This window comes from Juglans regia, chromosome 5, assembly GCF_001411555.2.
Source record: "Juglans regia cultivar Chandler chromosome 5, Walnut 2.0, whole genome shotgun sequence".
NCBI classification, from domain to species: Eukaryota; Viridiplantae; Streptophyta; class Magnoliopsida; order Fagales; family Juglandaceae; genus Juglans; species Juglans regia.
The window spans coordinates 10,225,542-10,369,720 of record NC_049905.1 but is presented as its reverse complement, the minus strand read 5'-3'; the positions used below and the strand labels follow the sequence as shown (position 1 = coordinate 10,369,720).

Here is a 144,179-nt window from a genome sequence, read left to right as displayed (position 1 = left end):
AAATATCATAAAAAATTGAAAATTGAAAATCATAAAACAATAATAGTATTAAAAAATAATATTTTAATTGTAAGGGGATTTTCCCCCCACTAAACCCAACGGGCCTATGAATGAAAGCTAAGGGAATTGAGACCAAAGGCCCAGCCCAGAACAAACAAAGTCTCCAACCTAGCCCATGGGTAAGGTCCTCTAGATGCAACATGCAAGAGGGAGGGTGTTGCAGGGGATGAGACTCGTCGATCTGAAGGCCCATCGAATAGTGTCTAGCTCTTAAGTGTTCATCCGCATAGTAGGTGTAAGGTGCAAGGGACCCTTGATTTTCTGACAAGAAATATATCAACAGACCACAAAGATATTGTCTGGGAGAAGGAAATCGAAAAACCATGCCGCATTAATGGTATTACTACCCGAGCTATACGCCATATTAATGACATCGTCGCAAAGCCACTCTACATTAAAAGACTCTGACACAGGGAAAAGTATGGAGGATGCAAACTCCATGGGGTAGACACGATCTGTCCCCCCAGGTTCATAGTATAAATTGCAGGTCGCAGGTACGAGGATCCTCTCTCTGATCCCTAGACTCTTTCACTTATTTACAAATTTCTAAGAATACTTACTAACTTTGGCATCGGAGACTCCCCAACCCCAAGGTCGCCCTCTCCTAGTTGCATTCTCTCCATCCTTTTTAGGCCCGTTTCGGAAGACCTGAGTTGTCGGATCCTGGCCCAAACATATGCAAAACACGATGTTAACAGTGGCGCCGTCTGTGCGATCCTTGTGATTCTTACGTGTCTTTCTCATACCTACGATAACCCGTTCCGGACAACTTAGGAGAGACGTGGGAGACACCATGGAAACAAGATTAAAAAACATGGAGGAATGGATGACGAAGTTAATTGACGAAGTGCAAATACTTCGTAAGGAAAATGAGGAACTCAGAAAACCTCAGCAGGAGTGGGACGATGGAGCAGACTAGAGTGATTATGAGCATGCAAGGTCCCGAAACACACAAGCTGGACCAAATAAGGAGGAGGAGTAGAAGCGCATGCAAGACAAGATCTGTAAACTTAAAGGAAAATATGAGGAAATAGCAAGGAAAGTGGGTACATCATCAACGGTGGAGCAGTTGCTCACAAGCACTGGCCTACCACCCTACATGAAGGAGGTGATGGCGGTGCTCTTACCACCAAAGTTCAAGTTTCCAGCCATGGAAATATATGACGAAGGAAGGGACCCTTTTGAGCACTTGGAAACTTTTAGGGCTCACAAGACGTTGCATGGCTTCCCAGGTGAAGTAGCGAGCAGAGCATTTCCACTAACCCTGAGGGGGCCGGCATGCATATGATTCGGGTTTCTGGCACCGGGATTAGTGAATAGTTTTGGCGAGCTAGTCAGATTGTTTCTGACTTAGTTCATATTGAGTCGAAGGAGGTAGCATCTGGCAGCGTACCTTCTCGCCATCAAACAAGTAGAGGACGAAAGCTTAAAGCCCTACCTAGCCTGGTTCAATAAAGAGCGCATAACCATCGACGACCAAGACGAGAAGATAACCTTGGCGGTACTTATGGGAGGAGTATGGTCGCGATCTCAATTTATGGCCAAGCTAGCAAGGTGGACTCTCATGACATTACAAGAGTTCATGGACCAGGCCGACAACTTCATCAACGTGAAAGACACTCTTTGGGCATTGACAGAGTCAAGAAGAAAGGAGTTGGAATGAGCAGAGAAGAGGGCAATGGCCCCGGCTAAAGCCATGCCCCACGAGAAGCTGGAGAAGAGCTCCCAAGATAAGAGGCGAAAGGAAGTCTTGACAAGGGGACCGGGACCTCGGTTCGACCGGCCCACATTCACCATACACTAGGCCGACACCTCCATCACCCAAAGATAGGATGACCAGGGTATAGCGCGTCGCTACTACACATAATATCTGAGCCATAGGTCCACCTCACATAATACCTAGGACTATTTTTCCTAGTAAAGAATAAGGGAATACACAAAGCAGGAAAGGTAATGCCACCCCCTGGCTCAGATATTGGAGCAAGAAAGAAAGGGAAGGTTGTGATAAAGGAGCATGGATCAAAGTAATCAGCATAGGAGGGAAGACAGCCCTCGGTAACGACCATCGGTGCGGGAACCACATCAAGTTCATCCTCATTCTCCACCACTGGAAGGGCCTCCACTCGGGAAAATCTGAACCATAGCAAGAGAATTTGCAATGGGGGTGTTTCCTCTTCGAGCAGAAAAGCACAAGCTAAGCGGGCCCGATACCACGAGATGTACTTGGTTGAGTACCATCCTGCCAAGCATATAAGCGGTGACCCTAACCCCATCATCTCCTTCATGGAGGTCGACGAGCAGGGGTTCCCATACCTTCACGATGACGCATTGGTGGTCACTATGCTCGTTGCCAACTTCACCACCTGCAGAATCCTCATTGACAACTGACGTTCTGCGAACATCTTGTTTTGGGGGCCTTCACCAAAATGGGAATGGATGTTACTCTGCTGCAATCGGCACCCATGTCATTGAAAGGCTTCAAAAGGAAGTATGGTTCAACATGTGGGAACCATCACGTTGTCGGTCTTCGTTAGCAGTAGCCCCTGCACGACCCTTGTCATGGTCAACTTCTTGGTAGTAAGGACCCTGCCGTCATACAACACCATAATTGGAAGGCCCACCCTCAATAGCTTGCGGGCTGTCACGTCGACCTACCACCTCAAGATGAAGTTCCGAACTCCCCAAGGAGTGGGAGAAGTACGAGCCGAACAAGTCTTGTCAATAGAATGCTACGTCCAAGAGCTGAAGCAGAAGGAGGGTGGGCTTACCTTGGACGGTACTATCGAGAAAGAATAGGCCATGCACCACTTGAAGAGCCCTGGCAGGCCTTTGTCAGTGACTTTGCCCTACCAGGCTCGAGGGGGAGTAGGAAGTGCATGGCCCCAGAAGGAAGAATGAGCGACAACCTCCCCGAAAACTCTATTTTCCTTTATCTTGTAATATATTTTTGTCAAACATGTAATTTCTTGATGTTTAATGAAAATCATGATTTTTCAAGATAGTGCAAAACTTCAACTTCAAACTTTGCGACTAACAAAATCTGCAATGAAAAAGCCATCAATGGATTAATGTTTACCTTCCTTGTGGTGTCAACGGGTCCAGTCACAAACTGTCCGAACAACATACCTCCCACGGAGTCACAGGGAAGGGTTGGGCCTAAGGTCATCCTATCCCTCCCGCGAGTGAGAGTGGGACATGCCCCCTTAGCAGCCCGAATAGCTTACCCTGACCCCATTACAGCGAAGGGCGAACCAACCACATCGTTGTCCTAATAGCTTACCTCCCCGCGGGATACCAAAAGGAAATGTAGGACAAAAGGCTGCTTTATCCCTCCAGCGGTGGAGTGCGGGTCTGCCTTCGATTGGCCCGAAGATAAAAGCTTACCTTCCTTGCGAGTGTCAACAGGTGGGTGTGAGCCTAGTCACAAACTACCCAAACAACATACCTCCATGTGGGATACTATAAGGAAAAGTAGGCCTAAAGGTTGTCTTGTCCATCCTGCAATGGAGAGCAGGATCAGCCTCAAGGCTCCCCTAATGAATTGCCTTGTCCTTCGCTGCAACGAAGAGTGAGATCAACGCTAGCCTGACCAAACACTTACCTTCCCTATGATATTAACGCGTAGGTGCGGGTCCAGTCTTAAACTGCCAGAACAATGTACCACCCTCGGGACCAAAATGAAAAACTAGGCTAAAGGCTATCCTACCCCTCCCACAATGGAGAGCGGGTCATGCCGCACCGGCGACCCGAACAACATACCCCTACTCTTATGGCGATGAAGGGCAAACCAGCTATATCGCTGTCCGAACTTACCTCCCCGCAGGATACCATGGGAAAATGTAGGCCTAAATGTTGCCTTGTCCCTCCAACAATGGAGTACGAGTTAGTCCCTAGCTACTAGAAATAAAAAACTTTACCTTCCTTGCAAGCGTCAAAGGCAGGAGTGAGTTCAGTTGTAGACTACCCAAAAAATTACCTCCCCATGGAGTAACAGGGACGAGTCTAGCCAAAAGCCACTCGGACCCCCCCGCATAGGAGAGCGGGTTTAGCCTTTGGGTGGCCCGAATACTTACCTTAACCTCCGTTGTGAACGAAGAGTGGGTTTAGTGCCAACCTACCCAAAATGTTACATTTCCCTATGATGTCAACCAGCAGAAGCGGGTTCAGTAACAAACTGTCCAAACGACTTACCTCCTTGTGGGGATACTATAGGGAAATGTAGGTCAAAATGTTGCCTTATCCCTCACGCTGTGGAGAGCGGGATCAGCCTCATAGCTACCTGAATACTTACCCCGACTCCAATCACGGTGAAAGAGCGGATCGCCCCCCCTCCCTCCCCCTCCCAAAGAAATTATCTCATCGGGGGTTTAAAGAGGCAAGTAGGCCTAAGGAGTCTTGACCTCTCCTTGGTGGAGAATGGGCCAAGTCTATGAGCCGCCCAAATATTGGAGCAAAAGGCACGGACATCAACAGCACAAAACATTAACAACATAGCGTGATACAGGCCAAAAGAATCAGGTTTGCGACATTGACCGTTGTTTCAAAAAGAGTAATGATAATTCTTACTTGGCAAACAGGATGGATACGAATTGATAAATGAAAGAAGGCGAGTATAATTCCAAAGCTGCCTAGGCGGCCCACATTGTCGGGGATGAAGGAAGGAAGTCAAGTCGAAGGCCATCTTGTCTCCTTGTGGCCGGTTGTGGGATCAGCCTTGTTGGAATATTGCACGGTATAGAAAGGATAAAGTGGAGAATAAAAGAGCCAAGCGGGGTCGTCAGGTATGGTCCAGGCACTAGCGGGGTGGATCTTACTCATGGCCAGCTCCCCAGGCTGGCCACATAAGAAGAAGGAAACACTCAAAATACATAGTCGAATATAATCAACAAAATAACTAGTGCAATAGTACACTGCTAAAGCCAGCGTGTACGATAAAAAATTGGGAAGGTGTCATCAAGAAAGTTCACAAGGAGGCCTTGAGAGGACGAGTATCTAGTAAAAGCAAACAGGTGTAGTGCAGAAGGATGAACGGCTGGCTAACGGGGTGGGCAGAAATCCTACGGACTTCTACGCCAAAATTCCCCCAGGCCGGTCACAAAAATAAAGAAAGGAGAATGCTCGAAAAGAAGGCGTAATGGACAAATTGATATGATGAAAGAACAAGTTATTTTCATTAATTAACTTTATATACAAGTCGCTAGGCAACAAAATGAAGCTACATACATTCAACCAAAAGAAAAAAGAAAAGGAAGACCAAAACAACAGAGTCTCAGCACTCTAGGAAACTAAGGCATGGAATCGTCAAATCTCAGCGCTGGGAGCACCAGTCTCGAGAGCATCAAGAAAAAGATCACCTTGCCTTGCAGCGGCTTGGGCGGAAACAACTGGACGAGAAAGCGTCATGCATCTCTTTCCTCCCTAGGTTGTAGCCAAATCTAAAGGCCACCATGTTGGTGGGAATATCGGCAAGATTAAGGCCATGTAGATACTTCGCGAAAGACCTCAAACACAGCTCCGGACTCCCCAAGAGGTGCGCCAGCATTGACCTACAACCCTCGACAAGCCGGTGTGTCCTCACACTTCATCGTGAACTCCTGGAAACAACTTCAGCTGGTTATTCAAGCGAAGGGCGACATCCTACACTTGGGATAAGTCATCTCGAAGACTTTGGTTAAGCCACTCCAATTGCTTCTTCTCCTCCCTCGCCTTCCTCTTGAGCTTCTTCCAGTGGCGCTCCAGCTTCTTGACCCTTCTGCACTCATCCGCTAGGTCTCGTCACGTCCTCTCCAGCTTGCGCTCCAACAACTCCCTTTCTTCCCTTTCGCCGCGGGCATAGTGAAGGGAAGTGTTAGTCATCAAACAGAGGCTCGAGTTCTCTTACTCAACAGCCTTTTGGACGTCCACAATGAAAGTCACCAGCCGAGAAGTACCCTGGCAACAAGAAGGACTAACATGCAACAATTAGCAAGAGAAGACTAAAAAGCAAGGAAAAGATAGGAAGGAAGGGTTGAACCTCGTGGAAAAAACCGGATAAGCACTTGACGACCTAACTGATGGCCTCCACACGACTCCCTCTTATTTCCAGCCAGGACAAAGGAGGAATGACGTCCACTGAGCCCTCGGCCTCAGGCCCTCAAACGATTGCGGCACCACTTCAGGAGGAGTGGTTTGGCCTTCGAAAGAACCTTCCGGACCAGAGCCTATTATAACATTCAGAAGGGTATCACCTCCATTGGGCACTCCTCCTAGAGGGGCAGCTCTTCGTGCAGACCCCTCAAACCCTTGCCGATTATAACATCCAAAGGGGAATTACCCTACTTTGGGTGCTCTTCCTTGGTGGGCAGGATAGCGACCAAACACCTTGAACCAGCGCAGACTACAACATCCAAAAGGGATTTGCCTCCCACACGGCCCTCCACCTCTGCACAATTGCTGGAAGTAGCAGCCACCGCCCTCTCGTTAGCGGCCTCGTCCCCAAAGGAGTGGCTACCAACTGTTGAGCGAGACGAAGAAGGTGGAGAAATCCATGACGAAAAGCGTTGCTCCTCGTCTGCTCACCCAAGAATCACTATCGCAAAGAGGTTCTGGATTAGGGCGCCCATCTCAACCTCATCCGCGGGCACCTCAGTAGTAGTAGCCAATAGTGACATCACGGGAGGATCGTCGACCGGTCCCCTCATTGGCACATTCGTCAGAGTTGCCAAGGCAGCAGGGTGATTGACCTTTGGGGTAGTTGACTCTTGCAGTAGAGGATTCAGAACTCCAGGAGAGGGCCCGCTGCCAACCCGGGTGCCTTCTAGGTGAAGTTTCGTCCCCATACTCAACGGAGAAGGGTCTAAGGAGCATTTTCTAGCAGGAACAGCCCGAGGCTGGACCACGATCATTCTATCATTAGAAGGAAGGTGATCAAGAGAAGACAGAAAACCTCTTAAACTCTCCTTAAACTCTCCTTGAAAAGGAGTTCAGAGAAAATGCCCTCAAGATTCTTCTGCACCCATTGTAACGCGTCCGAGACGCAAATGTCCGTATTCACGGTTCATTTTACGGCGAAACACTGCAAGGAGTCCCGGTATAATTAATTTCAGTCACTTCGGAAAAGCTGCCCTTTAACGACTACCTTTGGTCCGCAGCTAGAAATGATTGTGGATGCTACCTAACAGCTATAATCATCTACGCATTTCTAAATTTTGAACGTTGGCTTCTTTTTGCGCCCAAAAGTCCTTCAACTGCTGAATTTGTACGGATTTTGTGGAATTTTATATGAGTAAAAAAATAGTTATAAAGTGATGCAAAAGTGAAAAAAAATAATAATTAAAAGTGAAATTAAAAAAAAAAAACCCATTGAATTGATCTTTGATCACTTTTTTATGCTAAGCAGCAGTACCCATGTACGAAGAAATTAGTTAGGACCCCATCATTAGTTTAATTTGTATGCTAATGGGATTATTATAAGAGATGGATGCCATTAACTTATTCTGTAAAAGTAGTTTTTAAAATTATATATGATCATGAATTAGAAACTTCCGATTGAATCCCATTTATAATAGGGTTGATGCATGAGCACTAAAGTGGGAGGATACCTTATTAATTAATTACCTCCCTTGCATAGCCAACTCATTTGGAAAAGAAAAAAAAAAGAAAAGCAATTCCAAGAGAAGTAGGATCAATAGAAAACTCTTGTCACATTGAAGAGGACAACATCTTATACAAGGAAGCATGCAGCCCACAAACGAAAGAAAGACATGATCAATCACACAAACAATTAATTAGGCTTCATTTGGTTAAACAGTATTTTAGATAAAATGATACGAGATATTTTATTAAAAATTAAATAAAATATTTTTATAATATAAATTTTTAATATTATTTTATTTTAAAATTTAAAAAAATAATAATAATTATATAAAATATAAAAAAATTAGATAATTTAATTTTATATAACTATACCAACCCTTGATGCTTTGTGGCATGGGAGGTGCACTACTTTAACATTGTGAAGCAAGCCGATCTTAATTAATGGCCAATGAGAGCGAGAGAGAGAGAGGAGGAGTGAAACAGGAAATATTTAAGGAGAAAAGCAAGCATGAAGGGTGACATGATTTGAATATTAGGAGTGGGGAAGAAGATTAATGTGCAGCCTTTATGATTACACGCATTATATATATGCATCTTATACGTCCCCTTGCTGATCCTCAAAGCTAAGAAATACCCATCACTTCGGAAAAATGAAGCAAAGACGAAAGAAAAACCCTTTCACGAAACCCCAATGCTATGCTATCAATGCCTTACTATTCCTTTCTTCGGTCGTCCATAGGAAGTCAGACACGCAACATCCAAGATCATAATGACTACTCATTTGCAATTCTTGTTAAATTGATGTGACAAGAGTGCAATCTCATCTCCTAAATTTGAAACACCAAGAATGCCAGCTTTTGTTTGTAGTTAGAATAGAAAGATTCTCCTTTTTTTTTTTTTTTAACAGTCATTCAAGATAGCTGTGTTTCCGTAGGTTGAGTAATTTAACTTATAATTATAAAGTGAATAATCGTTATGTAATTATTTTAAAAAATATTAAAATATTTTATTATTAAAAAATTAATTTTTTTTAATATGAATTTCATATTTTATTTGAATATTTGTTTTCATGTAGATAAACTTCAAACACTACATTTCTCTCATTCATGCGTGAGTTGGCTGAGATGATTTTATTTGGTCCACAATACCAAGAAAACATCATGTAAGTGTGTAAAATGTGCGTCTCTCATGATATATACTAGCTTATACGTAAAAAGACCCGTAATCACTAATCAAGCATATTTGATACGCAAATTAATACGCTATATATCGGTGCATCTCGGGATTCTACGTAAATCATGAATAGTGCCAAGTAAGAAAGAAATGTTGATGATTAACCAAACAAATCATTAATTATTCCCTAAGTTCACTCATGTTTTGGATGTAATGCACTTGATTAGGAATAGAACATGATAATTTTTAGAAGGCACTGAATCAAAATTCAATTCCAAGCAACAGCCACTTCCCAAGAGTACCTTATAAAAGCTAGTATATCTTAAAAGATAAACATTAAAACAAAAGCTGCCTATAGTACTACTACACTTCCTTTCAAGTCCTCAAAAAGTAACAATGTCTCCCATGGTTTCTTTTTTGCTCATCTTTTCCTGCATGATCACTATTCTCTCCATTGCTAGAGCTCAAGATAGAGCTCATGGTGTTGCTTATGAAAGCCCAATGGCCTTTTCACCATCAGCATATCATTTCTTCCATCCTAACACGTCTCAAGATTCCGACACCAAAGATCATTGTTCCCCATCCAACTGCACGTCATTGCCTGTGGCCGCAGAACCGCGAGTAACTGAAGCTGCTCAAGAAAATGAGAGTAGTGCATCGAATTCCCAGCAAGGCAGGAGCCGAGTGGCAGCAGGTGTGATTGCTGGCATTGCGTCTGGCTTGGCATTTGCTGTGCTTGGCTTCGCCTGATGGCTGTTCGTGTGCTCACCTAACGAAGCTTTCTGAAGCTTGCGCCTCTACCTATTCTTGTCTCTTCCTTTTCCTGTTTCGCTTTTGTTTCTTTGTATCTGATTCGGGTTATGGTATTTATAAGCAGCAATGCAGCAGCGATAAGCTGCTTGGTATTTGGCAATAAATTGCTCTTGGTTCATAAAAATTGTCAGCCTTTGATATATATATATATATATATAAGGAATAAAGATGATCAAATGATTTCTGAACCATAGAGAATGAGAATGGCAGATGCTAGAGTATATTTTTCTGATGACAAAATCGGCCATCTGTGTCCTCTTCTGTACCTGCAAGTGAAAAGAAAAAGCTAATTGACATCAGAATGGGGAGTTAAAAAAGTGACAAGGTTTGCACTTAGAAAATGATCAAATTATTTTTATCCTACAATGTTGGGGTATTTATAGCGGGGACATCCTCCAAATGTTCTAGTTGAGCGTCTATTTAATAGTAGGGGTGGGCGGCGCCACCCGTCCGCCCCGGCCCAAAACTATATATGTATATATAAAAAATAAATAAATTCTCAAGTATAGAACGACTTCATTTTGGAGTTTGACTGTGTACTATATAAAGAAAACCACAAAACTCTAACTTATTCTCTCCTCTCTTCTCTCCCTCCACCGTTATGTTCTACCTTCAAGCTCCCATTTTCTCTTCTTCTGTTCATCTTCTCCTCCGCTCTTTCTTCTTGAAGGTTGTCACTATAACACACCTAAGGGCCATGCGGGTCTAAGGCCATGAATGACCATGGGTTTGCAAAGAGACCAGTGGCCACGACTAGTCGTGGTTCTCTACCTAGTGCCACAGGCCACAGCATGGCCATGAGTTTGCTTAGAAAACCACAGCCACAACGAGTCATGGTTCTCTGAGCAAGACCACGGCGTGTCTTGCCGCTTGTGTTGTTGTATTTTTTTTTTAAAAGTATAATTTTTGGCTCTGTGTTTGTATATTTGTTATTTGATGATTGAGGCCCCGTTTGGTTCATTGATTGAATTGAGATCAACTCAGTTCAATATAATTTTAAGCTGAATCTAGTATCCAAATTTCAAACACTCAATTCTCAAATCACTAAACTCATCTCAACTCAAAACCTCTTTATACGTGTGACTCACAATCTTTTTCAACTCAACATCTATTTATATGCGGGACCCATAACCTTTTTCGATTTCCTATAAATACATCTAAACTCATCTTAATATCAAAACTGTAATGCCTCGATCTCGGAGGGGTCAGAGAGTTAGCTCGTGTCACTTAAAATCATCTAAAAACCCATAGTACATACTCCAAATTTCTCTATCACACAAAATACTCATTAGTTTACATTATTCCAATATAATTAATCTAAGACAACACAAAGTCTTAAAAATAAATGTCAACCTCTCATATATCGTGTCATCAGAACACGACCAAAATAACGAAAGGCATTCTTCAATAAGCATGTCACCTTTTTGTGCTTAATCATCTATACTTAAATAATCATGCCCATGCTCCATACTCTTAATCCTCAACTGAAACATTCGAATCCTCTGAAAAATATTAAGGAGATAAGGGATGAGTAGGGGTGTAGACTCAAACCGGAAAACCTGTCCGAACCGAACCGGTTTTACCGGTTTTGAACCAGTCCGGTCCGGAACCGGTTTTGAAAATGTAAAAACCGGTCGGTTCCGGTCCGGTTCCGGTTTCGGGATTTTTTGGCCCGGACCGAACCGGTTGATTAAAAAAAATAAAAAATAATATTTTTATATATAAGTTTTATACAAAATATTTTATATATATTAAATATTAATATATATAAGTTTTATATTTAATGTATAATTATAAATTTTTAAGTGAAATTTTATATATAATATATATATTCATATATGAAATAATTTCTTATTATAATTTATAAATTATTACATAAAATGTTAATACTAAATCACTAAAAGTTTAAAACTAATACTAATATATAACTTATAACTATACCAATAGTCTAATATTAATACTATTATATAGTCTAATATATTAATAAAAGTATAAAACAATTTTTTTTTAAATCAAATCTTTTTTTTTTTATAAACAAATTTTTAATGACAAATTGTGAAACTTACATGTTAAAAACACCGAAAAATCGGACCGGACCGAACCGGTAGCCAGTAAAACCGGAAGTACCGGTTTAGGAGGGTAACCGGTGCGTAATCGGTTTTGAAAAATACAAAACTGGTATATACCGGTTCGGTCCTAGATTTTATCCTAAACCGGACCGGACCGGACCGATTACACCCCTAGGGATGAGTTATCAACAACTCAGTAAGTAGAGAATATATATTAGTATGTAAAAATGAGCATTTACAGAATTCAAAATGTAAAACAAAACATTTACTTCATAATGCAGAATCATAATATTTGCTTTTAGACTGCATAATCAAAACATGTTATCAAAATATCAGATTGAAACTTTCATAAAACTTTCTTATTCAAAAACCCTTTGGCATATCAAAATCTGAAACATAATCTTTATATCATATTAAAGCATTACATCAGGATAGATACCACGTTTAATCCCTGTGGTAGGGTTATAAATCATCATTATACCTGTGGCGGGGCCGTATACCATGTTTAATCCCTGTGGTAGGGTTATAAACCACTATTATATCCGTAGCGGGGTTGTATGTCACTATTATACCCATGGCAGGGTCGTATACAATGTTTAACCTCCGTTGTAGGGTTATAAACTTCTATTATACGGCCGTATGCCACTATTATACCCAAAGCAGGGCCTAAACAGAGACAAAACAGAGACAACATTAGAACCAGATCATAATCAGATACAGAATCAAAAATTCATGCCAAGGTTTTCTGATGCTACATCATATCAAAACAGAGTACTGAACCAAATCATATCATTTCACATATTCAAAAACTGCTTCGGAACATTTTTGCATCACATACACAAATTTTCATAAATTTCATATTCGCTCTTTTTGCATAGTTCGGAAAACATAATACCAAAAGTTTGCTCATGTCTACAGCAGTCATGACAAAAATACTTTTTTCTTTCATACAAATTTCATGAGTAATGAAGAACAAATATCTGAGGTTGTTTTAAATTTCTTCTCATAACAAAATTAACATGCATATTTTTCAAAATCAACCACAGTTCATTTCTTTTATGCAAAGTCTAGTATAGGAACCCCGTTACTTGGACTTCTTAGCTTTTCAAAAAAATTTCTCAACGATGCCGAACAAATATAAATCTTTACTTATAAAATAATTGCGTAATTTTCATAAATTTTCGATCGAACACGTATCCCGATATTTAAACCTGAAATGCTAAAAATCGTCCTATTTAAATTCTTCAAAACCTAAAATTCTCATAACCCTAAAATGCCATAATTTTCCAAATCCATCAATATCCACTTAATGTACCTAATCTAATTTCAACTCAAACACCACTCTATTTAAGAAATCAAAACCCAACCCACTTAAAAAATAGTCACAAGTCACTGTAATAAAAAAATTACCCGGCCCAAAATAATTTAGAGCCTGAGCCCAACCCAAAAACATTTAACTTCAAAATAACTTAACATAACACACTAAAATAAAAAATAAAAAGGAGCCCAATAGAAAACAAGCCCATGTGGCCCAAAGTAAAGACAACCCACTTTTAAAACCCTCATGTTTGGTTTTACAAGTAAGAGGGAAAAATTGTAATTTCATAAAAGAACCTCATACTTCAAGATAAGCCTTTATGGGAAGGCAACAAAATTCTTTCTATTTTGAAAACTAAGAAACGCAAAGTGGGTGCTGGGTGCTACGGCTAAGGCATACCTTTGAGGGATTGGAGGCGTGCAGTGGAGGCTCATAGTGAGAGAAGGGTCGCAGTGGAGCTGGAGTGGCAAGCGGCTATCTCGACAATGGAACACGGAGAGAGTGAAAGGGATGAGCGAGAGAGAGTGAACACAGCGTGAGGGAGATAATGCTGAGAGAGATGGACTTACGTATGGTGGTGTAGGGAGTGGTACAACCAAGCAACGGTCGTGTGGTGTTGTTGTTTCTGGGTAGGAGTGAATGTTGACAAGGTGGAAACTTGGCTCTATGGTGGACCCCGAAATTGCTCTGGATTTTAGAAACAAAATAAAGACTTCTTTATTCAGCGGGTGGTTAACGTGTGTGGTGTTGTGCAGTGGCTATCACACGGTGGCTAAGCAGGGAGGTGTAGGGCAAAGGCAATGATGCAACCGGGCCAGAGTTTGGACGTGGGCGACGGTTGGACAGAGGGATTCAAGTGGTTTGCAAAAGGTGGTAGTGGGGCTGAGCAGTAACTGAGTGAGCCGTGGCCGAGCTGTGGTGTAGTCTTCATGGAGTTAGGGAGCAACCGTGCCTATGTTGGGCAAGAGGCATGCAACGCTAAGTTGGTTGTGTGTGGTGGCATGGGTTCGGTTTCCAGGGTGGTTCATGACAGAGGGAGCAGTTTCCAATGTTGCTGCTCGTGTTTTGGTCGTGGCCTAAGGAACGAAATCGTGAAGGCTGAGTGGCTTGGGGAGGAAATCTTGTGTGGAGAAAGTGTGTGTGGCAGTAGCCCTAGGCTCTAGAGGAAGAAGATGATGGTGCAGGGGGCAATGGTTGCTAGTTGTTATAGTGTTTGATGTGCTCTTCTTGGATGAAAAAACGTGGAAAGGGAACGTGGAGGCTACGGTTGGTGTAGTTTGCTTGATGGCAAATTTATGGAGAAGATGTGGTAACCCTAGCTTGGGAAAGTTTCTACGTGCATGAGAGGTTATACAGGTATATATATATATATATATATATATATATATATATATATATAGTTAGATGATTGGAAACCCTAGAGAAAGATGAGAGGAAGAAATGTACATGTAGAAGAAACGGGCATGCATGCCGTGGGGGGCGAATACCAAATCTCATGGGCTTGGGCTTCTGGCCCATTTCAAAATTTGGCTCATGTTTCGTAGTGAGCAAAAAGAAATTAATAAATGGGTTCTTCCCTGAGTTTGGACATTGACTCATCCTAAAAAAAAAAAATTATATTTGTTCCACAAATTTTCTAGGCCCATAAAAAAATTGTCATCCGACCCAAAAATATTTAAGGAAATTACTAAAATAGCAAGGCAAAAAGAAAATATTCGATATCTGCCAAGATACAATTTAGACTCACAATCAATATAAAAAAATAATACTCAAAAAATAACTGGGCCATTCATACATATAAGTCTTTTATTCTAAAAATATTTTTAGAAAGCGGCTTGATGCTAGACCTAGGTGTTACATAAACACATCTAAACGCATCTTAGGTATGCCCAACAAAACTTACTCTACCGTCTCAAATTATTACTATTTATAAAGAACTCAATTTATCTCAATTCAACTCAACTCAATTGAATTGTGGATTTGAGGAATAGACCTACGGATTTGGTGAAGGGATTTTTAAAATTTGGATTGTTTGGCAGGTTCGGTACTGAGCAACCACCAACGGGGGTCAGGGTGGGAGCCTCGTCCAGGCGATGAGGGTCAAGTCGGTGCTTGCTTTTTTGCGATCCATTGCCTATAGTTGCATTAAATGTGCATTTAGTCGCCACCCTTTCTTGGTTGGTCATCATAGAAATTTGGCGTGATGCTTGGATCTTATCACATTAAATATGTACCATTTATTTTCTTTTTATTTAATATTTCATCCTTTCTTTTATTTAATGCATATCTCTTCCTGTGTCTTGTAGCTCGAAATGAGCCAAGGCATTTCTAAACTGCATCAAATATCTTGACTTTGCTCACCTTGAGTCGCCCACCGTGCTCCCGCTTGCCTTTACCTTGTTCGGGCCTCTAACCTTGGTAGGCTTACAAGGTAGAATTATGCTTCAAAAGGAATCTTACCATGTCAGGTCCCTAGAATCGTGCTCTAGAATAATCCTATCATACTAGGATTCTCAGTCCTTATAAATGGGTCATCCTGTATGTTCAAGTAACTTTCTTGAATTCAATTTGTTAGGGACTAAATTGACTGGGTCAAACTCTTTGGAAACCTATCACTAACGAAAAAGATAAATCCAAGAGATAAGGCAAGAAATAGATAAGGCAAAGAAGTTGGCTCAGACTCCTAAAAAGAAAACATTTCACAAGACTTAGACTCTTAAAAGGAAAATGTTCCAAAAGACTTAGACTCCTAAAAGAAAAAAACTTCATAAGGTAAATTGAGCTCTATCACTCCAAGGAAATAACCTCTATATAAGGAGTAGCTCCTCCACAAATCTAAAAGGCTCACTTCTGCACTCTCCACCAATTCTCTAAAGGGACTCTCCTGAGACTAAATTCTCTCATTGTATTAGCGATATGTGAGGCTACGAGACATTGTAAAATTATCATATGATATAGTGGATTTTGCCCCAACAACCTGTGGATGTAGGCTTTTATGCCGAACCACGTAAATTTCTGTATCTCCCTTTATTTACTTCTATTTTCTTATTTATTGTTTATTTTATGGATGAACACAAAGAGCATCGTATCGAAGCCCGAATCACCAACGTGGGTCGAGGATGACTCTTTCCTCCTTTCTGGTCTATTGTGCAATTTTTGGCATTAACATGATTATTAAAAGAAGTTCATTCTTCTCTAACTTAACCATGGAGGCATGCCCCATGGGGCTCCCCAGGGTTCTTGTTCTGGTAGGACATTGACTAAGTACATTGCATGCATCACTAGAAATTATATAAACAATTTTGATGTCATCTGTAGGATCAACATAGTGATTAGTTTACTAGTGAAATGAGATCCAAATGCTTGCTACTACATGCTCTCACACAATGTGTGACCAAGAAGCGACTGCGATGGAAGGACAAATGACCAATAAAGTGGGGAAAGGGTTTGTAGAGATGGAGGAAACATTATAGAGAGTGAAGTTGAAGATGGATGCCTTGCAATGACAGAACATGGTCCTAAAACGAAAGTACGTAGGGTTCGAATGTGGCTGAGGCCAAGATTAGAACAAACAACATGATGAGGAGTCTCAAAGCGAAGGGCGACTAACCCCAAACGAGCAAGAGGAAAAGAAGATGATGCACGACAACTTGTGGGACCTCACGAACAAATATAAAGAGATGAAAAAGTGAGTGGGAACATCGTTATTGGTCGACAACCTACTCAATAGCACGAACTTGCCATATAGCGGGGAGATTATGATGGTCCCTCTCCCGCAAAAGTTTAAAGTCCCTCAAATATATCTTTACAATGGATCTAAAGACCCAGTAGAGCACCTGGAAACCTTCAAGGCCCATATGACCTTACATGGTAGGGGTGGCAATTCGTGTTTGTAAGTCGTGTTCATGTCGTGTCAAGTCATGGACATTCAGCTATATGGGTCAACCCAAATTCGACATGTTAAGCTAAACGAGTCAAACTTCAAACCCTAACCCGACCTATTTAAGTAACGAGTCATATCGTGTCACTCATTTTGACCCGTTTAATAATTAATTAGAAATAAGTCAATACGACATGACTCATTTCAATCTATTTTATGTAAATGAATTGAACTAATACACATAATCTATTTGATCTGATTAACATAATTTTACATAAAAGTTAAAATACATATTTATTAGTAGCCACAATATCTAAGAAAAACAATAAGACTACACTAACAAAAAATATCAATATTTTTCAGATTTAACCTATAATAAAACCAATATTAAAAAAGTTATAATAACAAATATGAGCATAATTCTAGAATTACAACCTAACAATAAAAATATAAGCATATTGAGAAATACCAATATTACAACTCAACAACAATAAAATTGTAATTTTGAAAAATAACTTAAACGGGTTATTGCGGGTTTATATCATGTTAAGCAACTTGATCCGTTATTGACCTATTTATTAATCATGTATTAACAAGTCAACCTGTTTTGACCCGAATCTATTTATATCAAACTCAAACCCACTAATTTTGTGTTGGATTCATTGGTCATGTCACATATTGTCACCCTTATTACACGGGTTCCTAGGGTGATATTGTGTGCCAGCATTTCCTTTGTCACTAAAAGGCATGGCGAAAGGGTGGTTTGGAAATTTATTGGTAGGATTGATCACCAGGTTCGAGGAACTTTGTAGAAAATTCCTCGCGCAATTCATGGAAAGTAGGAATGACAACCTACCTCCTCAAGGTGAAATAGTGAGAGGACAAAGCCTAAAGGAGTATCTTACCCGGTTCAATAGAGCACCTAACAGCATACGATGAAGATGAGAAGATAATTCTAGTGGCACTTTTAGGCGAGATTTGGCCAAGGACTCCTTCATGGCGGAACTAGAGAGGAAAGCACCAACAATCTTGCAGGAAATCATGGACAGCCATATGACTTTGTCAATATAAAAGAAACACTTAATGCATTGACTGATTCACGAAGGGCGAAGATAGACCACGCGAGAAGGATGGAGACAAGCTAAGGTAGTAAAGAGTGAGTAAAGGAGAAAGAACGAGAATTGGTCGAAATAACCGGAAGCGAGAAAATGTATCTTGCACAATTCATCAGCGTTCCAAAATAGTGTGCTCTAGCATGAGAGTGCAGGGCACGAGGGAGCGCGGGCATGCAAAGATAATGACAAGAGAGCGAACAAGCATGGATTTGACATCTACTACATGTCCCACAACGAAAAATCACAACACATAAGATTGTTGCGAAAAATCATAACACATAGGGAATTGATAAGAGAGTGATGAGTTGGAGCGTCTCTTCGGTGAACATGAGACATCGTTCAAAAAGTGGGCAATAAGGAGGCAAAGGGAAAGATCAATGGAGAGACACTAGAATATCATAAGCGAGCAAAGCTCCCATCGCAGTCCAACATGACCGCGCCAACCTACTGACGAGATCAAGACAATCACAGGAGGATTCATAGGGGTGGTGCATCATCATCCTCCAAGAAGGCCCATGCCATGAGGGCCAGATATGAAGAGGTTTTCCATGTGGAGAGGCCCCCAAAGTAGACAAGAATTGATGAGCTTACTCCTATATCCGTCACCGATAAAGACTGGGAATGGGTGTTATACCTGCACAACGATGCACTTGTGGTAACCCTCTTGATCACCTAGCCTATGCCTAGCCACACGCAAGCCCAGCTCAGGCGACCAAGGCATATATACGCCTTCGCCACAATAATTGCGAGTAAGGCACATACACACATTCACCATAATAGCAGCGAGCAAACGTCCCACACCCAAACGGCTAACCCTAGCTACACGCAGGTCTTGCTTAGGCAATCAAGGCACATACACTCCACCAGAATAATGGCGAGCAAGGCAAATGCATGCCTTCGCCATAGTAACGACAAGCAAGGCATATAGAGGCCTTTGCCACAATAGCAGCGAGCACACCTCCCACACCCAAACGACTACTCCTAGCTACACGCAGACCCAACTTAGGCAACCAAGGCATATACACACCTCTAAGACTTCACCACAACAACAACAACGAGCAAGGCACATACACGTCTTCGCCACAGTAACGACAAGCAAGGCATATATATGCCTGTGCCACAACCGTAGTGATCAAACATCTCACACCCAAATGGCTATGCCTAGCTACACACAAGCACATCTCAGGCAACCAAGGCATATACACACCTTCGCCACAACAACAATAAGCAAGTTACATACAAGCCTTTGCGACAATAGTGGTGAGTAAACCTCCTGCACCCAAATGGCTATGCCTAGCTACATGTAGGCAATTATCTTGACTAAGATTGAAAAACAGCGATAGTCGTGGATGTCAAAACTTTGACTTTTAGGAAGTATAGACAAAGAAAACTAAACATGAAAACTGAATTAGCGGCAACGTAAAAGAAAATTTAGAGTAGATATTTAACTGCAAAAATATATCTCAATTACAAAATATTATGTCCATTACAAAAGACTGCAATTACAAAATGTATGTCCACACTGATTAGTAGCTATTTTCTATAGGGCTAAGTTCCTAAGTCGTTATTAGGAGGCAAAAGGAGCGGCTAAACAAAGAAGGCGTATGGCATCACGTCAGCTCCAAGAGAATCCAAGATTGCCAAGGCTACCATGTTGGGAAGGACATTGCGCAACTCCAATGCCCTCAGGTCTTTTCTAGGATGAGCCAACAGGAACTTTTTCAACGTCAAAAGAAAAGTTTTGCACCCAATTTCCTATGCTCGATTTCAAACTTGGAGGGTTGCAAACAGCTGAGGGAAATTAAATACGAATGGTAGCAGCTTGGAGAATCCAGGAGAGTCGGGTGCTGGGGGCTACTTCGAAATCATGAGGGAAATATTGTCTTTGCCTATTCTGAATATATTGACCTTGGCTCAAATAATAAAGCTGAGTTGTTGGGGGTTCTAATTGGATTGTGCAGATGCAAGGCTATGGGATTGGTGAATATTGTTGTGGAATTAGACCCATCTTTGGTTGTGAATTGGTTGGAGAAAGGCAGATGTCAGGTTTGGTACCTGGAGGATTTTTTGGAGGAGATACTCTTGCTTATCAGAGGCCTTAATATTCGGTTTAAACATGTGTTTAGAGAGAGAAATTTAGCTGCGGACTGGCTTGCTAAAGGTGGCAGTATTGAGATTACGCAAGAGTATACGTCGGCTAACATCCCAAGGGAACTCAAAGGGATTTTATGCTTGGATAAATGTGGATTGTCGTGCTTAAGAAGGAGGTAAATTGTGGTCATCTGGGTTGGAGGCATTTACGTAAAAGGCAGGGTTTCGTTTTGGAGGCGGTATGCGTATTTAGTTTACGTTTACGTTAGAGCGGGCAGCGTATACGGTTTTTGTTTTGGCCTGGTCATTCGTTATTCTTTGTATAGAACTCTTTAATAATTGTCCTGGTTGACTAGTGTTGGCTTTCGGTTTTCCCTTAAGTCTTCGTCATTGACACATGGGATGGTTTTCTTTGCATATATGTAAATCATGTGGGTCTTGAATGTTGCCATGGTATTCCTCCGCCATAAGTGAATTTTTTTTTCAAATAAAAGTGGGCCGGACTCACTCTTGGACATGTGACCTCGTCTCTTAATAAAAAATTAAACGTATTAGGTACTTGGACTCAATTAAGCTCGACCTTAAACTCATTATTTTGTATCATGTTCGTATTGACTTATCGTATCGTGCCAAAAGATTGTATATCCTAGCATGTTGGACTTAGGGTGCAACTATAGTCCATAAATGACAAATTATTAAATTACTCATTTTGATCAAGCACATTTTGTTTGGTGTGCAAAAATTCGAATGAGATTCCATATATTATCATAAGAATTTATATTCATAAGTATTTCAATCATCATCATTTCGTTATCATCTAATATGATATCAATTGACTGGTAAATGTAAATGAATTGTAACAACTAGTTTTTCTCTCATTTGATGCCAAATCAAGGAATGGTGAAATATGGTGATTGAAATGCTTATTAAGAACATTTCTCTATTTTATTGTATATTATTTACACGATGTTGGCATATCTTTAAAAAAATGAAATAATCTACTCAACTCCCGGTTTATTGGTCGCACACCACACTCCGTGATGAACCCGGTCTACAACCCACGTGACGGTTCTTCTCTCTCACCTATCACGCTTCCCTCTTCTCCCTCTAACTTGAAATGAACAACTTCTCCTCACCTCTAGCTCGTTGCAGCACCCCACCCCCAACACCAGCGGCTTTATTTTTTATTTAAAAAAAAAAAGAAATTAAACGTGCGATGAAAAAGCTGGACGACTCATCCTCTTCCTCGTCTTCCTCTTTTTTGGATGATGATGGTGAATTCGGGGCCTTGGAGATGAAGAAGCTGGACGACTTGATCCACCATATATATCATCGTGCAGAAGTGGACCCCAGATTGGCTACCGTTTGTTCTGGGTTCCTCCTTTTGGATCCCCCCGCAGCCTGGGACCTCTAAGGTGCTCGATTTGGTCGGAAAGCTTGTCGACCAGCTCCCTCACCTCCTCATGTGGCTGGCCCTTCTCTTCTTTCTTCCTCGATGTTATTATTATCAATTAGTATTAGTACCTCATATATGCCCCCTTTCTGTTTAGCTGTCAAGAAGGTTCAGATTAAAAAGAAAATGATAATTGAGGTTTTAGATGTTGATTTTATTTAATCGAGAGAATTTTGGGGTCATCTTTACTTTATGTTGATTCAAAGCACTACCTTTTTCAATCATAATAATTAGGTTACCTCTAGTTGTTGCCAAGAAATTTTAGGTAAAACATAGGGAGAATTTAATATTATGTTAAGCTAACTTTGTTTGGCTGCCAAGAAAAAGGAAAACAAAAAGAAATGAAAAATTTTCCAGGTACTGGATGAACCCTTCTCTTTCTGAGGGGTTTTTTATAATTTTTTTTTTTCTGGTAGGAGGGGGCATGTTTCGAGAATGATGAACTTTGAAGCTTTCCTTTTGTAAAATCTTGAGAATTATACATTAACTGGTTGGATTTATGTTAATGAGGCTCTGCTATGTGGAAAGTCATGACCAGCTGACCTCAACTGAAAGGACAGATGTTGGGGGAGAGAACACAGGGGGAAGGGTGGGAAATTGAATTCAATGTCACCTGAAAGCTGAAACGCCCGTCTAAGTTTTTTATTTAAAAAATAAAAAGAAGAGCCACGTAGGTTGGAGTGCGGTAGCTGAGTGAATAGTGGAGAGTTGTATAGTATAACTCTTTTACATTATCTCGAGAATCTTTTCAATAAAGATTCCAATATGCTACTTTAAAAATAAAAAATATGAAAAGGTAGATTTTCAGCTTTTGTCAAATATTTAAAATATTTTTTATAAATTTTCAAAACATATTATATTTTAATAAATTTACTTTTAAATGATAGTTAGAAGAGATTTTAAATAATGAGTTGAGATGAGATGAAATTTAAAAATTAAAAGTTGAATAAAATATTATTATAATATTATTTTGTTTTAAGATTTGAAAAAGTTGAATTGTTTATTGAATTTTATATGAAAATTTGAAAAATTTATAATGTTTAAATGAAATGAGATGAGGAGCTTTTTATATCTAAAGCTCACCTAAAAGCACTCTTTTAAGGTTTAAATTCAAAGAACTTTGCTATTTAGTCGTCTACACCATACACTATATCTATTTTATTTTATTTTTATTTCTATTAAATTAATTAAATTCTTCTATTTATCATCTCTACATTACATACTAGTTAAGAAAAAACTTAAAATTAAAAATAAAAATATGTGTGTGATATAAAAGTAATTAATAGAATTATTCAAATTAAAATCATTGGACAGGAAAATGCCTCAATTAAGAGAAATACTTTGTCTCGAAAATGGGTTCTGAATTTGTGTCTTGAATGATTTTTTTTATTTAATGATTAAAAAAATATTTTTTTAATAATATTATGAATTTTTTATTTTTTTAATATTTATAATAATTAATAAAAAAATAAAAAAAAATAAGATAGACCGTTCGAAATCTTTATTCGGGACCACTTTCGGTGAACTCAATTAAAGTGGCATGCCACGTATGTACACGCATGGACGAATGGCATTTTACGTGGCAACCCAAGCAATACCTATGTCCTGCCTAGGTGACCAGGTTCAGCTCGACTATAGAACGAAAATTTTGCTTCCATAAAAATATCTTATAATTACTTTCTTTAATTTATTTCTGATAAATATTGTATAATATATTTTTATTTTATTTGTGTTCTACCGTATAACAACGTGGCATGACTAATTCATCATTGAATTTATCAAAAAATAATAGTAAATCTAATAAATAATAATAATTAATTAGATAAAAATAAAATAAGAACCTAATATATAAGATAAAAGTAATGTTATACACTACATTACTAGTAGAAATGTAAATGAGTTGAGTTCAAACCAGTAGTATGTGGTCAAATCTCGTTCGTTTAGTTTTTATTCGACTACGAGTCGGGTTAGACTTTTTCATCAAATTTGATTTTATTTTCATTATTCATAGACAACTCATTTTAATATTCAAATAAGTTTGAGTTGCTCACAAGCCATTTCATTTAGATAAAAATTATTTATATTTTATTTTGTAATATTTTGTATAAATATTGACAAACAAATGTTGACATTTTGCTAATATATTTATAAAGTTTATATATACAATCTAATTATTAGATTTATAAAGATTTATGTAACATGTTTAGTATTAAGAAAATGACTTCCTCTAATGTTTTTGGTTGGAGTGAATAAGGAGTTCTTCCACTCATCACCTTACACTATACATCAATTAAAATTAAAAGTTAAAAAGATAAAAATAAAAACAGATATATGGCGTAAGAGACTTGAGTAGAATTTTTCATCCGCAAAACATGTTCGAAACGCAAGCCAACGGTGCGTCGTCGTTTCTTAACAAAAAGAAACGGCGTCGTTGAAGCCTGACTTTTTCGTTAAGCGACTCTGGCTTCATCAACCCTGCGCTTCTGCTGGATCGGGTTGAGGATCTCACTCTCTCTACGATCTCCGTCACACTGTTAAGATACTCACCTTCGCAATGCCAAGTCGACTCGTTCTTCTTCTTTCACTCGCCACTCTCCTCCTCTTCTCCTCCCTCTCCCCGACTATCTCCAAAGACCTCCAAGACGACGACGAAGACGAAGACCTCAGCTTCCTCGAAGAACCCGACGACCATTCCCACCTCTCGTATCCGGAGCATTCTGACGAGGAACCCCTCGAAGATGACGATCTTGATAACTTCGATGATCTCGACGATCCGGTCGATCAGGATGGGTTTAAGGAGCTGGAAGTGGACGACCCAGATGTCGTCGTTCTGAAGGAGGGTAATTTCAGCGAGTTCGTGGAGGATAACCGGTTTGTGATGGTGGAGTTCTATGCACCGTGGTGCGGCCACTGCCAGGCCCTGGCGCCGGAGTACGCGGCGGCAGCTACTGAGCTCAAGGGTGAGGACGTGGCCTTGGCCAAAGTGGACGCGACGGAGGAGGGCGATTTGGCTCAGGAGTACGATGTTCAAGGGTTCCCGACTGTGTATTTCTTCGTAGATGGGGTTCACAAGCCTTATACTGGCCAGAGGACCAAGTAAGTGTAGTTAATTTCGCTATAATTGAGGGCCTTTTTCTTTTGTGTCTTTCTTGTTTGGCTCCTTTTGGTCGCCGATAAAGCGTTGGAATAGGTAGAAGAGCGAAATGTTATTAACTACTAGTAGTGGTTTACGTGACATGAAACCTAGACATGAAGTTCCAGTATTTTGTTTTCCTTTTTCCTCTTGTACGATTGTATTTGATGGTAAATGATCATTATGTCTGCGACTTTTTCCCTCTTTCCATGGTATGGTCAAATTCATCTACATTATTTTCCTTTTCTAAGGATGTCGCTAGATTGAAGCAGTTTGAAAAGGAATACATACCTTAAATATATATATATATATATACATATATATATATATATATATATATATATATAGTCAAATCTTGTTGTTTCTGTCGTGGTTATATATTCAACGGGCTGATGACAATTTGTTTAAACTTCAGAGAAGCTATAGTGACCTGGATTAAGAAGAAGATAGGACCTGGTGTCTACAACTTAACCACCTTGGATGATGCTGAACGCATATTGACTTCCGAAAGTAAAGTTGTTTTGGGCTACCTCAACTCTTTAGTGGTATGTTTTCTTGTGTTTCTTATACTCAAATTGGCTGGTTACTATACGTATATATGATCGTAGTGTGCTGGTGTTCTATTAGTCCATGCATTCGTGAATCCTTCAGGCTGTGATTAACAAATTAAGAAATGAAATATCCAGTTTCTTTTTTTTTTTTTAATGAATAATGCTACATGCACAAAGAGCTTTGTAATATCTATCTCTTGTGAAATTTCATAGAGAATTATGTGCAATGCTATACCAATCCTTTTTCAAATATTATGTAGCCCTCAAGCAGGGCACTCTACACAAAAAATGCTCGGGATGGGCTTATTTGATACGCAGTGTGTAAATAATCAGCTGCCATGTCACTTTATAAGAGCTTTTTGGCGAACTCCTAGTACATTTTGTCATTTTCAGGTATCCAGAGGCTAAATTAATGTTGCAAGAAGCCACTGTATCTAATTTTTGTCGTTGGTTATTCCTTTGATTTCACAACTCACAATGACCTGTCCTATTAATGCAGGGCCATGAGAGTGAGGAGCTCGCGGCTGCTTCAAAGAATGAAGATGATGTCAACTTTTACCAGACTGTGAATCCTGATGTGGCAAAGCTTTTCCATGTTGACCCTAAAGTTAAACGCCCTGCTTTGGTCCTTCTAAAGAAGGAAGCAGAGAAATTGAGTTACTTTGGTTAGCTTCTCTATAGCTGTCATTTTGCTTGAAAACCCCAAATTGAATTTTCTTGGTTGCGTCACTTTAATGTCCAATTTCTCATTTCAATTTTATGCAGATGGCCAATTTGTTAAATCTACTATTTCTGAGTTTGTATCTGCCAACAAGCTTCCTCTAGTTACCACTTTTACTAGGGAAAGTGCCCCTTTAATATTTGAAAGTTCCATTAAGAAACAGGTTAAGTTGCTTGTGTTTCTGTTGTGTTTAGTTTCACTCTATAGAGTCACATTCTGTTTGGAGTTTGATTTCAATACCTCTCTGTCTCTCTCTTCAGCTGTTGCTATTTGCCACTTCAAATGACACAGAGAAGGTTGTCCCAATATTTCAGGAGGCAGCAAAGTTTTTCAAAGGGAAGGTATGCTCACAATACAAGTCTTTCAAATATTCTGTTCCGGATTTCAGAGAAACCATTGGAATTGAATAATTGGAAACAATCAATTGGGTGTTGAAAGTTAACTATTGATGTACGGATAATTTCTGGATTGATTTGGCTTTTTTGTCCCTACTGATTTTAACCATATGCATTATTGTGAAATTAAGAAATCATATTGAGTAGTGGTTAATTGCAGCTTATCTTCGTGCACGTGGAAATGGACAATGAAGATGTTGGAAGACCTGTTTCAGATTATTTTGGTGTCACTGGAAATGCTTCCAAAGTAATATTTTCCATATATTCTTCAATTCTTATGATATATATACATATATATATGTATATATATATATGTGTGCTTGCATGCATACGTACTTGCATACTGATATTTTAAAAAATACAGGTTCTTGCATACACAGGAAATGATGATGCCAAGAAATATGTACTAGATCAGGAAGTGACCTTGGATAGCGTCAAGGTTGAAACTCTCTCTCTCTCTCCCCAATCATGGCATCCCATATTGTATATACTACTGTTGCTCACAAATATAACTGGATATGCTTATGTTGCTTGCTTGTGTCATTTTTTTCTTTTTCTTTTTTAATATTCTTGGAAGATTAATGTTTTTAGCTAAACATAACAACTGTTTCATCCCTCAGGCTTTTGGGGAGGACTTCCTAGAAGACAAGTTAAAACCTGTCTTCAAGTCAGATCCAATTCCTGAGAGTGTAAGTTATATTAATTTTTTCAGCTGATTTAGTTTTTTCATGGTCCTCTAATCTTATTTGTATTCTGATTGATTCAGAATGATGGGGATGTGAAGATAGTGGTTGGGAATAATTTTGATGAAATTGTTCTGGATGAGTCAAAGGACGTTCTCCTTGAGGTATCAGCAGAGAACCCAATCAACCAGTATTTGATGTTTGTCTTTGTATGGGACTCATTTTATTTTGTGATTCCAGATTTATGCTCCTTGGTGCGGGCATTGCCAAGCATTGGAGCCCACATACAACAAGCTTGCCAATCATCTACATGGCATTGAGTCTCTTGTTATAGCCAAGATGGATGGAACAACAAATGAGCATCCCAGGGCAAAGGTAATACACTTTTTTTTTTTTATAAGTAAAAGTATATTAATAAAAGAATAAGCAAAGCCATACAAGGAAATCATGGAAATCTTGGCCATTAAAATTAACAGCAATGACCCAAGTACAAAGAGTTCTAAAGAAGAAAGCTTTAAGTTCCTCCATCAATCTCTCTTTGTCCTCCACACACACCGCATGATGCAAATAGGAAGCATCTTTGATGTAGGGTAGAAATGAGATAAGAGATAGAGCAGAATATTAAGAAAATAGAGAAGAGAAAAGAACGAGAGAGGAGGGAGAGAGAAGAAGAAGACACTCGGGATTGGAAGGGGGCGGCTAGCGCATCTGTTTTGCATTCAAAATCAACTGCCTACAAAATCCCTTCAAAAGTCTTTAAGTAGTAGGGCAACACAAACCCTAAATGAAATAACTAACACATTAATAAAATGACAAAAATAGAAAATGTCTTTAATTAGTAGGGCAATACAACCCTAAATAAAAATAGACAAAACATTAATAAAATAACTAAAACAATAATAGAAGGAGATGTCCTCATCAACTCTCCCGGGGTGGAAAAGCTTGATTCTGCCAAGTTGATGAGTCACACTAAGGCTGCAATCAATCACCCAACCATAAACTAAGTGGTTGAGCACGCTTCTTCCGACGGCCATAAACACGTGTGAGTGGAGGTCTGAATCTGGTGTCTCTGCCCACTTCTCTAGAACAGGCGGCTGGTGACCCAGGCAAAGGAAGGTCCTGCTGGCCCCGATAAAGCTCTAATAAATCTGGATCAAGCTGCTGTAGTGTCTCTCTGGGAATCCATGTACAGTCAGAATCTGGTCGATCGACCCAACGAACAAGGAAACGTTGAACCTCTCCATCATTGGTCAACACAATCTGTTCATCTAGAATAGTATCAATTTTATCTTTGTGTGCTGTGATGGATGGTAGTGGAGTAGGAGTTACAAAAGGTTCAGGATTAAGGCTCACAGACGGAGGCAGAAAAGGATCACTGGAGGGATTGAAGTGGCCTTTATAAGCAACTAAGTCCTCAACATTGAAAGTAGGGTGGTAACCAAAATGTGATGGAAGATCAATAATGTATGCATTTGGACCAACACGCTTTAAAATTTTAAAAGGACCAGCACTACGTGCTTGCAATTTGGAAGCGGATCCAGGTGGACGCCGTTCCGGTCTAATTCGAATCATAACATAATCCCCAACTTTAAATTCAACATGTCGTTTATGCAAATCAGCTTGCAGTTTATATGATGCATTACTAGCCTCAAGTTGTTTATTGATCTCAATATGCAAGTCATGAAGATGTTGAACAAAAGCCTCAGCTGACACAGATACATGAGCATGAGGAGACATAGGAATAAGGTCTAAGGGCTTCCTAGGTTTGTAGCCATGAACAACTTCAAAGGGACTTATACCTATAGACCGATTCACCGAACTGTTATATGCAATCTGAGCTGTAGGGAGGATCAAATCCCAATTCCTAAGATTCTCCTGAACCAGACATCTTAATAAGTTGCCAAGACTGCGGTTGACAACTTCAGTTTGACCATCTGTCTGGGGGTGGTAAGCAGTGGAGAATTTCAATTTAGTGCCAACCATATGCCATAGGGTTCTCCAAAAATGACTTGTGAAGCGAACATCCCTATCTGACACAATGGTTTTAGGAAGACCATACAACTTGACAATCTCGTTAAAGTACAACCTAGCGACCTTAGACGCATCTGAAGTTTTGCTACAAGGGATAAAGTGAGCCATTTTTGAGAAACGGTCCACTACAACAAAAATAGAATCATACTTCTTCAGAGTGCGTGGAAGTCCCAACACAAAATCCATACTAACGTCTTGCCAAGGACAACTAGGGACAGGAAGGGGTGTGTAGAGACCAGTATTTTGTCGCTTTTGTTTGGCTAATTGACAAGTGTTACAGGTGCTAACTATCTTAGCCACATCTCTTTTCAAGCTAGGCCAATAGAATTGACGTTCAATCTCTTCTATGGTCTTATCACGTCCAAAATGTCCAGCCAAGCCTCCAGCATGAACTTCCCAAACTATAAAGTCTCTAACTGAAGTCCGGGGGATACACAACTTATTGGTCTTAAAAAGATAACCATCCTCCAAACGGAAACCATCAGTGGTATCCGACTGCCCGCTTTTCAAAGCGAAAAAAGTATCCCTAAAATCAAGACAAGATTCATACTCCTCCTTAAGTCTTTCAAAACCTATGACCTTGACATTCATGATAGACAAGAGGGAGATACGGCGGCTCAAGGCATCAGCTGCTTGGTTCTCAACGCCCTTCCTATGCTTTAAAGCAAAAGAATAAGCTTGCAAATACTCAACCCAACGGCCATGCCTAGAATTCAATCTTTTCTGGGAATTGAGGTAGCGGAGGGCCTCATGATCTGAATAAAGAACAAACTCCTGAGGTAGCAAATAATGGCGCCAATAGCGCAAAGCTTGCACAACCGCGTACAGTTCCTTATCATAGGTAGAGTACCGTTGTTTGGCATCATTTAACTTCTCACTGAAATAAGCAACAGGGTGGCGTTCCTGGCTAAGAACTCCACCTATTCCTACCCCTGAAGCATCACACTCAACCTCAAAAACTTTGGAGAAATCAGGAAGTCGCATGACAGGAGCTTCCGTCATTCGCTTCTTAACTAACTTAAAAGCCTTAGCCGCTTCCGATGTCCACTGAAATTCGCCCCTCTTCATGCACTCCGTGATAGGAGCCATGATTGTGCTAAACCCCTTAATAAAACGACGATAAAATGTAGCCAGACCATGAAAACTCCTGACATCGTGTATAGTCTTGGGCTCAGGCCAACCAACAATGGCCTGAATCTTTGTGGGGTCAGCAGATACTCCAGTAGAAGACACAATGAATCCTAGGAAGACAACCCTATCGGTGAAGAAAGAACATTTCTTCACATTAGCATACAGATTTGTCTCACGAAGAGTGGAACAAACCTGTGTGAGATGATCTAGATGTTGTTCCTTAGTCCTACTGTAAACGAGAATGTCATCAAAGTAGACGACGAGGAACTTACCCATGAAAGGCCGAAGAGCTTGTGTCATCACTCTCATAAAAGTACTTGGGGCATTGGTTAGTCCAAAAGGCATGACCAACCACTCATAAAGGCCGTCCTTCGTCTTGAAGGCAGTCTTCCACTCATCACCCTGGCGAATCCTAATTTGGTGATACCCACTCTTTAAATCAATTTTCGAAAATATTGTGGCACCAACCATCATATCCAACATATCATCAAGCCTAGGGATGGGAAATCGATATTTCACTGTGATCCTATTAATGGCACGACTATCAATGCACATCCTCCAAGAACCATCTTTCTTAGGAGTCAAAAGGGCAGGAACTGCACAAGGACTTAAACTCTCACGGATAAAACCTTTGTGAAGAAGTTCACCCACTTGTCTTTGGAGCTCAGCATGCTCAGTGGGATTCATCCTATAATGAGGCAAGTTGGGAAGGGACGCTCCTGGGACGAGATCTATGGCATGTTGAATATCTCGTAGAGGAGGTAAGTGGTCAGGGAGGTCTTCAGGGAAGACATCCCGAAACTCCTGAAAAAATGATTGGGCCTCATCAGGGACCACTACTGGAGATGCCAAAGGAACCTCCATAACAACTACAGCAAACACAACAGGAGCACTCACTAGTGCACGCTCAAACTCCGTAGAGTTAATGATATTTAACCCTTTTCGTTCCACAATTTTCTTTGTTTGTTGTGACCCAACAAGTTTTGGAGGTAAAGGGTTAAGATGAATCTTCTTTCCATTAAACACAAAGGAACATGAATTGGATCGACCATGGATAGTCACATCTAAGTCGAATAACCAAGGCCTGCCAAGAATGACATGACCGACATCCATAGGAATGACGTCACACCATATACGATCCTTATACTCTAAGAACTGGATAGGAACCAGACAACGCTCTTTCACAGCTATGGAAGAGGTATCAACCCAAGAAACACTATAAGGCTGAGGATGAGGTACTGGTTGTAATCCAAGACGGGACACAGTAGCCACAGAAACCGCATTAATGCAACTCCCACTATCCACAATGATTTTGCAACCCTTATCATTGATTTTGATATAAGTATGAAAGATGGCATGACGGCGCCAATCATCAGCACCTTTTGGTTGGGTAAGGGTGCAACGTACAACACTTAATCTGGGTGTGTCGGGAGCGTAAGGTACAGAACTTAAATCCACAGGAAAGGCTCGGATACAACCTAAGAATGTACCCTCATCATCACCTAAATCACCAAACTCTTCAAGATTAGGCTCATAGACTTGATCTTCTAACAGTTCTTCAACTATACCCTCATGTTCCTCAATGACTAGGGTTCGACTAGGACAATTGGAAGAAATGTGACCAAAACCCTTACATTTGAAACACTGCAAGCGGGAGGAAGTCCTTGGAACTTCAGGACCTTTACCCTTATTTTCCCATGCGGGGGACACATTAGATGGCGGAGGTCCTAAGAGAGACTTAGGGGAAAGGGTGGGCGCTGGGGTGATGGAAGGGCGGTTGTCACCGCGCCTTCCATACGGAGTCCTCATGACTGACTCATAGTCTCGGACTAAAGAGTAAGCATGGTCAAGTGTAGCGACACCCCGAAGGACAAGCTCACGTCTAAGGTCATCCTTTAAGCCTTGTCTAAACCTACTCAAAGTCATGGCCTCATCCTCAACAATATGACATCTCATTCGGAATTCATCAAATTGAGTGACATACTCGGTCACTGGCCGATTGCCCTGTGTAAGGGCATTCCATTGGTCCAACAAATTACCCCTGTAAGATTGGGGCAGGTATTTCTCTTGAAGACGACGCTTCATTTCTTCCCAACTCCCAACGGGAGGCGCATGACGCCTCTCAAGGAGATCCTCTACACTTTCCCAAAAGAGTTGGGCAGTGCCAGTTAGTTTCAGGCTAGCAAATTGAACTCTTCGATCTTCAGGGACTCTATACCAGGTAAAGAAACGATCCATATCCCTAATCCATTGAGTAAAAACTCGAGGATCTAAGCAACCATCAAAAGTAGGGGCCTCTAGCTTAATGTTTCTGAATAGACGCTCCTCATGGCGAGTAGGGGACTGAGTACCTTGGCGGTAATGGTCTCGTTCTCGCTCACGATCATAATCCCTACCCCCACGATCATGTCTGACATGTTGTCGATCACCTCGTCGACGACGATGGCGTCTATTTTGGGACACTTCAGAGTTGTCAGACGAATGAGGGAGTTCCTCAAAATTGTTCAACCTAGCAGCTAGGTCCCTGTTCTCCTCACGAGTAGCAGCCATCTCAGTTTGGACAGCCGCTAATTGAGTTTGTACATGTTGCTGGTTATTGGCTAGTTGAGCTAATTGCCGAGTGAGGGCATCAAATTGGGAAGGGTCCATGGTAAAAGTACTGGAACTAGAGGTGACAAGACGACCACTACGCAACTGCATGCAATGCAACACTCGCTAAATGAAGTGCAATGGAGAGATCAATGAACAATAAATACAAGCAATGAAAAATATCAACTGAGCCAAATAATAATGTCTTTTTTTTTTTTTTTTTTGGGATTAAGTAAATTCAAAATACGGCAAACAAATAATACTGACGTTTAAAATAATAAAGCAATGGACAAATGTTTAATCATCAAACAAGTCCAATCACGTAGCAATGCTGATTTTTTTTTTTTTTTTTTTTGAAAAGACAATCAATGCAAAATGAGAGTAAAGCTTCAGGCTATGAAAGTGAGAATGGAAACATAAGACATAGGAAGTAAAACGAAATTCAAGTGTCGAATAAATCTGGCCGTAGCAAATGCGGGTTTGGCTAACTTCTCTATGGTAATAGCAACACAGAGAAAACAATTAATACATTTTCAAAAACAAACCGATAGTGTAAACCAAAGAAGGAGATAGTAAACTTCCCTCTGTCCGATAACTGTGCACTATCGATGAGAATCACGCGGACGTATAATCTGAAACCACGCGGTGTGTATGGGCTGAAACCACGCGGAAGTCGCGAATGTATGGGCTGAAACCACGCGGAAGTCGTGCGAGAGGAGAACCCGAAGGAGAGTTCGACGTCTGGTAGAGGGAGAAGAATCGGAGCTGAGATGCTGCGTTTCCGGCGTCGTCTGCCTCCAGTCTAGTGATTTCGGCAAGGTCTGTGCTCTTTTTTTTTTTTTTGGACTGTTGTCTCTGTGTATCTCGGTACTGGGTATTTCGGGAGAGGCCGAGGGTGAGACGGAGGTAACGGGGAGGGTCGAATCACTGACTGAAGAGAACCCAGTTCTCGACAAGGTCTTCGACGGGCTTTGCTTTGGCTTGGATCGAAGGGAGCTCAGGGGGGTGGATTTTCGGCGCTGGTTTTCGGAGGAAGGAGATGAAGCGAATGGCTCGGTATTGTTTGAGAAAACAATACAACCGGCTCTTGATACCAATATGATGTAGGGTAGAAATGAGATAAGAGATAGAGCAGAATATTAAGAAAATAGAGAAGAGAAAAGAACGAGAGAGGAGGGAGAGAGAAGAAGAAGACACTCGGGATTGGAAGGGGGCGGCTAGCGCATCTGTTTTGCATTCAAAATCAACTGCCTACAAAATCCCTTCAAAAGTCTTTAAGTAGTAGGGCAACACAAACCCTAAATGAAATAACTAACACATTAATAAAATGACAAAAATAGAAAATGTCTTTAATTAGTAGGGCAATACAACCCTAAATAAAAATAGACAAAACATTAATAAAATAACTAAAACAATAATAGAAGGAGATGTCCTCATCAATCTTCCATACAGCCTTGATCTGTTGATTACCTCTCAGGTCTGTCCAACTAGCCAGCATTACCACTACTGTCTCGGGCATAACCCAACCCAAGTCTAGCCTACTAAATACCTCATTACATATCCCTCGAGCTACCTCACAATGTAGTAGAAATGGTCCACTGATTCTACCTCGTTCCTACACATACAACACCAATCTGCGATGATCACCCTCCGTCTCCTCAAATTATCCGTTGTGAGGATCTTGCCCAAGGAATCCACACAAAAAATGCTGCTTTGAGAGGCACTTTATGTCTCCAAATCCTTTTCCAGGGCAAAGGTAATACACCAAGATCAAATCTGTTTTGGCTAGTAATGATCCACACTAATTATTGTGAATGGCAAATGGAATAAGCAACTGGTACTCAAATAGAGCATAAAAAGCAGATCGAGTAGATGGGGCCCAAGTTCTCCGTTGATTGTTAAGCTGTACTATCCTGGTTCCCTGGTTAGATACCAAATGCACGTTCAAAGCTTTCTGGTGTTAGGGACGTGAATATCTTGTAAAGACCCACTTTTGCATATGCTTTTAATGCAATGCAATATAATGGTCTTTGGATGAAAATTTGAGGCTAGGGAAGAGAAACAATGTTCTGAAAAGCTGTTTTGATTGGTTTTGCAGTCTGATGGCTTCCCCACACTTCTCTTCTTCCCGGCAGGAAACAAGAGCTTTGATCCAGTGAGTGGCACCCAAGATTTTAACTCACATACTTTCTCTATTATGCTTGTGTAGATTGTATTTTTTCATGCATATTTTCCTTACTCCTTTGGAATATTCTCCTTTCTTTTTGTAAACATGCCTTTTACCTCATAAGAATATATATATATATATATATATATATATAATCTAGAATATTTGGATCTGTTATCTTGGCAGATTACTGTAGATTCTGACCGTACAGTGGTTGCATTTTATAAATTCCTCAAGAAGCACGCATCAGTCCCTTTCAAGCTCCAGAAACCAACTTCAACACCAAATTTGAAAAGTTCTGAGGCCAAGGAGAGCCTTGAGAGCAGCACTAATGAGTTGAAGGACGAATTATGAGGATTTTAATGGCATGTTACTGAAGTAGTACTTATCATTTATATGCCATCAGCAAGGTTGAAAAGCTATAGTTGTCATATAGATTAAGTTAGAAAGAAAATATCAGAATTTAATCCCCTTCTGAGAAGAAAAAAATAAAAAATACAAGGATGTAGCATGTCTAACTTTTGCATCTTCTATTTGTGTTGCTGAAGATTATAATAAAAATCTATTATCTGTATTTTGCCGGATTACTCTCACTGTGTTACAGATGCCCTTGTAAAGCCCTTAAAATGAAGGTTTGAACTTCCATGGAGAGCATTATTGTCTTTATGATGGCAGGATCGAGAGGTTTGGCTGTTTATGCATAGTTATTCGGTATATGGGTGTCAACCAGCCAGATAAGGGAAGGAGGATGCTTGGTTGAAAGGAAAAGATAAGAAGGAAAGAAAAGAGGGTGAGGACTGTCACACTTTTTCTCCTCATGTTGCATTTATTTCTTTCAACTCTATCATGCCTTAGGATGGATGGTTCACATGTTACAAATTCAGCACAATGAGGCTGACTTGGGAAAGAAGACAGAGAAGATTGTCATCATCTTGATTGCTTGTGCATGTAAATATTTGGGGTGGGAGACTAACCTCTCTTGTTTTTCTTTCTTTCTTTTTTAATAATTTTTTATGCCACCATCACATATATATTTATATGTATTTAATTTTTTTTATTCTGTCAAAATTAAGGTGGGATGAATTGTATGGCGTTTTTGTGCACCAAATTAATATTATTTCTTTTCTTTTTGAGAGGTCAAAAAGAAAAACAAAAAGAAGGATAAACAGAATTAGGTTAAATAATGAGAAGTAGTCTTTGATTAATTGAAACTATTTGTTTTTTTTTTTTTTTCTTCCTTTTGTTCATCAAAGTGTATGTTGGATCCATTTTCTAGAGGGAACGTTTTGTTTGCGATAAAAACATATTTGAAATTTAAGTCGTTATTAAATCGCATTCGTCGTTTGGTGACATTGAATGATATGGGTCCGATGATGATAAAAAGATAATTAAACGGATAAATATGCTAGAAATTCGTTATTTTCAGAGAACAGCCAGAGGAATATCATAAGAGTTCTTTTATTCATCATCTTTATATCACACACATGTTAAGAAAATAAAATAAAAAAAATAAAAAAATAAAAGCAAATTTGTGATGGAGGGACGATGAATAGAATTTTTCATACCGTAATTCCTTCCTTGACTTGGATTGAAATTATGTTATTTTACCTCCTTATCACTAATTGCATTTTGTAACTCAAATTGTCAAAGGTTGCGTTTTTCAATTAGAATAGAATGTTCTTTCAACTTGGATTCAACTTGTTAATGTTGTGTTTTGCAATCCGAGCAACTTCATCATTCTCCTGGTTCACCTACAAGAATTAGAGAGATGGGGCTCAAGGTGGTGATGATCGCCTCCGATGTCTAAGTCAGCATTATTCTTAGTATCTAGTTTTTTTTAGAATATTTAGAGAGTCCGCCCTTTACCCCAAGGGGGTATATATAACTGGTGATGTGGTCATTAATACTTATCAACTGTAGTGTGTTGGTATACTGGACGAGGTCCTAGCGGTCAGTGATCTTTTGCCAAGCCGATTATGGTCGTGCTACTTTGTACCCAGATTGTACCCTCCTCATGTCTTTTGCCAGGTGACAAGCAGACCATGCCTAATCGTGGCCACCCAGACGAGTCTAAGCCCCTATTGTGTTAACCCTGCTAGTCATTAAATGTGGCGTGCCCCTGTCCTGACATGTCCTCTCTTTGCCCTCCCTGCCATCGGTTATCTGGAGGCGACAATGGCCATCTTTGACTTTGCGTGAGAGGCTTGTCGGCCATTAAAGGTGCTAGGTCTTCTGGCTAGGAACCCTCATACTTTGTGCATGTAGCTTTGTCGTTCCTCCTTGCTCCTTCTGGACCTAGCTTAGAGCTGAGCAAAAATCCGACAATCCGACTCCGAATCCGGCTCCGCTCCGACTTCGCTCCTGCTCCGACTTGTCGGAGTCGGAGTCGGAGGTTTTTTCTTCCTGACAGTCGGAGTCGGAGTCGGATCCATTGATGATCCGACTCCGACTCCTCTCCGATCCGACTCCGATCCTCCGCCTCCGCCTCCGACGTCTCCCTCCGACTCCGCCTCCGCCTCCGCCTCTGCCTCCGCCTCCGATTTTATACATATTTTATAAAATGTGTTTTTCTATATATTAATTATTTAAATTTTATACAACTATATCTTATATAGTTAGTTAAACTCAATAATATACTAGTTAAATAATATATTTCTACTATAATATATAGACTAAATTGACTAATAATAGTTTAGTATATGACTATATGTAAATATCATACTATTACAAATTTACAATATTACTACCATGTAACACTAAATTACTAATGTATAAATATAATAGCATATAATACTAATAACTAATGTATATATAATATACTATAAACACTAAGATGAATAATAACATCGACATGTAATATTGTAATACTAATGTATAAACACTAATCTATAAATTTATAATAACATATAATACTAATGTATAATAACTAAAGTATTATTCATATAAATTACTAATAGTCTAATAGTATTAATTACTATATATAAATTAGTAAACCATTTTAAGCCTATATATAAATGATTATATAAATTACTGTAGTATCAATTACTAATACTATATTACTATATGATACTATTAAGTTATTAACTATAGTGATATAGTAGTATTAGACATTAAGTATACTAATACAATCAGTAATATAGTCAGTATAATACTAATATACTAATACTATTATATAGTTATACTAAATTAAAATCATTATAGCAAATACTAATATATAGTTATTCTAATCATTACAACTAATTCTAATACTAATATAGACTATAGTTATAACTTGTAGTATCATAACTATACTAAATCACTATAACTTATACTAATATAGTTATACTAAATGACTATATCTATAACTATATATATTATATAGTATTAATATCACTATTAGTATAATATATAGTATTAATAATAACTAATAGTCTAATACTAATATAACTATTAGTATAACTAATATCACTACTAGTATAACTAATATTAATACTAATACTAATATACTAATACTATTATATAGTTATACTAAATTAAAATCATTATAGCAAATACTAATATATAGTTATTCTAATCACTACAACTAATTCTAATACTAATATAGACTATAGTTATAACTTGTAGTATCATAATTATACTAAATCACTATAACTTATACTAATATAGTTATACTAAATGACTTTAACTATAACTATATATATTATATAGTATTAATATCACTATTAGTATAATATATAGTATTAATAATAACTAATAGTCTAATACTAATATAACTATTAGTATAACTAATATCACTACTAGTATAACTAATATTAATACTAATACTAATATACTAATACTATTAGTGTATTACATATATTTATATATATTAATATATATATAAAGTATATTAGTGTATTAATAATATTTCGTATACAGTGTCGGTGTCTTTTTTTTAATATTCATATATAATAATATATATCATATATTTTTTTATGAATCTTCATATATATATATATATAATATAAAATAGATTCATATTAATTAGTATATAATGTATATTAGTATATTACTATAGTAACTATTCGTTATAGCAAAAACGGCGCCGTTGGATACCTGGGAGTGGGGTATTGAATTTAATTTAGTCATTCTCAATTTCTCATTTAGGTCTGCAGTGCAGCCCAGCTTAGCCCTTCTTCAAGTTCAAACCCGTGCCCTCTCTCTCACGCAGTGCCGCATCCCTCTCTCGCCCGATGCCAGTCGCCCTCTCTCTCGCGCAGCGCCGCAGCCGGCGCAGCTCTCTTAGTCTTTCACAACCCTCTGGTCCCTCTCTCGCACAACTCCTCCCTCTCGCGAAGCCCATCCCTCGCGCCCTCTCTCTCGCGTAGCGCCGCAGCCGGCGCAGTTCTCTCGCACAACTCCTCCCTCTGGCGAAGCCCGTCCCTCACGCAACCCTCTCACAGCGGCAGAGCCCCTCTCTCGCGCAAACCCTCTCACAGCGGCGAGGCGCAGCCCTCCTCTCACGTAGCTTCTCCCTCGCGAGGCGTTCTCGCAGAGCCCCTCCTCTCACGCAGGCCGCAGCTCCTCTTGGTAATCCGACTTCACTCCGACAAGTCGGAGTCGGAGTCGGATCGGATAATGTACATCGCGGAGTCGGAGTCGGAGTCTGGGCCCTCCGACTCCGAATCGGACGGTGCTCAGCCCTAACCTAGCCTGCCCCTTGAGACTGGCCCATTCTATCATTTATCCTAGTTTCCTTTCATTGGGTTGTCCGTAGGCCCATCTTTGCCCTATGGGTCAGACCCTCATGTCTCAACCCGCTTCAGGGAGGGGAATAACCTCTGTCACACAATTCCTCTATAAAAATCATTCGTGTTTATTGAACACATTTGAATTTTTTAAATGGGTAGGAGGAAATTTCTTCCAAATTAGATAAGAGAAAAAATATCATTTTAAATACTAAAAGAAAAGGGAAATAGAATTCTATCAATTTTAATTATTATGATAGATCAAAACAGATTGAAAATTATATTTTCAAATCAGTATGTAAATCATACATAGTAAAATACTTATATGACAAAATATAATTTGAAAATTGAATTTTAAATTTTAAATTTTACAATTTAAATAATGTAGAATGTGTGCCTACACACTGGATTGAGAATAGAAAAAAGGAATTGGTTTGGATTAACAGACGGTTGAGATTCAAACTGTTCATTGTTCGAGGTGTGCTATATTAGGACACAAGGAACATGTGTCTCCCATGTGGGTCCACACCGGACCCAAATCTCATCCGATGAACAATAGACAGGTATCACAATCTAGATAGTCAGCTAAACTTTAAGGGATTGTTCGAGTTATTATTTTATTAATATTATAAAATGTAAATTATAAAATTATGATAAAATTGAGGATGCTTAATGTTATTTATCCCAAACAATGCATGTGACTTCACGTGTGGTTAAATAGAAAATAACAGAATATACTACATGCCGTTTGCTTCAACTAAGGTATGACTCTACGGATCCCTCTAAAATAATAAATAAATATAGATAGAAGTTATTATTGAAAATATTTATTTTGCACACATTATGTGACATCATCTAGACCACACATCTCTCTAAGTGAGTGTTGAGAACAATCAACTAGAAGCAGCCACGCAGTGAGTACAAAGTGTGTACTGCTATAATAGCTTCTCTCTAGCATTGCTCCATATTTTAGGTAACTCTTTCAACGGTTTTCATATTCGGTAAAAGAGAAAGAGAAACGGTAGATGACATTTTGTATCGATACTTTGTACCCAATTCTTTTATTATTATTATTATTATTATTTACGTTAAGAAAGTATTTTTTAATGTTTTTATGATTTTTTTTATTGTAAAAATTGTTTAAAAGAATTTAAAAAGTGTTTGAAAAAAAATTATACCACTCGGTAAAAAAATCGGTAGAAGTGTCGGTGGCCCTAGCGCCACTCTTCGGTAAAATAATGTATAAGAAATTATTTATACAGTTTTTAAGTGTACAATTTTCAGACATTCCTTTTATATAGTATTTGTGTGTTTATTCTTTAATACTTTTAAAAAAAATACATAAAAAATTTTAAAAAATGATCAGTACACCTTCCGGTATCAATCACCGGATGTAGCACCAACCTTTAAAAAAAGTAGGTGATTAAAATCTATATGAAAAAACTCTTTAACAGTAGGCTTTACTATTCTTCTAATAGAATATGCGGGATTTACATACCTTAAGACTATATCTAACATTACTTATAAGAAAAATATTTAATGAGACATGTTTGGTCTAAATATAAATTTATAAATTAATGCGACTTGATATTAAACTAGATTGTAAAGTTTTTGTCTATTGTACAAAATAAATCTAGTGTTTAGCAGCTAGTCTTATTAGTCTACAAATTTATTTTCTTTAAATATACTTTTATAGTTCTATATAAATGTAACACTTCTCATTTGGTTCAAAAGTTAGGCTCGTTTGGGAGTGAGATGATATGAGAATTTTATAAATAGTAATAAGATAATTTGTGAATAGTAGTGAGATAATTTGAGTTGAATATGAATATTTTTTAGATTTTGAGAAATGAGAGAGAAAAAGTTGAATAAAAAATATTATAAAGTTAAAATATTATTAGAATATAGTTTTATAATATTATTTTTGTTCGGAGATTTGAAAATGTTGAATTTTTATTTTATTTTTTATTTGAAAGTTTAGAAAAGTTGTTATGATTAGTTTGGAAATATTTGTTTTTGAATTATGTTTGAGAAGAAGATCAGAGGAGATGAGATGATATGAGGATTTTGAGATGAGATCTATTTCCATTTGATCTAATAAAATGCGTAAAAGCATTTTCTATTTATTAAAAAAATATTTTATTAGAAAAAAAAAAAGGAAAAAAAAAAAAACCAAAAACAAAGGCCACTCCCAACTTGCCACGATGGTCGCCCAAATCTAAAGGCTACCATGAAGTGGCTAGCTCCACCTCGAAGCCGCGAGACTCGGTTAGGTCTCACCCACCACATGGGGGCTGAATCCAATGGCCATGGAGGCCACTTAGTGGTTGAACGAGGTGGATTTAGGCGCCATGTTATGGCCCATTATGGGTGATCTTTTGGGTGGCTAAATATGAAATTAGAAATGGAAAATGGCAATCTTATGTTTGTTTGTCATAGTGCAATATATAATTCCTAAAGAAAAGAATAATGTTACGTTGTGGTTTGGATTGAGGAGTGAGATGATTTCATCTTATCTCACTTTGTACGGAGAAACCAATTCTTATCAAAACGGTCATTGCATGCTGATTTGAAAATGGTTTTTGATGTCTTTGCAAGACGACAAAGTTTCAAATAGTAGTTTTTCATAAGGCTAGGGGAAAAGGAGAAACACGTTCAGTTTTTCTTTTAAATCAGCAACACAACAAAAACACAGCTCATGCCTTCAACTTTTCCAACAAATAAATATATTTATAAATAAAATAAAATCATTACAAATACTATGCAATCATTTATGAGACTCACATCTATCTCCTATCCAACAACTTAAAACCAAAACATTTCACTTACAATCCAAACACACAAAATTTTAAAAAATCATCTCAACTCATCTTAACTCACAAATTTCACTACTATTCACAAATTATCTCAAATCTAAATGTAGTTTTAGAATATACTAGAGCTGGATGGCGCGGGCAACCCCCCCCCCCCCCCCCTCATGCATGGGGCGGGGGTTAAGTTAACCTTAAATTCCCCTCCTAGCCCCCCTCTCGGTGCACAGACTTTCTTATCTTCTCTCTCTCTATCTTTCCTCTATGGCTTTCTATACTGCTACCTTCTCTCCCTCTCGCAGTCGCCATCCTCTGCTACTTATCATCCTCTTTGGTTCCTCCTCTTCTCCAAGTTCATGAGTTTGTTTTTTGTTAGTTTAGGTGTTTTTTTTGTTTCCAATTTGAATCATTAATGTGTATTGTGTTGTGAATTTGATTTATATTTTATTTATTGTTCTGGATTTTTTGTATGATTTTGTATTTAGTTGTGTTTCTGTTTTGTTTTATTTTTTATTTATTTTTAATTCTGGTTGTGGGGCAGCTGGTCAGTTTGCCCCTACACTCTGACACACGAATGGGGGAGCCCCGCCCTCTAGATATGGTGGCGGATTCCGGGGGCGGGGTGCAGGAAGGGAGCAACCCCATCCCGTAAGGTGCAAGTAGCACCCCTAGAATGTACAAGTTCAGTGTGCTCATTTTGAAAAAAATATAGCCCATCTGAAAAGTGAATTTTTACATGTAGGTCCTAAATGTCATCCACGTTTTTTTAATAAACTAACGAGGAATTGCACATTTTGAAAAAAACAATGGGTTATAGACTAATTTTCTTTTTTTTATCTATCTTTAAAGCTTAGGACTTGAAGTTGCAAAATATATATTTTTTAAGACAAAATCTATTTATAAGCCTTATTTTTAAGGGACTTGCTAGGTACAAGCGGTTTGGCACACCAAACCGTATACCAACACTCACATAGTTTTTTTTTTTTAAAAAATAAAAGAAAAAAATTTTTGAGAGAAGAATAAGGTTATCTGTCTCACGAAAATTATTTTTGTCTTCAATTCGCATTGTTTCATTAAACGAATGTCTTACATTTAACATTGGTGCCCGGTTTGTTGTGCGAAATCGCTTGTAAGAAAACTTTTCCTATTTTTAATGCACCCAGCATAATGAGAGTTTTTTCAACTACACAGAAGTTAGTGTGCTTGCATTCCACTTATAATGAGACTCATTATAACTTTTTAAAAAAATCAAAATATAAATAATTTTTTTAGTGTCATTGATGTAGAAAGCTCTACATCAGCGGTATGCTTCTTTTTTTTTTTTTTTTTTTTGAGTAACTCATTTCCATTCAATCAAACCAAAGAGATATAATGTGATCATAATTGGAAAGAGTATCCTTTGCTAACAAGTGAGCTATAGAGTTGTCATTTCTCCTTACATGAGAAACCTCCCACTTAGCAAAGTTTTCTAAGAGCTGATTTGCTTCACATACAAACATACTTGCACTATTACAGTCTTATTTGTCCCTTCTAAGATTGTTAATGACTTGTAGGGAATCCCCTTCAATAATTACTTGTGTTAGACCAAGCTCCAATCCAAACTGTACTGTTTTAAGAGCTCCAAAGGCCTCAGCTAGCAATGGATCAGGGAAGAGATGTTTTTTAGTCCTCATGGTAGCAATGAATTTGCCTGTATTGTCCCTAATTGCCACTCCCACTCCGATGATACCTCTAGCCTTATCAGCTGCACTGTCCCAGTTCATCTTGAGCCAATTCGATGGTGGAGCCTGCCAAACCACAGCTGAAGTACAGACCTTACTAGGGCTACAACCTAGTTCCTCGTTCAGCACATCCAAAATGCTTCTAGCCTCTTGCACAATTACCTTCGGGTGAGCAAAAACACCTTTAAAAACTAAGTTGTTCGTTCTCCACCATATCTTACTGGCCACCACAGCAAACTCTTGAATGATATTGCTTTCCATGGTCTAAAATAAGGCTTCGAGAAGTTGTTGCATAGACATGTATGGTAGATAGCATTTATGCAACCTTTTAGACCATTGACTTCACACATCCTTGGCTGACTCACACCCCCATATAGCATGAATTGAGTCTTCTTCCTCCAAATTGCATATAGGGCAGAGGGGGTGTTCTACTACTTTCTTCTTGAAGCAATTAGATTGGGTTGGAAGTGCCTCTTGATAGGATCTCCAAAGGAAAACTTTAACTCTAGGTTGCACTTTTAACTGCCATAGCTGCTGCCAAAAACCTTTGAGGGAAGAGCTACTTGATGCTTGACTAGAAATAGGAAGGCTTCTCTCGATTTCCTTGTGGTAGGCACTTCTAACTTAAAATTCTCCATCTTTTGTGCCTTGCCAAACAAGTCTATCTCTGCTATTGAGGCAACTTATGGGAGTTTTGATTTGGACTCAGCTTCTCTGTGATTGAAGATTTGCTGCACCAGTGCATATTTCCACTGCTTAGTGATAGGATCAATTAGAGTTGAGACTGTTGCATTATTCTCCAGCACACTAACAATGCTCTGGACCTTTCTATGATTAGGAGAGGTATCCATTTATCCTTCCAAATCTGAACATGATGACCATTTCCTATCCTCCAATAGGATCCTGCCTCTACTAATGGCCTAGCTGCTAAGAAGCTTCTCCAGATATAAGAGGGTTTCAAGCCTAATTTTGCCTCTTGAAAGGTGGAGCTTGGATAATACTTGGCCTTAATCACCTGAGCGGCAAGGGAATCAGAGTGTTGGATCAGTCTCCAACATTATTTGGCCAACATTGCTTTATTGAAAGCTGCAAAGTCCCTCAAACCCATACCCCCTTCAGATTTAGCCTTTTCCATGTTTTTTCAAGAAATCCAATGGATCCTATGTTCACTGCCTTGCTGCCCCCATCAGAAGTTGTTGATGACCCTGTTGATGTCTTTGAGCAAGGAATTAGGGAGTTTAAAAATAGACATTGTGTAGGTAGGAAGAGCTTGGATAACAGCTTTGATAAAGATCTACTTCCCTGCTTGAGACAGCATTTTGACTCTATGATTATTGACTTTTGATCTAATGTTATCCAATATTCCTTTAAAAGTCTTGGTTTTATTCTTTCCCACCACTGAGGGCAGTCCCAAGTATTTCTCATATAACATGCCATTCCTTACCCCATCAATAGATAGGATGTACTGCTGTGTGGCCCTTGTTGTATTCTTGCTGAATATGATAGAAGTTTTCTCCAAATTAAGCCCTTGACCCAAGGCTAATTCATAGGCTCTTTTAATAACCCAAAATGTCTACCCCATTCAATGGCATTAGCTTTGCAAAAAAGCAAGCAATCGTCAACAAAAAAGAGATGTGAAATTCTGAGCCTAACTTTTGCAATAGGGACCCCATGGATCAGTCCCTCCCTTTGAGCTTTACTAATTAGACTACTAAGTGCCTCAGCACATATGATGAAAATAAAAAGTGAAATGGGATCTCCTTGTCTAATCCCTCTAGTTTGGTGGAAAGATTCTTGAGGGATTCCATTAACAAGGATAGCATATGATACTGTCTCAATGCATTTCATCACTAGCTCTATCCATAGATTGCAAAAACCCATTTTGATTAACACAGCTCTGATGAAGCTTCACTCTAGTCTATCATAAGCTTTGCTCATGTCTAATTTAAAGAGCTATGTAACCCTCCTTTCCTGTCATTTTAGCCTTCATAGTATGCAAAGCTTCCAAGGCTACTATCACATTATCAGAAATGAGTCTATTAGGAACAAAAGTAGACTATGAGTTAGAAATGATAAGAGGCAATACATTCTTAAGTCTGTTAGCCACTACTTTAGAAATGAGCTTATACATGACATTGCATAGAGATATGGGTCTGAATTCTGTGACTTTAATGGGGTTTTTTTTCTTGAGGATTAAGGAAATGAAAGTGTCATTAATAGCAGTGAGACTGCCATTCGAATTCAGCACCTGTAATATGGCGTCACTGACTTGTTTACCAATGAGGGACCAATGATTCTGGTAAAAGGCTGCTGGGAAGCCATCTGGGCCAGGAGAGCTAAGGCCCTCCATTTGAAAAACAGCATCTTCAATCCCTTGTTGAGTGTATGGTTTTGTGAGAGTAGCATTCTGTGCTTCTGTTACTCGAGACTCCATTGCAACCAAGCATCCAGAGATGTTATCTGGAGATGAGGTGGTGAAGAGTTCTTCGTAGTAGCTTTGAAAGAGGGAGCTAATACCCTCTTTGGACTGCCCCTCCTACCCATCTTCATCCACCAAGATCTTTATCAAATTATTTTTCCTTCTAAGAGAAGCACATTGGTGGAAAAATTTAGTGTTTCTGTCACCCTCTCTCAGCCACCTCTACTTAGCTCTCTACTGCCATCTAAGGTTATCTTCCTCTAGTATTCTGTTGATAGCCTTTTGAACCTGCTTGATTTGTTCATTTAGGTGACCTTTGTTGTCTTTTTGCAATTCATTCAAGAGGGCCAGTTTCTCAGCCACCTGTTGTTTAGAGTTGCCTCTTACTCCTTTATTCCACTGCATGAGTTTCTATTTGCACAGTTTAAGGCCTCCTTAATAGCATGCAGTTTGTTCTCAGATTCCATGGGATTAATCCAAGCTTCCTCCAGCAATTTAAGATAGTCCTTCCTTAGAGACCAGCTTGCTTCCAATCTAATAGGTTTGTTCTCCCTGATTCCATAAGGTTGGGCTCTCCTCCATAGTAACCAGCAATGGGTAGTGGTCTGAGCTTGAAGCAGGAAGAGTGTAAACCCTCGAGTTTTGAAAGGACTCAGCCCAACATGAGTTGCATAAAGCTATGTCAAGCCTTTCTTTGGTAAAGGCTCCTCCATGTCTCCCATTAGTCCAAGTGAATTTATTACCTATGGAACCCATGTCACAAAGTTCACAGGCCTCCACAGCAGTTCTAAATGCCTCAATCTGAGCACTTGATCTCAAAGCTCCTCCCCATTTCTCTCCATAATTAAGTATCTCATTAAAATCTCCAACACACATCCACCCTTATGAGCTCTCTGGTTTAATAGCTTGAAGTAGTTGCCAACTTTCCTTCCTCTTAGAGGTGATGGGGTGTCCATAGAACCCAGTCAACAACCACTCCTTCCCCTTAGCCCCCTTCACCAGCAGAGAAATATGGTGTTTAGTAAATGTGTGCACAACTGCCTCAATGTCCTCTTTCCAAAGAAAAGCAAGTCCTCCACTCATTCCTTTACAGTCAATGACAAAACTGTTATCAAAACCCAAGCGTTTTTTTAGGGCTTCAATCTTATCTCTTTTATTCTTCATTTCCATCAAGAAAACAAAGGATGAGAGCTTTTTAAGCACCATTTGGTGCATATCATGAACTGCCTGGGGGTTCCCAAGCCCCGGACAGTTCCAACTGAGACAACTCATTGGTTTTGGTGAGGCTGTTCAACAGCCTCCACCATATCAGATTGAGTAGAACCAGTGTTTCCATCTTCCTTAGTTTTGATTTTCTTACTAGTGATCAGCCCCTCATTAGCCAAAATATGGTTTCTTTCTCTCTTGTTACTAGTAGGTATGCCTGAACTACCTCCCAGTCCCAAAGAAAAATTCTGTAAACAGATGTCTTGGGCCCTCCTCTTCCAGCTGGCAGTTCTCTTGGCTTGTTCAAGAACTCTAACTTGGTTGGAGATAAACTGGCCAAAGGAATGGATCTGGTTAACCAGATCAGTCGAGGTCTCATTTCCTTTGGAAGTCTATTGTTTAGTCTAGGGTCAAAACTGTCCTCTATAGCAATAGTGTTTCCATTACTTAGTACTGAGCCCCCCATTCCAAGCATGTCACATGTCTCCTCAACAGGAACTAAAAGTGTAGTAGTTGTCTTATTCAGGTTTCCCATGCCTACCCTTTCTAACTTTGATTTTAACTTTATCACATCCCCTAGTACCTACCCCTTTTCCATTTCAGCAGCTTTTTCCTTGGGAATGTCAGTATCCTTGGCAGGCATCTGACACCCTCTAAAATCTGCTTTGCCAACAAAAGTATCTTCACTGTCCTCTCCTCCCTTCCTCCATGGACGAGGTTCAGTCTGAGCATCCTGGTTATATCCTTCACCATACCTTTTATGCTGCAATTCAATCTCTCTTACAATAGGAACTCTTAACCAGGATCCATATTGGTCCTACCCCTCCTCACTCCTACCATTAGAACACAAGGAATAAGAGTGTTTGATGGTCCCACACTTAAAGCAAAGGGAGGGCAGCCTCTCGTACTTAAAATGCACCCATAATTTCTTCCCCTCCACTGTGATAAACATGCCTCTTAGAAGGGCTTTAGTAATGTTAAGCTCAACCCTTATTCTATCAAACGTTCCCCACCCAATACCTCTATCATCTACTTGGACTTTAATAAACCTTCCCAGACTACTTCCAATCTGATAACCCACTTCTTGGTTCATGCAGTCAAAAGGCAGGTTGTAAGCTTAGATCCAAAATTCCTCTTTGTTGAACTGCACTTCCTTAATGGACATAGAACCACAAAAGGTCTGAAAACATAGTAGCCATCTATCAAAAGACCACGGCCTACCATTGATCACCCTCTCCAAATCCTTCTTGCTATGGAACTCAATGAGGAATTTATTAGCTCCAACTTCTGAGAATTGTAGCCAGCTCTCGCATTTCCAGACTTTTGTCATGGTACTCTTGAATGCTTCCCTGTTAACCGTTTTTTCCACCACAATCATAACAAGTAAACAAAGGTGTTTCGGTTTCACAGTGGTCCCTGGTGTTTGATGTTGTAGATCCAAACCCTCATTCTCCCTCTCTGTAAAACTTAGTCTCTCTCATTACTTTGACAACTCCTCTTCCATGATCACCTCTCTCATACCAGCACGAACTAATCCAAAAGACTCACTCTATTCTAGAGAGAAAAACTCACTTGCAAGCAAGCGAGAACCTTAACAGCAGTATGCTTTTTAAAAACCTAATACTAGTTTATAATTATAAATAGATTTTATGTAATAATTATAAAAACATTATTGAACACGGTTAAAAATTAGGAAATGATAAACCTACTACTAGTTTATAATTATTTTATAACTCTATTTAAAATGACGGAAAATTAAGTAAAATTTAAAATATTTTTTTAATGAAATGAGACAATTATATTAATTGATTTGAAGTGAATAATAAAATAATTGTAAAAGAATTATAAATATATCGTTGTTCAAAAAAAAAAATTCTTAGTCACTATTTACCATCTCACACCCCACATCTTATAAAAAATATCCCTACATTTTATGAAAAGAGTAATTTTACATATAACCGTCACATAATCGTTTTGAAATGAGTAGGGTCTACTATTAAAATATTAAATTTTTTTTATGTGAATATCATGTTTTATTTACTTTTTTCAAAATGATTACGTAGCAATTACACAATTCATGATTGTAAATATCTTTTCCACTATAAAAAATATCCAATGTTAGCAATAGGCAAGAAGGGGCGCCCACGTGGGCTGACCCCCTCCCTTTAAGCCTCAAAGTAATGTATGGCATTAAAGCCATACATTACTTGACTTGTAACGTATGTTATAAGTTGTTGCAGCTTGCAATGGCTGCAATGTAAAGGCTGGCCTTTAAGGCCAGCCGTATGGAGGAGGACTATATAGTCCTCCTCAATTGTGTTTTGGGACCATCTGATATACAAAAGAAAACTCTCTCTCTTTTTGTTCATTCTTGATAAAATATTTAGACTGTGGATTTGTTAAGTGTTACTCTAGTTTTATATTACGTAGTACACTTTCGCCACTAAGTAGAAACGCTTGGGATTTATCAATCTAGAAAAACTTGTGCAGCAATTTTATAAGTTGAACTTGAGGTACTTTTCCGCTATGCATTCTAACATTAGTATCAGAGCTTTTTTTTTTAATTGCTTCCAGTTTATAACTTTTTCTCGCATATGCTTGATATTTGTATGGTGTCTTTTTTATCCCTTTTTTTTTTTGTATCTGGATTCAAAAAAAAAAAAATGGCAGCGCACTGCCAAGGTGCTGCGAGCACCACCGCAGTGGTACTGTTGCGTGCACCACCGCAAGGTACAGCGCGCACCACGGAGGTGCTGCGCACACCACCGTGGTGTAGCGAGCACCAGCGAGGTGCTGCGGTAGCAACCAGCCACTTGGACTGAGTTTTTCTAGGGTCTGCGGTGCTGCATGGTAATCTTGAGCGGCGTCTCTGCTGCTGCTGTGGAATGGGTACTGTTCACGTGAACAGTAGCCGACTGGAGGAAGAAGATGACCATTAGGTCATCTGTTTTCTTCCATGGGCCTGGGCCTCACGGCCCATATATATATATATATTTTTTAAAAACCTGGCAAAAATGGGCTGGGCTTTCTGCAGTTAAAAATATATATATATATATATATATATATATATGTCTGGGCCATTTTCAAAGCCCAACCTTGTTTAAGTCCATTTTTAACAGGAAATAAAAAGAAGGGGATGAAATTGGCATCCCTGGGACTCGAACCTAGGACCACCGGTCAAAAGTTGCGCGCACCACTGGGTTGCGACTTACCTTTGGTTTAGCTGGAGTTTTTTAAATGTATTTATTATACATTCATTTCGTTTCTTTAAAAAAAAAAAAATTAGCATGATTAAATATATGCTTAGATATATTGTTATATTACATGTGATCTTTTATTTAATGTTTTAGATTAAATGTGAATATATAGTTATATTCATGCTATTTTTTTTATTATTCCATTATGTTATATTACATGTGACCTTTTATTTAATTTGTTGTATTAAATGTGATTAAATGTATATGTGAATTGAACATGTGGATATGTGATTATTTTATCATCTATGAATGTTAGGCTTGAATGTTTATACATTAGTCTTTATTGATAAAATAGAAAAATTTCCACTAAGTAGTCTTAGTTAGAATTGTCAGTGTAAATGATAAATTGAAAAAAAATTGTAGTGACCCCAGTAAGAACTGTAAATGCATTGTATAGCCAAAGGACCACAGTGACTCCAGTAAGAACTGTAAATGCACTGATGGAACAAGAAAAATGTACTGTAATGGTCTTATATGAACCATCTTTGTAGACTGGCCCAACAGGTTACTGTGGTTGGAGTAACTGTCCTTGTAGACTGGTCCAAAAGGTTACTGCGATTTTAGTAGGTTATGTATTTACATGTGATTAGGACTAGATGACTACTTAAGATAGTGGGAGTATGGTTGAGATTTATGATTAATTCTCCCATATTTATTTTTTGAATTTGCGCGGGAATTAGGTTAGAAATTTAATAATTGGATATTGTGGCACAAGAGATGATTCTGAAGCCTAGCGATTTTTCGATCTTGCGACATGTCTAAATTATTTTTTTTTCTAGCTTGGATGGACGCGGCAGATTTCTTAAGTGTGTGTGTAATATCTCTTCTTTGCGTATTGTAGTAAATGACATCCAAGAGTATAGTTGCCGATTTAAACAAATGGGAGAAATTGGATGGGGAGAACTACTACATTTGGCATCGCAAGATCCAATATGTCTTAAATGAGCAAGAGGTCTTGGAGGCCTTATCTCACTCCCTTACTGAGCCCGGGGAAGGGACCTCGAAACAACACAAAATAGATCAACTAGCCTATACTCAATGGGCTAAGAAAAGTCGGTGCTCGCGCATAATAATGTTAAGCAGCATGCACAATGATCTAATGTGTGAGTTCGAGATCTATGACACTGCCCAAAGCATGTGGGAGGCTTTGAAGTTGAAGTTTGATGGAACTTCAGCCACTAGGTTGCGTGGGTTAACCATGAGGTTTGACTCCTATAAGATGCGCTTTGACCACACGATGAAGCAGCATCTGGGGCTATGTCAACCATGATCCGCGAACTTAAGTCGGCAGGAAAGAACCTGACTGATGAACAGCAAGTCCAGATAGTGATAAGATCACTGCCGAATTCTTGGGAGAATATGAGCCAGAACCTGACGCATAACGAAAATATCAAAGACTTTGATGATGTCTCACGTCACTTGGAATTGGAAGCTGAGCGCCTAGAGGCTGCCAAGCCCAATCACAGGGCCTATGTGGCTGATTCTGGTTCGCGTAAGGCATCAAGGCCTAAGCGCAAGAAGTCCAAGAATGGGGAAGCTGCTGGATAAATTAAGAAGGTGTCAGGAACTTCTCAGCGCAGCAAGAGGGGCAAGCGCGGGAAGAACAAGTCAAAATTAGAGTGTTTCAACTGTGGAAAGAATGGCCACTTCGCTCGTGACTGCACTGAGCTGAAGAAGGTACACTCTGACTTTTCTCACATTGTTTTTGTAACTAGCCATGTGATGGTTGCTCACTCCTATCCTGTGTGGACTGTTGATTCAGGAGCAACCAAACACATAGGGCGAGACAGAGTCAGATTTGTGGAGTATCGCCGAATTCCAGCTGGGAGCCATGATATCAAGGTGGGGAATGGAGCTAGCATGGAGGTACTGAGACTTGGTACCTACAAGCTGGACTTGCGGGGTGGCCGTACTCTTTTCCTCCATAATGTGCTATACGCTCCTGAGATCCGACGAAACTTACTTTCTGTAGTCACTCTATTAAGACTTGGTTTTCGAATTGCATTTGAAAATAATTATGTTTCCTTTTATTTGGGCCATATGTTTTATGACAATGCGTTTCTTCAAGACGGTTTTATGATTTTAAATTTGGATTATTCAAATATAAATGAGTCTATTATTTTTCTTTCTACATCTGATAATTTGGATTCATATAAATGGCATGCTAGGCTTGGCCATATAGGGCAAGATAGAATGGCTAGATTAGCTAGAGAAGACCTAATAGGCAATCTCGCTAAGGTCATCTTGCCCACATGTGAACATTGTCTAATGGGAAAAGTTAAGAGAAAACCATTTGGAAAAGCCACTAGGGCATCTTTTCCACTACAGTTAGTCCACTCAGACATCTGTGGTCCAATGAGTGTGAGGGCAAGACACAGAGGTGTCTACTTCATTACATTTACAGATGATTTTTCACGTTACGATCATGTCTACTTAATCTCTCATAAGTCTGAAGCATTGGAATGCTTTAGGTGATATTTAAGAATGGTTGAGAATCAGTTAGACAAGAGTTTAAAAATTCTAAGAACTGACTGAGGACGAGAATATCTCTCTGAGCAATTTAAAAGGCTCTGTGATGAAAAATGAATCAAAAGACAGTTGACGATGCCGAGTGCCTTCCAAATCAGTAACTTCCACCCCATATGAACTATGGACCAGCGAGAAACTCAATTTGAGTAACTTGAGGCCATGGTGATCAACGGGATTTGTTCACGATCTTTCTCATAAGTATGAGAAATTAGGCCCTAGAGGGAAGAAGTGTCTCTTTATAAGGTACTTAAAACACTCTAAAGGGTATGTATTAATAGGTGAACAATCTGATGGAAGTGTGACTGAGATTGAGTCACGAGATGTGGATTTCATTGAAGATGAGTTTCCAAGTAGAGGTGAGGTTGATAGGAGTTTAGAATTTCATGAGATTGTGGAACAAGAGGAAAGTGTTCTAAGGAATTTAGTTGAGAATGAGAAAGAAATTCTTCAAGCTCCTACAAATTATTTGAATCTGAGTGGGAGCACATCACTTGTCAATCAATCACAACAACCTCAGCCACATAGAAGCACACGTGAAAGTATTCTCCGTTGTCGTTTTGAGATTGAAGGGGAAGATTTTATGGTAGCTCCGCATGATGATGACGAGCCTAGGACAATTTATGAGGCTCTCTCATCTTCTACTAAAGATGAGTAGATGAAAGCTCTTAATGATGAGATTGAGTCTATGAAGACTAATCAAGTCTGGGATCTGGTTGATCTACCAATGAGGCGTAAGACTATTGGGAACAAATGGGTTCTTAAGGTCAAACGCAAGTCGCATGGATCAATAGATAAGTACAAAGCTCGCTTAGTGGCGAAAGGATATACCCAACATGAAGGTATAGACTATGGGGAAGCTTTTTCACCAGTGGTGAGGTTTGCCTCAATTTGCCTGATTCTAGCTATAGTAGCAAACATGGATTTGGAACTCTACCAGATGGACTTTAAGACATCATTTCTCAATGAAGAACTAGATGAGGAGATCTATATGGATCAACCAACAGGTTTTGTGGTCAAAGGTCAAGAGCGCAAAGTATGCAAGCTCAAACGATCTATATATGGCCTAAAGCAATCATCTAGACAATGGTACCTCAGATTCCATCAAGCCATTCTCTCGAATGGGTTTACGATGATCACAAAGGATCATTGTGTCTATGTCAAAATGTCTAAGAAGAGTTTCATTATGCTGTCATTATATATTGACGATATACTACTAGCTGGAAATGATAAAGGATTGATAGTCGCCACAAAAGAGTGGTTATCCTTCAATTTTGAGATGAAGGATATGGGTGAGACAGAATACATTTTGAGAGTTAAAATCAACAGAGATCGCTCAAAGAGACTTTTGTGTTTGTCTTAACAGACTTACATAAAGAAAGTCCTCGAGCGCTTCCTAATGAATGGATGTAAACCCAATGACACCCATGTTGCAAGAAGCGAGAACTTATCTAAAGAGTTATGTCCTAAGACTCAAAGAGAAAATGAAAATATGGCTAGTGTCCCTTATGCTAATGATGTGGGTAGTCTGATGTACGCAATGATGTGTACTCGGCCTGACATATGCTATGCAGTTGGCTTAGTGAGTAGATTTCAATCTAACCCCGGACTAGCTCACTAGAAAGCGGTCAAAAGGATTATGTGATATCTTAAGGGAACTGCAAACTATGTGATGTGCTATCAGGATTCAGATTTGCAGCTAAGAGGTTACAGTGATGCAGATTGGGTCAGCGACCTAGATGAGTGCAAATCAACCACTGAGTATGTCTTTTTGCTAAACCAAGGCGCCATTACATGGAGCAGCAAGAAACAACCCTATATAGCTTTATCCACCATGGAGGCAAAATACATAGCTTGTTCTACAGTAGTTCAAGAAGTTGTTTGGTTACAGAGGTTCCTCAAGCATTTAGACATTGGCACGGATACTTCAGATCCGGTGACGATATTTTGCGATAGCATGGCAGCTCTCACATATGCTAAGGACTCTAAGTATCATGAAAGAACCAAACATATAGATATCAGATATCACTACATCAGAGACATAGTAGCACAAAAGGAAGTGGTTCTAAAACACCTTTCTACGAGTCGCATGGTTGCTGATCCCTTAACGAAGCCTATAGCAAGAGATGTCTTCGAGGCTCATATTAGGAATCTAGGACTACGTAGACTATAAATTTAATTTGTGTTTCAAATGACATTAAGATGTAACATTTCATTTGGGATATTAATACAATATGATTCAGATTTTGTCTTTATCGTATTATTTTTTAATACACACACAAAAGATATGTCAACAGGCTTAGATCGGCTCACTTACACGAGCGATCACCTCTAGCGCTTAAGTAGCGAGTAGAGATGAGACATTGTGTCCCTAGGTACTTGTCCAAAGGGATAAGTTGGTTGACACAAAGTTATATCGCCTCAGTGGGAGCTAAGATGAGGTCCATTGATAGGATTGTGTATGAGTTACCCCACCATCCATATAGCCTGTAGTAAGCCAGATGCGAGTTCCTCTTTGACGCCTTGGAGGCGTGCAAATAGAGGAATTCGGGTTAGACGCTTAAGGAGCAGCTAGACTAAGATCTATACGGTGTTAATATAGACATATGCTCTTTAAGAATGAGAAATCCACCGTACCATGTGTTTCATACTATATGTGCTTATACGACCATATGAATAAGTGAGTAAAATGTTTTCCTATTTCTCCCTGTGTGAGTCTCATTTTTTTTAAATGTCCTTTACTTTTGACTATATCACGAGATGAAGGTTGTGATGTCTGCTACTTTGGCATACTGTCTATGGCCATGATTGATACGGTCTAAAGAAGCATTGTTGGGAAAGCGGTTCAACCAAAATTGAGTGATATGAGTGCAAAGAGAAGACTCTTCGATATCGTATCTTCGATAGTTTTTGCTGACGTCAAACAATGACGCTACATCTTGGTAGCGGCTAAAGGTTGTGAACACATTGAAATGATTTGGAGGTAGTCAAGCATTGTTTTGAGTTTTTTTAAACTCAAGAGGGTTCGAAAATGCTTGATCTTGATGCGATCGAATGAGTTTAGGACATGACCAGACATTTTAGGGATGTTACTATGCTGATCTTCTCTGGGAGAGATTTGATGTATGTACTCCCACCTTTCAACAGATGTGCTTGGTGGTCGCACGGCCTATTTATTTGTATGAACAAGATTGAGAACATTAGAGAGATGCAGACCTGGGGTCATGCCCACTGTGTGCGAGTGGGAGATGTTAGCAAGAGGCAAGGAGGGGCGCCCACGTGGACTGACCCCCTCCCTTTAAGCCTCAAAGCAACGTATGGCATTAAGCCATACGTTACTTGACTTGTAGAGCCATACGTTACAAGCTATTGCAGCTTGCAACGGCTGCAGTGTAAAAGCTGGCCTTTAAGGCCAGCTGTATGTAGGAGGACTCAATTGTGTTTTGGGACCATCTGATACATAAAAAAAAAACTCTCTTTTTTTGTTCTTTCTTGATAAAATATTTAGGTTGTGAATTTGTTAAGTGTTACTCTAGTTTTATATTACGTAGTACACTTTTGTCACTAAGTGGAAACGCTTGTGATTTATCAATCTAAAAAAATTTATAGAACAATTTTATAAGTTGAGTTTGAGGTACTTTTCTACTGTATATTCTAACATCCACATATGAAAAAAAAAATCACATCATGTGTATTGTATGTAGTGTGTAATATAAATAATAACTGATTTGTAGCAAAACTTATCCCGTCTCTCTCTCTCTCTCTTCATCTTCGTATAAACGCTTATCAGTTGTCAGTAAAGAGACACATTCCTATTAGGACTCTCCAACATGTTATTGTTTTAAACCCCAAAATATTTTTGCTTCTCTTCAAATCTATCATTCCCAATTTTCTCTCCCACACGCTTCCACTCTCCTCGCCGGATCTCCCTCCATGCACACCTTTCCGTTCCCTTCAATCTAGCTCCTTTGCTTTACTCGCCTCCCGAGAGCATTCCTCTCAAACCTCCCGCCTAGCTCTTGCTTTCCTCAGATCTACTTCACTTCAAAACTGTTTCTTGTCTCAGTCTAATTACTACCCATATTGCTTCTCAGATCCAGGAATTTGAATTCCGTTCCTTCACGTATTCACCGACGATTTTCGAATGGCGAAAGTCGCAAAATTCTGTCTCGCTCTGCTTCTGGCGTTTGCCTTGTTGTGTTTCTCCGTATACGGACAATCCCCGGAGAGTTCACCCAGTCCGGCGCCCGAACTCGGTGCAGACGTGCCTTCACCACAGGCTCCGGCGCCAAGCGTCGTCCCTCAGGCGAATCCGCCGTCGAATTGGTCTCCCCCGGGACCTTCTCCGGTAGATCCCGCTCCAGCATCCTCTCCTACACCATCACAATCCAAATCTCCTGCACCGACGCCGTCACCATCCAATGCTGATGTCCTCGATCACGTCGAGGCCGCCACCGGGGAAGACGAAGCCAAAGACTCTTCCGGCGGAACGAGCAGTGGTAAGAAGGCCGGGATCATAGTCGGAGTGGTAGTAGCGGCTGGGGTAGTCGTACTGGCTGGGTTTGTCTACAAGAAGCGCCGGGACAACATTCGGCGAAGCCAGTACGGGTACGCGGCGAGGAGAGAGATCCTGTGAAAAAGGCCCCGAAACCAAACTCCCGAGCAGCAGAGCTCAGAGGTTTCAACAATTTTTCTATAATCGTACTGCTATTGGTTTATTGTTACTATATCATTGCTTTGGTAATTTGGTAGTTTAATCGAATACTTTGGGTAGAATTAGTTTTTGGGGGGACTGTGAATTAGCATCTTTGGTTACTGGGATACTGATTCTTCATTCTTTGTTGGGTTGGATATTGGATTTTCATATGTTTGCCAATAATGTCTTTTTACTGAGATTGAATCTCAGAATTTTTAAAAATATATATGTAATAAAAATAAAATCTGCTCTGCCTTTTTCCTTTATTTGCATTTTGCCCATTATATATAATTTTAAAAAATGATATCTATACTTATAATTTTACTCACATATTTATATTGAAATAAATTGTCATTCAATACAAATAATATTGCTCATAAAATTGTGCTGAGTTGTAGATAGCAGGACGCCAGCATACAACAATTTAGTTCCAACGAAAACTGGATTTAAGCCAATTCCGGTTTTCCATATTTCAATTCAGCCTACTCAATAACGAATTAGAGCATTTGGGTTTTGGTTTTGTTTGCTGCCATGTTATCTAGACTTCTTTGAGAAGATGGATTGGCTTCTGTGTTTTGGGATTGTTGAGGGCATTGATGAGGAATTGCCTTCACTTGGGATTGTTGGGCCACCACTAAAACGGGGGCTAACAGTTAATGTGCATGCACATGACCCCTTGTATGGTAGCACCAATTTTTCATTTTAGGCCCTAGAAATTGATATGATTTGATGTGATTAATTAAATTATAAAGTTACTTTTATTATAAAGTAGATTTAACAGATCAGATGAAACTACGTTTATTCATGATATTGTTATTGTATAATTCATGTAGCAGTGTCATCATACATCAACTTTTGATTTTGTTTTATTTCTAAAAAAAAAAAGAGTTTGGCTGTCCCCAGCTGTGGACGTTTCGTTCCTACCCCACAATTCGAAGAAAGAAATGAGCCCCACCTTCACATGTGAGACATACAAATGGAGTCATCTGTTTTTTTATGGAAGCCAACCCCATGCAAAACTTGTGTGTACAAGTCGCGACAGATGTCTTCTATTCAAGGTTGATCAAGATGTGACAGAAGTTAAAAGTAAGTTAACATGTCAATATGAAATTAGACACATTACCTTCTTGTGAAGCACTATAACAATTTATATACCATATGGAGTAACTATTAGATAGTCTCAAAGTACATATGGTATTTCAATTACATCACAAGACATCGTGTCATTAAAAATATATATTAAGTTATTAACATAAATAATTTTATTTACATGACATTATATAATAAAATGAAATTACCATGCCATGCATATTTTGAGAGTAATAATTTTTCTTTGTATGTGCAATGTATGATATCTTTATTATATCTTTTTAACCCCTCAAAGCCTTTAATGGAAAATAAAGGCTTTAATAACTAAGAGTAATACTAAATACAGTGGGATGTGCAAGCCTTGCGTATTGGGCTGTATATATAGTATAAACAATACTAATTGACAAGTCACCATTACAATCGATTATTAAACGATACAACTCATACAAAACACGACTTAATTCGTATAACTGTGTATAAACTCAAACTCAAATAACTTTATTTTTTTAAATAGTATTATCTCTATATGTATAATGGGTATATTTAAAATATTCAGAGGGATTAGACCAAATTGTATTAGAAATACTAAACATGTTACTCGAATCCTTAGCAATCTAATTGTTGATATATATATATATATATATATACAAAATAAATACTTTATTTTATCTAAATGAAGCAGCTAATGAATAAGTTCAAAGTTGCTCGAATATTACACGAGCTGCTTGTGAACATAAAATCCAACCCAATCAAAAGCTCGAACTCGACTCGTGTTTGAATAAAAATTAAACGAACGAGGCTCGATCACCCACTACTTGTTCGAGCTTACTCATGTACTCAATTTGATTAAAAAAAAAAGGACTCAAGTTTAAAATTAGATTTTTCATATTAACTCTAAATTTACTCATTTTTAAAAAAAATAATAGACAAGAGTTGCACGCCCTAAAAGTATATAAATAATTTTTCAATAGTTAATACTATGATTGCATATAGGAATGTGATACAACTGATACTGATGAAACACCAGACGACTTTACCAAAAGTACAAGAAAATGTAAAGTTTCGTAAAATAAATACATATGTTTCGATTATAATGATGAACAAGACAAGTTAATATTAAAAAATAATGACAATAATACTGATGTTGTGTGTTAGTGATGAGGTTAATAAGCAAGATCAAAATTGCTTTAACGTGTTGGAAATAACCATCTCCTTGCTTTATATAGATCATCAAAATCTTAAATGGATATACATGTGAGATTTTTAAATGGATTTGAGGATGTTTCCACTAACTCGGTATTGAAAGCCCTAAATCTCAAGACTTCTTTTTTTAAAGAATGAAAGAAAGAAGCAATGTTTGTTGGTTGGGTGGTTTTAAGCTGTAACGTTGATCTCAGATTAGGTTCCTGGTCCCCATATTCCACCTAATGAAATTTACAGCAGCTCCCCGGAATTTAAGATTTTCCAGACATCCGAAACATGGAACGGAAATTTGGGACCTACCTAATAATTGTGGCCTCTACCAATAATGGGTCCCTTGAATTGTTTGTTCTGTCTTATTCTGCAACAACTCAAGATCCCTTCTGGACCGTTTTGCACATGCCGCTGGTATATTGATTCAATGTCGGTTTTGGAAGGGGGGTTGTTTGAGCTGGCTGCGTTTGGTTTAGATTTATAATTTTTTTAATATTTAAATATTTAATTTTTAAATTATTAAACTCATTTTAATTTAAAATCTCTTTAAACGTAAGATTTATAATTTTTTTTAATTTAACACTTCTTTATATACGGGATCTATAACCTTTTTCAACTTTCTATAAATACATCTAAACTCATTTTAACATCTAAACACATTTAATATTATTATTAAATACGTTTGTATGTTAAACTGAGTTGAATTGAGATGAGATGATAAAATATTATTAGAATATTATTTTTTAATATTATTATTATTTTAAAATTTAAAAAAATTATAATAATGAGTTGAGATGAATTTAATAACCAAACGGATCATGTTCTCCAAAACTCACTTCATATCTTAATTCACTAATATTCATAGGTAACTCAAGTGGTCTCCTTGGCCCCAGAGGTAAGGTTTCTCCTAGAATTTCGGTTGATTTTAAGGGCCAGGATCTAATTTGCATATAGTGAAAATTGATATTTTTTATTGTTAGCATTGCAACTAAACATATGGTCAGGTTCTGAACTGTCAATTTACCTAAAATTAATTGGTATTAAGAAGTGGTCAAAGAGAGCGATATTGTGGGTACGAGTCGGGCAACTCTGTCGTTTAGAGTAATCCGTTTACTTTGATAGATAGTTATATTTTGTAATTTTTTTTTTCAATTCATATTTTGTAATATATTTAAATATTTTTTAAAAATAAAAAAAATATACTAATATATTTAAAATTACTTTCTTAATCAAAAAATGAGCGTTAAATTTGGGAGGTAAAGTAGTTTTACAAAGGCACACCTTCGGCTTGAAATGAGAATTTTATATTTTATTTGAAAATTTAAAATATTATATTTTAATATTATTATTATTTAAAAATTTTAAAAATATGAATTAAGATTTAAAAAAATTAAATTATTTATTATATTTTATATAAAAATTTAAAGAATATGTAATAATGAGATAAAATGGGATTAAAATTTTATTTCTCACCTCACGTTCCAAACTTGCCCGCAGGTGGGTCCACTGACACAGCGGCGATGATCTTTTATAAGCTGGATCAAGCCATCAGTTGCGTGCTCCATCGCAATTCCGCGCCTCACCACCGGCTGAAAACAATCCCACTTTTGTCAAGTTCACACCCATTTGTTGTGATTGCAAAACCACAATCATCATGAAAACAAGGCCTTAAAAACTGCGACTGCTAAAACTGTCCTACCTCTCAAAAAATATGATGCCACGAGTTACATGATCATGAGATCGTGAGTTGTTGGGAGACGCCCACGACATCCACGAGATCTTGTTTGGCCAAAAACCATGTAACTTCCCATGACAGACAATCGGCAACGACTTTGACAGCTTGATCACTCTTCTTCTTTAAGAAAATCCAAACACTAACGCAATATGGCAATATGAAATTAGGAAAATGATAAATATATAACAATTTTTATAATTATATTTTAAATTAGGAGTATTTTTGTGAAATGACATATAAAATTAAAAGCATTTTTATATAAATAAAAAATTCTATTTATAAATCGGTGTGGATAGTAGGCTTTTTTTTTTAATCAAGAAACATCAATAAATTTTATTACAATACTAAAAAATCAGTCATTACAATATTTATTCGTAAGAACAGTATTCATAATCTGTATAGGTCATTTTTCTAACCATATCCTTTCCTCAGCTTGCTTGCACTAATGCCATTTTTGCAAGTAAATGAGCTGCTACAGCCTACATTTGCTTCTCTTAAATTGAAAGTCACTTTCCAGCCAAATCTTCCATTCAACATACTTCTAACATCATATACAAGTGAGCCATACCTGTGAATCCCTTCAAAACATACCTCCAATCTGGGAGAGGCTTGAGATGAATAAGGATTGAATTGTCATGGTATGAGACCCGAAATGGGAATAAAAGCAAAGTGAATGAAATGTACCCTCAAACAAAAAATGCAGGCTTTATTTTTATGGCAACCTGCAGGAATCACTGAAATAAGAGATTCTGAACTCCTCATTATGGAATAGAAATTTATGTCCAAAGCCATAACAAGGTCTTAAGATTTTAAACATATAGGTGATATGTAAATCTAAAAGATCACAAACAATGATCTTCCAAGCTTTCATAGCTTCAATTGCCTCATCCTTAGCATACTCTTCTGAGCCATTTTATTGGGAAAAAACCCCTCTCTCGATATATCTCCTACCAAGGTCTAAAAATGGTACAAAACCCAAGCTTGGGCATTACCCGGAAAACGCCAAGTTCATTCGATATTGATTCCTTTTCTAGTTTAGTTTTTTCTTGGGAAACAAACAGAGTAGTAACAAACAGAGGAGCAATGAGAAGAGGCAGCACACTCTGCTGTTGCTATAATTTTTTGTTGAATTTGAAAAGGTTGTCCCCAGTAATGGGCCCAACCGAGCAAGCCCAACCCACGGGGTACAAGTGGGCCTAAGAACAGCCTGGCAAAGCAAAGTTTGTATGAGGATGAGATGACTTGGGCCAAGCCCATAGGGACAACGGCCCACGAAGCCCACAAGGAGGAGCAGTACGCGTGAAGCATGGGATTAGGACAGGAGGTCAACTGGCCGACGAGTCATACACGTAGAGTCAGGGACACCCAGGTTCTCGAGCGCCAACGACTGGACAAGACTTGGGAGGTGGGAGCACCTGATTGAGGCCACGCCACATTAATGAAGGACGAAGGCAGGCATGTCACGGCAAAGGCCCAGGGCTGTCAGCGGTCGCCACGATCAAGTATGGTTGGCCTATCACCTAGTTGGGAGTTGGTAAAAGGACACGGCCTCAATCGACACACCACAAACAACCTGACAAGAGACCACCTCCACCAAGTATAAATATCACCCCCCCAGGAGGGGAGAACACTCGCATATACATTGATTAGAAGCTCACAAAAATCCAAACTGACTTAGGTATCAGAGTTATCTCTCACCACCCCGAGTCTAGATTTCTCCCCTTCATTGCAAGAACAGATCAACCCAAAATGGTGGAGTTGCCCAGACTGCGAAATAAGACATCAACAGAAACATTCATCCCATTTCAATGGAACATCATGGAATACCCAACTTCTATTCTCTGCATTGCAATGACCGTTTGTTAAACGAATATACGGTCCACAGCATGGCAAGAAGGTTCAGATTCAGAAGTATAAAACCCTATGAGAAATGAGATGTTTGTGCCAGGTGTAACTCTCCCTGGGAGACCACAAAGTCGAGAAAACCTGTGCTATTGCTATAAATCATATCCCCAAACACAATCTCGAGATACAGACACTAAAAACGTCTGAAATCTGCAAATGTATGTGTGGTGTATATATATATTGCAACAGAATAATGCATCCTGCATTAATTCTACTACCATCAGAAGCCTGTACAAACAAGTCTGTGTGATAAACATGTAAAAATACATATATGGTGGCCTTAGCGAAGTACTATAAAAGACATCACGTTCCTCTTTCTCAGGTGCAACAAAATTAGCTAACTAAACAAAACAATGTGATATTAACCACCAATGGGTACCATTTCAACCCCGGCTAAATGCATCTTGATTTTCCACTTCAGATTGGTGGTGGCGTTCGGAAGGGCGCATCTGTGGTGAATTTAGAGATCTAGGAAATCGACGAGGTTGAGTCATCACTTGTGAACCATGATGCTGCTCTGACCGAGCCTGCCACCTTCTTCTCCATCTCAAAAATTCGACAAGAATAGAACTTCCACTCATTGAAATACCGAGCCCAGCAAACGTTGCCAGCAGAATGGACAGAACTGCTTGCAATTGAAACTGCAGTCCACAAATAAATGCAAGCATTCACACAAATTTCTATTAGTTTAGTGTTACTTGGATGGTCTTTCTTTCAGGTCTTCAAATCGTAACTTCAGCATCCCATAATATAAATAGTGCCACATGAAAGTGAAGAGGGTTGCTACAGTTATTTCAATTAGGAAAACAGGGCTGGGAAAATATAGGGAAAATTACATTTTACCGCTTCAAGCTATCCCTCCTTTTGCAATGAACACAAGAATACCAAATTTATCATTTTGCCCCAACTACCACCAATTTTGAAAATTATCACCTAATTTATAATTCAACCGTTAAGATCGTACCATGTTACCACCTACTTTTGTCCATCATAGTGGTCAAATCAAAATGACAAAGTGAATTGCAAATTGTGTTTTAAAGTGGGCGCTAAACGATGACTCTGGCGATTTAGTAGGTCATATTGCAAAAGGGATGATAGTTTGAGGGGTAAGGTGTAATTTTCCAAAGATATAATCTAATGTATGTAGATCCATTTTTTCTACTTGGTATTAGCTTGTATGGGGTCTGAAGATGCACAAACCAAAACAGATTCATGGCCAATGAATAGGGCTTCTTGATAGATGCTATTAACTGATTTATACTGATGTGATGAGCAAAAAGAGCAAAATGCTCATCTGGGTCATGTATGATTTCTATTGAGTTCTTTCCCCGTATCAAATTAGAATGATCTCACTCTAACCTTTGAGAATGCATATACTCATTTTTATGCATGGAACTTTGGTCAAGATCCCAAGATCAGTAGCATATCCAGATTTAGGCAGGAAAATACTATTATTTTTTTGTAATGTTTAATCATTATTTTTTAAAAGTCCTTTTTGTAGTGTTTAAACATGGTACATGAACCAGACGGTCCAAAGGGAGATGGGGTCAAATCTTCCCTGCTCTTGATTATACCAAATACTCGTACTAAATTTCTAAGATAAGTTGAGCTTTATTGTAGTTTCAGCAGAGATAAGCGAGCAACCAAAAAATATAAAGTAGAGAGGCTCTTACCAAGGAGTAAAATATATGCGCAAAGAGAACTAACAGAGCAAACTGGATTGACGCAAAAACCCAAACAAATCTTCTCTCCACTGTATACAAAGGTTCAAAAGGTGTGGGTCAGCAAAATTGTGGGAAAAATACTTATTTATGATATTTTATTGAACCAACATTTACCAGGACATTTTAAACTTTCCAAGCTTTGATGTTTGGTAGTGTGTCCGTGAATGATTAACCTAGTTTCTAAATGTAGTCCACTTGTCCACATATCCAATTTGCAGTAAATACTTCCTATGATTTTTTTTATGAATAAAAATAACAGTAAATGGTTCCTATGACAATACCCTTATAACAGATTTATCCATCTTTACATTATTTCTTAAGGATGTTTGCCAACATGCCCAGTGCCAGAGCCATGATGTTGCTTCACTTGGTGTAAAATCAAACTAAAATAACTAGGAGAAGATAAATTGATATGATATTTCATTTTGAAACATTTCTCAGTCTAAAAGAAATCAGTTTGATTGTCTTTTACGAGTTTTCATTAAAATATAGAAGCAAAAAATAAATACTTGTGAGAATGGTAAAAAAAAGTTTGATTGTTACGGGGGTTCCTGGAACAAAGTCCCCACTAATCCCAGGGGTGCACAGGTCCTCGGCGAGGAGTTTCCCACTAGTGCAACTTCGGTAATTCAAGGGGGTGAGAATGGTAAAAAATAATCTAAGGTAATTTAAATTGAAACATGACACATGACTGGAGTCATGAATAGTTCACCACTTTTAATTTTATCACGCTGTCAATAGTTTGCATTGGTTACCATTGAGGTTGTTTTAAAAGTTTTTGAACTTTTGTTAGGTTTAGATTAGAATCACGTGTAGACAGGCTGGGTCTTTTATTTATTAGTTTTTTAACTTTTTTGCAATTTTACCTCATGTTGTTTGTTTTCGTTTTTCAATAGTTTGTATTGTGTTTTCTTTAAAATGGAGAATGACTGTATTTTTTTCTTTAAATGACAGACACCACCGCATCCTTTAACCACCTAAATTATTTCTTGGTCTAACCATTAAATGTTTTCAAAAGTGATCCTATGATTTTTTTTAGTGAATTCGACTATAAAAAAAATCCCAAATTTCTACAACTGTACACTGAACATACCCATGGTTGAGGAAGTCATAGATGAGAGCAGACCAAGCACACAAGAAAATGGAAGAGATATAGCAATTGCACTAGTACCCATTTTCCCAACCTGCACACAAATAAATATATCACCAAGGACATTTAACTGTTGTTTGACAGATCTGGATGTGGAATGGCTAATCTTACCAGTAGCTGTTCAAGAAAACAAAAGTAGGCAAGCATGCTGATAATGACGAGCACTGGAACCTCCTGCCAAACCCTAAATGAATTTAAACTGATAAAATTTAGTGCATGACCATTTTCATCATAAATCTTATAATAAAACAAGATAAACTGGGATGTAACATGAGGAACACTTCAACTCAAACACATACATGATATTCTTTCTCGGTAAGTACTATAAATGACTTTCCTCAAAGATACAATACACTTGAGCATTAAGAAAAGTATTCATGGAAATAAAGGGTGGGGGAGGTGTGATAGATGACACCTTCTGATCTTTACCAAATCAGAAAACTTTAGTGGAAAAGAGGCTTGAATTGCTCAAGCATCAATAGGTTTTTAGCCAAAAGTTACACCTTGAGATCAAAAAATCTCAAGTCAGCATGCGTAAGTTTGGTTCTAATGATTGTGGGGAAAAATGAAAAATTGTGTACTTATTGTAAATTTGTAACAAAAATTATGTAGTTGGCCCCCCGTGTCTAGATATCAATTCTGATGGCATTGAAGTAGATGTGGCAGCCACAATAGAAGGTGAGGTAAATTGTAGTTATTTTAGAGAAGATAGGGAGGGGGAATGGTTGGTCAGGCTAAACGGTAACCAAAGCCTGCAGCAGAGAAAGGGTGAACTCAATTAGGGACCAGTATGGTGGTAAGAGAACACTATAAGAACTACCTCAACCATGGCATATACTGATATCGAGTGGTAAAATGCTTGTAACACTGACCAAAATCAGTGTGTACAATAACAGTGCAGCATTACTTTCTAATGTGTCTTATAAAAGCATTGTTTGAAGGTCATCATGCAGGACATCATCTCCACCTTTGTAATTGAGGTGGCAAAGCAAACTAAATCCAGGCAATCCTTCAAGAGAGAAAGTTTAGCACTATTTTGAGATGAATTTTTGGGCACGTTTGGTGAGTGAAGGAAACTGTCCAGGTACTTTTTGATACTCGTAAGTGATTAACACTCGGATAGCACCTCATATTTCAGAACAAGATGAGGCTGATTGGCTGTAATAAGATTTGACATTCTCATACATTCAAGTATGTTCACTTGCCTGTATCCATCAACATCTGCCAGGGCTCTATTTGCTCCAGTATTTTGGGTTCGAATACTTTGAATGCGTAACAGAGTGACAGGTAAATTCTTAACCTCTTGCTTGCACACATCACATGTCTTGTTGCCCTTGATGCTGAACCATTTTATTGCACATTCTTGGTGAGCCAGAGCAAGTTCACCTTTGCAGCTGCATTCCATCTTCAGAGTCTCACCACCTTCACAAAGTTCAATCAGACAAATTCTACAAACAGCCTCTTCTTCAGGTATGTCTTCACCACCATCATCATTCTTATCTGAACCATGAGATTATAATAAGACAGCAGGCTGATAACCACAATTGATAGACATTTGAAATACAGATAATAAGAAATTCAGTTCACAAGCCATTGAAAAAAAGAAAGAATATATCCATACACCTCTTGTGAATTGGCAAAATTATTAGATATAGACCATGCACTGTAACTTCTACTGACATTTAATAAATAAAAAATAATAAGGCCTTGTTTCTGAGAACTTGCCCCAGTTTGACCTCTCAATTGACCGTCAAACCCATAACAAAGATATAAAATGTAAAATCCAATCAGTTTGGATATTCATGAACATGTATGCAAGTGCATAAAGAAATTAAGACAACAAAATTACCAGCTTCCCTGATTGGAGAAGTATTTGATGCTGCATCAACTTCCTTCACTCGAGGTGTAGAAGGAATTACACGAAAAAATGAATCCAGCCTCCTTATTCTTCTTTCTTTGTTGTTGATAGGGACTGAAAGAGAGCGAGATATCTGCAGCTGGGCTCCTTTTCTCTGCAAATGGGAAATCACAATGGAAGTAATAAATGTTCCGATCCTCGTATTGTTCTGACTGTGATATTAAGGCTTCCCACAAGTAAAAACCATAGAAGATGTAGGAAATTGAAGGAAAGTGCACTCAACCATTAGTACTGGGAACTTCTGATGTCCCTGACTAATTTTTCTGAAGCCTACTCGGTAATATGCTATGCATTAGAAATATTTTACTTTAAATTATTTCCCTTGCCCCTAAGCATCACAAATGAAGAACTTAACAGCAATAAGTCCAGAGAAGCTCTACCCCTTATGCTTACGACCTTGTGTTGCTTTATAGAAGATGAGGTCAATAAACTAGGTTTAAACATTCTTATACACTAATCATGAAAACTTACACATGAATTGTGAGATCCACTTGTGCTCCCAGAATGTGCAGATTCTGGGTGTGAATGTGCAATTGGAGTTACAGGAAGTGATGATGTTCTTTTCACCCTAGGAGTGAATATCTTTGTAAGTGAATATGAGCTTGAGATTGAAGACTTTTCTTGTGCCTCTGTTGATGAAGCTTCAGAACCTAGATTGGCGACCTTCTCAATATCTGAGGAAGTTCGATAGATGAAGCTTAATTTTGGTAAAAGACTTCTTATGGATGATCTGCCCCTAGCTGAGGAGGGCCCGGGAGACCCAGTAATTCTTTCATCAATAGAACCATGTGACAGGAGAAAATTTACTTTCTTGGGAGTGGGAGTTGGTGTTGAGGGCATCTTTATACTAACAAAATCCTGAGAGGACTCTCCTGCTGTTCTGGAGGGTATCTCTAGGAAGAGGTTTTTCCGTTTCCAGGGATGACTGTTTGGAGTATCTTTAGCTACTCCCATCGAGTCTTCCACCTGAAATGGGACAAGAAGAGTTTGGCAAATATTTAAAACAAGCTCAATCAGTAGTTTCTTGCTTTTAACAACCTAGCTAAGAAGCAAAAAATTATGGGCATACTTTTGATTTTTTTATCATAATGCACATACTTCAGATTTTAAAGTGTATTGTTCATGCAACTCTCCCTCTACATATTGATTTCAATCAACTCACTTTGAAATCCTTAAAAGAAGTGGTGTTCATATTTCTAAGGAAAAGAAATCTGAACAATCCGTCACCCTGTACCAGAATGCACTCTTTTATCATCAGAAATAGCAATGCAATAATTGCATGATATAGCCTTTTCCGGTAGATCTGATATAGTCAATGGCAGGATAACTCTTCTCATTATTACTTATCACAAAAATACCTCTTCTCGTCATTTAACTCACCTAACCTAATCATCTTGGCTAGGCAGAAGCCACAAAAACATCAACGGATGCATGGAATTAGTACAAAAGAGAATTTTCATAATAAATTCACAAGATATATTAATATGGAGGTTTTACTTGTAGGTAAAGGTCAAGAAGCTCTTCTTTCAAACTAACTTCCGAGCGCTATATAGCATTCCTTTCTGTGATATCTTTTGTACTTGACCGAATCTTAATGTATCAGATATAATTTTCTTCCATTGAGTGTTGTGCCTAATCATTGCTAGGTTTCATATCCAACGCCTACTGATTTCCAATCTTGTCGCTAAACAAAAAGATAAAACTTTGTAGTCTGGAGGCATATTTTAGTTCATTTCCACAAGATCAGCTGGTCCATAACCTCTCACCACGCAGGTGATGTATTTTTTACTTTATTGGACTGGCCAAATTGGAGCAAGACTTACATGTCTTCAACATGGGATTTGCGTAGAAAATATGTATACATACATGCATGCATACATAGAGTATATGTATACATATAATATATACATAATATATATATTATGTATACATATACAACCAGACACCCCCTTAAGCTCACTTCCATCTCTACACTCGATCGATACTTTCATAATTTTTTTTTTTCTACAAGTAAAAATACTACAACATATTAAAGTGAAACATATCCCATTAGCAGGAAATCTCAGACAGTTGAATTTGAGAACAAGAAAAAGAATACCAAAGGGGAACAGGAAAAATATGTATAGGATCAGAACTTGGAGGTAACCGATCCGAAATCTTTAACTTGGGCACGCATCTAATGAGATTAACACTGAAATTAATACGAAAGGACCCCTTTCAAACACATAGGGATGTAATAATTCAAAGAGCTGCATATTAAAAAACAGATGAGCAGAAAAGGAGCAAGAAAGCACAAAGTACCTTCCGAACTGGGACAATAACCGGGCTTTCGCATTCACTCACAACATGCCCCTCAGCCACAGGCCGCTTCTCCTCTGTTCCCATTCTGTCATAACAAGACCCCACAACCCCAAAGGCGCAGCAAAGAATTTGAACTCTTCCGGTAAACACAAGCCTATCCAACGTAAACCAAGCTTTTTGAAATTCTAAACACCAGTGAGAGAGAGAGAGAGGAATAAAAACTTGTTCCTTTGGATGCGGGGGGAAATAAAGGAGAGATTAAGGGTGAAGAATGAAGATGCTGATAAAAAAACATTTATGAAGGCGGAAGGTGGTGGGATGGGAATTGGGAAGGATGGCCTACTACTGCCTGCCTTAATCCTGCCACTCGCTCGCTCCCATCCCACTCCCACGGGCCCCGCACACACACAAAACCGGTGCGCGCGGACTCGGTTGCATTTTGGTTGACACACGCTAAACTCATACCCATCTTCACTGCTTTCCTTTTTCTACTCCGAGATTTCGTTCCCTTTTTTGTCTCTTCCTTTTCACTCGACACAAACAAACAAGGTGCTCTCTATTCTCTAAAGTTGTGTGCAAGTTTATCCCAATTATTTTCCTTCTGTTTTTCCATTTGAAGTTATTAGGGTGTTGCCACCACAAAATAAGTTTTATAAAAAAGTGATGAATTGCCAATCGATCAAAAGTTTAAATATAAAAAGAGAAATGTTTTAGTCATAAAAGTAAATTCATAAACTGACGTCGTACGTTATATTGTAAAAATTATTTTTATTGTAAAGTAAATTTAACGTTTTACATAAAGTCACATCAATATCTAAATATATATATATATATATATTTTTTATATTTTTTTGTAGTTGTAGTATTACTCATATAATAATAAATCAAATTAATAATTATTATCGTGGTGGTATAATCAATCAAGTGAAGTTTGTAAGGTTTTTATTGTAAGATTTGTAAGTATTTTTCATTTCGTAGAGCTTATCCTCTCCAATTTATGAAAAAGGAAACACGGTTATGGATGAAACGAATCGATAAATATTATTCTCCTATTTATAAAGTTTCAATCGTATAGATTAATGCGACATATTTTAAGTGATTTTTCATTTAAATAATTAATATAAAAATCACTTTAAATATATAACATTAGTTGATACGACTAAACAAGACAAATTTTTATTAAAAAGTAGCATTACTAAAAAGATATCCTACATAATTTGATGTCCAATGACACATTGAACAACGCATAAAAGTCCAAAGGTATTATACTTTAATTTCTAGTTTTTGCTCAAGTTAAAGGACTTTGAGGACTTCCATCAAAAGAGAATTTGATGAATAAATTTGTGGAAGTACCATATCTTTGTTGTTGGTCGGTTGATTGGTTTTTATTAAATGATAAGAGACGATGTGACATTAAGAACCACTTATATATATATATATATATGTATGTATGTATATATGCAACCTAAGACAAGTGTAAAGGTGAAGATAAGGAAGATATGTTTTTTTGAACCAAAAGATGAGTCCTTGAATCCACCTTCAAAATATATTTTTTTTCTTCCATTTTTTTTTTAATTTCATTTGAGCTTCATTTTCTTGGTATAACCAAAGATCGATAGAAAATAATGAAATAAAAGATGGGAAGGAACTGTGGAGGCATTGCTAGCAATTCAAGAAACATTGGGCCTATTGTTTGGATTTGAAAAGTTTTTCATTTCATTTCATCTTATATTATTATTACAACTTTCTCAAATTCTCACATAAAATATAATAAACAATTCAATTTTTTCAAATCATAATTCAACTTTTCAAATTTTAAAATAATAATAATATTAAATAATAATATTCCAATAATATTTTTTTCAACTTTCATCTTTCATCTAAAATAATCTTATATAATCTCTAAATCCAAACATTTGTCTTATTAAAATAAAATAATATGATATAAAAATAAAAACTCATTTCGTGTGACCACATTTATGTCGTTTTTTTTAGTAATGGATAGTTAAACACTTCTTGTATAACTAAGACCACCACGAAATACCATAGTTTTCGTGTATTACTAAATCACCATAAGTACTACAAATTTTATTACGTGATCAATCAAAAATTCAAATAAAAAAAAAATAATATTTTTTTATATCAACAAGGGTTACCAATTACTAGAGGTATAACTGGTCCAGTCTGATTTTAGATAAAATTTAAGACCAAATCAGTATGTACCAATTTTACATTTTTGAAAATCGATTACGCACAGATTAACTTTCTAATAATAAGATGAGTCTAGAGTATCATCTCATCTTATCATCCTTAGTAACACTTAATTATATAAAATATTTCAAAATGGTGCCGTTTAAGTGGTAAAAATAAGAAATAATTTGAAATGCAACACATTACCATGTGTGATCGGAGGTGACAAAATATAGGATAAAGAAAAACATTGCTATATATTCAATGTGAAACCAAACTTCAAGTCTTTGCTTCACAAATGGCAATATATATATATATAAATAAAAACAAAACAAAACAAAAGCAAAAGGCAAGCTTGAGAGTGATTTCTAGTGCAATAATTTTGGTTGGATCATGCTGATTGCACAAGCAAAGAAAGGAGGAAGGAGGGGAGGAAGAAGTGGTTGACAGACTTATTATGGACCCCATGGCAGAGACTAAGAGGATAGACAATGATGTTTAAATTGGCAGAAGAAAATCACATCAAAAGCACTAACATGATTTCCTTTTTTTTTGGGCAAAGTCAAGGCACTATCCCTTCCGCTCCCTTTGATTTGAGTCTCTTCTATCCTTTTACCTGTGGGGACGATTTTCTGATAATGATGATGATGAAGAAGAAGAAAAAGGGTGGAGGTAGGGGGAAAGAAAGGAAGAAAATGGGTGCTTTCCCTTTGTATCAATTTGTATACAGATTTCTGTTTATGCCACCAGAAAATAAAGAAAAAAAAATACATATTTTTATACCTCGAGATAAAAAGTGTTCATTTATATATATTAAAAAAAAATATCACTCGATATATATTTATTATTAAGTGTGTTTGTATTGTTTCATCACATCTTTTTAAAATATATGATAAGGGTATAATTAAAGTGTTTTTTATTTTTTTTGGTGGGGCCTATGAATAGATTATTACATCCCTTAGATCGACCCCAACAGTTTCCAAGTTTCATGAGTAAAAACTAGCTGCAAAAAGGTCAACTCCATCAATTGATTAACTATCATTAAGCATGCTATATTAATCTTTGTGTTCCTTCATGCATGATTTTGGCTTTTTATTGAAGTTGTTTGATTAAGTATTATAAACATGTTCTGTTGTATGCAAATATGCTCCAAAAGTATGTAAACCTCACACACTTTTCATCTGACATGGTGGAAATGATGTAGATTCTGCCATAAGATGCCTCCCTAGATGTGATTTTTATCTAAAAAATCCCATTGAAAATTCATAAATTCCTTTAAAATTCACACATTATGTATAGTTTTTTCTTCCTTCTTTTTTAGATAATTCGTTATTTCAACAAATTTTTTTAAGGAAATAATGTATTTATAAACTTATATTAAAAAATAAAATAGTCAGTATTCCTTTTTATGGGGTCGACAAAAGTAGTAGGAAGTAGGTTTAAGTTGGGAGAAAAGGTGGAAGCTTCGTTTGTTATCTTCTACTTTTTTTTTCCTCTTCAACTAGAAAAGTGGTCAAGATTCGATCCATGAAGGTCTCGATGGTCAAGGATTTTTTGGAATTTTTTTTAATCCAGCTTTCTTTCAAGTTCTGTGAGCCTAAAGAATACTTGGTATCCACATTTTTAACAGCCTTTTGCTTTTCCAAAAGATGCTTGCATTGTAACCTATTGTTTTGGTGAAGTGTAAATGCCACTTTCCTTTGTTTCTCATGCTTCTTTCGTTAAGTAGTAATGTTAGATACAGTCTTATAATATATAAATTTCGTATGAATTTTTTTAAAAAAGTGAGATCCATTATAAAAGGTAAGTTTTTTTACGGGACTCCCAAGTATATCATTTTTTTAATAATATTAATATCAAAACAACCCACGTACACATGAAGAAAATTAATTTGGTGTATGCAGTTATCTGTATCTATAGATTCATTCTGCACTTTAGGCCTTTGGATACAGAAACGGTCTCATCTTATTATTATAATTTTTTTAAATTCTTACGTAAAATATAATAAATAATTTAACTTTTTCAAATTTTAAAATAATAATAATATTAAAAAATAATATTCTAATAAAATTTTATTTAACTTTCATCTAAAACTATCTTATTTCATCTCATTATCCAAATGGTGTGACCATAGGTATGATGACAAGTGTGACCATAGTTATGATGACATCTTTTTGTGGTCTTAGATTAAAAAAAAAAAAAATAATTCCTCAAATGATTTCAAACAAACTCAACTCAGAACTGTAATGCTAGTTAGTGCCTTTTCCTTTAGATCATCCAAAAGCATACAGCTAAGGACCATATCAAAATTAAAATATATGAAAATATTTTAAAACAAAAAAGTTTGGAATAAATTATAACATTATATAGAATATGATCCTATCTTTCTTTCTTATTTTTCTACTTAAAATGCAAACTCCAATAGAAACTGTTCCCGTGTCATATGTCACCCACAGGTGTTGCCTCAGAAAGAGTTAGATTAGAGAGAGAAATAAAACCCAACTTTTGTCATTGACACTCAACTTTTGACACAACATCACAGCACTCAGCAGGTTTAGAGCCTAAAAGGTGACTTTTAGCTCATAAATATCAGGACTGGCTGTTATGGCAGGCATTGAGATTTTTTTATTTATTTATAATTTGAAATTATTAGCTTTTTGTAGTTTTTTTTATAGATCAGATATTTCTCTTGAAACAATACCATCCTCTCGCCAAACAAAGACAAAAAGCAGTGTAAGTAAACAATATTTATCTAAGCTACTATTTGCTTTAAGGAAAATTTTATATATACTTGTAATTTTACGCATATAATCATATGTACTTACGTGTTAGATTTTGAAATGATGAATATTTTGAAATTTTAAATTTAAATAAAAAGATAATTATAAAATATGACTGTCACTCAATACTTATAATATTTTTAAGTAAAGTTTTATGTAATTGTAGTATTACTCTTGCTTCAAAATGCCTAACATTAGTACCAGCCTCCACTACCATTTGAGTTGAAGCCCAAAAGGCTGCAAATTGTCAAGATTAGGCAAAGGTGGCGACTTGGTGAGGATTAGGCCATCACATTACTTTTTGTGCATTACTTAAGAAAATCTCATAAAAACAATTAACAGTTTACACGTTCAGGCCTTTTAAAAACAATGGAAGGTATTGCTTTTATCGTTTACACACTATACATCAATATATAATTTTTTATTTTTATTCTTTTATTTAAAAATACATATTTACACATCAATATATATATTTAAATATAAAATTAAAAATAATAAATCACATATTAATATATGTGATATAAGCCAGAATGATAAGTATAAATATAAGTAGAATCTTTCCTTCTTAAATTAGTCACTCAATCCCAAGATTGGTCCCAGCTAAAATTCTTAAGAAAAATGACAGTTGCAGTCGTGAGCGTGCAAGCGTCGCACAATCGCTTTAAAAAAATGAATAAATACGAGACTCATATAAAAAAAATTAATTAATTTTTTAATAATAAATTTTATTCTTTTTTAAAATGACTGTACGGCACTTACACACTATATAACATTACTAAAAAAAAAAAAATAAGCCGACATCAGATGGCAGAATGCATGCACCCAACATTCGTAAATAAATAATGATTGGGAATATATATGTAATAATAATAATAATAACACTATTAAAAAAAATTATCTATAATATATTATGCGTATCAAAGTTGCAAGATCTTTTGAATCAAAAGTTTTTTATAGGAATAGATTGTATAAGTGCAAAATCTGTCTTGGAAAAATGTGTAAAAAAATATAGCATCAAAATAAGTTTTTGCAAGATGACAATACATTTTAAGTAATTTTTATTTCGTTATAAAATATATAAAGGAAGATCAAAACTCAATTCCTGACTTCTGATTATTTATAGGGAAAATGACTGACAAAAAAAAATCTTCCTCCCAAAATAAGAGTAAAACCAAAACACCCATAAAAGAAGAGTTTGAAAAATTAGTAGTCATCCCTGGACATGGTATCGAATACCAGTCAAGTCTCCCCAAGTTACCATTCAGTCAAAACAGATAAAAGGTCCTTGGACCAATTGCAAGACCAAACCCTAGACCTATTGTCACACTCACATATGAATTTGCCTTGGCTTTCTCAGCAAACATAAGTTTAAGACCATCCACCTAGAAAAATCATACGGTGGATTTCGAAAGTCAACCAAATACTCGGAGAATGTCGTATGTCCCAAAGAACCAGTTAGTATACATTCTTAACTAGTATACAAGTAACCTGTTAAGAATATAACCCGATCAAAGTCATATAAAAGATCCAAGAGTCTTAGCTAAAGATGTTTATCCTCCGAAATGGTATTTTACTTCATTTCACCCAGCCAAGTCTATCAAATATTACCAGGCAATCATTGAACAAACTAAGTCAGTTATTTTCAACCCCATCATGGATAAGTTTGACCCCACCAGTTGAAAAATAGCAATCCATAAGTTCTACATTTTGAGTATAATTTCTAAAAATGAATGGGGAACTCACTCATCCGTCCTCAAGAAACTACAAGATCATGAAAAATCATTTAGTTATTATGACTATGCGGTCACTGTAGAATTATGAAGAACAAAAACAAACGAAATTTGATAATATTATGACAATCTCGTGAGGGTATTTGTCTCACAAGTTGGTGATAGATAAAGGGAATTGAGTGAGTGAAACTATGTACCAATGACCCTTATTTATAGGCCATCATGCACCGGTTGGTAAATGACACAACTATTGGTAACTTAATAGTTAGCAAATGACACAACCTTAAGAAATGACACAACTTTTTGACTAAATCAAAAGATTGTCTTTTAACACTTCACAAGTCACACAACCTTTAGACTAAATCAAAAGGCTGTGTCTCTTGACACTTCCTGTTAGTATTTTTTAATAATATTTATTTCTTACTAGTTGCTCGCCTTTGCTTTTTGGTCTTTTACATTGTGTTTAATGGGGGCTGGTAATTAAATTGCCGTTACTTTGGGTTTAATTTGGCTTGAGGCCTTATTAGTTGTTAACGTCGGCTTTTTAATTCTGAGTCCGTTAGTGTTTTTAATCTTTGTCTCTTACCGGCTCTTTGTTAATGGTTAGTGCAATCGGTTTTTCTTTAATTGGCTGCTTTTAGTACCTTTGATGGCCAATGTCTTTTTCATTTTTATTGTTTTTGCTCGTTAGTTTCTTTTTACCTCCTAGGACGTTTATTGTCCATATGGTCTATATATGTTATTTTGGTCATTGGGTACAAATATGAGACGATTTTAGGCTTCGTTTGGAAGTTGAGTTCATCTCAACTCATCTCAACTCATCATTATAACTTTTTCAAATTCTAACATAAAATATAATAAACAATTCAACTTTTTCAAATTCTAAAATAATAATAATAATATTCTAATAATATTTTATCATCTAAACTCAACTCAACTCAACTCAACTCAACTCACTTCAACATCCAAACCCACCATAAGAGAAAGTGATAGAAGAATAACAAGTTTAGTGAATATATTTTTTTGAGAGTATTTCCAGATAAAATAGAAGTATTATTTTGAGTGGAGCTTTGGGCTCAATCACTTGTGCAGAGTAGGCTTGAGTCATACGATGATCAGTTGGGCTGTTATATCCTAGAGGAGTTAAGTCAAGAAGATTTCTACTGCACCTGTTAATTTGAGACTTTGTACACCGCAGAGGGCTTGAATCTCCTTAAAGAGAACGATATTTCCGTGCCTCAGTCCAAACTGGCTTCGTTTTAATTTTAATTACATAGTAATTTGTATTATATTATTGTGTATTTTCACCAACACTTCCTTAACCATCAACTCCCATGGGAACCATCACCATGGAGAGGGTGTCATCAAAAGGGGTACATCGTTTGGTAATCACACCCTTTAGAATTACATCACTCACTTGATCACACAAAACGAAGATGATCCAGTTTAGTATTTTACCTTGGTACCAATATAAGATTTCCACTACCTAACTCTCATTTGCATACTCTTGCATATCGGCGTCAGAGTATGACAAGCCTCTACGTGCACAGGTTTTTGTCATTATCTTATCTAACTGCACCCTTTACCATATGTGCTCCCACTGATTACATATTAGGGGTGACTTAATTTCACTAAAAAATTTAGTGAACGACATCAATTATCAGTGATTGGATCAATAATCAATATCTTTGTCACACTTGACAACTTCAGCCGAATATATAACACATGTATCGACCTGTGCTGAATTTTTCGTTAAGTACTTTCTCTAGAGGCTATTCCTAAGGTTTTTCCTAATCACCTTATCAACGACTTTGCAAATGATTAACCATTTACTTGGATAATCAAATCACATTTCACTAAAATTTTAGTGAATGACACTGAAATTTTGTTAAGTACTTCTTCTCCTGAGTCTTTCCTTAATCACATTATCAGCGACTTTACCATGATCAACATTTTACTTGGTTAATCAACCTGCACTGAAATTTTGTCAAGTACTCGCTCTAAGGCCATTACTGAGGTTTTTCTTGATCACCTTATCAGTGACTTTACAAATGACCAAAATCTTCATTTGAGTATCACCATAACTCCAATTTTTTAGGCATACCCAGAATTTCCTAAGTTATGCATGTTGACCATGAGATTGATTCACCTAGGTTTCTCTCAATCCCATTCTAGTTACATATTCTCTGAATTTCTTCAGAGATAAACCTTTGGTTATCGAATCTACTACCATCTCGGTCGAGGAAATAAAATTAACATTGACCTCATAGCTTTCCACTATATCTAAAATAAAGTGATAATGCACATCAATGTATTTTCTTTTGAAACTTTGTGTTCTACTTTTTATCAATGTGATGGCAAATTGATTATCACAAAACATATTGATTGGTTATGTGGATGTACCCAAATTCTAGCTTTCAACAAAGTGTTTTATCCACACCGCATTACTCATTGTAGTACTATAAGCAATATACTCTACTTCCATAGTAGACTTAACAATACAACCATGTTTCTTACTTAATCAAGAAACTGTTGTTCTGTCAAATAGAAATATATATCTAGTTGTAGATTTTATATCATCTAGATCATTTCCAAAATCAGCATCATTATAATCGATTAACTCTATATCACTATTCCCAAAGTATAATTTCAAATTTTTTATACCTTGTAAATATCTTAATATACGTTTTACTGCTTGTCAATGTTCCTTACCCGGATTGGATTGATATCTGCTTACCAATCCTACTGCATGAAAAATATCTAATCCGGTACTTGTCATTACATACATGAGGCTTCTCATAGCTTGAGCATATGGAACTTTAAGCATTTCACTTATTTCCTCTTCATCTTTTGGGCACATATTTTTATTTAAAGTATGACCTTTACAAACAAACGTAATTAAAGATTTACAATTTTTCATTCCAAATTTTGTAAGCACTTTTTCTAAATATTTTTCTTAATCTAAATATAATAGATTTGAATTTCTAACTCTAGAAATTTTTATACCAATAAAATATAGATTGCTTCACCCATGTCTTTCATTTCAAATTTAAATTTCAGGAATTCTTTTATTTCATTAATCATATCTAGATAAATTATTTGCTAGTAATATATCATCAACATAGAATGATAATAATGTTAATTAATTATTATTTTTCCATATGTATACATAATGATCTAGTGGACTCATTTCATATCTCATTTCCAAAATTGGTTTGGTGAAACTTCATGTACCATTGTCTTGAAAATTGCTTAAGTCCATATAGTGACTTTCTCAACCTGTAGACTTTCTATTCCTTTAAGTTGAAATCCTTCTGGTTGAATAAAAAAGATATACTCTTTTAATTCACCATTGAGAAAATTTGTTTTTACATCTAACTGATGTAATTCCAAATTCATCTTGGCAACAATAGACATGATCCTTATAGATGTGAACTTTGCCACATGCGAATACGTATCCACAAAGTCTGCACCTAGTTGTTGAGTATATCCATTGGCCACTAACCTTACTTTGTACATTTCCAAACTATCATCAACTTTAAATTTCTTCTGAGAACCCATTTACAACTAATATATATTTTGAAAGATCTATCAACTCTCAAACATTATTTTTGTTTATTGATTATATTTCATCTTTCATGGCCTTAAGCCATTTATCTGAATCAATACTATTGATTGCCTCAGAAAAATTTTTAGGATCATTTTTTAAATCTTCCGAACTGGTATTTAGTGCATAATGATCTTGAAATAATATTAATGGTCGCCTTGTTCTTTTACTCCTATTGTTTGCAACATCAATACCTATAGATTGATTTTCTTCTAACTTTCTTTTATTTTTATTATTCTATATTTGAATAATATCATAATTTTTATTGCCAGACTCTATGGAGATCTGTTGATTTTCTAAATCAGTTAATAAATCTATCTAATCAACAAGAGTAATAAGGTTCGTATTTTTCAAGAAAACAGCATCTCTACTTTCTATCAATCATATTTCAGAATGATAAAATCTATAACCACTTCTATTTTCTACATACCGAATAAACATACATTCCCAAGTTTTACTTTTTAATTTATCCCTTAATGGCCTTGGGATAAGCACTTGTACCTTACAACCCCACACTTTGAGCTTGCTTAAGTTTGGTTTATGTCTCATCCATAACTCATAAGGTGTAAGAGGTTTTGCTTTAGTTTCAATTCTATTTAATATATATTTATATAGCAGTCAATAATGCTTCACCCAAAAATTTTGTTTGTAGATCAGCATATGTCATCATCGATCGCATCATATCCAATAGAGTTCTATTTCTCATTTTTGCAATGTCATTTTGTTGAGATTTATATGACATAGTATAAATGTGTCTTATACCATTCAATTTGCAGAAATTATTCAAAGCTTCAAATTCACCTCCTCTATCACTATTCAAACTTTTAATGGGCCTACTCAACTGGATTTCTACTTCTAATTTAAATTTTAAAAATTTTTCAATTGACTTATATTTATGTTTGAGTAAGTAGATATGTCCATATCTTGAATAGTCATCAGTGAAAGTAAGAAAGTATTTCATTCCTCTATGGGTTTTAGTTCTAAAAGGTCCACAAACATCAGAATGTATAATTTCTAGTAAATCTGTGGATTTCTAACTTTGTGAAAAAGATTTACTACTCATTTTTCCTTTAATACATGGTTCACATATATCAAAATTATCTGAGTTTATTTGTGGTATTAATCCACTTTTATACATTATGATCATCTTATTTTTATTTATATAGTCTAATCTTAAATGTCATAAATATGCACAATCAGTAGATACATTCAATTAATCAAAATGAATACTTTATTAATATCAATATTTAGTTCACACATGGCATGATCTTTCACACCTTTCACTGATACATTACCCTTACATATAACAACGATTCTAATTATTAAATTTAACTATGTAGCCTTTCTGATCTAGTACAGACACTGATACTAAATTCCGACGAATACTAGGCACATATAATACATATTTAAGTAAAATAATGGAACCATTTATTTTAAATTTACATGTACCTTAACCCAAGACATCGCAGTATGTGTGTTGTTGTAATACCCTTCTTTCCACACTTAAAACAGTTTCCAGTTAATAGTTTACTTTGTTTCTTTTTCAACCATTTTTTTTTCTTGAAATGTTTTGGTTTCATCTTGTTCTGTGTAGAACGCTTGTCCTGGGCCATCAATAAATTGGATGATTCACTATCTTTATTTATTCTCTTTATCATTTCTCCTTCAAGTACTAAAAGTAGTGGAAGCGATGTCATTGTTATTTCATTTCTACTGTGTTAAAGAAGTAACAATGTGATCCCAATGTGAATGAAGACTATTTTGTATAATTGTAACTTGCATTTTATCAGTGAGAGGATGACCAGTATCATGTAATTCTTTTACAATTAACTCCATTTCAAGTACATGATCGCCAACATCATCATTCTTTTTCATTCAACTTCGGTTATACTTATCAAATAATAACTATATATAAGTATCCGATCTTAAACCATACTTTGCTTCAACTGCATCCATAATTTGTTTAGCAATTTCATAGTCTTCAAATAAAGTAATAATGTGATTATTTATACAATGCAAAATTAAACTTTTTGCCCATGTCGTGTTCTTCTCATTTATCTTTACTTGATATGCTGCTCCCACTTTCATTCAGCCCATTTTCTACATTTTCTGATGGCTTTCGTGTTGTTAATGTGTATAAGGTTTTTTCATGGATTAGAAGAAAAGTTTTATGCCTTTTCCAGGCTCGAAAATTTCTTTCGTTCAGTTTTTCTATCCCCGAAGAATCAATACTTTTCTTCGATGCTGATAATTTCATATATTTGATCACTTCTTAAATTTAAGTTTTAGTGCAATTTTATTTATTTTTATTGATTTTAGGTTTCATTGTCTTCATTTAAATTTTATTTCAGATTTGAAAAAAAGAAAGATCCAAATTTTAGAAGTCTATTGTCTAGGGTCTCTCTCATTTAAATGACAATTTATCTAAATATGAGGGCTTGTTATTGAAGTTGTTTTGAGAATAAAGATCAAGTTGAAATTAAAACGACGCTGAAAAGAAGCGGAACGGAAAATCCTCAAGATGCAACAACAAAAGTTGATGCGTGAAGGAAGGAAAAAAAAAAAAGCTCAACGACAAAATCTCAAAAACCGATCCCAGCTCATGATTTCACTCTACGTACCACCATTAATGATTTAAAAAAAATTGAAAAAATAGATGACGTGGGAAAGAAGAAAAAAATGTGAGAAGCTTGAAATCAGAGATGAAAGAGACGTGACCCATCTGCACATGCGAGCAGAGACCAACGCACAAAGTAAAAATTCGAGGTCGCTGGGAACGACGGGGAGTTTTGATTTTCTTTACTTTCAATTGAAAATTATGGTGAATTCGTTTATGTTGAATTTAATTTTTAGCATGAACTAAATTTTCTTTATTCTAGGAAAACGATGTAATCTAATTCTGAACTATGCTTGCTTTTCTATACTACTTTGAAGTAATTCTCTTTCATATTTGTCTGATTTATTATTAATTAGATGATTTTGATCTTGTGATTTGCTATCGAAAGAGGGAATTATAAGATAAATCTTGGATATTTCGACATAGGTAAATATAGAAATCGAAAGACTTGTATGAACCTATGTAGTATTAAAATCATTGGTCTTATTGCTTTCTTGCGTTATTAATTTACATACTCTTGTGTAAAATGATGAACAAAAATAATTTCCAATTGACCATTGAAAGAGGCTTTGGATGAATTGGAGATTTGCTAACAAACAGAGAGAATTAAATTCAATTAGTTAGATGAGTAAAGCATAGTGAGGGATTAGATGAAATCTATTTCCTAGAAGTTTTCTTTCCTATTAACTTGATCTTCAAACAACATCTTTCTTTTCATTTGAGTATTTTCTTTGAGAATTGATTTTATTTTAAATTGCAATTACAAAATCTTGGTGCCTTTTCTAAATAAAGTCGAAATTAGTATAATTTCGGTATTTGTCAAAAGTAAGTTATCAATCCCTGAGGACGATACTCTTCTAATCACTTTACTATAAAACTACGATATTGTGCACTTGCATTTTTGCATCGATCAAGTTAAATAATAAACCTTAAAAAAATTAACAAGAAGAAGAATGTAGAAATAATAAATGTGTACTATTTAAATATAATAGTTCAACTGTGAAAAGTTAAAATTATTACAAACTTAATAGTAATAAAAATCCTTGGATTTAATCCAGGGTAGCAGCCTCAAAATTCTCTTATTATATTTTAAATAAGGGGAAAAATGAAAGTGACCCCTCGATTGAGAATATACATGACCTTTCCTTGATGTTTCACCTCTTTGAAAGAATTTGTGGCTATAATTTTGACCAATAGGTACTTTGTAATATTTTGGCCCGAAATTTAGAGCACAACCGCTTTTGAATGGACCAAATTGGATTTGAAATGATCTCAAACGGCAAGAAAAACTAAAATTGCCCCGAACTGGTTCAAAAAACCGAGTAAACCAGTACAACCAGTTCAAACCGGGTTCAAGAGAAAACCGACGGTTGGCAGCTCGCAGCTCGTTTGAAAGGTGGCAAAACAATGTCGTTTGGAGGTGACCGTTGTGTCTCTTCAGTGGCCAAAAAGACAATGTCATTTGGCACTATGGGCTGAACGACTAAGTCGTTTAGCCCAGACAAATTTAAATTCTGAGGACCGTTGGACGATGGTGCAGGGTCTTCTTCTTCCTCGCGCTGGGTGTTTTCAGAATCTGTGAAATTTTTGTCTTCAATTCCATCCGGCGAGATGGTGACTGACGATGAGGACTCTGACGTGCTCTCGAGGTCCATGAAGTCTAGCAACGGTGATGAATTCCGGCGACCCCCCAGAACAGTGACAGTGGATGATGAAAAAAAAATTAGAAAATGCACTATTTCTTTGTGTAAAAATATTAAAATACTTTTCTTCAAAATAATAACAACTTACAAGATTTTGAAAATTCTCAATATAATCTATGCCTCCCACTGTGATTTGAAGAAGTTTCTCTCTTGGATTTAAAATCCTCCGAATATGATTATAATATGCAAATGTGGTTGCCAAACCAAGCACTTGTTTATTTATGGTCTTCACAATATGCGAAAAAATTTCATTTGACATGACCTGGCTCTCTGATACCACTATAGAATTATGAAGAACAAAAAGAAACAAAATTTGACAATATGGTGACACTCCCATGAGGGTATTTTTCCCACAAGTTGGTGATGGACAAAGGGAATTGAGTGAGTGAAATTGTGCACCAATTACCCCTATTTATAGGCCATTATGCACCGATTGGCAAATGGCAGAACCATTGGTAACTCAATGGTTGACAAATGACACAACCTTAAGAAGAAACGCAACCTTTTGACTCAATCAAAAGGTTGTGTCTTTTAATACTTCACAAGTCACACAACCTTTTGACTAAATCAAAAGGTTGTGTCTCTTGACACTTCTTTAACCATCACCTCCATGGGAACCATCACCACGAAGAGGGTATCATTCCAAGGGATGCACCATTTGGTAATCACACCCCTTAGAATTATAGAAGCATGGTTCAAAGTCCTTCTCTACCAAAATGAGACCTACAATCATTCTTGGTTTATAAATTTTGACAACTCCTTCAAAAGTAAAATTCCTAGTTGTTTGTTAAGATGGTAGACTATCTATGGTCCCATCATGGAAATCTACCCAGAAGAATTGCTATAAGTAATCAGACAGTTTTATACTATCATCCAAGTTGATAAACATGATTCTTAGTTTTCTGTTTCCCTCATTTTCATAAGTAAATATAAAATCTCATGGATACTAAAATAGGAGTTTGCCAAAGAACAAGATACTTGTATAAGGAAATTGTATGTAAAATGGTGAGATTAGTTTAAGTTTCATAGAGCTATCCTACAAGTACAAAAAGAATTCACATCACCAACAGACCAATCCAAGTTCCTTGCACAAAAAGCAGGATTCCAAACAGTCATGGCTTCAACCATGAGCCAAGTAAAGATAAAACACTATTCATGATTAGTGCATCGTCCCATGATCAAATATGCCCCCCGTCTGCAGAAGATTTTAGTACCAGAGATTATTGCTACAATACACTAAAATCTCAATACTACAAGTCAAAATTGGTGACATAACAAAGTGGCTACTAGCACTACCATGCTATTAAAATCAAAAGCATAATGAGTTGAGAAGAAGAATAGCAAAAGGGCACTAGCATGTTAAAGTCAACAACAAAATAATTTTACACAAGAATAGCAAAAGGCACTACAAGTGAAGGAATCCAATGAAGCATTCCAAAACAAACCTCCAAGCCCTATAAAAGGGAGCATCAATAAGTGAAGAAGCATTGCGAAAAATATTGTAACAAGAGAGCAAACCATAAAGAGAGAAAATAAGAAAGAAACTACTCCCTTATTTTCTTGATGTATCCTTGTTCGTCAAAACCCAAGTTAATCTTTGAAGTGATTTATTCAAGTAAAGCTTAAGGTTGTAAGTAATCTTGCTATTTTATATAAAAGTACAATTTTAAAGTATATTTATTTGTTTATTGTTTACCTGCTAATTTATACATTATGTTGTTATTTATTACTTGCTTTCATTATTATGTTTACTATTTATAAAGTCATTAAATAACTATGAGCATCCATGTCTCGCCTCCATCATAAACTAAAGTCTACTCCCACCAATTTCAAAATATCTTCTATAACCTCCAAGTTACTCAATGTCATATGCGAAAAATTATCCTCCACTATGATAGAAAATAAACTCCAACAATTTAACCTCAATTATATAGTCTCCAAATATAGTATCAAATCCGCCCCTAGTTTGTAGAAGATTTCAATACCAGATATTATTCGTACAATACAATAAACTCTCAGTACTACAAGTCAAAATTTGTGAAATAACAAAGCGACTACCAATACTACCATGTTGTTAAAATCAAAAGCATAATGAGTTGAGAAGAAGAATAGCAAAAGGGCACTAGCATGTTAAAGCCAATAACAAAATAATTTGGCACAAAAATAGCAAAAGGCACTACAAGTGAAGTAATCCAACAAAGCATTCCAAAAAAAACCTCCAAGCCCTATAAAAGGAAGCATCAATAAGTGAAGATTCATGGTGAAAAATATTAGTATTTGGAGGCTATATAATTGAAATGAAATTGTTGGAGTTCATCTTCTGTCACAGGGGTGGATAATTGTCCGCATATGATATATAAAGCATGTGAACAACAAACAAATAAATATACTTTGAATTATAATTTTTTTAAAATAGCAAGATTACTTACAACCTTGGGCTTTACTTGAATACATCACTTCAAATATCAACTTCAGTTTTGACAAACAAGGATACATCAAGAAAATAAAGGAATGGTTTCTCTCTGATCTTCTCTCTTTACCGTTCACTCTCTTAATATTTTTCATCATGCTTCTTCACAAACCGATGCTCCATTTTATAGGTCTTGGAGGTTTTTTTGGAATGCTTCGTTGGATTCTTTCACTTGTAGTGCCTTTAGTTATTCTTGTGCAAGTTATTTTGTTGTTGACTTTAACATGCTAGTGCCCTTTTACTATTCCTCTTCTCAACTCATTATGCTTTTGATTTTAATAACATGGTAGTGCTAGTAGCCGCTTTGTTATTTGGCCAATTTGGATTTGTAGTATTGAGAGTTTACTATATTGTAGCAAAAATATCTGGTACTGAAATCTTCTGCAGACTGGAGGCAGATTTGATCATGGGACGACGCACTGATCATGAATAGTATTTTGTCAAATTTCACTATTCCATGAGTAGTGTCGGTGACTTGATTTTCTTCTATATTTTCTCTTTTATTGTCTTCCTTCAAGGTCAAAAATCTTCACCGAGATAAGAATAGAGATATTGTGTTTCTTGAAAACTTCACTAAACCGTGAATTTAGCATAGTCTTAGGAGTGTGACTTTGGCTAAGCTTAATTGTCGACTCATTCTTCAATTAGTTGGTATTAATTATTCATAATATTTAGTAGGTACTATTCCTTCTTGGATACAGTTTAGGTCTTCTAGTCTATTAAAGCAACTACTTTAAATTCAAATTCCTTATTAATAACTGTTTTTACTTTAGCATGTCATTTTTGGTAATTCATTCTTGTAACTATTCCTAGAAAGTTTTCTTCCTCCTCAATGCGAGAAATAGATTCTGTTTGTGGGATGTCATTTTTATCTTGGTGAAAGACTTCTTGTTTTTTATAAAATTCTTGGTAAATTTTTAAGATTGTTACTTTTCTTGTTGTAATCTTTTGTTTTCATTTTTTAATTATATTATTTCTTTTTTAATGGCTTATTTCTTATTGCAGGTCGTGAAGGGCTAATGGTTTTTGTGTGTGTGTTTTTTTTAATTTATCTAATATTTTATTCATATTTACTTGTGGTTCAGTGGTGGTCTCTTTTATTGTTTCTTTCTTTGCTTAGTGGGTCCTTCAATGTTTTAAGGTATTAAGCTTTAAGAAATGATACTTGTAGTCGTGAGTGTGCAAGTGCTATATAGTCAATTTAAAAAAGTAAATAAATATGAGATCTACATGAAAATAAATTAATTTTTTAATAGTAAATCTCACTCTTTTTCAAAGCGACTGCACAGCATTTATGCATTCTACGACTGTATGTAGCATTACTCAATTATTTTATTTTTGCAACAGGTATCTAGACATCCTAATTCAATCTCTGGACTTCTAGATTCTTCTACTTCTGTTGTTGGATCCGTAGAGCTAGTTAGTATCTTCTTCCAATATTTCACTATCAAAAGTTTCTCTTATCTCTAGGATTTTATAGAGTTTTTCTTTTTCTTCAGGAAGCATTTGTAATTGATTTATTTTATCTTTTAACTTTGCATTCTGTGTTCTAATGACCCGTTTTTCCATATTTGTAACATTTTATTTTGCTTTTATCTTTTTTGTTATTTTTGTAATATTTATTTTTTTATTATAAAATTTTATTGGTTCATAATTTTTTCTCTTTTTGTAATTAGTCTTGTAATATCTTTTTGATTTCTTGAAATATAAATCTTTTACTTTTTCTCCTGGATGGGGCTATAGAAGGCAATCCATATTGTTCATTTTTGTCTTTGTAAATTAGATTATTAATTTTCATGTCTATATACATCTTTAATCCTTCTTTGTTTATTGTACTTATGATGTCTCCATACGTGAGATTATCATAATCTATTGTTCCTGTTTGGCTAAATAAGACTTCTCTAATTTTATGGGCAAATAAATTGGGGAGGCCATTTATAAACTTATCTTTCCAAGAAGGTTTCTTACAATTCTTTCTTATCATTACTCTTGACATAAAGATATCTTTCTTTATACCATCTAAAATCACTTAAGGTAGAGCATTTCGTTTGCTTTCATAAAACTTTTCATCTCATCTAATCATTATAATTTTTTTAAATTTTTACACAAAATAAATTAAGCAATTCAATTTTTTCAAACTCAAAAACAAAAATAATATTAAATTTTAACATTCATCTCATGAACTCATCTGCTCTGCTCTGCGAAAACAAACGAGGCTAATTCAAGTGGTGTTCCTAGAAAATGTTTCATGAGGGTGTATATGAGTACATTAATTCTATCTTGGATTCCCATTTCAACGTGTGTGTGTATTTGGGGTTGGCGTTGGGGGAGGATAGAATGAAGCAGACAGCTCCACTAAAGTTAGCGTCTTTCTGCGTAATTCCATACCAAAATGATCATCAAAAGTCATTATCTCTTCAGTGATCGATTGTGAATCCTACCATGCCAACTCACCTGCCATAACGTTTGAAGTAGATCCATCCAAACGGTGGGGTTGCACTTGATCAGGTAGGTTCATGCAACATCTATGCCAAATCCATATCTTAGCCTGGCCTTGATTGATAAATCCCTACAGCTTTTTGTTCTAAACACCTTTCATGATTCGGAAAAAGACAAACTCAATATGTTGACTCAAAAGCATTAAACACTTTCGGTGAATGGCGTGAACCCTCCCAACGGAAGATATTGTGGAGTCCATATGTTGTGTGTCTCCAAATTGTTGAAAATGTTTGGGACAGAAAATTATTAAAGAACTCATCGGGGCTTGATACTCGGAACATCATTGAAACATGGGCATGCGCATGATCATTAGATGACCACATTTAAATCAACCGATGGCAAAAATCAACAATCAGCAATAAGGGAAGAAATACTAAAAACAAGTTGATGAGTTTAATGTCAAACTGAATTCATGCTATAACAGTTGTACAAAAATGGTAAATGTCAAATGTCTAGCTAATTTTTTGGGTAATCCACAACTCATCAAAGCCTTGAGAAATTTTTTTTGGGATCAGATAAATTTAAAATCAAGTCATCTCCGTAGAGACTTCTTTGATATCTACCTTTCTAGGAGCATCACCATTTCACAGTGCACGGTATGCGGGAAAAGATCAACCGCCATGGCTTTTACTGGTCGGAAAGGCTCTGAAATTGGCATGGACTTGGCCCTGTGCCGTGCTAGACCAGCACTACTCATACCTCTCCATCCCCGGTTGTTTTTATTTCCTTTTTCAATTTTCTGAGGAGATGGTGTGCAAAGCTCAATAGCATTTGCCACCAAACTCTCGGGATTGCAGGAAATGTAACTGCACCAAACAGAGGAAAAAAAAAAATTGAATACCAGTGAAGATGAGGGATGAAACAGAGAGAGAGAGAGAGAGAGTCAGTTGGGAACTTACACAAGCCTGTGCAGACGAGGATGAGTTCTCAGCGCTTTAATCACCTGCATCCCCCAATAAGACAAGAATATCAAAAGCATGGTTTGAAGGCAAAAGATATAGTCTAAAATTCAGAAAATGGCTTCCATCCAAAAATTCAAAGCCAGTAATGAGTTCTTATAACTGCAGCCTCATGGTACCATTTTCATGGCATCAATCACACCGGATGATGACAGGCAGCTTCCAAATCTATTTGCCTATGTTGGTTTTCACCACTTTAGAGCTATAATTATTAGTCATATAAGGAAAAAGGAACACCTCCATCAAGCAAGTGCTGTATTTGAGCATTAGCAAAAACTGGTAGAAAGAGAACTACTCAGGCTAAACATGGTGTTTGACCAAGCTGACTTGGTTTTAAGGGCTTAGATTCCAGATCCCTCAAGACTTCCTTAAACATCACACATGATGGAAACATTTGATTTTTATTTTTTTGGATATCTTTACATGGGCAACATTGGAAGCTTACATCATATCTTTGACCTTGATGTTGGAACCCAACTGCCATATCAACAAAGGCCAAAAATATTAATTTCTGATCTAAGAAACCTTGCGGTCATATTTGGTTGGTATCCGAAGAAGGCATGAGGGGAATAGAAAATTGTATGTAGCCCATAAAAATTGATACCAAGAAGACGTGAGGGGAATAGAAAATTGTATGTAGCCCATAAAAATTGAAGTTTCATGGATAATCAAAATCATGATGATGATGATGATCAAATCATAATCAGGAGGAAACAATGCGGGCAGATGCACTAAATAGACCCATAGAACCCATGTCCAAGTCTCCAAGTCATTCAAACATCCTTTTATAAGAAAATCAAAAGAAAATGCTCATTCAAACTTCGGATACCAAGATGTCTAGTTCTCTTTACAATGGTAGTTTCGTCTGAACTAACTCCAGCCAAAATCCTACATGTTAAAGGTGGTATCTCTGTCAAGTCAAGTTAATAGGTAACAGGGGACTTACAACTCGGGGTTGTCTAAAATTAACCATTTGAAATGAAGGGAGCTCTAATTTCCAAAACATAAATTTCTCAATTTTGAATCAAACTAGGTATTTGTAACAATATACTGGGGTTAAGGATCCAAGAAGCATGTAACTTACAATGGGATGAAGTCCAACACGTGGAGGATCAACAATGGCAACAACATTCTTAAACTGTGGCACAGAAGTATTCCCACATTCAGAAGTGCCATTCCCCTGCTGTTGGATCCCAGTTTCTTGTCCTCCATTTTCTAAACAATCAGAAGCACTTTTATTATTTACATGATCATGGCTTGAGTTCTCTTCAGGCTCTAGTACATTGTCAATTGAGGTATCTTTCTCTACAGGAGTAGCAATTTCTTTGTCACTACTTTCAGAAGTATTTGAAATCTCATCTGACTTCTGAGGCAAATTTAGGTACTCTTTCAATAATGACCCCATTACATCCTCCGCCTGTTGCCTCATTAATGAAAAACACAATAAACAAATTAATCATTACATGCAATGATGTCAAGCCTATCCGATTGCAGAAATAATATTATGAATAATCAAAACTATACTACTTTAATCAACTCCTAATTAATTTTCCAAAACTACTTGGGCAATGAATAAATTCCCTATGATTTTTGTTTCTAGGGTTTGCTGTAAAAACCAAACAAGTTAAAAGGGGCATACTTCAAACTCACCTTTGCACAAACAAATTTACAGTTTTTAATGCCATTGATTTCAGCATTCCTATAAGCGTCTGAAACTGCAGAAGCATTCATTTCAATGCCAATCACCTGGTAGAAAATAAAAGCCAAAACAAATCCAGTCTTTTGAGGAAAGGAAAAGAAGGAATGTAATACGTTTCATATATATGGGTGTAAGTGGACACCAAGGACTACTTCTCTGTATTATCAATCTCATTCAGCAACTGCAACATAAATGCTCTACTTGTATAATTTATTTTTTTCTCCAAAAAGATGGGTGTCATTTGTAACTTAAGGCATTGAAAAATCAACACCCTAATCATACATGTTGGAAGACAAGAAATGATCATGGAATTGGGTTGGTATTATTACCATACCAACACGATGTGCTAAAGTCAGGCCAATTGTACCAGTTCCACAGCATACATCAAACAGCAAGGTATCAGGGCCCAAACCAGCCCAATCCCCAGCAAGCGAGTATAGCTTCTCAGCAGCAAGAGTGTTAACCTGGAGTACAGTAACTACAGTTGGAGAAATATCCAGTACTAAAAGCAAAAACTATTTTCTTGACCATGAAATGAACAACAATCTGAGCTTTAAACCTGGAAAAAAGCTGTGGGAGATATACAGAAATGAAGATCGCCTATAGAGTCATGAATTCTCGCCTCTACAGGATCAGCAGTAGCATCTGGTTCAGGACCAGCGGCTTTAGGAATGGGCAATTGGCGCAATGGAGCATCAGTTGGTGCAACATTTGATATTCCTTGGTGATCCTGCATCATAACCAACCATCCACAGCGTGTTTAGAAATTAAAGTGAGCATAATGAAACAACTCTCTCTCTCTCTCACACACACACACACAAATCATCATGTGCTATAGAAAGGGCATGCTTCGCAAAATCAAATTGACATACCAACGGGGTAATCAAAGTACATTTCTTTTCCAATTATGAAAACTCATGGCAAGAAGCTAGTACCTGAACAACCAAAGCTGTTAAAGGCAAAGATGGAGAATTTTCTGCAGCCCCTTCAGTGAATGCTTCAGCCAGCCTCTTAAATTCACCAGTAATTACAGCATCATCAAATCCCACAGAGCAAACCTACATAACCAAGACAAAAAAATGGCCATAAAAGAAAGTTCTACCCGAACAATTACCATGAATACTGTCTGTAAGCTATGGAATCTGGTTCATTCCCATTTGGAAACAAAAACTTTCATCTGCCACACAAGTGGCCAAATTGCACCAGCACGAGCCTACCTGGTTTCTCCTTCTTCTTTCCCAAAACTCTTGCGGACCTCTCAAACATGAATGGCTAATAGAATTTCGCTCATTGAAAATGGAAAAAGAGGGAAAAAGAGAAGGAAAAACTGAAGCTTTCGAGACAAGTTCGTTCGTGACTAACCTGAACAACGAGTATGACCTCTGAAATGCTGGCATCGGAATTTTCAACATCAACCTTCCCTGGGGCTCTTCCTTCTCGAACCTTAGAACATAATCTTTACATTAATTTCTAGGCATGTTTGAACAGAAGAATGAACATTTCCTCTTGATAACTCAAACGTAGAGCCCCATAAACAGCAATACATACTGTTAATTGACGCCAAAATCCAGTATTATTAAATCTGTTCCAAATTGGTAATCCTGAGTTTTGCAAAAATTCCTGAAATATGGAAGCATATTTGCAAGCAATTCTTGAAACGTTTGGGCAGTCCACAGGTTCTTCAACTGCTGTCACACCCTCCCTACAAAGATTCTTTAGTATATACTTCAGATGCCAATAAGTACTTCAAAAACTGAGCAGATGAAAAAGTACCTAAAGTTACCGAGCATGAATCCCACAGTTGGTTTGCCCTGTAGAGAATATCCAGCTGAAAACTCGCACTTGTTGCGGTATCCATTTACAAGTGGTGATTCAATTATACCCTCTAGTTCACATGGAAGACCGCCTGCAGGATTCAAAAGAAGAGTAGAAGAAAGATTATGGCCAAATGGGCCACTAAAATTTCTTATCCTGCTTTGATAGAAAGAACGGAAAATGTGACAGGGCAGCATGACATATGGAGCAATTAAGGGCACTGTGATTTCATAAGCAGCTCCATCCTCCAACAAACAACCCCAAAAGTAAAAAAAATAAATAAATTAAAAAAATCTATAAAAGGAAAGCACCTATTTCTCTAGATTTTAGAATCCATTCTGGAAGTGATACACCATTCGGGCAAGCTTTACGTGCATTTCTAGTCTGTCAAAAGAAAATTGTAATAGTTCAGTATGCTGAATTTTCAATATATTTGAGACAGAAAATATGATCATGAAAAGCCCAACAGAAAAAGGGTTTCAGACAAGTCTTTTGAGAATCTGCATAAGAGAGTTCCTTTTGTGCTCCAACTGATCAACATAAGACATATGAGCAAGAGGAGTCACAACATCACGGGCACGTCTTGCCCTGGAAACAGAACCATCCACTGTTGAACAGTTTTTATCGTCATTATTGGTATCGCCATCCTCAATCCCATTTGAAGAGATAGGTACCCCTACATTGTCTCCATCCAATGCAGGTTCCCTAGTTTGCTGGTCCCTTATAGGGAGAGCCACTGCTGATCTTATTTTCTTTTCAAATGATCGAGGAATGATATCAGCAACCTTTAGATTTTTGTTGCCAATAGACTTTCCTTTAAGTTCCTGTCGCAATGAGATTTTAATGTGCCAGTCAGTTCTTTATAGCAAGTTCATGCAGAACCTACTTGATATACAAGAAAAAGGAGATACCTCTTGGGCAGTCTTCAATTGTACTGCACTTTCAAAACTCACAAAACCCACAGTCATGCCTTTCTTTTTCTTCACAGATTTGAAAGGAACTCCCTGGACAAAAGAAAAAGAAAATTTTTCTAATTTCCAGTATGGCAGTCGTAAGTCTCTTCTATCACACAGAAAAGATGGCAAGATTCATAGATGACTTTCAATTAACTAAGCAATCCAAGAAAGAGAAACAGAATGGTATAATTAAAGGGTTCTATAACCCTAAACAATCTCAATGTAACAGAAAAATGCTTTCAAACAAAATCATAAGCTATAATACACATACAATATGTTATATGTTAATAAACCATATATCGGACATGCCAACATAGATTTCTTTTTATTGGTATGGTACACATGCAACTTATGGATCCGAACCCATGACCTCCTCCACCATGCTATTCTTGTGTAAGGAGGAAAAGCTATTTCAGCTAGAGCTAATTGGCAACACACCAAACTATCATATCTATGCCAGTTTTGCTTTTACGTTTATATGCATGAAAATTAAAAAATATAATCTATATTGGTAAACAATCACGCTATAGAAGCTGGAGGCTCTTTTACTTTTTCTTCTATATTTTTTTTTCTTTTTCCAATCTTTTTTAGCCCAAGATAAAACTATACATACCTAAACCAAGTTCTGCCAAAAGCACGTCAACTCTTTGACTGAAAGAGTTGACGTGCAAATTCACAAAAGAAATTCGCAGAAGGATACCACAAAGTTCAGGACAAGAGTGCTCAAGTCAAAATACCAAGTCAAGAAAATGCATTTACAATCAACCAAGACTTATTTCACTCAATAGCTCAATTTATCAATAAAATCCGAAACTTCTGATTCACATCCAAGTATACATTCACTAAGCATGCTCAGTTTGTACATTTCCAGCCTTTTTTTCTTAGCAACCATAAAAATTGAACACAATTTAGCATGGAACAAGACCTTAAGTAACAAGCCAATCAAAAAACCCACTTGCCTCTTCACCAAGAAACTTCATCAAATTCTCAGAGTGCCACTTCCTCGGCAAATGCACCAAGCACTTCCTAAGCTCAGAGTCCAAGCAACCGTCATTATCCTTATCGTCATCATCCTTATCGTCATCATCCTCGTCGACAACCGCCTCAGTCATCATTACATCCTCCTCCGGGCGCTCTTGCCTCTCGCTCTCCTCGGACCTCAACGCCTTCTTGGCGCGCTCCGAGGTCGGGTCCCAGGTGTTATCGGGCCGCGGGCGGAGCTCCTCCTCGCCGTGGGCGTACCTGCACGAGTCGCCGTGGCTGCAGGACCCGGAGTTGCGCCTGAAGTAGGAGCAGAGGCTGGTCTTCCACAGTGGGTGAAGGGACGACTGGTCCGAGGGTGGTGGGTCCTCTCGCTTTCGCTTCTCGCCGACGGAAACGGTGTCGTCCGCCGATGCTGATTGGGAATTGGAGTGATCTTGGTCGAGGTCCTGTTGGGGTGGCTGAGAGGGTTCGGGGACTGAGTCTTCGCCGTTCATTGAGGGGTGTTGAGGTTTCAGGGTTTGGGTAGCCGAGGGTTCGTAATTTGGAGATGCCGCCATTGTAGTTACAAAATAACAGAAGGTATGGTTTATAGCGACAGTACATTTGGGTTCTCTCTCATCCGAACCGGATCCGATCCGGTTTGAATCCGCCAAAATGGTGATATGGTCTGGGGACAGCCAGCCTTCTATCTCAACTCAATAGTAGAAAAGAGAGTAACCGGTTTTAAACAACAAAAGATAATCAGAATGAAATCGATAATGAATCAAGTATGTATTCTTGAAGTGAATTTTCGAGGAATTCTCAAACCTTTAACATAATCCTTCAGAGTCTACAAGATGATCAATAATGAATATTTCCCAATACATACGGGATATGTTCTTACAAGAAGCATAAAATGCATCGTTTCTCACTCAGTACAAAACGCAGCCCTCAACACATTAAACACACTACTCCTATCAACTCTCTTAAAATGAAATGCATTGTTTCATTAAACCAAAAGTATTGATTTTACTTCCCTTTAGTTAAGGATGTATTTCATACCTCGAACTGCACGGACAACCTACAACAAATAAGATGGCGGCATTGGGTACCTGGGGTACTCCGATGCTTAAGTTAAAGATAAATGTTCTCAGTATAGGTATATGAATGAATCTCAATGTGTTAACTTCAGGTGTTATTTATAGGAGTATGAAGATGTTGATAACAACTAATTCCAGAGATTATCTTGGATAACTCTCGAATAAATCGATATGATAGATTTCCTGATCCATCAGAGACGTTATCTATTCTTTATGTCATTCACCACGTGGTTAAAGATCCAATCTATGGGCTTGCAGAGATGATCCGACTCCTGAGGTCTCAAACTTGGGACTTCCAACGCATGGGCTTATTTGCCCCAATACCCTAAATATCCCTTCCAGTTATTCCACTAATTTCTTTCATGTTTAAACATAGAAAATTCATCAATTTGTACTTTCACTCTACCCCGCTAGTTTCTATACTAACTAAGGTGTGGGCTTTAGAATTTCATCTTTTTGTTATGTTAAAAATGTGGCCCACGTCATCCGTAATTGTTCCTGCTCTTTAATTTGTTATTTTTCTTTTATTCAAATAACAAACGACGGCGTTGTTACCCTTTCGTCTTCCCAAGAATGCCTCATCATTGCCCCTTTTTCTCATTCTGCTTCTTTGATCTTCTTGCATCATTTCCTCTTCTTGCTTTCTTCTCAAGTTTCAAACACTCACTACCTTACACCATTTTGATCTCATCTCTTCCCATTTCTTCAACAATGGCTCAAAGTGGCTCTTCCCATATTTCAAATCGTGCCTCAACCCAAGCCTTATTAGGGATTTCTCCCCATTCTGTGACCAAATCCTCTTATAACACTTTACCTTTCTTTGAAGGGTTTCAATGGCGCTCCACACTCGTCGCCCAAGACTTGGCAAAGCTAAGGACTTCGTATCGTATCCCCGACACAGTAGTTCTCACTCTTCCGGTGGAGGGCACTATCGATGAGGAAGGCTTATTGGGGAAGGTTGATCTCCCCATTTATGCCTTCCATTCATCCGCCCCATTCATGATGTCCTTGATTTCCTTTGATTGGCCCTTGCCCAACTTCATTCGCACGCTAGGCGCGTACTTTTGTGTTCATAAGTGATGTTTCGTATGGTTCTGGAACTCATGGGAAACATATACCCAGATATGACTGCTCGGGAATTCCTGTCGTTCTATTATGTGAAAAGGCTATCAGGTTACATTTGTAGTTTTCATGTTCATTCGCAACGTTTGGCAGCATTCGAAAGCCACCATTCGAATGCCAAACAATGGCAAAAGAAATTTTTCTTTATTTTTGGTGGTGGTTGGGAATTTCCCGCCCCTAAGATGACCATTCTGGACTTCCCTGTCTGAGCTAATTGGGGCAAGGTCCCTAGTGACAAAAAGATCCCGATAGATCTGATTGACCGAGAACGTTCTTGTGTCAACATATTTATAAATTGGACCAAAGATAATGAGGGTGCCCTATGGACTAAAAAGCTCTTGACTCCCACCAAAATTGATAGATTCCTTGTTATGCCTAACTGTTCCCACGTTAAGGAATGTAAATTAAAGGTTGTGACCCCTCCTTCATAGAAGAGGCATGCTTCCCCGCCCTTTGAGAAAGGGCTTGTCTCCCCCTGCCTTCTGTGAGGCTCCATGTCTCCGTTCCATCCCACGCCCCCAACCTCCGCTTTGGATTGAACGGAGACTTGGAGCATCGGGACATGCAACACAATGTTACATACTCATGTTCATTACAGTTAATATGCAATGCATCCTAATATGTATATAGTAGTATGCAATAATCGCAGCGAAAATAAGGATGATAAAAATAATTGATGCCAAAATGAACTAAACATCCCAATGATTTATAAACCATAAATAGGTACTTCCTCACTTGAGAGGTCCACTTGAGTTGAACATAACGTGGGAGATAGACTCTCCATAAAATAGAATCTACACAGTCAGACTAACTCTCGCATATGTTCTATAGTATTTAGAACCGTTGCTACGAAAATTCAAATCAAGTTTAGCCTCCTTTCCAGGTCGGACTCCTCCTCAGTCATCTAAAGCCAACGATTCCTCCTACTCGTCGTAAACTCACTCCTGGAGTTTACCACTCAGTCCCACAGACGGCGCCACTGTTAAGGACGTGTTTCACACCTCCAACTGCACGGACAACCTGCAACAAATAAGATGGCGGCACTGGGTGCCTGGGAGTACTCCGATGCTTAAGTTAGAGAGAAGTGTTCTCAATATAGGTGTATGAATGAATCTTTAATGTGTTACCTTCAAGTATTATTTATTGAAGTATGAAGATGTTGATAACGACTAAATTCAGAGTTTATCTTGGATAACTCTCGAATAAATCAGTATGATAGCTTTCCTGATCCACCGGATATGTTATCTATTCTTTATGTTATTCACCAAGCCCTACGATGAGTTTCCAAAGTGGTTTGTTCAATGGCTTCGTGAGGAATGCTTTGGTTTCGTGCGTAGTTATGATTCCACCAGTCTCAAGCTCTGTTTTGATGGATATAACATGGGTGTTGCAAAAAAATTGAATTTCAATATCGAGGTGGAGGAGAATTATGAGTTGTATGTAAAGGAATTTTTATTGGGTGCCCAATCAAGGCACAAGATCTTTTATGAGAATTTTGTGATCAAGGCTTTCTACGAAGTCGAGAAAGCACACGGGGGCCAGGTGAAGAAATATTGTTTTTCTTTTTCTTTTTCATTCACATTAGAATTCTGATTGTAAACTTACGTTGTTTTTATGGGGAGTACTTTTGATGGTTTGGGTTGAGACGTTAAATGTTGATTTTTTGTAGATGCATGGCAGTAGTGATCCTTACTTACAACATTGAGTAGAGACGACGGTGTTGCTCCCGCTGATTCGCTCAAATTCAATGGTGGTTGTTGCAGGACTTTTGCATGACACACTTGATGACTCTTTTATGAGCTATAACTATATTTTTGGTATGTTTGGAGTTGGGGTCGCAGATTTGGTCCAAGGGGTAAGAGACTAAATTTTCGTAACTTCCAGCTGGCATTGAATTGAGTAGCAAAACAGAAATGCGCTATTCAATGCTTGAGAAAGACCTATCTTCGCATGTGCAAGAGCAGTTGTGGGGGAAATGAAAGTTAACTCTTTCAAGAACAAAGTCAATGGGGGAAATGTAACCACTTACTAGAGACGATGCCGACAACTAGGGAGCTTTTCTCCTATCTAATGATGGAGTTCATGTGGGTGGTGGAGGAGTGCAGTGCAACCAACCTTCAAGATCTAAGAGAGACTTGGATCGTGGAGGAACAAGGAACGTGAAAATGGGGTGCAAAAATAGGGTACAAAAACAAGCTTAGGGGAGACGAATGGAACATTCAAACCAGATCTGGGAATGGAGAAACAGAACTAGTTCCTTCTTCTTCTTCTTTGTAGCATTTTTATTTCCTTTTTTTAATATAAAACAAGCATTGACTTGGCATTCCGCCACATCAGCGGCGTGCTTAATTTCGTGCGCAAAAACGCCTGTATGAAGCAGAACTATTAGCGCATTGCCACTTTTTTTGTTTGTAAGGCTACAGACTCAAGAACACCCATTCACCCACTTCAAAAGATCTCTCAGTCCTCTTTCTATCTGCATTCATCTTCATTATATGTTGGGCCTTCTGCAAATTCTCCTTTAAGAGAGACAACCATTACTCTTTAGATTTTAACTATTGGTCCACTACAACATTAGCAGTAGTTCCAGGAATGTAAGTTAGTAATTTGGGAGGGGGATATCCATATAAAGCCTCAATGGGGAGACTCCATTGGAAGAATGACTAGTGGCATTATAACACCATTCTACCAAAGGGATTCAGTTGCTCTATTCTCTCAGCATATTGTGTAACGACCCGGCCCAATAATTCTAAAATTGGAATATTGATCATTTTTATTAGACCTAAACCATATTTAATGTGTCATATTGGATGAGTCCATGGGTAATAAATTATTGAGGTTAATTAGGAGTCTTAATTAGACTCAATAATTAGGTTAAATCTCATTTATTATTCATTAAACAAGTTAGACTCCTTTTAGAATTTAAACATGGGCCATGAGAAATTTATTTCAATTTAAAATTATTACTAATTGAAGTCTCCTACGTAGTTCTAGTCACTGTCAATCCTACATTGAATGAATTACTAAATCATGTTTTTAAATTCAAACTCTCTTCTTAAATGATCACATTTGAGTGTTCAGCATGTTTGTGTCACTACATGTATTAACTGAATCCAACTCAAACTCATCAGCACCCTCTCCCAAATTTCTCTATAAATATCTCTCTTCCGTATATTATTTAGAAAAAAATCATAAACCTTTATAAGTGCAGTGGTCGAACCCAAGATACCTAGTCCAACACCGTGATCAATTTTGTGTTAGAAATTTTAAGAAGCAATACTACAAAATAAGTAGTTTGATCATAAATTAGGATTAACATACGTTAGCTAGTTATATATTATTATTATTATTATTAAAGTCAATTCTTTGGAAGCCAATATTTATGTGTCACGCATATCATGATATTTGCAAGTATGTCATTTATCATGTTTCATTCTGTATTTTATAGTTATATATGTATTATGCATCTCACTTTGCATAAGACACGTAAGATTTCATAAGATCAAGTGTAAGATAAGCTGAGAACTGTTAATCAAATAACCATTCAGATTCATGGTACCAATGTGATTTATGGGTAAACGTGCAAGCTACCGTACCTAAGCGTGGTCCACCATAGTATACTAGAATGCTTTTAGCGATTCCCCTTGCAGCCGTGGGATGTGGGGCCGATGCACAACCTTGCACACAAGTTTAAGTGTGTGAGCCAATAAAATAAGTATGATAAGTTAGATAATTCAAAGACAAGTCATGCATGTCATAAGCATATGTATGAATGATAATGATTTTAATTCTCAATATAAAATATTTTATGAAAAATCTTATATTAAGTATGTTTATATTATGATGAGTTTCTTACTGTTTTATGTTTTTGAACTACCCCAGGTCAAAATTTTATGAATGTTGAGCTACAGGACGAGACTTAGTCTAGGGATGCATGATAGTGGCCTAGATCATGTACAGAGATTTCAAATTATGATTTTTATGACACAAATTTTGAGAAATTTTAATAAATGCTTCCGCGCATTCTCATTTATGATTTCAGTATTTTAATACAAAACGATTCTATTTATTATAAGGAATTTTTGTACTTGGTGCTTCCTTTAGAAACAAAATATATATATATATATATATATATATATTTAAGTCAAGTTCAGTAATAGCACTCCGACTTCCCCGAGAATTTCTAAAAGTGACTTTATGATTAATCGTGAGGAGTGGGGTATTACATATTGCAAATATAAGACCTTAAGTAACCCCCCAGACACTTGTTCAACGCCTCAATTTGGCCATCAAATTGAGGATGATAGGCTAAGCTAAATGCCAGTGAAGTTCCATATAGGTGGAAGAGTTCCTTCCAAAAGAAACTAGTGAATAGTTGGGTTCCTGACTGAAACAATTGTCTTGGGCATACCATGGAGCTTAAAAACTCCACGCACAAAAAAACTTGAGCCACCTTGCTTGTTGTATAAGGGTGAGAGATGGGAAAGAAATTAACAAACTTTGTCAACCTGTCCAAAGTTGAGAAGATCACAGTCATTCCACTTTGACAATGGAAAACCCTCAATGAAGTCCATTGAGATGTCCAACCAAGGAGAATTAGGAATAGGCAGGGGCTGAAGTAGCCCTACTGGAAGGAGAGTCTCATACTTATTAGCCTGGCATATGTCACACTCATTCACCATCTTCTTAATGTCCTTGCACATTCCCTCCCAATAGAAATCCATTTTAGCCCTCTGTAGTGTTTTATGGTAGCCCACATGTTCTGCTTGTGGGTTATAATGGATGTACTACAATATCTTACTTTAAATGAGCAATAAGGGTACCACTACTAACTTTCATTTTCTAAGTAGTAACCCTTGTTGCAGTGAGTAATCCTTAAGGCCTTCCCCTCCTTGCTGAGGCTGAGATTCAATGTCATTTATTTTATTGGTCAATACATAACTTTGTTTAGCTCCTCTATCCAGACTAGTGTAGGAAATGATATCAAAGCTAATGTTGTTGCTTCTTCCTCCATCTTCCTGGACAAGGCATTTGCAACCTTGATGTCCCTTCCTCTCTTATATTCTATTATGAAATCATTACCTATTAATTTTGAAATCCTCTTCTGCTCTACTTCAGTGCCTACCTTCTGCTCAAGCAAGTATTTAAGTGTCTGCTGGTCAGTTTTGACCTTGAAAGTCTGGCCCAACAAATAGAGCCTCCACTTGCTCACTACAAATAACATTGTCAACAACCTTCTCATACATAGATAAAAGCAATGCCTTCACATTTAGAGCCTTGATGAAAAAGGCTATGGGTGGGCCTTCCTGCATAAGAACAGCCCCTAATCCCACCACAGATGCATCACATTCAATCATAAACCCCTTAGAGAAATCAGGCAACCTCAATATAGGAGGCTAAGCGATAGCCTACTTCAACTGGAGGAAAGCCTTGGTAGCTTCTTCTGACCACTCAAAGGAATTATTCTTCAATAACATTGTCAATGAGGCTGTTATTGAACCATAATACTTTATTAACTTTCTGTAATAACCTGTGGGGCCCAAGAAGCCTCTCAAGGACTTTAATGTATTAGGAATGATCATTCCAGCATAAAAGAAATATTTGTTAGATCTTCCATCACTCCACTCCCATAAATAATATGGCCCAACTAGTCAACCTCAGTCACCCCAAACTTACATTTGGACCTATTAGCATATAAACTTTGATGTTTTGAGACTGCTAGCACTGATCTCTGGTGTTTTAGATGGTCAACAAACCAAAATTTCATCAAAGGAAACTAAAATAAATTTTCTGAGAAAGGGTTTGAATACCTATTCATCAATCCTTGGAATGTAGCAGATGAATTTTTTAGTCCAAATGGCATCACCAAAAACTCACAGCAATCCTCATGAGTTTTGAAAGTTGTTTTGGATGTCTTCTTCCTTCACTCTAATTTGATGATAGTTTGACCTTAATTCAAGCTTAAGAAACATCTTAGCACCAAAGAGCTCATCAAGTAACTCATCAATGAAAGGTATGGAAAATTTATCTTTGATGGGTTCTTGATCTAAGGTTCAGTAGTCCACACACATTCTCACATCAGCCTTCTTGACTAATAGAACTGGAGAGGAAAATGGAATTTGACTTGGCCTTATAGCCTCATTCTTCAACAAATATTGCATGATCTTCTCAATCTCACATAAAAAATGGTCACAATCTAATGCATCTTGATACCAAACCAAAGCCTCCCCTTCTATTTGATAAGAAGCCATTAAAAGCCTTTGGTTGGAAGGTGTTTGATGGAATTCAAAATATTGAGTAGTCTTAAAAATCCACCCAATGGGATTATTCTCATCGAAATGGGAAAAATCCAGGCGCATCCCTCTTGGTATAAAACCCCTCTCCTCATATCCCACTACTCTGGGTTTCTGAGACTCATCTTGAACATAATTAACTTGTCTACATTCAACTAAAGATCGGATCATATTTGTTAGTTTTTCTAACCTTTCAGTGATACCATGGATGGCCTGCTGGGGATTGTCCAATTGCTTTTGCACAACTTCTTGCTACCTCTGTGACCCTTCTTGATGCAACTTCAGAGCAGCTGAACACGTACCTTCTACCATCAGAGGATTGCTTCTCTAATACCAATTGTCAGGGACAACCTTCTATCTCCAACAACTTAATAGTAGAAAAGAAAGAAACCAACTTTAAAGAACAAAAGATAACACGAATGAAACAAAGAATGAATCAAGAATCAAGTGTGTATTCTTGAAGAGAATTTTCGAGGAATTCTCAAGCCTCCAACATAATCCTTCACAATCCAGAAAATTATCAACATTGATCATTTTCCGCCGCTTATATACATACGGGATCTGCTCTTACGAGAAGCATAAAACACACCATTTCTCACTCAAGTGCAAAACGCAACCCTTAACACATTAAACGCACTACTCCTATCAACTCTCTAAACATGAAACACATCGTTTCATTCAACCAAAATGCACTGTTTCTTCCCTTCCCTTCTATCTTTCCTTCCAACCGTTAATACCATTATTCCTTCCTGTGGCATATGGTGTACTTGAAAGATTTGGAGGAACTCAAAATTCAATATTTCTTCTTTCTCCAATTATTTTTTGAGGGTAGTATTTACATATTAGGAGAAAAAAAATTGAATTTAATCCAAACAAAATTGAAAACAAAACTCTTTGAGGATATAGAGAATTTTCATGCAAATTAAATTAGTTTAAAGGTACGTATTGGAGACCTCTCTAATGTACACAACATCTGTGTTATGATCTTAAGAATTAAAAGTTCATCTATTTTCCTTTATTAGAAGAAGCATAAGCTGAATTAGTTGCAGACTATAATGTAGAATATGCGCGAGATTATCTTATATTGATTATTTTTTACTTTTGTAGTTCAAGAAATCAAAGTATGAAATGAAGTATAAGAAACTTTTCATGAAATGAATATCTTATATTTCAAATTAGTTCATTTACATGAAACCCCTCTATTTATATATTCGATAAAGATATACCTACAACTCTTTTACAACTATTTTAAAACTTATTTTAAATCAAAAAATATATTGTGACACATCATTAAAAAATAATTTCAATTTTACATAGCTACCCTTCATTTTAAGTAGACTAGTAAAATAGTTGTAAATTAATTGTAAATTTATAATTTTCCTTGTAATATTTATAGAATAATGATAGGTGTACTACTTCCTACCACTCATTTACTATTCTTTTTTTTTTTTAATTTTTTTTTTACTTAATGGTTATGGAAGTGATTGTTATTAATGTTTTATATATATATTTTTTAATTCTTTCTTAATAATTAAGGATGTTAAAAAAATTATTAAAAGAAAATAAATAAAAAATAAAAATTTCAAATACACTATAGAGTAGTAAAATGGTGATATGAGAGTAATAAGCCTATCATTATCCATATTTATATACACAGAAAAGCAAAGTATAGTGCAGCTAAGGTTTCATCAAATATCTCATTTTGCCCAATCCTAGGTCTAATTACTTCTCCTTTGGTCCTAATTTCATTAATCCCTCTCTTTCTTAAGCCCTGTCTGCCTTTACTCTCAGTGTCGTTGCCTCTCTCTTCCTAAACTCTCTTTTGCTTTCTCTCATTTTCATTTTAAAACTCAGGTGATTGATTTTGATTTCTCAGTCTGCTTTCCTTTCCCTATCAGCTTCCTTTACCCTCCGCTACCTCTTGTCGTTGTCGTTCAATTCTTCTTGTAAATAATTGCTAATGCATCAACTGCATACCATTTCATTTTGATCGATCATTACACCTTCAGATGGGGTTTTTAGCACTTTCCTTACTTTATATTTTTGTGTTTGTTATTGCTACCCTTGTCTAGTAACTTTCATGATCATGATCACATAATTGGGAGAGCTTGTATGGCTGATTAAGGTCCTATTTAAATATAGAAACAGTTTCATCTCATCTCATCATTGTTATTTTCTCAAATTTTCACATAAAATATAATAAATAATTCAACTTTTTCAAATTCTAAAATAATAATAATAATAATAATAAATAATTTTTTAATAATATTTTATTTAACTTTCAATTTTCATCTAAAATCATTTCATCTCATCTCACTATCCAAACGGAGCCTAAGGGATTAAATACACTTTTCACCCTTCTACATTTTAAACATTTTAAGCTCTAAACTATCAAAATTGACCTTCACTAACTACCATAAACAATTTTTTCTTTGGTCATTTGAGGGTCAGATTTGAATAAGAGTGGATTTGCTTGTTCTAGATAATCTAAAGCCTTAAGGGATCTAAGAGCATTGGCAATGGCCTAGTCTAAAATTTGACTAGAATCTTAACTTTTAGCTATAGTATTAACTTTTGACTAGCTGAGTCCATATTGGACTATCTATCTTAAAGTGAAAATAATAATATAATAAAAAATAATATTTTTAATAATATTTTATAATTTTTTTTTATATATTTTACAAATACACTTCATATATTAATTAATAATTTATATTTTACTTAAAATTATTGTTTCCTCAACCTATTTCTTATGCAATGTGCTTAAAATTGCAAGTGTAATAAAAAGGAAATCAAAAGACAAAAGGAATTGAGACAAAACTCTATTCTCATTCATGAAAAGGAATCAAAACTGAGTCCACAGTCCACAAATAAATACCAACACATTCCTTTTAGGCACCAACACAGTCCACAGTCCACAGTCCAACCAATAACCTGGCTGCCTTCGCTTCAGTTCCTGATCATCCTCTGAGTAACTCAGTTCCAACTCTCTCTAGCCAATCTTACTTAGTCACAACTGAGAATTAAGCAAGACAACTGAGACAAAAAACTGGAAAAAATAAGCACCACAACTTAAATATTTTCATATACAGAATACTGTTATTATATTTGCTTTCAGATAAAAATAGTTTGTCAATGTAATCCTCTCCGTCCTGCATATCATTTGCCAAGTAATGATGCTTTAATGATTAATGGACAAGCAATGAAAAGGGCTCTATTAAACGGCAATCAATTAAAGAATTAGATTGAGGCAGATACAATAGCATTATTCTGCCACAAAAACCATATATTGCAATCAGTTTCTGTACACAAGCTTCTTCGATCATCAAGAGGGAGAGCATGAACAAATAATGAAACATAAAATGACTTTGAAGTGCTGGCTCCTGTGGCAGATCACCCTGAGGGGCATTCTAGCTAAAACTTTTTGGCTATTGCAATTTCTAAATGGTCGTATTGTGGCAATGCAACATCATTCTTTCCTTCTCACTAATTCAACCCCACCATTTTTAACATTTATCTCTTCTTTCTTTCCAAAAACATGTCCACTAAACCACTAGAAACCTGACAAATTATGCAATAAAAATAGGATGACTATGCCCTTCAAGATTGCGGTTCGCAATTGAACATAAAGTAAGACAACTGAGACAAAAGACTGGAAATTACTCTTTCTCTCTTCTTTTGTTTAGGCATGAAATGCATGCAGTCAAGGATGAGTCACTACACTTCGCAATTAAGATGTAAAATATGCCCATGTAGAGTTACGTTTGCTCATATGTGTTCTGCCTTGGAATAAAACTACACAGATTCAAGCACACAATAAAACTGCATAAATTGCTTTTTGATTTGTATAAATGAACATATTAATTAAGGATCAATAAATAATATATGACTCTAACGGTTTCATAGACAAGTCAATCTCTAGCCAATTGAACCCAGTGAGGTAATTGGGTGACAATAACCAAAATATCCAAATCAGAAATCAAAATACCTAAATCTCAAATCAGATTCCAGCACAAAAATACCTAAATCACAAATCAAAATACCGAAATCTCAAAGCAAAATACCCAAATCACAAACCAAAATACCCAATCTCAAATCAGATTCAACACTACGCATGACCATAGACAAATACCCAAATCACTAACCAAAATACCGAAATCTTAAATCAGTTACACGGAAATACCCCAATCGAGATTTTCAAGTTCAGTTTGTAGAGGAAATGTGCAACCTTTTGGACGAGGATTCACGGGCAAGGCAACCTTGTGATAGAGTTCGGGACGCACAAATCCTAAACACAGATTCAATCACTTGATGAAATGGGAGAAAATAGAAAGAGAAGAGGGAGAGGAAATCTAAGCAAAGAAGAGGGAGAGAGAAGCAAGGAAGAGAAATTACCTTTTGGGCTGGAAGATGACGGCTACACGACAGAGAGAAGGCGTCTTGCGATTGAAGAAGACGCAGGAATCTCTTTGGTGCTCGCGGTTGAAGAAGATGAAGGTTACGGAGTGGGGGTTTCGGGATGAAGAAATTAAAACAAGAGAAATAGACGAAGAAAGAGAAAATAACGTGAGAAAGTAGATGAAATAATTTTAATATTAGTTTAGACCATGAACAGTAACTCGTTATGTTTAGAGAGGAGTAGAATTTTACTGTAGTTGAAGTCTTTTAACTTTGGACTTTTAGCTAGTCTAATATATATGTTTATTTTTACATATAGCTAAATTATAGATTTGCATTGACATTTAACTAGGTCATTGCCAATGCTCTAATGGGTTGGTTTTAATGGTATGTAAAGTGATTGCTTTATGGGTGAAAATTACATTGGGAAAAGTGTACAATACTAACAATGTCTCTTATATTATTTGAAGAATCATAAGTGTTATCGTCACAAAAAGTTGTCATAAAATAAATATATACTTTACAATAAAAATAGTTTTATAATAACGATATATTTAAAATTATTTTTACAATTTTTTCTTATAATTATATTTTAAAATAAAATTATTTATGTAAAATGATGTTACTTTTATAAATTATTTTATAAAAATATCATTCGTTTAAAATATAATTATATAACATATTGTAAAAGGAGTTGTTTGTTATTCATTTTTCCTCTCGGAAAACAGTGGATAACAAAAAAAGATTTTGGTGGAATTATTTCGAATATAAATACATCGGGTTCAGAACCCCGGCGAAATTGAGTGGACTCCAGCGATTGGATTGGTTCCTTACCCATCTGTACATCAGATCCATTTATGATTTATGTTGGGCTATGCAACATAAATCTGCAACTACGAGCTTCATTAATTTTTCCAGAAATTTAGCCTGTTATAGAAAATAACTTAAATAAAATATAAAATAATATAAGAGATCCGATAAGAAACCAAGTGAAAATAGGACAAGCCCTGGAGGAACAGTAGAAAGAAAGAAGGTATTTTTTCTCTAAAATTTATTATGCATCAGTCACTATTTACCACCCTACCGTTTATAAAAAACATCTACACACTCTATGAACACCTTTATATCCCATGAAAAACACCTCCATGCCTTATAAAAAAATTATAGGTGTGGGATGGTGAACAGTGACCGATGAGAATTTTTTTTTTTTGGATTAGACACACAAAACCCCAAAAAAAAAAAATACTAAGACATGTTCAAACCATACACCCTCAACCAATGTTTTGAATATCGTACCGCACGTTGTACCGGTCAAGGCACTGGAACGAAATATTTCAATACCGATATCATTTCGAGATAGCATTTCGGGATAACGTTTCGGGATAATCAATATATAAATAAATTAAATATATAAATATATATATATAAATTATATTCTAAAATAATAGTCTATATATAAATAAATTATATATAAATACATATATATATATAAATTATAAATAGTCTAGTCTGAATTAGGAGTTAAAAAATAAGTTTATAGTTTGAAAAAATGAAAAAAAAAACCCAAGCCGAAATATCGGCCGGTACCGGCCGAAAGTGCTTTGCCTCAACCATAATGATTATAGAATAATCATTCATGAACAGAATTCTGAGGGCCTCAACCATAATGTGGCTGTTGCATCATACTATCTGGAGAATAAGATTGATCAAGTGAATTTTACCAAATGGCTAGATCTGATATGTAGAATTATCCAACCCACTTAAATAGTAAAGTCAAATGGAAAAAAATGATAAGCATGGAAAGAAGCAACTCATGTAAATCATATCCTACAACTTCATTGGAAAATCATCCTGCATGTCCACAATTGCAGTATGCATCAAACTAGAAAAAAACCTCAACTGCGCTAAAATCTCACAGCAACTATACCCCTATAAGCTGGTGTTCATAAATTTCAACATTTCAGCCAAAGTGAATTTCCACTTTGCTATTGTCACATACTTTTTAGTTCACTCCATATGTGCCCGAGTCCTCAACCCTGTAAAAGTTCACCAGATGTAATGAATTCTTGAATTATAGCATTAAGTATAAAGCTCTTTCTTAAGTGCTTTGCCTCAGAATTCTGTTCATGAATGATTATTCTATATTTATACACGCTGACAACAAGACAATGAAGCTAAAGCTAACTGCTGACAACTACACCAGAATACACTCATTATATTTCTTTTTGGTGCAGAAATCTTATTTCTAAAGAGATTCAATTCGGAATTATAAGTCCAAGGTCCAATATTGAAATAATTTCAGAGATTTGCCTTGACTTTGTCCTTGTCAACAAACAATTCGAAATGCCTCAACTTTGCAGTAAAATTGGGAAAGAACGTGAAGCATTACAGAATCAAGCACTATAACATTGAACATCAGATAATTCTGTCAAAAGGGTTTTCAATTTATTGGTATAAATAAGTGGGCTGTGGATGAACTTTGAAAATTAAAACAGGGAACAAAGCATTACAAAGTGACTCTATTTAGTGCCTCTCAAAAGCAAATAAAAGGCAGAAACATGAAAGCAGACATTCAAATACAGGCATGTTAAGAAATGAAAACCAAATTTTTTAGCTAGACAAAGCTATCTCAATGAAGATTAATTCTAGTCAATAAGATAAATGCCTAGAGAAGCACCCTGTACGGCCAAGTTGAATCACACATCTTCCTTTCAGTCGAGCATATAAATCCTCAACAACCCACAACAGCACAGTTGTACACAAACACACCAACATTCTCCTTCACACCAAGAACCTTCCAGTCCAAGGTTCCATTATTGACCCCAGACTTTGGACACCAAGAGTTCAGTACAATCCCTTCGCCTTCTGGGCCTCTTTGGCCACCCACAACCAGCAGTTCCTCTCCACAAGCCTTGAAAGCCAGGCCCCAGCCATTTGCCAAATCAGCCCTCACTGGAAGCCTTCCCAACACATCCCAGGTGTTCTTCACTTTGTCATACTTCTTCACCATGTTGGTCAAATGCTCAATTGCATATAACTGGTTATTAACAACTGCCACAAGAGGAGGAGCCTGGGTGGCCGTATTGGCAAATGGATACATATCCTCTATTTTCCTCCATTTCTTCGTCTGAAGATCATACTCCTCTCCACAGGTCAATGGTACCGAGGGATTTAACATCCCACCAATCACATAGAATTTTTCATCCATAAAAAAACCCGAGCACAATCTACGTGGCGTGTGCATGCTGGGTAACATTTCCCAAGTACCTGATGAAGAGTCATACAATTCAGCAGATTGCAAAACATTCCCACATTTATCACTCCCTCCTGCAACAATAGCAATCGAACCAAGGTTACTTGAACTGGACAAACACCGAGGGCGGTGACCAAGGCTACTTGACCCAAACAAACACCGAGGACGGTTCATACCTTGACACTTGTCCCAACTCCGATGAATCAAACTATACTTCCAAATGGCAAAATCCAACAACTCCCGACCAAAAACCAACAATTCACTGCCCACAGCCAAGGACTCCTTATCAGCATGATTAAAACACTCATCACAAGGCATTCTTGGCAACGTCATCCATTTCTTTCTAATGGGGTCAAATGCTTCCCACCCCCTTGGATGATCACAAACTAAATACACCCAATGCTCCACAATCTCCAATTGTTTTCTCAACCCATATAAACACCCACTTTTAATTAAACCATTAAAACTTGTATTAACACAAGATAAAGAAGCGTAGTCTGATCTACTCACCCAAGCAAGGCAATCCAAAGTGAGGTCGTTGATAAGACCCGGGAGAAGCGAATCACTTGGTCCATATCGAGGCCGACCATCATTCACTCCTCCCTCTGGATTCATTTTCGAAATAGTAGTCACCTCCCCCCCTCTACCTCCACAGAAATAATCCTAGAAAGCTTTGTTTGATATTTTAAAAACAAATCTCTACCATACCCCAACAAAACCAAGCAAATTTCTCATACAACATTCATTCTTGACAAAGGGTTCCAAAACTTCTTCTATACCGCAAATCCTATATCTTGTCCCACTACCCGGAAAACAAATACCGAGCTTTGCACGCAATTGGTCTCCATGTGTTTATTCTTTCCATCAGTTTAACACGAAAACATATACCCAGAAAAAGCAAAAGTGCATCGATGCAACTAAGAAGATGGCAAAATATTTTCACATTTGCCGAAACTGATGCAATCTCAGCTCAAACGAATCGAGTATGGAAACACGCATGCATCCTTCGTATAAGATTGAGACTTCTAGTGATACCACCGAGTTATATTGATTTTCCAGAAAATTTATCGGCTGATTTCCAGCAATCCAAACAGAATTACCTGAATTTCAAGAAAAATAAGAAGTTAAAAAAAGAATTGAAAAAATAACATTCGACTGAACAGTGAAATGAACAAAATATCTCTTCGTTACTATTGGACAGGTTCGCTCGAATCCGGATTGAACGATAAAATCGTTGTTTGGATCCAAATAGGATGATTTTTCGGATCTCGCTCTATTTGGAGAAAAAAGAAATGAATCGCAGGTTCAGTAGCGATAAAATGAACGTTAAAAAAAGGATGTCCATACCGGAAAGTGTGGCATCCGTTTCGGATCTCAGGACTCGGTTCTCTGTATAATGCGCCGGAAACCATTACCGCCAAACACATCGCCGGAGCCCGGCGAGTGAGAGAGAAAGGAGAGAGAGGGGTCTGAGATAACTTGGAATACAGAAAGAGAGAGAGAGAGAGAGAGAGAGAACTGGGTTTGTCGAAAAGTGGGGTGGGTTATATAAAACTCAAAAATATTGGGGTGGTTTGCTGTAATGACCCTACTTTTGTACATATTATGTTTTTGTACCTCACTTGAGCCAATTTATTACAGTTAATCCCTCGTTATTTCTTATCTAATTTACCTTCCCCACCTATTCTTGTGATTATATATGGAAAATAATTTTTCAAATAAAATAACAATATTATAAATTTTTTCTCAATTATAGTAACTTTTATATCTTTTGAAACATCTTTAAAATTCTTCTTAATCAATTGTTAGTTCGTTAGTCCTAATTTTTCATAATCCACTTCTTCGTGCATATAAATCTATGCGTCGCCACACCTTTGCTACTCCAATAGCCACACGACCATTCACGCTTTTCTTAATTACTTACTTGCTTATTTCAATCACTCTCATCCCGTTCTCATTTAGGAATCGTGGATAACACTTCAAAACTCTTCAAAACTTAATTCTTCTTATATGTTTTTATCCCAAAATGCAACTAGTTTTTTATTTTTAAATGAAAAAGTTTCATATTCTCATGATCAAAGAAAATTTAGGATCAATGCATGGTGCTCCTCCTTTGCTTTGGTTTACCTTTGTAGTACACAAAATAAGGTTTTTTTTTTAATATTTATAGCATTTTGATTCAACGTATCAATCACCTTAACAATGGTCGTTTTGTTTGCACCTGATTAATTGAAAAAATTTGGGATCATTAACTTGGCTCTACTTTTTCTTAGTGCATTTTTATGGGATTATAATAGGAACTTTGTCAACCTTTCTTACCCTTCCCTTATAATAAGAATTTTCCTATAAAAAAATTGTGTTTGAAATGTCTTTAGCCTTTTATAATTATGTAAAATATAGCTTGATCTTCATTAACTTTTTTTCTTTTCTTGCTTGCAAATTAGTTAAACGAAGCATGGAACAACTTGACTTTTAATATAGAAATTAGAGTAGTGCTAGATACGGTCTTAAGTTATGCAAGCCTAACGTACTTGTATTGAAAAAAAGTATAATTTACTATTAAAAAATAATTTTTTCATGTGAATTTCAGATTTAACCATTTTTTTTTTCAAAAGGGTGTGCAGGGTTTACATCATCTAGGACTGCAAATATCATTTGATTATAAATTAATGGTTTGTGGCTTTTTTTTCATATCTATTTATTCATAATATGAATGTTATTGATTGAAATGTATCGATGGCTTTAATTTATATTCACGTAAGCATAAATTTATACATAATCATGAGTTTCAACTTTCATTTGTAGTTTAAAGAATGTGCATTTATTTTGAAAAAATTTAAAATTCAAGTAAAAAAATATTTTTTTAACAATAAATTTTATATTTTTCAAAAGAAGTATTAAGATATGAACAATAATAAATACAATTTTTAAAAAAGCGAGCCCACAAAAAATAAATTAATTATTTTTAAAATTTTTTGACAATGGGATCCAATTTTTTAAGACTCCACAAAATTTGTATATCAAGTAGGAAGCTTGTACAAAAAATCATTACTCTCAAAGTACAACCGTACAAGATCACTACTAAATGCACAAGTTATGGCACAAAACACTAATAACTTGAAAAAGTACCACAAAACATATTTGAAAAATGATAAAGTTACTATTAAATAATAATTTGTATATAACTATATAATAAAATGATATTATTTTAAATTTGATTTTAATTTTAATTTTTTATTTGGTATGTTTAGATATAATAAAAAAATGTTATTATATTTAAAGTTGTTTATAAATTATGAATGAATTGTTAGCCTATCACTATCCAACATATTTAATGCTTTATATTGAAAAAACGACATAAGAATATAAGGAAAAAATGTTAGGTCAATTAAGTTGGTAATGTATTTGTAGCCGTCATGACGAGTTTAAAGAAAGAAAAATGTTTTAGTCGTGAATGGGCCTCCGACATTAATGTATAAGCGTAGACAAAATTAGACTTTCTTTTTTGTGGGTCAAAGCAATACATGAAAAATTATATTAAAATGTAAACTTAAATTAATATGCTGAAAATATCCATTCATTTTAACAAATATAAATAAAACAAATGGCACGAATTAATTATTTATTAATATATTGTGGTTCTTAATCAAACAAATGGCAAAATTATACTAAGGTCCCGTTTAGATCATAGTGAGATGAGATGAGATACTTTTAGATGAAAGTTAAATAAAATATTGTTAGAATATTATTTTTAATATTATTAATGTTTTGGGATTTGAAAAAGTTGAATTGTTTATTATATTTTGTGTGAAAATTTAAAAAAATTGTAATGATAAAACGAGATAAAACCGTTTCTGTATCCAAACAGAAACTTAGGGCTCGTTTGTTTTCAGAGATGAGATGAGATGAGATGAGATGAGATGAGATGAGTTGAGATTAAAGTTAAAAAGTTGAATAAAATATTGTTAGAATATATTTTTTAATATTATTGTTGTTTTGGGATTTGAAAAAGTTAAATTTTTTATTTTATTTTGTGTGGGGATTTGGGAAAGTTGTAATGATGAGGTGAGATGAGATGAGATGTTTTTGAAAAACAAACAAGGCCTTAATCACCTATCACAATGGAACCTAATGTTCGTTTTTATCCAAAAAAAAAAATCTATGATTGTATGAGTATTGAATTTCAGTATTTAACCAAAATCTTAACAATAATAAAAAAAAAAAGAGAAAATAAATAAATTTCTTTATATTTTTATTGGTTCCATGATTTATACTTATCAAAATAGGGATTTTTTTTAGAGTTAATCTTAACACCATCGAATTTATTTTTCCTCCATCAACAGCCCTCCAATGTGTAACTTCCACGTAGACAACTCACAAACACTACCATGTGCCCCCACCCCACGGTATTACACACGATTTCCCTCTCTCCATTATATTTCCCACCGACTCAGCCCAAAATCGGTTCCATTCTCTCCCACGAAACCTTCTTCACCACCACGACCGCCCTCACTACCACGACAACGCAGCCTCTCTTCGTCGTCGCACGAGGAACTCGAGCCCCCTTCTCTCCGTCGTTGCACAAGGAACGCAACCTCTCTCCGTCATTCCACGAGGAACACCCCCTATCTCCATTCTCTCCAACGGAACCTAGACGACGACCCTCTCCATTTTAGGGTTTTTTCGTGTACAACCATTGGTCATGTTCTTCAAGTTTTAACGGCCATTGACTTTGGCTCATTTTTTTTTCTAGCCCGTGACTTGTATTTTGGAAATCAAAGGTTACTGTTGTTTTTTTCCTGCTAGAGTTCGAATCGGTTTGTGTTGGCTTCAGTTTTATTTAGTTGCCGAGAAAATATTGGAAGCAATAAGGGCACAACTGAAATGTGAGTGATTCCGATTTTTCTATTCTTTTCTTCTTGAGTTTTCTTGGCAACCAAGTAGAGATGAGTTTCACTGTGATTGTGGTTTGATTGAAGCTTGATTTAGGTTTGATTGTGGGTTGGTTTTTTGAGAGGAGATGGAGATGATTGATGGAGATGGGGGGAGACCGGCGACAGAGATGGGCGACGGCGGGGATAATGGGCAGAGGAGATGCTTGGTGATAGAGGCAGGAGGAGATGAAAGGACTGAGAACATGGAATGTAAGGGGTTTAAGATCATACATATGAATAATCTAGTATGATGCAATCTATTGATTTAATGTGAAATAACTGATGTGTCAAAATTTAATTAAGGGTTATTTATGGGTCAATAGCAGACCGACCGCTCCAAAGCGCTTCTTTTTATTATTATTATTTTGAAAGGAAATATTAATAGAAAATTCTAAAACAATGAAGAAAACTATTTACTTTCTTAAGTGAAATGAGATAGTATGGGCTCTCTGTCTAAACATTCTGCTAGATTCATAATGAACATAAAGGAATACATTGATTCCAATATAACCAAACAAAAATAACTTCAGACGTCATCTCCATCTTAATATTTTTTCCAATGTTAAGTATTTAAATGGTATCTCACCCGCCAAGATTTGACTTGCTTTCCCGTTACTCTTATATAAAACATAAAAATCCTAAATTTTATTTGATTCTAGCCATTCTTTTCTCGTCTTTTTTCTTTTTCTTTTCTTATCTATCTTCTTTCTTCATGTTTTTTTTTTTCTTTCTTCCTCTATGCAAGTTGACCCATGGCACTACGTTGTGGTTCTCTAAGCCACGGTCCCTGGTCTCTAGAATCAAAGACCCACAAATCTCATCTTATTTCATTATTTCATTTTTTTTAAATTTTCACACAAAATAAACAATTCAATTTTTTCAAATCTCAATTCAATTTTTTCAAATATCAAAATAATAATAATATTAAAAAATAATATTATAATAATATTTTTTTCAACTTCTAACTTTCATATAAAATCATCACATCTCATCTCTGAATCTAAACCAACCCTTATTGCTGGATTAAGCGTGCTGGTACTTGGCGAGAGAGAGATAAGGGTGGGGGAACGAGGGCGGGGGGGGGTCGATGATCCAAGCACACCTTGGTCTCAACCCTAATGCGACCCAAGCTTCGACAGGTTCATGTGATCCATGTCGCACATGTTGTGCCTAGGTAGCTTGTTGGTCTCACCCCATATGTTTTAAGTTGTTAAATTTTTTTTCTTTCAACCTTTTTTAGAACTTTTTTTTTTAAATTCTTTTTACATGTGTTACTCATTGATAATTTGGTATCGACACAGTTTATTTACTTATTAACAGTTAACTTACAAGATATTTAACAACTTATCAATTAATACAAAATACTTCACCCCCTTTTTTTTCTTCAAAGCTAAGCATATATAAAATGCTTGACATTAAAAACATTACAAAAAGTCATATTTGAATACCACAAAAAAAGAAAAAAAAAACATACAACTCATTCAAAAAAGTACAGTTTGTAAGCATTACTTCTAGACAAGAACAACAAAAAAAGAAGAAGCTTAAAGCCATATAAACATAAAGAAAAGAGGTTAAAGTGGAAGAAAACGAATGTATAAGGTTGGCCAATAACGTAAACCAACATAGTACTTTGTCTATTTATTTTAATAGGTTGGAAGATGTGCATGGACTTGCATCATGGGGTACTTCAACTAGGATTAGATAAGTTCAAAGAAAAAATTGAGCAAAACGATAAAATTGACCATCCCACGCCGCAACAAATTAAAGGCTTCACCAGTTCACATCAAACTTCGATCTTCACCCTCGCTCCACGCCATTCATGTGCACATGAAACTCGTGGTTTTGAATTAATTCTAAGGGGGAGGGAATCTTTTTAAGTAATTAATTAATATTGCTCGCGACTTGACTTGGTCCGTTCTTATGTTCTCGCCCAATAAAGTGAGCATTTAAATTCGATATAATGATTTGTATAGATTTATGTAGAAATGATATTTACAGTCTTAGGTTATATAAATATTATTTACTCTTTTTGTAAAAAATAAATAAATATAAAATCTACATTAAAAATTAATTTTTAAATAATAAATTCCACTATTTTTTATTAAAAGTAGTACATGGGGCTTGTATAACCTTTGATTATATCTAATATTACTTTTAAAAAAAAAATACAGCTACTTGATCATCTGAAACTTACCATTTAGATGGCCTCTTGACGTGCCACTATCACATAGTGTCACGTGATTTATTAAAAAAAAAAAACATATTCAAACCAAAAGGGGGTCAAAAAATATAAAAAAATGAAAATTGAAATTTTAGATTCCCTCTATTATCTCTTTTGTGGTTGTATTTATAATTTTTTTAATAAGTGACGTAACATCACATGATGGTAACATATCAAGAAGATCATTTAAATAGTAAGTTTTAGATGACTGAGTAGTATTATTATGCTAAGAGTCTGATGGCCTGATGGCACATGATCTGATTCTCCAAATGAAAAACTTGAATTCGAAATCTCCCACTCTCTTTGTATAAAAAAATAAAAATAACATTATTCTTAAAATAAGAAAGTGAGATTTACATAAAAAAAAAAATTAAAAAAAAATATTTTTTATAAAGGATCCCAATTACAATGTTTTAATAAATTGCGTTTAAGTTCGCAATTACTATTGTAAACCCCTTTTTAAATTATGAGTTGTTCGAAAATTATTACATCGAGATAAAATGATAAATTTAATTATTTGTTTAATATTCTATCATCATTTATTTTTCCTAAAAAAAACAAGAGAGTCTCGACGTAATGATGGATGGTGGGAGACTTATAAGATACCTTTAGTTACAAATTAGTCATGTCACATGTGCCATCCTAGCTACGTAGGACTTTCTTTAATATGTTGAAGGACAACCTCCACTCTCCTACGGAAATGAATGTTGTCTTTTCTTAGATTATTCCACTTCAACGACAACTTTTAGGTTCCTCCTCAAATTTCATATGCTACGGTCATATCCTCATCTGCATAGTTCAAGAAAACTTTGAACCATTTGTCAAATTTTAGAACATATTTGAAACATCTAGCTGAACAGAGTTTTACTTTGAATTGGGTTGGAAGAAGTTTATAATCATTAAATACGACAGTTTTTCACCTTTGTCTTTCAGAAAAACATGTGTTTATCATATTATATTTAATGAATAGTTTCCTCTAATTAACTCAATATTATTAAAGAAAATGCAGTTTGATAATAATAATTATTATACCATCGAGTCATTTTCCGTTTAGATTCATAGATGAATTGAGATGATTTGTACAATTGTGCAGTACTCCACGAATATATCTAACATTACTATTTAAAAGTGTGGCTCTCTATTAAAAAATGAATTTATTTACGTGGATTCTAGATTTGTTTAATTTTTTTAAAATGAGTGGACGAGCTGACTTGTACACTATAAAACTGTACAAATTATTTCTCTTCCATATTTTAGTATTCTCCCACTTTCATTGAGTTTATAGGGGAATGAGCACCATTTCGATTTAGGATACGCACGAACTGATTTGATAATTGAAAAATGGTCTTTTAAAATATCACTAAGCTCACCTTCTTTTGAATTAAGATAATGGCTTAAGGATGGGAATGATATATAGATATATTTTCTCACTCTTTGTTTATATATATCTTTAGAATCTTATTATTTGTATTTCCTCGTGTGTTTTACTGCCAAAAACAAAATCTCGACTCGGTCAAACCCTCTTTTGAGGGGTAACCACTAATAAATACATGTAAAATATATGGTATTGTGATCTTAACTAAGGTTGGTCAAATCATTTATAAAAAAAAAAAACTAAGGTTGGTCAAATCACGTAGTTGACTCACACGTTTTGATCGGTCAAATATACAGCGTTCACAAAGGCGGCGTCTAATCAGTTTTACGACAAAATTTGAAGTCTTTGAAAATTATTTCCTTCCATCTATTTATAATAAAATTTTATTACAAATCAATAACTATTCACATCATATATTCCACATCTATAATTTTTTATAAAGTATGAAAATATTTTTCATAAAAAATGAGAATATTTTTTATAATATGTATAGATTTTTTCATAGAGTGTGAGGTATCATGTGATGGTAAATAGCGACTAATAAAAATAATTTTTTATCTATATAAATGGTTCTTGTCCTTTTGAATATACGATAAATGGGCATTCATTCATGTAATGCAGTTAGTCAGTCTCATGAGTTTGGCTTTGAAATTTATCATTAGTGTAGCTGTATTTTTCTTTTAAATATTTTTTAAAAAAAATTATATAACTTCATTAATATTTACTTTCTTAACCATTAACAAAAATAATTAAGATACCCGAACTGTAACTTTAAGAGTATAAAATCATAGAACCAAGTATCATTTTCCATGATAAATATATATTTTTTTAAAAAATACAAATTAAAAAATATATACGCATCCATTCGTTAAAAAAAGTATATGCTTATCATATGTTTATAATTGTATCTATCTCATTTTTTTTTTCAATTGTTTAAAGTGGAACATAAAGACATATAATACATGTGTTATAATATCTAATTCCTTTTTGAATAAATTTTTTGAATAATATTTTATATTTGTTAAATATTATAATATCCATTTTATATATCTATTTCTCTTACATGTTACATCTTACAATTTGAACAAGAATTCCAAAAAATGTCATCTATTTGTTGAGGTCATAGTTGTGGTCCGACTTGAAAATGTATTATTTAAACTATCCCGATTATTTTCATCTATTATCCAACTCAAAATATGGTTATTTCAACTCATAATCACGATTATAATTTACTTCAAAACGGGTTATGTCGGATCAATATAAAAGATTTTAGGTCACATAAACTTGACCCGGATGGAACTTAATAGCCAATAATAGCATAAGCTCATCAAACAAAACTTCTTAGAGAAAAAAAAAAAAAAAAATCTTTTTTATATTTTAGGTCTTCCAATAATTAAAATAAAAAAAAAAACTCATCAAATGCCAAAGCCATTGAATACAAACGATTCAGAGAAGTTATGGAAGTACATGAGTTAGGCAGCGGAAGGCAATGATGGGAGAAGACTCATCAAATGCCAAAGCCATTGAAGACTTGAAGTACTAAAGTTCCCTTTCTTTTTCGGTGAAAGTTCCAAATTGGGTGTCACAAAAAAGTACTCATCAGCTATCTCCAAACGAAGTACTGCTACTTAATTAAAAGCATTTACAGTACGACCACATGGGGGAGAGAGTCTTTTTAAAGCAGGAATTTCTTTTTTTTTTCTTTTTAAAAAAAAAAAAACAAACAAGACAAAAGTACCACTAAATTCCCTCCTTTTGTTTTTTGTTTCCTGGTCGGAAAAGTGTAACTAAAACCATCGGTACGGCCTTCACTGTCTCTTCGATTGGACCTCAAAATTTGCGCCTTACAATTGTTGGACTTGGGAGTGCCATATTTGGTTAGATGCTAATTTTCTTTTTCTTTTTCCTTTTAGAGTCTTTCTATCCATGCATAAATAAAAAAATAAAATAAAAAATCTTTTGATATTTCACCTTATCTTAGCTAAGATTAAACTTAAAGGTTGAACGTTGATTGGAATGAAGACTTAGATAATGGCTTTATTGATAAACTAATAAGTTTCTTCATTTTTCAACAAGGTTTTATTTTAATATCTTTTATAATAGTCAGTCTGTTTAGAGTTCTTCAGAATCAATCGAGTTAATTTGCACAAAAAATAGGAGGTTCCAATCGTACTAAGAATAAAAAGAGATGTGAGTTGGGTCTCGAAATTTGAGTTTAATAGTGATAAATGCATTACTAACATGTCAAACAAGATAGCGATGATACCAGAGTTTTCGGAGGCGCTTGGATGCATTTATTATGTCCAATGTCAACATTTAAGTCAATGTAACCAGTTCTCTTTTTCTTAGATAAAATACATTTATGATATATAAAAGATTTAACAATATAGACATCGTGACCTATTCGATTATGTTTATCTTGTATCCATCAACTAAGTGGAACTTGAATTTAACTACCTTGATTTTCAACCTATTTTATTTGAAATGGGTTCATGGTGTGAATGTTAGCACAAAGGTTTGCTAAGAAGGCTGAGTTTCCACCATTGCCATCACAATCGGATTCATTTGGCTAACTCATAAACTATTTGAGACTGCAAAAACCCATATATATGTCTATAGAAAACCATCATGAAATTCTGTTTTGCTGGATTCTTCGCATGCCTTGGCTTCGTGACAGTAAGATCTGCCACCTAGAATGAGGTAAAATTTTTGCTTAGTAGTGAGTGCATCACATCACATTATAGAGATTATGAATAAATATAAATAGAAGTCACTATTGGGAGCATCTATTTTGTACACATGATGTGACATCATTTAGACCACATATCTCTCCAAGTGAGTGTTGAGAACAATCAACTAAAAGCAGCTACGCAGTGAGTACAAAGTGTGCACTGCTATAATGGCTTTTCTCTAATATTACTCTAGAGATTATTAAATATTATGTTTTCTTTTTGTTTAATCTTAAAAAAAAATTCTAAGATAAATATGGTAGGCAGTGAATTAAAAAAGAGGTGTTATAATATAATTCCTCACATATATTTGTAAGTCTATTGAAAATATTCTATAAAATTTTGTCAATGAATATAAATAGACTAGTTCATTTCCCAATGCACTTCTTTAAATTAATTATATATATATATATATTATATTCTTAAAGTAAAAATAAATGATTAAATTTATCTCTTTTTATTAATTTAAATTTTTATTTTAAAATAAATAGTAGTTTCATATAATATCAAAGTAGAAGTTATGAGTTTGAACTCTTATTCTACTCTCTTTAATTTAATTATTCCACATGTTTTACCTATTTATTGAATAAGAGTTTAGCTTATACATGAAGATAGTGTTAAGATAAATATAAATGATAAAATCTATATTTTTTTTATTAGTTTAAACTTTTGAAATAAGTAGTAATTTTACACAAATAAATTTAAGAAAATACCTAAAAATGAGTAGAAATTACAAAATATATATAAAAAAAAAAGGGACAAATGCCCCCCAACATCTCCCAGATTGAAAAAAAAAAAAAATACAATTTTGACAGAGAGGTATTAAAAAGTTTTGTTAAGTGATCTCGTTGCACCTAACAAATATTCTGTGCTTTTGTGTGTGTATGTAGTGTGTATATATATATATATATATATATATATATATATAAGTATAAATATAAATATAAATATAAAAGAATTAGGAACATAAACATGAAAAGATGGGAAGGAATCTAATACTTTTCTTTATCCCTAAAATAGGGCCATGTGAGCAACAAGCAAGTACTCCAGCTCAGCTCCAATATTGTCACATGTGTCAACTCCTCCAGCCTTCAAACCTTTCTCTCATTCTCGTTTTCCCATCTCTTTCTTAACTTTTGATTTTAAAAATATAGAGTTTGCTATACTTTTAAAAGAGTAAACGATTTATGTCGGGATCAATTTTCTCTTGCCATTTAATTAAATTCAGATATTGCTTATCCTTGGGATGACTTAAGTGATAAAGGTCTTGCCTAGATCTAAGGTTAAGATCTCTTTGGATGCAATTTAAAGGCCATCAGACGGGATGATTTTTCTTTTGAATTATCTGAAATACACTTACGAAAAACTTCTTATCGAAAATTTGTGCACCTCCGAATTAGTCGGGACGCTGTTCGACACTTGGTGCTAATAAAAAAAATGAAGTTTAGATATTGCTAAAGCCGCATAGATAAGATATTATGCAAAAAAAATTGTAAATATTATATTGAAAAAATATCTTACACTATCAAATCACTAAAAATGCTATACTTTATTGTTAATAATATAATACAAATAATTACATTTATTTCTTCTCATTAAATTAATTTTTTGAAATAAATGATAATTTTACATGTTATCAAAGCATAATAGAGTCTTTGAGTTTAACCTTAATTATATCATCTATCTCATTTAATTAAATATTTTATGTGTCGGACCAGATCGAATTTTGATTCTACTCTCAATCACATTTAGTGAGAAATAATATTTCATGTGTTGGGCTCATTCAAGAAGTCTTACTCACATGCGAGGGCGAGTGGTAAAAATATAATATAAATAATTAAATCTATTTTATTCTATTAATTTAAAATTTTAAAATAAGTGATAATTTTATACTCGCATCTCTAAACTATTAAAATTGAAATTTTAATTATAAATTTTAATTTGTTTTAAAGAGATGTTAAACAAGAAAAAAAGGCATAAAATCTTCTTGAATGGACTGCACTGAAACTTCAATTACAATTAGAGGCATAGAGAGAGTGTGTGTCAGAAAATCCAAGTGGGTTGGGTTGGATTTCACAGGGGATCTGACATAAAGCCACAAGGAAGGGCAAGAAACAACAATCTCCTGCTAATTTCTATCACCGCCCAGCCTCAGGCCGTCCCTTTTCTTTCTTATGTGGAAGCCACCCTACCAGATTATTTTCCTCATTATTAAGAGCTAATATTTCTTGGATTAGCCAAATGTTAGATAAGTCTAGATTTGATTAAATTTTTTTAAAATCAATTATATTAGACTAGTCAAATCATTTCAAATTAAGTTATAAGTTACAGTAAATAAAAAATCAAAACCATATTTGATGAGTTGCAATTCACTAACTAAAAGAATATTTTATTAAAAAATATTTTCATTTTTCTTACTCACTCTCGTCTCCTGTCTCCCTTCCCTTCATTTCTCTTCCTTTTTTCATGATGTTAAATAATTTGTTTGATTAGTAAAAATTAAATTATTAATTAATATATAGAGTGTATTTGTAAAATATATAATATTATATTATTATTTTAACTTTAGAATGTCTAATGTGGATTAAACTATTCAAAGGAAACCTCAGTTTTAGTCAAAATTTAGATTTGACAATGACTAAGTCATTACCAATGCTCTAATTTCATTTCTATTTTTTTGGTAAAGGGCAATCTCTAATTTTAGAATCATTTAAATATATGACGAAATTAAAAAAAGATACTATAGTTTTTGTTTTATATATATATATATATAAAGTAATGATACTCATCATCCTAACTTTCATTATCTTTCTATCATTTTATGATGTGGTAATAAATGATTAAAAATTATTTATTACATTTCACTTGTAAACCTATCATTTAATGCCACATCATAAGATGATAGGAAGATGATAAGAGTTGAGATGACTAATATATTTTTTCATATATATATATATATATATATATATATATATATATACACATGCATGTATGCTTTCTTATCTCAATTCTTTCCACATCGATGAAATCTTGAATTATAAATCTCTATCTATTTGATTTTTTTAATATCATAAAACAATATTCATATATTCATTTAAAATTGAAAATCAATATTTTTTAGAAAATGTTGGGATATTCAACGTTTATTTGTTAAAGTATGTTTTATTTATGAGTTTGAGTAATGTGTCGATATCGCACTTCCATTTTACTATCTAAAATGTGTCACTTCTGTCTTTTGTCCTTATTGGATTATTTCTTTATCCATTTATTAATTCGACACGTGATATATCAATTATTTTTCATGTATCTTAACCGTTAAGATTAGCGATAAGTCTAATAATAATAAAAAAAAGATTAGCGATAAGTATTATTTGTCAGTACAGCTAAAAAGATTAAATATATTAATTTTGAAATAAAGTAAAGATCGATAATATTCACACAATATATTTCACAATATATATTTTAAAGTGAGCGTATTTTTATAAAATATTTTATTAAAATATTTTTTATTTTAAAATATGATTGTGTAATGTTTTATAAAAAATGACGTGTGTTTATGATTTTTCTAAAGTAATTATAAAGTCAGTGAATTTGCATGCGCATCAAATCCCTTTGTCACCAAATGCACGCGTTGCTTTAATTCCAATATGGACTTGGGAGTCAGGAGACAAAGATGGAGACAGAAGGACGCGTTTTTAGCCAAAATGGCAAAGAGAAATTAGAAAAAGTAGAGAGCTAAAAGTAGGCTATTCTTCTCAATTCTCATCAGGTTTATCTTTAGGGGGCTGCTATAGTCACTGAGGATTTTCACCGAGAATCTTCATCCACCAGGTAAATTTTCTTTTTCTTGCTTTTTTTTTCACAAATTTTTTTAAACCTTTAAACATTTAAAAAATAAAATAAAAATCATAAAATAATTAAAAAACACTTCATTAATTATTAAATAAATAAATAAATAAAGACAATCGGTGATAATTGTTAGAAGTCACTCTCACCGAGAGGGGCATTTTCCTTTTCCTTATCCTTATCTCTCCACACTAACAATTTGCTAGGACGGTTCATGTTGCTTTCAAAACTTGTGGTTTTTGATCAAATAATGCCTACAAAAACACTACACATTGACAAGTAATTTCTTACTTGTTCTTCTTTTGCCGTAGGGAAATAGAGGAGTTGACCGTAAAGGGTTTGTTAAGAGTGCAAGGATGGTGTGTACCACACGGATTTGGTGACTACTACTTGTAGGGAAATGCTTGCTGGATCAGCCCAAATTGATGAGACCAGTCTAGAAACCCATTTGACTTTATCAAACAGCCCTAGGAAAAATAACTATTATTTATTTTGATGAATAGAAGTGTTATAGTGACAAATTTTTATTTTTATTTTTATAAAAATAAACTTATAAATTGAAATAATTTTACGATAAAAATAATTTTATAATCTGACGTATTACATAAAGACAAATCATTTTGTGAGTTTACTTCTGTAAAGCATTTCTCTTTAACAAGTTGTTATTCTCAAAATTTTTGCATCCACATATATAGCAACTCAATTCAAGAATCAAAGTGAATACAATTATTGGAGCCATCACTAACTGTAGATGCAAGAGTTTGGCTAAGGCTAGATGACTAAGATGATAAGTTTAGACATGACTAGGTGACTAGGGCTTGTTTGGATAGAAAAATAATTTCATCTCATTATTATAATTTTTTCAAATTCTCACACAAAATTCATCTCATTATAATTTTTTCAAATTCTCACACAAAATAGAATAAACAATTCAATTTTTTTAAATTCTAAAACAAATAATAATATTATAATAATATTTTACTCAACTCATCTAAAACCATCTCATTTTATCTCACTATCCAAACGAGTCTGATAGATTTCATCTTATGTTGGGTTTTGTAATTAAGATGAATGTAAAACACTTTGAATTTATCTATAGTCGTTTTGATCTTATCTAGAGATTGTTAGGAAGTATTTTAGATAAGTCAAAAGTGTAGAAGTCGAGTTACAAGATATAGATATTATCCAGATAAGAGTTCGAATGTGAAATTACTATTACTAAGAAGATAAATATCAGGCGCCAACAAGCCGTCAGCAGAGTTTGGTTGTGACTTGGAAACTATTTCCAGAAATCTATTTAAATTGTCATACTAGTTAGGATTTGTAGAGATTCGATTCTGAATATTTTTTAAAACACTTTCCAGTGCATATTTTGCTGAGAAAACTCCTTAGAGAATTTTCATATTATTTCTCTCAAATAGTGTGATCGTTGATCCAAAATTAAGATAGAGTGATCGTGATTCAGCTACTAGAGTTTCAGGAAAATAGCCAATGTTTCAATATTATTAGAGGTTCTAGCAGCTACTACGGTAGAGACAAACATGTCGTTTGTCATGTCAAGTGAGATAGTCAATTGACAAGTAATTGAGACTTATTCGTAATTGATTTTCAAATAATAAAATTGACTAATTTTCTAGGTTTGGTTGCCCTGTATGGTTTTACCTTTAAAGAGTTCTTTAAAGGGTTTTCATTCGTTACCAATCTTGGTGTTATGCAATTTATTTACTTTATGTTATTGCTTTATTATTAAATAATTGCATAGTTGATGACTAACTGATTTGTTGAGTGAATTGATAGATCTTTGAATTAAAATACAGTAATTTAAATTGACATTAGAGCATGGTTCACTCAGTCAAGTGTGATTCGTGTCCATGTAAATCATGTTGTCGTCATTTTATACTCTATCACACTTTGATGGAAAAAATTATGCTTATTGGAAAATTAATATGAGGGCTTTCCTCAAGTCTTTAGATGAAAGTGTGTGATATGTAGTTGAACGAGAATGGACTAAACTCGAGATAACTCTTGATGGTTGGACTAGAGATGAGATCATCAACTGCAATTGGAATAGTAAAGGACTTAATGCTATTTTTATGGTTGTATCTCCCAAAAAATCTAAAAGAATTTCCATGTGTGAGATTGCCAAACAAATTTGAGATATTTTTGAGGTTACACATGAAGGGACAGGATTAATAAAAAATTCAAAATTGCAGATGTTATCCTTAAAATTTGAAGAGATTAAGATGTTGAAAGATGAGAATTTTAATGATTTTTATGCTAAACTTAATGATATTGTGAATTCTATATTTAATCTCAGCAAGGAGGTGGAAGATTCAAGGGTGGTGAGAAAGATTTTAAGGTCCATGCCTGAAAGATTTCACCCAAAAGTTACAACGATTGAGGAAATCAAGGATTTGGATATTATAAAGGTTGAAGAACTGGTCGGCTCTTTGTAAACATGAGTCCTCACTTTCTCAAACAAGAAAAGGCAAGTCCATTGCATTAAAGATTGTGAAAGAAGATTGATATGATTTTTCTGATGAAGAAAATTTGAATGATGAGAATATAGATATCATTGTAAGAAAATTCGGAAAATTCTTGTTTAACAAGAAAGCTAGTGAAAAACAAAAATGAGGTAAGGAATTTCCTGCAAAGAAAAGTGATAAAGAAAATGTAATAAAGAAAAATGACAAAGTATAGTGTCATGAGTGCTTCGACTATGGTCACATTAGAGGGGAGTGCCCAAACTTTAAGAAAAATAAAGAAAAAACATTGAATGTCACACTTAGTGACAATTTAGAATCTAAAACTTCTAGTTCATCGTCTAATAATAAAAAAAAAATTATGGCTTTTACCACTGTTGTTGATGATTTTTTTGAAATTATACTAACAAAATTTGAAAGTGAATTTGGTAATAATACTCTGATATAGCTCTTGTTGATGTTGACCATGATCTAAGCATGCAAGAGGCTTATAATGATTTATGTGAAGAAGTGGTCAAACTGAAAATGTTTAACAAGAAGTTTTACAATAAACTCACAACAATGGAGAATGAAAAAAACAACCTCTCAAAAGCACTTAAATTTTTTGAAGTTGAGATTTTAAGATGAAGATTCAAAATGAGGTACTAGACAAAGAATTGAAGAACTCCCACGAATGCCAACAAAAATCAGCAACTTAGAAATTAGATGAGATATTAAGGCCTCGTTTGTTTTAAGAAAACATCTCATCTCATCTAATCATTACAACTTTTCCAACTTCCAATACAAAATAAAATAAACAATTCAACTTTTTCAAATCCCAAAATAAAAATAATATTAAAAAATATATTCTAACAATATTTTATTCAACTTTTTAATTTTAATCTCATCTCATATCTGAAAACAAACGAGCCCTAAGTATTCAAAAGTCCAGCTGTGATCGTACTGGATTGGGGTACACAACTTCCCAAGGCAAATATTATCAAGCCTTAGCATCCATTGTCACAACCTCTAAAAGTATTGTCTTTGTCAAATGAAGCCAAGTTGTGGATGCTCCAAGAGAAGCCGCGTCAACGTCAAATCATCTTTGAAATTACTAAAGTACATCTGATTATTCACGTTAATGCTAAACAATAGCTATTAGCACGGATTAGAAAACAATATAAAATATTAAGAGCATTAACACAATAGTTTGGTTACGAAAGGAAACCCTTTGAAGAGCTCCTCAAATGTAAAACCCTAAGGGGCAATCAAATCCAGGAAAGTCAATTTTATTGATTGAGAGTATTACAAGTAAAACGTTTACAAAACTTTTGTAACTAGACACGTTTACCGAAGACACGCGACCCACTTGTCTTCTATCGCAGTAGGTAGTCAAAATCTCTAACACTCTCCAATCTTTGTCTTTCCTACTGAAACCTCTAGTGGTTGAACTTGAACACGGCAACTCCCCATTGGAGTATGCTCTCACTCAATCCCACGGATTGAGCTTTTTGGAAAATCATTCTCTCAAGAATTTTCTCTTGCACGATCTCTTGAAGTTCTACATAGATTTTCAAGCTTTCAATTCTTGTGAATATGTGCTAGTTTCGTGTTATAAAAACCCTCAGCTGACTCTTCTACAAATAGGTAATGTTGTGATTGATTTGGAGAAGGACTCTGCTGACAGGTTTATCTAGAATCTCAGTCAAATACATTGCTCACTTTTTGCGAACATCTTAGACTAGATTACTTCTTCTGGATTGCCTAGAGTTCAAATAAAACTTGCATCTTTATCTCTTGAACTAACTCTAAAATTCGAAACATGCCTATGACTCTTGTAGACTCTTATATTATAATATTAACAAGATTTGATAAGAGCTATAGTTCAAACACTCATCCTTATCGGACAAATACTTATCTTTATCAGATGCAATCCTAGAGTCCTATTAAAATTACATTCATCCATAATGCAAAATAAAATTTGACTCTTCTAATCCTAGTCAAACATAAATTACATTTACAATCTTGAAAAGGTTCATAAAACATCAACCTTAAATAAGCTGAACCAAGGTAAGTTTAGAGCTGGTAAGTTTGCACTTATTTGCTATCATTGTGATATTTTTGGTCATATAAGGTCATATTGTTTTAATTTGGGTAATGTGCATAAAAATGGAGGTGAGAGAAAATCAAAGAAGAATGCAAAGACTCTTGAAAATCAAGTCCAAGAGTTAAGTCATCAAATAACCTCTATTAGCCTAAAATTAGGTGCACTATTTAAAATTTGTCTTGGCAGCAAGGATAAGACCACAAAAAGTTGCAATGATGTAAAAATCGCCTCAAAATTTAAAACAAAGTGGGTGGTCAAAGAAGATGTTGTGTTAGATTAATTGATAGGACCACTTACATGTTCTTGCACTCCTTGCATATAATTAGTTTAGGACATGTATTTCACATTCTTTTATTTGTTTGCATCTCTTTTCATTTGCTTGAGTTGTTTTTTTTTTTTTTTTGGATTGTTTCTTAGTTTTATTTTTATTCAGTTGAGCAAAATTTATGCTTGGTGTGCCAAGTCTTTAGTACTCGGGGTCCTCACACTTCCTATACTTAGAGCTGAAGCACCTCTCCATTTTTGTGCAGTCCACATGTGGGTGTAGACCTTATGGGTCATTTTGCCAAAGTCAAACCTTAGCGTATTGTGAGAAACTTCTTTTCAAATGTTTTTTTTATTATAACGTATGCTCCATAAAGTTTTATAGTTGTTGTCCAAATGAGGAGTTTATACTTTAAATTGACTAACACTAGTTGAATCTAGTACTAAAAGAATAAGAGGTCTCCCTTTACTGGACATAAATTTTTGATCCATAGAGAAAAAATTGGTATTTCTTTATTGCGAAAAAATGCAAACACCCTACACGAATTTGTTCTTTAAGTCCTTATAGAAAACATCATTGCTCTATTCATTGTGGAAAAAGATGAGAAACAAAATAGATATACCAAAGGTTGAGAAACCTTATATTCAGAGGAGATACTCTATCAAAGTATCTAGGCCCTAACATAAAATTTGACTTTTAAGGTGAGAGATAAACCTTTTGTGAGTATCTATGAAAAAAAAAGGAAAAAGAAAAAAGAAAATATACATATATAAATTTGGTTTTTATTTTTTTTGTTGAAGTAAGTAGCATTAGTCATATACTCCCATGGACTTTGATCATGATGAACTTATGGGGTGTTCACATCTAGTGTGGTTTGTTGCAAATGAGAGAGTGAATTTTTTTGATTGTGTGAGTGACCCAATGCTTGGATATGTGATGCATTTAGGCAAGTAACTTGATTCAAGTGATTCTAAAAATTTCAAAAAAATTTTTGGGGCCAAATTTTAATTCTTTTTATTAACTGAGTTTTTTTTCCCTCTTATAATTTGTTTATTATTTTTGGTATTGTTTTGGTTGGATATGCATATGGGTCTGAGAGTTGTGTGTCTGAAGGTCAGCCTTTTGTTTGAGTTTAAGTCCCAATGGGACTTTGAGCCTTACGCTCAAGTGCGTGGCATGTTAAGTCACTAAGTGACTTAAGTTACTTAGTGCCCCCACCACCCACCCCCCATGACTCTACACTTCATTGCTCTTCACTTTTTGTGCCCTAGCCAACTACTACTCTTTGAGAATCATGAGCCCTAGGGTCATTCGGTCTCTGCAATCAAATTTATCTTGTCTCTACACGGGTGTGTTACACGGTAAGTACAATCTCTTATTCTTTCTAAATTCTAGGGCTAGATGCACATCCATTTGGGTTTGTTGGTATTTTTTGCGATTTGAGACTCGACTTATTGATGTTTGGGTCATGAATATGTGCATATTGTGAGTTGGGTCTGCCTTCTTAATGTATTTAGGAAGGATTTTTGGTGGGTTAGTACATTATACATTTCGGTTTTCATGAGTTGCCTACAAAGCGTTTGATTTTTTGTCTCAACCAAATTTTTTTTCATTCATTTGTCAATTTCTTTACATGAATTCATGTTCATTCACTATTTTACTCCAATTGCATTGTAGAGTTGAGGTTCTTCATGGTTGTAGGAGGGTCTTCTCAAGAGTTTTCTTATCACATTCCCACACGGTAGCCAACATTAGTCTGGTTCTGATGACGAGAAGGTTTAAACCTTATCAAATCAATGACAAAAATGAAGAGTTAAAGGAGCATTGTAGGAACAGATTGATTTTTTGGTATTGTGAAATTTAGGGGGAGTTGGAGTAAGTGTGTTGCTAAGGGGGAGTTGAATGAATATTTTATTGTTTTGTTTAAGATAATTTAATATTGAGGGGGAGAACTAAATTCCGATTTATAAAATTACCTTAGAAACTTTTACTTAATGGTTGATTTCATTTAAGTTTATTTTGCTTGACAGAATTTTGATGTTGAACTAGAACATGCTTAGATTTTGAATTAGATTTTAAATCTTGTGAATTTTGATAGTACTAATCTTAGTCATTGTTCTATGTCAGCATTTTTTATTCTTGATTATTTGCTTGGAATTTCTACTCGATTTCTTGGTCTGCTGGTTGTGTTTTGACAATCTATATTACATTCATCATAGTTGATTTTGTCACCAATCTGTCAAAGAGGAAGATTGTAAATGCAAGAGTTTGGCTAGGACTAGATAAGGTGACTAAGATGATAAGTTTGGATATGACTAGGCGACTAAGGTGATAGACTTCATCTTATATTGAGTTTTGTAATTTGAATGAATGTAAAACACTTTGAGTTTATCTAAAGTTTTTTTATTTTATCTAGAGGTTGTTAGGAAGTGTTTTAGATAAGTCAAAAGTGTAGAAGTCGAGTTCCAAGAGATAGATCTTATCTAGAGAAGAGTTTGAATATGAAACGACCAATGCTGAGAATATAAGTATAAGGCGCTAGCAAGCCATCAGCAGAATCCGTTAGCAGAGTTTCACTATGACTTGGAAACTGCTTCCAGAAATCTATTTAAACTGTCCTACTAGTTAGGATCTGCAAAGATTCAATTCTAGATATTTTTTTATAGCACTTTCCTGTACATATTTTGGTGAGAAAATTCATTGGAGAATTTTCATATTGTATCTCTCAAAGAGTGTGATCGTTGATCTGAGATTGAGATAGAGTGATCTTAATTCAGCCACTGGAGTTCCACGAGAAAAGCCAATGTTTGAAGATCGTCATAGGTTCTGGCTGCTATTACGGTAGAAACAAATGGGTCGTTTGTCGTGTTAAGTAAGAAAGTCAATTGATAAAGGTTTTGTAATTGAGATTTATTTATAATTGATTTTCAAATAATAAAATTGATTTTTCTAGGTTTGACTGTCCCGTAGGATTTTACCTTTAAAGAGTTCTTTAAAAGGTTTTCTTTTGCTACTAATTTCGGTATTATGCAATTTATTTACTTTTTGTTATTGCTTTATTATTAAATAATTGTATGGTTGACGACTAACCAATTTGTTGAATGAATTGGTAGATTTTTGAATTAAAATATAGGGATACACGAATAATTTTACTAACAAATCAAGACCTTTCATATATGAACGTAATTAAGCGCAAAAGAAAATGATAGAAACTTAAAACAGAATTGGAAACAACTCCTACTAAAAGAATAAGGGGCTGTTTGGACGACGAGATGGTTTAATCACATCTCATCTAATTTATTTTTCAAATATCATTTAAATAAACTATTTTCCAATCTCAGATTTTCAACTTTTTCATCAAATCATTACCTAATCATAATAACTTTATCAAATTTTTAAATAAAATACAAAAAATAATTCAACTTTTTCAAATTTTAAAATAAGAATTATATTACAAAATTATATTACAACACTATTTTAAATTTATAATATTTTTATTCAATGGGGTGTTTCGATTCAGAGTTAATTTCAACTCATTTCATTTAATCATTATAATTTTTACAAACTTTTAAACAAAATATAATAAACAATTCAACTTTTTTAAATTTTAAAATAAAAATAATATTAAAACTATATTTTAATAATATTTTTTTAACTTTTAATTTTTATTTTATCTCGTATCATCCTTTCTCTGTTCAACTTATTATTCAAAATTTCAAATCTCTCCTTATTCTTTCGGTTTTTATAATTGTATAAAATATTATAATTCAAACCATCTCCATGAATTCACGCACAGTTTAATTATTATTTACAAATTCCCTAATCATTTAGATCAGACTTGCTTTATATTTATTTTATTATATTATATCACCTAATATTCTGAGATTCAAATCCAGACATCTAATCAAATAATGGCCAACCGACCGATCACCTCCGTGGACAAAACTTACTAGACTTAAATAATTATTTCCCTGCGAGCATCTCGCAAACTGTCATCTTATCTAGGAGTGTAAAAAAAAAAAGAAAGAAAGAAAGAAAGAAAAAAAGAAGAAGAAAGAAGAGTAAATCGGTAAATCAGACCAGACTAAACTGGTGTATTTAGTTTAATTTTGAGTTCGGTTCCGTCTAATACTAATTTTATTTTTTTTTAAAATTGATTAAAATCGATCCAATTTTAATTTTTCCTTTTTCAAAATCATATTATACTAAATTAGATCAGTTCATATATATATTATAATTTTTTATATTGTATATAATTTTTATATATAATATATAATTATATATAAAATAATTTTGAATTATATAATAAATTACTAATTAATATAATTTTAAATTTTAAATTTTAAAATCTTATATCACTTTAGTCTATTGTATTGTATTAATAGTTATACTAAATTATATCACTATATATTATAATATACTATAATATATCACTATATTATATATTATAATATATCACTATAGTCTATAATATAATTATAATATATATTATAATATGTTACAATATATTATCACTATAGTATGATATACTATAATATACTATAATATATATTATATAATATAGTATATTAAAAAAAGTGAAAATTAGACCGAACCGGACCGAAACTAATAAAATCGGAAGTACTGGTTTAGGAGGTAACCGGTGCGGAATCGGTTCTTGAAAATATAAAACTGGTGCATACCGATTCAGTCTCAAATTTTGTCCAAAACCTGACTAAACTGGATTCGTTACACTCCTAATCTCATCCTTGAATATTATATTATTAGTCAATAAAATAATAATATATACAAATATAAATAAAATTACGTTCAAATTTTTATTTATTAAAAAGTAAGTTTTACTGAAAAAAAAATGAAAAATTTAATCTAAATTTTACTAAAATTACTCTTTTTAATATTTTTATTCCATTTCTATTCTCTTAATCTAGGACATCATTTGCCCTCGCAAGCATAAAGGTGGTCATGAAAAATAGTGTGTATATATATATATATATATTCTATGATAAAAAAATGTCTATCGCTTATCAACAGTGATGAACAATAATATTTGATCATCCATTTTTTCCTTCTTTTTTTGGTGTTATGTCGTTTTTGTCCTTTTGGTAAGCGTCTATCGTGTGTTTCGTCTGTGCATTGTGAATCTATAATGTTCTTTTATTGTTTAGGAGCAGGAAAGGGGCGGTTTCAGTTTGGAGATAGAGATAGGTTGATAGGTTCGTGTGTCAGGTTGAGGGGATGGGTTGAGTGTTTGGGTTTATGTGTGTCAGTCGGTCAGTCCTTTTATTCTTTGTTTTTCTCATTCTTATCCGTTGAGTTTAGTGTTTGGGGAAAGGGCGGTGAGTCAGGCTGATGTGTTTACATGTGTCAGTTGATCAATCTTTTTTTTTTCTTTTTTTTTTCCTCCTTATTCATCGAATAGGTTTAGGTGCATTAGGTCAATCTTTTTTTCTTTATTTTTTCTTCACCTTTGCACACTAGACTTCATTTCAACTTTATCATTTCTTCTATCTGCCGAACACTTTTATAAGATTTGACATAAATGGGAACCACCATAAATGGGCTTAAACTCCTTTTTTTTTTTTAATTTTAATTTTATGATTAATTATTCGCATTTTGTAGCTACAATATCTATATACTATACCAATATTTACTGAGGTTTGGATAGTGAGTTGAGATGAGATGAGTTGACATGAAATTGAAAGTTGAATAAAATATTGTTAGAATATTATGTTTTAATATTATTATTATTATTTTGAGATTTAAAAAAATTTGAATTACTTATAATATTTTGTGAAAATTTGAAAAAATTATAATAATTAGATGAAATGAGTTTAGAAGTGTTGAAAGAAAAATTTATTCATCATTCCCAAACTACACACCACGTAATTTTTTTTTTTACCAAATGTATGGTATATAGATGATGAGTAAAAGAAATCAATTAGTCTCTGAAAAATAAAATCAAAAAATTTTTTAAAAAATAAAAATAAATATAGTATGTGGTATGTAAGAATAATGAGTAGCAAATTTCAAACTGAAATGAGACCAATTTGAATAAGCCGTTTGACATAAAAGAATTCATATTTTGTTGTGTCAGAAGCTGACACTTTTCTCTGAGTGTCATTCAAATCTTTGGCAGAGTGTGATATGATGAAATGAGCTTTTGAAGTCCTGATTCGCAGAGAAAAAAATTAAAAAAAATAAATAAGTGGTAAATTAGTAGTACAACGTGATAAGGGTATCACTTTCCTATAAATGGTGGTGTGTCTTTTGAAGTTCCATTTGCTCTTTTTTTTTTTTTTTTTTATGCTTTCCTCATGTGTGTAACTTTCTCTGCAAAGCTATTCTCATCCAAAAATCAGGTTTCTTTTTAGCTTTTGAGATTCACCCTTTTTTCCCCATCTTATGTGTTGGTTGATTTGTGTATTTTGTTTTCTATTTCGTTTGTTATGGGCTGTTGGTTTCCTTACTATGACTCTTTTTTTTCCTCTATTCTGTGCCATTTTATCTGTGTTTTTTTCACTCATTTTTTGTTGTTCTATGTTTGTCGATATGTGTTTTTAAAGCCTTGGGTTGTTGGTTTCTTGCTTCTTTTATTTGTGTTTTTTTTCTAATTTTTGTTTATCGATATTTTGATATGTGTTTCTCCTCAGGCTTTTTCTTTCTGTATATGTTTGTTTTTGAACGTATGTCTTTATTTGTGGATTTTTTTTTTTTTTATCTCTATTTCTCTTTGTTTCTTTTATCGGTGCATGTTTGTTTTGTGATTTTTTTACTATATGTGTTTCTCTTTGTTTCTTTCCTCGGTGCATGTTTATTTTCTGAAATTTTTTCCCCCGTGTGTTTCTCTTCGTTACTTTTCTCGGTGCATGTTTCTTTTCTGATTTTTTCAATCTTCTATTTTAGTCGATTTTGAAATATGAGTTTTATTATTTTTTTCATGTCATCGCATTGCTGTCTTCTTATTTTTCCATTTAATTGGTCCGATTTGTTTGTTTGTTTCTTGTAGGGAATCTGGAGTTTTTGGTTTGTTTGTTTAATTGATCCGATTTGTTTGTTTGAAATATGAGTTTTGACTCTTGAATTTATCTTGTGTACTCCTGTGTCACTCCCTAATGGATTGCTTTGAAAATACTGCAGGATCTGATGCTGGAATGGCACGAGGGTTCCCAAATGAAGTCTGCCCTTGTAAAAGAGTAGCTCATTGCGAACTTGGTATATTGTTGGATCCAAGTTCCCTTGATGGTAAGACTTTTTTAACTCATCTAACTATGCTGCTTTGATCATACTGTTTGCCTACATTTCTTGGCTTGTTGTAATTGGGATGCTATCTGGTTGGGTGGTGTTTGGGAGATTATGGTCTGTATGGTGGTTATGGGAGTGTGGGTCTAGGTTTTTGTTGGGTTTTCTGAGTAGGGTAATCTGGACAGGGCATCAGCTATTGTATTTGTCTTACCACTCTTGTATTTAACCACAAAATCATAGTCAAGTAGTTTGGAAACCCATTTCTATTGAGCATGTGTACCCACCCTTTGTTCCAAGAGATATTTCAAGGCATGTTAATCAATGCGTATCTTGAAAGTTTTTCTCAACAAATAGTGTCTCCATTTCCTTATAGCCATCACTAGAGCAAGTAGTTCTTTCTCATATGTTGATAGAGAGAGACTCCTTCTTGTTAGAGATTGGCTAAGATATGCAATAGGTTGTCCTTCTTGCATAACAACTGCTCCCAATCCTTCACCAAAGCATCACACTCAATAAGAAAACATTTAGTAAAGTTAGGCAACCTTAATACAGGGGGATTCATCATGGCTTCCTTAAACTTCATAAAGGCTTGCTGGGCCTTTTCATTCCAGCAAAAAGCATCCTTCTTCAATAGAGCTGTCAGAGGGGCAACAATATTTCCATAGTCTTGCACAAACTTTCTGTAATACCCTATGAGTCCCGAGAATCCTCTTAATGCCTTAAGGTTCTTAGGTTCATTCCACTCCATTGCTGTGATTTTATGAGGGTCAACCTTCACACCTTCACTAGAAATGATATGCCTGAGATCCACCTCTTTGCTTCCAAAAATACACTTTGATGCCTTAGCAAAAAACTGATGAGTCTTCATAACTTCTAAAACAATTTGTAAATGTGTCAAGTGATCTAGCAAACTTTACTATAAACCAGAATATCACAAAGAATACCAGGACAAATTTCCTTAGGTAGGGCCTAAACACCTGATTCATTAACCCCTGAAAAGTAGAAGGTGCATGCATTAGTCAATCCAAAGGGCATAACCAAGAACTCATAGTGACCCTCATGGGTCCTAAAAGCAGTTTTTGGAATATCTTCAGGGTTCATTCAAATCTGGTGGTAACCAAAATGCAGATCCAGCTTGGAAAAAACTTGAGCCCCATGTAATTCATCTAAAAGCTCATCAATGTTGGATATGAGGTATTTATCCTTATTAGTGTCATTATTAAGAGCACGATAATCTACATACATTCTCCATCCTCCATCAGCCTTCCTTACCAATAAAACTGGAGAAGAGTATGCGCTTTGGCTGCCCCTATAAATCCTCCTCTTAACATCTCAGCTACCAATTTCTCAATTTCTTCATTTTGGTAGTAGGGGTATCTATAAGGTCTTACATAGGTAGGTTTTGAACCTGGTAAAAGAGTTATCTTGTGGTCATGACTCCTTGGAGTGGGTAAGCCACTAGGTTTCTCAAAAACAATTTTAAATTGGTCTAGAATCCCTTGCATAGACACTGGTGTGGATCCAGTAACCTCTGGTTTTTTGCCTTCCAAAAACTGAACCCAAATTCCCTTAGCAGAATTCCCTTTTAGAGTTTTCACATACTCAGCCTCCTCAACTACTCCACTGGGTAGTTGTATTCCTCTTAGGGTGGCAGTGCCATTCCTAAGTGTAAGTCTCATAGTTAGGTCATTGAAGTTCCACACTACAGTCCCAGTGTTTTTAGCCAGTCCATCCCTAAAACAACATCACAACCTCCCAAAGCTAGTAAGTATAAACTAAAAGTAACTTCTAGACTCTGTAGTTGGAGTGGGGCTACCTTACAGAAACCAAGGCAAGGAAGGTTGATCCATCAGCCAACTTGACTGATTGATTGGTATTCTCAACTGTCAGTCTAGCTTTCCTTGCTACATTCGGATCAATAAAACTATGCGTATTCCTTGTGTCAATAAGAGGAATCATACTAATTTTATTGATGACCCCAGCTATTCTCATGGTCTTAGGAGCATAAGCCCCTGCTATGGCACATAATGAAATCCCTAAAAGTTCCCCTTTTACTTCCTCTTTTTTTTTTTTTTTTTTGAGAATAAAGATCACATATCATTCATAATAGTGAACATACAAATATGACTTAAAAAGTCAATTACAAATGTTAATAGCTCTCTAGCACACTTTCGTGGCTGACATGGTCTAGTTCAGACGACAGATCTCTAAAGACCTAAATCTAAGGGATTCGTCGTGTACATCTCTATCCCCGACAGAGTGACAGTAACCAGGTGACAAAATCTATACCCCGACCACGCAGAGTAGGGTGCACCAACCCCATACACTGCCTAAACAGAGAGGAGAGAACACATCGATCGGACCAAGGTTCGACGAGACAATTTTTTTTTTTTACAATAAAAGAAGAACAGGACACGAAATAAAATACAAAGAAAAATTGCTACAACCACGGATGCAGAGACTGCTCCCAGCGGCTGCGGTGGTGCGTGCAGAACACGCACCATCCTGGGAGAAAAACGTCGGCCGATCTTGGAGGAACCAAACTCACAGAACCCAGTGGCGCCGCGCGTGACGACGGCAGAGGGCCTCCCGTACTTCCTCTTCATCTTTGGCTTATTTTGGGTTAATAACAACTAAGGATTCATCTATCTCCTCATCCTCTATTTCCTCTATTTTCATCCCTTCTAACAGAAAGAGTTTAGGTTTATTGCATCTATGGCCTAGTTGGAACCTCTCATCACAATAATAACAAAGTTCTTTTGCCCTTCTCTCTTGCATATGACCGAGGGATATTCTTTGGATTAGAATGGTTGGTCTTCGGTTGTTGTTGAGAAATCTGGGTTGGTGCTTTGGTAAGGGTTACTGTTTCTGGGTGGTGGTGGTGGAAGCCTTAGTATAGGTGTTGAGGGGGGTAGTTTAGGAGTTTGGTTGGTGTTTGAGGGGAATGATTTCTCTGGTTATATGGTGGATTTCTCCTTATTACTTCCTCCTCTTGTAATTTGGCTAAACCAAAGGTAGCATGTAAAGTGTTTGGTTTAAACATGGTTACCATTATCCTGAGATCTTCCCTCAAACCACTCAAAAAGGTACTTATCCTAAATTCTTCTGTTAATCCTTTGATTTTGTTGGATAATTCCTCAAATTGGGTTTGATATTCTTCTACTGTACTAGTTTGCTTTAATTTAGTAAATTGCCCCACGGGATCCTCATAAGCAGAGGGTCCAAATCTGATTTCTAAAGCACTAGTGAACTCATCCCAAGTGTTTATTGGACTGGATTCCTTAAAGCCATGTATACCATTATAGAGCTTTTCCTCCCATATGGAAGAAAGCTATTTGAATCTTTTGGTTATCTGGGATGTCATAGTAAGAGAAGAATTGATTTGCTTTTAAAATCCATTGGACATGACCAGTTCCATCAAATCTAAGAAAGTCAAGCCTAAGGGATCTAGCTTGTATCCCCTCGTTATTCCCAAATAAAGGATTGGTATTGACCTTTGTATTTGAGTATCCTTCTCCCGAAACTAATTTTCTTGTTTT

The 144,179-nt window shown here is 35.6% G+C and overlaps 6 protein-coding genes and 1 long non-coding RNA gene across 11 annotated transcripts; 3 read left to right on the top strand and 4 right to left on the bottom strand.

Annotated features, from left to right (window-relative positions):
• Nucleotides 1-9,164: 9,164 nt before the first annotated feature.
• On the top strand, nucleotides 9,165-9,725 carry LOC118348515. The gene has a single exon (XM_035690389.1). It carries the CDS (start codon nucleotides 9,205-9,207, stop codon nucleotides 9,556-9,558), a length of 354 nt encoding a protein of 117 aa, XP_035546282.1. The 5' UTR covers nucleotides 9,165-9,204; the 3' UTR covers nucleotides 9,559-9,725.
• Nucleotides 9,726-23,999: 14,274 nt separating this feature from the next.
• On the top strand, nucleotides 24,000-36,035 carry LOC109009065 (protein disulfide isomerase-like 1-4). 3 transcript variants are annotated; one of them, XM_035690144.1, is made up of 12 exons: nucleotides 24,000-24,643; nucleotides 25,096-25,225; nucleotides 25,731-25,896; nucleotides 25,997-26,115; nucleotides 26,213-26,293; nucleotides 26,508-26,594; nucleotides 26,712-26,786; nucleotides 26,968-27,036; nucleotides 27,114-27,194; nucleotides 27,271-27,405; nucleotides 34,880-34,936; nucleotides 35,624-35,985. In XM_035690144.1, exons 1-12 carry the CDS (start codon nucleotides 24,102-24,104, stop codon nucleotides 35,684-35,686), a joined length of 1,605 nt encoding a protein of 534 aa, XP_035546037.1. In that variant the 5' UTR covers nucleotides 24,000-24,101; the 3' UTR covers nucleotides 35,687-35,985. The 3 variants fall into 3 exon arrangements, with proteins under 3 accessions (XP_035546037.1, XP_035546038.1, XP_035546036.1); XM_035690145.1 differs by having other exon boundaries at nucleotides 35,553-35,651; XM_035690143.1 differs by having other exon boundaries at nucleotides 24,001-24,643; nucleotides 35,135-36,035.
• A 21,336-nt stretch (nucleotides 36,036-57,371) lies between these two features.
• LOC109018864 (vegetative cell wall protein gp1-like) lies at nucleotides 57,372-59,598 on the top strand. Of its 2 annotated transcripts, none has more exons than XM_035689934.1 (2): nucleotides 57,372-58,271; nucleotides 59,193-59,598. In XM_035689934.1, the coding sequence occupies exon 1, from the start codon at nucleotides 57,738-57,740 to the stop codon at nucleotides 58,227-58,229; it is 492 nt and encodes a 163-aa protein (XP_035545827.1). In that variant the 5' UTR covers nucleotides 57,372-57,737; the 3' UTR covers nucleotides 58,230-58,271; nucleotides 59,193-59,598. The 2 variants fall into 2 exon arrangements, with proteins under 2 accessions (XP_035545827.1, XP_018856600.1); XM_019001055.2 differs by having other exon boundaries at nucleotides 59,176-59,466.
• Nucleotides 59,599-64,283: 4,685 nt separating this feature from the next.
• On the bottom strand, nucleotides 64,284-71,696 carry LOC109019431. The gene is made up of 8 exons (XM_019001714.2): nucleotides 71,306-71,696; nucleotides 69,476-69,970; nucleotides 68,936-69,098; nucleotides 68,292-68,586; nucleotides 67,198-67,270; nucleotides 67,030-67,120; nucleotides 65,886-65,965; nucleotides 64,284-64,853 (listed from the first exon to the last, which is right to left on the bottom strand). Exons 1-8 carry the CDS (start codon nucleotides 71,387-71,389, stop codon nucleotides 64,596-64,598), a joined length of 1,539 nt encoding a protein of 512 aa, XP_018857259.2. The 5' UTR covers nucleotides 71,390-71,696; the 3' UTR covers nucleotides 64,284-64,595.
• A 19,576-nt stretch (nucleotides 71,697-91,272) lies between these two features.
• Nucleotides 91,273-97,976, bottom strand: LOC108983979 (zinc finger CCCH domain-containing protein 24-like). The gene is made up of 14 exons (XM_018955777.2): nucleotides 97,290-97,976; nucleotides 96,286-96,378; nucleotides 95,860-96,198; nucleotides 95,686-95,758; nucleotides 95,333-95,465; nucleotides 95,108-95,261; nucleotides 94,922-95,002; nucleotides 94,495-94,617; nucleotides 94,119-94,289; nucleotides 93,889-94,023; nucleotides 93,511-93,606; nucleotides 92,945-93,277; nucleotides 91,801-91,844; nucleotides 91,273-91,707 (listed from the first exon to the last, which is right to left on the bottom strand). The coding sequence occupies exons 1-14, from the start codon at nucleotides 97,869-97,871 to the stop codon at nucleotides 91,461-91,463; spliced, it is 2,604 nt and encodes an 867-aa protein (XP_018811322.1). The 5' UTR covers nucleotides 97,872-97,976; the 3' UTR covers nucleotides 91,273-91,460.
• Nucleotides 97,977-108,722: 10,746 nt separating this feature from the next.
• On the bottom strand, nucleotides 108,723-110,346 carry LOC108983978. Of its 2 annotated transcripts, none has more exons than XR_001994950.2 (3): nucleotides 110,204-110,346; nucleotides 109,992-110,096; nucleotides 108,723-108,824 (listed from the first exon to the last, which is right to left on the bottom strand). It is a non-coding gene; the product is annotated as an uncharacterized LOC108983978 (long non-coding RNA). The 2 variants fall into 2 exon arrangements; XR_001994953.2 differs by having other exon boundaries at nucleotides 110,037-110,096.
• Nucleotides 110,347-112,629: 2,283 nt separating this feature from the next.
• Nucleotides 112,630-114,979, bottom strand: LOC108983976 (F-box/kelch-repeat protein At5g60570-like). Its single transcript, XM_018955776.2, has 2 exons — nucleotides 114,807-114,979; nucleotides 112,630-114,559 (listed from the first exon to the last, which is right to left on the bottom strand). The coding sequence occupies exon 2, from the start codon at nucleotides 114,072-114,074 to the stop codon at nucleotides 112,938-112,940; it is 1,137 nt and encodes a 378-aa protein (XP_018811321.1). The 5' UTR covers nucleotides 114,075-114,559; nucleotides 114,807-114,979; the 3' UTR covers nucleotides 112,630-112,937.
• Between the last annotated feature and the right edge of the window lie 29,200 nt (nucleotides 114,980-144,179).

Bases quoted from the DNA above. Each gene is read 5' to 3' on its own strand.
- LOC118348515 (XM_035690389.1), top strand. From the start codon at position 9,205: ATGTCTCCCATGGTTTCTTTTTTGCTCATCTTTTCCTGCATGATCACT.
- LOC109009065 (XM_035690143.1), top strand. From the start codon at position 24,102: ATGCCAAGTCGACTCGTTCTTCTTCTTTCACTCGCCACTCTCCTCCTC. The intron at 25,897-25,996 runs GTTAGCTTCTCT...AATTTTATGCAG, and splicing joins AGAGAAATTGAGTTACTTTG to ATGGCCAATTTGTTAAATCT. The intron at 26,787-26,967 runs GTTGAAACTCTC...TTCATCCCTCAG, and splicing joins TGACCTTGGATAGCGTCAAG to GCTTTTGGGGAGGACTTCCT.
- LOC109018864 (XM_035689934.1), top strand. From the start codon at position 57,738: ATGGCGAAAGTCGCAAAATTCTGTCTCGCTCTGCTTCTGGCGTTTGCC.
- LOC109019431 (XM_019001714.2), bottom strand. From the start codon at position 71,389: ATGGGAACAGAGGAGAAGCGGCCTGTGGCTGAGGGGCATGTTGTGAGT. The intron at 67,271-68,291 runs GCAAGTGAACAT...AAATTCATTTAG, and splicing joins GCAGATGTTGATGGATACAG to GGTTTGGCAGGAGGTTCCAG. The intron at 67,121-67,197 runs GTAAGATTAGCC...ATTTGTGTGCAG, and splicing joins GTTTTCTTGAACAGCTACTG to GTTGGGAAAATGGGTACTAG.
- LOC108983979 (XM_018955777.2), bottom strand. From the start codon at position 97,871: ATGGCGGCATCTCCAAATTACGAACCCTCGGCTACCCAAACCCTGAAA. The intron at 94,618-94,921 runs GTTAGTCACGAA...TTGGTTATGTAG, and splicing joins AGGTCATACTCGTTGTTCAG to GTTTGCTCTGTGGGATTTGA. The intron at 91,708-91,800 runs GTAAGTTCCCAA...TGTTTGGTGCAG, and splicing joins CCTCGTCTGCACAGGCTTGT to TTACATTTCCTGCAATCCCG.
- LOC108983976 (XM_018955776.2), bottom strand. From the start codon at position 114,074: ATGAATCCAGAGGGAGGAGTGAATGATGGTCGGCCTCGATATGGACCA.